At 51.1% G+C, this 133,731-nt stretch overlaps 2 protein-coding genes across 4 annotated transcripts; both read right to left on the reverse strand.

The window, feature by feature from the left end:
• Window positions 1-30,211: 30,211 nt before the first annotated feature.
• Window positions 30,212-94,299, reverse strand: LOC134980040 (mothers against decapentaplegic homolog 6-like). Of its 2 annotated transcripts, none has more exons than XM_063946647.1 (5): window positions 94,187-94,299; window positions 57,999-58,065; window positions 57,441-57,919; window positions 45,405-45,518; window positions 30,212-34,977 (listed from the first exon to the last, which is right to left on the reverse strand). In XM_063946647.1, the coding sequence occupies exons 3-5, from the start codon at window positions 57,862-57,864 to the stop codon at window positions 34,451-34,453; spliced, it is 1,065 nt and encodes a 354-aa protein (XP_063802717.1). In that variant the 5' UTR covers window positions 57,865-57,919; window positions 57,999-58,065; window positions 94,187-94,299; the 3' UTR covers window positions 30,212-34,450. The 2 variants fall into 2 exon arrangements, with proteins under 2 accessions (XP_063802717.1, XP_063802716.1); XM_063946646.1 differs by lacking the exon at window positions 94,187-94,299 and adding an exon at window positions 68,180-68,265.
• A 1,294-nt stretch (window positions 94,300-95,593) lies between these two features.
• FLAD1 (flavin adenine dinucleotide synthetase 1) lies at window positions 95,594-120,449 on the reverse strand. 2 transcript variants are annotated; one of them, XM_063946648.1, is made up of 7 exons: window positions 119,622-120,449; window positions 119,180-119,327; window positions 118,994-119,092; window positions 113,939-114,128; window positions 113,783-113,856; window positions 105,200-105,331; window positions 95,594-96,088 (listed from the first exon to the last, which is right to left on the reverse strand). In XM_063946648.1, the coding sequence occupies exons 1-7, from the start codon at window positions 120,415-120,417 to the stop codon at window positions 95,980-95,982; spliced, it is 1,548 nt and encodes a 515-aa protein (XP_063802718.1). In that variant the 5' UTR covers window positions 120,418-120,449; the 3' UTR covers window positions 95,594-95,979. The 2 variants fall into 2 exon arrangements, with proteins under 2 accessions (XP_063802718.1, XP_063802719.1); XM_063946649.1 differs by lacking the exon at window positions 95,594-96,088 and adding an exon at window positions 96,221-96,792.
• Between the last annotated feature and the right edge of the window lie 13,282 nt (window positions 120,450-133,731).

A 133,731-nucleotide genomic window follows, 5' to 3' on the forward strand; every position in this document is an offset into this window, starting at 1 on the left:
ACCTGTATGCACTGATCACACCGACGACGCCCTGTCACCTGTATGTACTGATCACACAGACGCCCTGTCACCTGTATGCACTGATCACACAGATGCCGCCCTGTCACCTGTACGCACTGATCACACTGACACCGCCCTGTCACCTGTATGCACTGATCACACAGATGCCGCCCTGTCACCTGTATGCACTGGTCACACAGACGCCACCCTGTCACCTGTATGCACTGATCACACAGACGCCGCCCTGTCACCTGTATGTACTGATCACACAGACGACGCCCTGTCACCTGTATGCACTGATCACAAGAGACACCGCCCTGTCACCTGTATGCACTGATCACACCGACGACGCCCTGTCACCTGTATGCACTGATCACAAGAGACACCGCCCTGTCACCTGTATGTACTGATCACACAGACGCCCTGTCACCTGTATGCACTGATCACACAGACGCCGCCATGTCACCTGTATGCACTGATCACAAGAGACACCGCCCTGTCACCTGTATGCACTGATCACACCGACGCCATGTCACCTGTATGCACTGATCACACCGACGCCCTGTCACCTGTATGCACTGATCACACAGACGCCGCCCTGTCACCTGTATGCACTGATCACACTGACGCCGCCCTGTCACCTGTATGCACTGATCACACAGACGCCGCCCTGTCACCTGTATGCACTGATCACACAGACGCCGCCCTGTCACCTGTATGCACTGATCACACAGACGCCGCCCTGTCACCTGTATGCACTGATCACACAGACGCCGCCCTGTCACCTGTATGCACTGATCACTCCGCCGCCCTGTCACCTGTATGCACTGATCACAAGAGACACCGCCCTGTCACCTGTATGCACTGATCACTCCGACGCCCTGTCACCTGTATGCACTGATCACAAGAGACACCGCCCTGTCACCTGTATGCACTGATCACACCGACGCCATGTCACCTGTATGCACTGATCACACAGACGCCGCCCTGTCACCTGTATGCACTGATCACAAGAGACACCGCCCTGTTACCTGTATGCACTGATCACACCGATGCCCTGTCACCTGTATGCACTGATCACAAGAGACACCGCCCTGTCACCTGTATGCACTGATCACTCCGACGCCCTGTCACCTGTATGCACGGATCTCTGGTGTAGATTTGGGTAATGTTGGGTACAGTACATACAGTGTTTGTGCCCTGTACATGTCAGACACTCTATCTGCCATCTTTCCCGGTAGCAGTGACTGGAGATCATTTATAGACACTGCAGATAAAGAGTCCCCCAGCACAGGGTCCCTAACCACAGCGCCATGCACAGCAGAACATCACAGCACTCCACATTGCGAGGAAACCCAGACGTGTGCACCACCCAGACCACCACACAGGAACTCAGCCAACCTCCGTCACTGCGACTTCCGCCTCACATAGGCCTAAATATAGCTTTACCCGTGTGATGTGAGGAGCAGCGACCACAAGACCCCACATTACAGGGGAGACAGAAGCTGAGATTGAGTGGGAGACAGAGGAAATAGAGAGGAGGGAGGTAAGCAGGAGAGTGGAGAGAGAATAGTGCACGGGGGGAAAGAGTAGTGTACAGGGGGAGAGAATAGTGTACAGGGAGAGAAAATAGTGTACAGGGGGGAAAGAGTAGTGTACAGGGGGGAAAAGAGTAGTGTACAGGGGGTAAAGAGTAGTGTACAGGGGGAGAGAATAGTGTACAGGGGGAGAGAATAGTGTACAGGGGGGAAAAGAGTAGTGTACAGGGGGAGAGAATAGTGTACAGGGGGAGAGAATAGTGTACAGGGGGGAAAAGAGTAGTGTACAGGGGGAGAGAATAGTGTACAGGGGGAGAGAATAGTGTACAGGGGGAGAGAATAGTGTACAGGGAGAGAGAATAGTGTACAGGGGGGAAAGAGTAGTGTACAGGGGGGAAAGAGTAGTGTACAGGGGGGAAAAGAGTAGTGTACAGGGGGGAAAAGAGTAGTGTACAGGGGGAGAGAATAGTGTACAGGGGGAGAGAATAGTGTACAGGGAGAGAGAATAGTGTACAGGGAGAGAGAATAGTGTACAGGGAGAGAGAATAGTGTACAGGGGGGAAAGAGTAGTGTACAGGGGGTAAAGAGTAGTGTACAGGGGGAGAGAATAGTGTACAGGGGGAGAGAATAGTGTACAGGGAGAGAGAATAGTGTACAGGGAGAGAGAATAGTGTACAGGGAGAGAGAATAGTGTACAGGGGGGAAAGAGTAGTGTACAGGGGGGGAAAGAGTAGTGTACAGGGGGGAAAAGAAAAGTGTACAGGGGGAGAGAATAGTGTACAGGGGGGAGAGAATAGTGTACAGGGGGAAAGAGTAGTGTACAGGGGGAGAGAATAGTGTACAGGGGGAGAGAATAGTGTACAGCGGGAGAGAATAGTGTACAGGGGGAGAGAATAGTGTACAGCGGGAAAGAATAGTGTACAGCGGGAGAGAATAGTGTACAGGGGGAGAGAATAGTGTACAGGGGGGAAAAGAGTAGTGTACAGGGGGGAAAAGAGTAGTGTACAGGGGGGGAAAGAGTAGTGTACAGGGGGGGAAAGAGTAGTGTACAGGAGGGAAAAGAGTAGTGTACAGGAGGGAAAAGAGTAGTGTACATGGGGGGAAAAGAGTAGTGTACAGGAGGGAAAAGAGTAGTGTACATGGGGGGAAAAGAGTAGTGTACAGGGGGGAAAAGAGTAGTGTACAGGGGGGAAAAGAGTAGTGTACAGGGGGGAAAGAGTAGTGTACAGGGGGAAAGAGTAGTGTACAGGGGGAGAGAATAGTGTACAGGGGGAGAGAATAGTGTACAGGGAGAGAGAATAGTGTACAGGGGGGAAAGAATAGTGTACAGGGGGGAAAGAATAGTGTACAGGGGGAGAGAATAGTGTACAGGGGGAGAGAATAGTGGAGAATAGTGTACAGGGAGAGAGAATAGTGTACAGGGAGAGAGAACAGTGTACAGGGAGAGAGAATAGTGTACAGGGGAGACAGAATAGTGTACGCAGGGAGAGAGAATAGTGTACGCAGGGAGACAGAATAGTGTACAGGGAGAGAGAATAGTGTACGCAGGGAGACAGAATAGTGTACGCAGGGAGAGAGAATAGTGTACGCAGGGAGACAGAATAGTGTACGCAGGGAGACAGAATAGTGTACAGGGAGAGAGAATAGTGTACAGGGAGAGAGAATAGTGTACAGGGAGAGAAAATACAGGGGGGAAAGAGTAGTGTACAGGGGGAGAGAATAGTGTACAGGGGGGAAAGAGTAGTGTACAGGGGGAAAGAGTAGTGTACAGGGGGAAAGAGTAGTGTACAGGGGGAAAGAGTAGTGTACAGGGGGGGGGAATAGTGTACAGGGGGGGGGAATAGTGTACAGGGGGGGGAAATAGTAGTGTACAGGGGGAAAGAGTAGTGTACAGGGAGAGAGAGTAGTGTACAGGGAGAGAGAATAGTGTACAGGGAGAGAGAATAGTGTACAGGGAGAGAGAATAGTGTACAGGGAGAGAAATAGTGTACGGGGGGGGAAGAGTAGTGTACAGGTGAGAGAATAGTGTACAGGGGGGAAAGAGTAGTGTACAGGGAGAGAGAATAGTGTACAGGGAGAGAGAATAGTGTACAGAGAGAGAGAATAGTGTACAGGGAGAGAGAATAGTGTACAGGGGAGAGAGAATAGTGTACAGGGGGGAAAGAGTAGTGTACAGGGGGAGAGAATAGTGTACAGGGGGAGAGAATAGTGTACAGGGAGAGAGAGAGAGAATAGTGTACAGGGAGAGATAATAGTGTACAGGGGGAGAGAATAGTGTACAGGGGGAGAGAATAGTGTACAGGGATAGTGTACAGGGTGAGAGAATAGTGTACAGGGGGGAGAATAGTGTACAGGGAGAGAAAATAGTGTACAGGGAGAGAAAATAGTGTACGGGGGGGAAGAGTAGTGTACAGGGGGAAAGAGTAGTGTACAGGGGGGAAAGAGTAGTGTACAGGGGGGAAAAGAGTAGTGTACAGGTGAGAGAATAGTGTACAGGGAGAGAAAATAGTGTACAAGGAGAGAAAATAGTGTACAGGGAGAGAAAATAGTGTACAGGGGGGAAAGAGTAGTGTACAGGGGGAAAGAATAGTGTACAGGGGGGAAAGAGTAGTGTACAGGGGGGAGAGAGAATAGTGTACAGGGAGAGAAAATAGTGTACAGGGAGAGAGAATAGTGTACAGGGAGAGAGAAGAGTGTACAGGGAGAGAGAGAATAGTGTACAGGGAGAGAGAATAGTGTACAGTGAGAGAGAATAGTGTACAGGGGGGAAAGAGTAGTGTACAGGGGGAAAGAAGAGTGTACAGGGGGGAAAGAGTAGTGTACAGGGGGGAAAGAGTAGTGTACAGGGGGAAAGAATAGTGTACAGGGGGAAAGAATAGTGTACAGGGGGGAAAGAGTAGGGAAAGAGTAGTGTACAGGGGGGAAAGAGTAGTGTACAGGGGGAAAGAGTAGTGTACAGGGGGGGGGGAGAGTAGTGTACGCGGAGAGAGAATAGTGTACATGAAGAGAATAGTGTACAGGGGGAAAAGAGTAGTGTACAGGGGGAGAGAATAGTGTACAGGGGAAAGAAAAGTGTACAGGGAGAGAGAGAATAGTGTACAGGGGAGAGAATAGTGTACAGGGGGGGAAAAGAGTAGTGTACAGGGGGAGAGAAGTGTACAGGGGGGGAAAGAGTAGTGTACAGGGGGAGAGAAAATAGTGTACAGGGGGAGAGAAAATAGTGTACAGGGGGAGAGAAAATAGTGTACAGGGAGAGAAAATACAGGGGGGAAAGAGTAGTGTACAGGGGGAGAGAATAGTGTACAGGGGGGGGGGAAATAGTGTACAGGGGGGGGGAGATAGTGTACAGGGGGAAAGAGTAGTGTACAGGGAGAGAGAATAGTGTACAGGGAGAGAAAATAGTGTACAGGGAGATAAAATAGTGTACGGAGGGAGAGAAAATAGTGAACGGGGGAAAAGAGTAGTGTACAGGGGGAAAGAGTAGTGTACAGGGGGGAAAGAGTAGTGTACAGGTGAGAGGTGAGAGAATAGTGTACAGGGGGAAAGAGTAGTGTACAGGGAGAGAAAATAGTGTACAGGGAGAGAAAATAGTGTACAGGGGGAAAGAATAGTGTACAGGGGGGAGAGAGAATAGTGTACAGGGGGGAGAGAGAATAGTGTACAGGGGGGAGAGAGAATAGTGTACAGGGAGAGAGAATAGTGTACAGGGAGAGAGAATAGTGTACAGGGAGAGAGAATAGTGTACAGGGGGGAAAGAGTAGTGTACAGGGGGAAAGAGTAGTGTACAGGGGGAAAGAGTAGTGTACAGGGGGGGGGGAGAGTAGTGTACGCGGAGAGAGAATAGTGTACATGAAGAGAATAGTGTACAGGGGGGAAAGAGTAGTGTACAGGGGGAGAGAATAGTGTACAGGGGAAAGAAAAGTGTACAGGGAGAGAGAGAATAGTGTACAGGGGAGAGAATAGTGTACAGGGGAGAGAGAATAGTGTACAGGGGGGGGGGGAAGAGTAGTGTACAGGGGGAGAGAATAGTGTACAGGGGGAGAGAATAGTGTACAGGGGGAGAGAGAATAGTGTACAGGGGGAGAGAATAGTGTACAGGGGGGAAAGAGTAGTGTACAGGGGGAAAGAATAGTGTACAGGGGGAAAGAGTAGTGTACAGGGGGGAAAGAGTAGTGCACAGGGGAGAAAGAGTAGTGTACAGGGGGGAAAGAGTAGTGCACAGGGGGAAAGAATAGTGTACAGGGGGGAAAGAGTAGTGTACAGGGGGGGGGAGAGTAGTGTACGCGGAGAGAGAATAGTGTACTTGAAGAGAATAGTGTACAGGGGGGAAAGAGTAGTGTACAGGGGGAAAGAAAAGTGTACAGGGAGAGAGAGAATAGTGTACAGGGGAGAGAATAGTGTACAGGGAGAGAGAATAGTGTACAGGGGGGGGGAAAGAGTAGTGTACAGGGGGAGAGAATAGTGTACAGGGGGAGAGAATAGTGTACAGGGGGGGAAAGAGTAGTGTACAGGGGGGGAAAGAGTAGTGTACAGGGGAGAGAATAGTGTACAGGGGGAGAGAAAATAGTGTACAGGGGGAGAGAAAATAGTGTACAGGGGGAGAGAAAATACAGGGGGGAAAGAGTAGTGTACAGGGGGAGAGAATAGTGTACAGGGGGGGGAAATAGTGTACAGGGGGAAAGAGTAGTGTACAAGGAGAGAGAATAGTGTACAGGGAGAGAGAATAGTGTACAGGGAGAGAAAATAGTGTACAGGGAGAGAAAATAGTGTACGGGGGGAAAGAGTAGTGTACAGGGGGAAAGAGTAGTGTACAGGGGGGAAAGAGTAGTGTACAGGGGGGAAAGAGTAGTGTACACGTGAGAGGTGAGATAATAGTTTACAGGGAGAGAAAATAGTGTACAGGGGGAAAGAATAGTGTACAGGGGAGAGAAAAGTGTACAGGGAGAGAGAGAATAGTGTACAGGGGAGAGAATAGTGTACAGGGAGAGAGAATAGTGTACAGGGGGGTGAAAGAGTAGTGTACAGGGAGAGAGAATAGTGTACAGGGGGAGAGAATAGTGTACAGGGGGGGAAAGAGTAGTGTACAGGGGGGGAAAGAGTAGTGTACAGGGGGAGAGAATAGTGTACAGGGGGAGAGAAAATAGTGTACAGGGGGAGAGAAAATAGTGTACAGGGGGAAAGAAAATAGTGTACAGGGAGAGAAAATACAGGGGGGAAAGAGTAGTGTACAGGGGGAGAGAATAGTGTACAAGGGGGGGGAAATAGTGTACAGGGGGGGGAAATAGTGTACAGGGGGGGGAAATAGTGTACAGGGGGAAAGAGTAGTGTACAGGGAGAGAGAATAGTGTACAGGGAGAGAGAATAGTGTACAGGGAGAGAGAATAGTGTACAGGGAGAGAAAATAGTGTACAGGGAGAGAAAATAGTGTACGGGGGGAAAGAGTAGTGTACAGGGGGGAAAGAGTAGTGTACAGGGGGGAAAGAGTAGTGTACAGGTGAGAGGTGAGAGAATAGTGTACAGGGGGGAAAGAGTAGTGTACAGGGAGAGAAAATAGTGTACAGGGAGAGAAAATAGTGTACAGGGGGAAAGAATAGTGTACAGGGGGAAAGAATAGTGTACAGGGGGAAAGAATAGTGTACAGGGGAAAGAATAGTGTACAGGGGGGAGAGAGAATAGTGTACAGGGGGGAGAGAGAATAGTGTACAGGGGGGAGAGAGAATAGTGTACAGGGGGGAGAGAGAATAGTGTACAGGGGGAGAGAATAGTGTACAGGGGGAGAGAACAGTGTACAGGGGGAGAGAAAATAGTGTACAGGGAGAGAGAATAGTGTACAGGGAGAGAAAATAGTGTACAGGGAGAGAAAATAGTGTACAGGGGGGAAAGAGTAGTGTACAGGGAGAGAAAATAGTGTACAGGGAGAGAAAATAGTGTACAGGGAGAGAAAATAGTGTACGGAGGGAGAGAAAATAGTGTACGGGGGGAAAGAGTAGTGTACAGGGGGAAAGAGTAGTGTACAGGGGGGAAAGAGTAGTGTACAGGTGAGAGGTGAGAGAATAGTGTACAGGGGGGAAAGAGTAGTGTACAGGGAGAGAAAATAGTGTACAGGGAGAGAAAATAGTGTACAGGGGGAAAGAATAGTGTACAGGGGGGAGAGAGAATAGTGTACAGGGGGGAGAGAGAATAGTGTACAGGGGGAGAGAGAATAGTGTACAGGGGGGAGAGAGAATAGTGTACAGGGAGAGAGAATAGTGTACAGGGAGAGAGAATAGTGTACAGGGAGAGAGAATAGTGTACAGGGGGGAAAGAGTAGTGTACAGGGGGAAAGAGTAGTGTACAGGGGGAAAGAGTAGTGTACAGGGGGGGGGGAAGAGTAGTGTACGCGGAGAGAGAATAGTGTACATGAAGAGAATAGTGTACAGGGGGGAAAGAGTAGTGTACAGGGGGAGAGAATAGTGTACAGGGGAAAGAAAAGTGTACAGGGAGAGAGAGAATAGTGTACAGGGGAGAGAATAGTGTACAGGGGAGAGAATAGTGTACAGGGGGGGGGGAAGAGTAGTGTACAGGGGGAGAGAATAGTGTACAGGGGGAGAGAATAGTGTACAGGGGGAGAGAGAATAGTGTACAGGGGGAGAGAATAGTGTACAGGGGGGAAAGAGTAGTGTACAGGGGGAAAGAATAGTGTACAGGGGGAAAGAGTAGTGTACAGGGGGGAAAGAGTAGTGCACAGGGGAGAAAGAGTAGTGTACAGGGGGGAAAGAGTAGTGCACAGGGGAGAAAGAGTAGTGTACAGGGGGGAAAGAGTAGTGCACAGGGGGAAAGAATAGTGTACAGGGGGGAAAGAGTAGTGTACAGGGGGGGAGAGTAGTGTACGCGGAGAGAGAATAGTGTACTTGAAGAGAATAGTGTACAGGGGGGAAAGAGTAGTGTACAGGGGGAAAGAAAAGTGTACAGGGAGAGAGAGAATAGTGTACAGGGGAGAGAATAGTGTACAGGGAGAGAGAATAGTGTACAGGGGGGGGAAAGAGTAGTGTACAGGGGGAGAGAATAGTGTACAGGGGGAGAGAATAGTGTACAGGGGGGGGGAAATAGTGTACAGGGGGAAAGAGTAGTGTACAGGGAGAGAGAATAGTGTACAGGGAGAGAGAATAGTGTACAGGGAGAGAAAATAGTGTACAGGGAGAGAAAATAGTGTACAGGGAGAGAAAATAGTGTACGGGGGGAAAGAGTAGTGTACAGGGGGAAAGAGTAGCGTACAGGGGGGAAAGAGTAGTGTACAGGGGGGAAAGAGTAGTGTACACGTGAGAGGTGAGAGAATAGTGTACAGGGAGAGAAAATAGTGTACAGGGGGAAAGAATAGTGTACAGGGGAAAGAAAAGTGTACAGGGAGAGAGAGAATAGTGTACAGGGGAGAGAATAGTGTACAGGGAGAGAGAATAGTGTACAGGGGGGTGAAAGAGTAGTGTACAGGGAGAGAGAATAGTGTACAGGGGGAGAGAATAGTGTACAGGGGGGGAAAGAGTAGTGTACAGGGGGGGAAAGAGTAGTGTACAGGGGGAGAGAATAGTGTACAGGGGGAGAGAAAATAGTGTACAGGGGGAGAGAAAATAGTGTACAGGGGGAGAGAAAATAGTGTACAGGGAGAGAAAATACAGGGGGGAAAGAGTAGTGTGCAGGGGGATAGAATAGTGTACAAGGGGGGGGAAATAGTGTACAGGGGGGGGAAAATAGTGTACAGGGGGGGGGAATAGTGTACAGGGGGAAAGAGTAGTGTACAGGGAGAGAGAATAGTGTACAGGGAGAGAGAATAGTGTACAGGGAGAGAGAATAGTGTACAGGGAGAGAAAATAGTGTACAGGGAGAGAAAATAGTGTACGGGGGGAAAGAGTAGTGTACAGGGGGGAAAGAGTAGTGTACAGGGGGGAAAGAGTAGTGTACAGGGAGGAAAGAGTAGTGTACAGGTGAGAGGTGAGAAAATAGTGTACAGGGGGGAAAGAGTAGTGTACAGGGAGAGAAAATAGTGTACAGGGAGAGAAAATAGTGTACAGGGGGAAAGAATAGTGTACAGGGGGAAAGAATAGTGTACAGGGGAAAGAATAGTGTACAGGGGGGAGAGAGAATAGTGTACAGGGGGGAGAGAGAATAGTGTACAGGGGGGAGAGAGAATAGTGTACAGGGGGGAGAGAGAATAGTGTACAGGGAGAGAGAATAGTGTACAGGGGGAGAGAATAGTGTACAGGGGGAGAGAACAGTGTACAGGGGGAGAGAAAATAGTGTACAGGGAGAGAGAATAGTGTACAGGGAGAGAAAATAGTGTACAGGGAGAGAAAATAGTGTACAGGGGGGAAAGAGTAGTGTACAGGGAGAGAAAATAGTGTACAGGGAGAGAAAATAGTGTACAGGGAGAGAAAATAGTGTACGGAGGGAGAGAAAATAGTGTACGGGGGGAAAGAGTAGTGTACAGGGGGAAAGAGTAGTGTACAGGGGGAAAAGAGTAGTGTACAGGTGAGAGAATAGTGTACAGGGGGGAAAGAGTAGTGTACAGGGAGAGAAAATAGTGTACAGGGAGAGAAAATAGTGTACAGGGGGAAAGAATAGTGTACAGGGGGGAGAGAGAATAGTGTACAGGGGGGAGAGAGAATAGTGTACAGGGGGGAGAGAGAATAGTGTACAGGGGGAGAGAGAATAGTGTACAGGGAGAGAGAATAGTGTACAGGGAGAGAGAATAGTGTACAGGGGGGAAAGAGTAGTGTACAGGGGGAAAGAGTAGTGTACAGGGGGAAAGAGTAGTGTACAGGGGGGGGAAGAGTAGTGTACGCGGAGAGAGAATAGTGTACATGAAGAGAATAGTGTACAGGGGGGAAAGAGTAGTGTACAGGGGGAGAGAATAGTGTACAGGGGAAAGAAAAGTGTACAGGGAGAGAAAGAATAGTGTACAGGGGAGAGAATAGTGTACAGGGGAGAGAGAATAATGTACAGGGGGGGGAAAGAGTAGTGTACAGGGGGAGAGAATAGTGTACAGGGGGAGAGAATAGTGTACAGGGGGAGAGAGAATAGTGTACAGGGGGAGAGAATAGTGTACAGGGGGGAAAGAGTAGTGTACAGGGGGAAAGAATAGTGTACAGGGGGAAAGAGTAGTGTACAGGGGGGAAAGAGTAGTGTACAGGGGGGAAAGAGTAGTGTACAGGGGGAAAGAATAGTGTACAGGGGGGAAAGAGTAGTGTACAGGGGGGAAAGAGTAGTGTACAGGGGGGGGGGGAGAGTAGTGTACGCGGAGAGAGAATAGTGTACATGAAGAGAATAGTGTACTGGGGGGAAAGAGTAGTGTACAGGGGGAGAGAATAGTGTACAGGGGAAAGAAAAGTGTACAGGGAGAGAGAGAATAGTGTACAGGGGAGAGAATAGTGTACAGGGAGAGAGAATAGTGTACATGGGGGGGGAAAGAGTAGTGTACAGGGAGAGAGAATAGTGTACAGGGGGTGAGAATAGTGTACAGGGGGGGAAAGAGTAGTGTACAGGGGGGGAAAGAGTAGTGTACAGGGGGGGAAAGAGTAGTGTACAGGGGGAGAGAATAGTGTACAGGGGGAGAGAAAATAGTGTACAGGGGGAGAGAAAATAGTGTACAGGGGGAGAGAGAATAGTGTACAGGGGGGAGAGAGAATAGTGTACAGGGGGGAGAGAGAATAGTGTACAGGGAGAGAGAATAGTGTACAGGGGGAGAGAATAGTGTACAGGGGGAGAGAACAGTGTACAGGGGGAGAGAAAATAGTGTACAGGGAGAGAGAATAGTGTACAGGGAGAGAAAATAGTGTACAGGGAGAGAAAATAGTGTACAGGGGGGAAAGAGTAGTGTACAGGGAGAGAAAATAGTGTACAGGGAGAGAAAATAGTGTACAGGGAGAGAAAATAGTGTACGGAGGGAGAGAAAATAGTGTACCGGAGGGAGAGAAAATAGTGTACGGGGGGAAAGAGTAGTGTACAGGGGGAAAGAGTAGTGTACAGGGGGAAAAGAGTAGTGTACAGGTGAGAGAATAGTGTACAGGGGGGAAAGAGTAGTGTACAGGGAGAGAAAATAGTGTACAGGGAGAGAAAATAGTGTACAGGGGGAAAGAATAGTGTACAGGGGGGAGAGAGAATAGTGTACAGGGGGGAGAGAGAATAGTGTACAGGGGGAGAGAGAATAGTGTACAGGGAGAGAGAATAGTGTACAGGGAGAGAGAATAGTGTACAGGGGGGAAAGAGTAGTGTACAGGGGGAAAGAGTAGTGTACAGGGGGAAAGAGTAGTGTACAGGGGGGGGAAGAGTAGTGTACGCGGAGAGAGAATAGTGTACATGAAGAGAATAGTGTACAGGGGGGAAAGAGTAGTGTACAGGGGGAGAGAATAGTGTACAGGGGAAAGAAAAGTGTACAGGGAGAGAAAGAATAGTGTACAGGGGAGAGAATAGTGTACAGGGGAGAGAGAATAATGTACAGGGGGGGGAAAGAGTAGTGTACAGGGGGAGAGAATAGTGTACAGGGGGAGAGAATAGTGTACAGGGGGAGAGAGAATAGTGTACAGGGGGAGAGAATAGTGTACAGGGGGGAAAGAGTAGTGTACAGGGGGAAAGAATAGTGTACAGGGGGAAAGAGTAGTGTACAGGGGGGAAAGAGTAGTGTACAGGGGGGAAAGAGTAGTGTACAGGGGGAAAGAATAGTGTACAGGGGGGAAAGAGTAGTGTACAGGGGGGAAAGAGTAGTGTACAGGGGGGGGGGGAGAGTAGTGTACGCGGAGAGAGAATAGTGTACATGAAGAGAATAGTGTACTGGGGGGAAAGAGTAGTGTACAGGGGGAGAGAATAGTGTACAGGGGAAAGAAAAGTGTACAGGGAGAGAGAGAATAGTGTACAGGGGAGAGAATAGTGTACAGGGAGAGAGAATAGTGTACATGGGGGGGGAAAGAGTAGTGTACAGGGAGAGAGAATAGTGTACAGGGGGTGAGAATAGTGTACAGGGGGGGAAAGAGTAGTGTACAGGGGGGGAAAGAGTAGTGTACAGGGGGGGAAAGAGTAGTGTACAGGGGGAGAGAATAGTGTACAGGGGGAGAGAAAATAGTGTACAGGGGGAGAGAAAATAGTGTACAGGGGGAGAGAAAATAGTGTACAGGGAGAGAAAATACAGGGGGGAAAGTGTAGTGTACAGGGGGAGAGAATAGTGTACAGGGGGGGAAAATAGTGTACAGGGGGCGGAAATAGTGTAGAGGGGGAAAGAGTAGTGTACAGGGAGAGAGAATAGTGTACAGGGAGAGAGAATAGTGTACAGGGAGAGAGAATAGTGTACAGGGAGAGAAAATAGTGTACAGGGAGAGAAAATAGTGTACGGGGGGAAAGAGTAGTGTACAGGGGGGAAAGAGTAGTGTACAGGGGGGAAAGAGTAGTGTACAGGGGGGAAAGAGTAGTGTACAGGTGAGAGGTGAGAGAATAGTGTACAGGGGGGAAAGAGTAGTGTACAGGGAGAGAAAATAGTGTACAGGGAGAGAAAATAGTGTACAGGGGGAAAGAATAGTGTACAGGGGGAAAGAATAGTGTACAGGGGGAAAGAATAGTGTACAGGGGAAAGAATAGTGTACAGGGGGGAGAGAGAATAGTGTACAGGGGGGAGAGAGAATAGTGTACAGGGGGGAGAGAGAATAGTGTACAGGGGGGAGAGAGAATAGTGTACAGGGAGAGAGAATAGTGTACAGGGAGAGAGAATAGTGTACAGGGGGAAAGAGTAGTGTACAGGGCGGAAAGAGTAGTGTACAGGGGGAAAGAGTAGTGTACAGGGGGGAAAGAGTAGTGTACAGGGGGGAAAGAGTAGTGTACAGGGGGGAAAGAGTAGTGTACAGGTGAGAGGTGAGAGAATAGTGTACAGGGGGGAAAGAGTAGTGTACAGGGAGAGAAAATAGTGTACAGGGAGAGAAAATAGTGTACAGGGGGAAAGAATAGTGTACAGGGGGAAAGAATAGTGTACAGGGGGAAAGAATAGTGTACAGGGGAAAGAATAGTGTACAGGGGGGAGAGAGAATAGTGTACAGGGGGGAGAGAGAATAGTGTACAGGGGGGAGAGAGAATAGTGTACAGGGGGGAGAGAGAATAGTGTACAGGGAGAGAGAATAGTGTACAGGGAGAGAGAATAGTGTACAGGGGGAAAGAGTAGTGTACAGGGCGGAAAGAGTAGTGTACAGGGGGAAAGAGTAGTGTACAGGGGGGAAAGAGTAGTGTACAGGGGGGAAAGAGTAGTGTACAGGGGGGAAAGAGTAGTGTACAGGTGAGAGGTGAGAGAATAGTGTACAGGGGGGAAAGAGTAGTGTACAGGGAGAGAAAATAGTGTACAGGGAGAGAAAATAGTGTACAGGGGGAAAGAATAGTGTACAGGGGGAAAGAATAGTGTACAGGGGGAAAGAATAGTGTACAGGGGAAAGAATAGTGTACAGGGGGGAGAGAGAATGGTGTACAGGGGGGAGAGAGAATAGTGTACAGGGGGGAGAGAGAATAGTGTACAGGGGGGAGAGAGAATAGTATACAGGGGGGAGAGAGAATAGTGTACAGGGAGAGAGAATAGTGTACAGGGAGAGAGAATAGTGTACAGGGGGAAAGAGTAGTGTACAGGGGGGAAAGAGTAGTGTACAGGGGGAAAGAGTAGTGTACAGGGGGGAAAGAGTAGTGTACAGGGGGGAAAGAGTAGTGTACAGGGGGAAAGAGTAGTGTACAGGGGGAAAGAGTAGTGTACAGGGGGGGGGAAAGAGTAGTGTACGCGGAGAGAGAATAGTGTACATGAAGAGAATAGTGTACAGGGGGGAAAGAGTAGTTTACAGGGGGAGAGAATAGTGTACAGGGGAAATAAAAGTGTACAGGGAGAGAGAGAATAGTGTACAGGGGAGAGAGAATAGTGTACAGGGGGGGGAAAGAGTAGTGTACAGGGGGAGAGAATAGTGTACAGGGGGAGAGAATAGTGTACAGGGGGAGAGAGAGAATAGTGTACAGGGGGAGAGAATAGTGTACAGGGGGAGAGAATAGTGTACAGGGGGGAAAGAGTAGTGTACAGGGGGAGAGAATAGTGTACAGGGGGGAAAGAGTAGTGTACAGGGGGGAAAGAGTAGTGTACAGGGGGGAAAGAGTAGTGTACAGGGGGAGATAATAGTGTCCAGGGGGGGAAGAGTAGTGTACAGGGGGAGAGAATAGGGTACTTGAAGAGAATAGTGTACAGTGGGGAAAAGAGTAGTGTACAGGTAAGAGAATAGTGTACAGGGGGAGAGAATAGTGTACAGGGAGAAAGAGAATAGTGTACAGGGGGAGATAATAGTGTACAGGGAGAGATAATAGTGTACAGGGATAGTGTACAGGGGGAGAGAATAGTGTACAGGGGAGAAAATAGTGTACAGGGGGGAAAGAGTAGTGTACAGGGGGGAAAGAGTAGTGTACAGGGGGGAAAGAGTAGTGTACAGGGAGAGGGAATAGTGTACAGGGGGGAGGGAATAGTGTACAGGGGGGAGGGAATAGTGTACAGGGAGGGAATAGTGTACAGGGGGGAGAGAATAGTGTACAGGGGGAGAGAATAGTGTACAGGGGGAGAGAACAGTGTACAGGGGGAGAGAAAATAGTGTACAGGGAGAGAAAATAGTGTACAGGAGAGAAAATAGTGTACAGGGGGGAAAGAGTAGTGTACAGGGGGGAAAGAGTATTGTACAGGGGGGAAAGAGTAGTGTACGCAAAGAGAGAATAGTGTACATGAAGAGAATAGTGTACAGGGGGGAAAGAGTAGTGTACAGGGGAGAGAATAGTGTACAGGGAGAGAGAGAATAGTGTACAGGGAGAGAGAGAATAGTGTACAGGGGGGGGGAAAGAGTAGTGTACAGGGGGAGAAAATAGTGTACAGGTGGAGAGAGAGAATAGTGTACAGGGAGAGATAATAGTGTACAGGGAGAGATAATAGTGTACAGGGAGAGATAATAGTGTACAGGGGGGAAAGAGTAGTGTACAGGGGGGAAAGAGTAGTGTGCAGGGGGAAAAAGTAGTGTACAGGGAGAGAGAATAGTGTACAGGGAGAGAGAATAGTGTACAGGGGGGGGAAGAGTAGTGTACGTGGGGAGAGAATAGTGTACTTGAAGAGAATAGTGTACAGGGGGAAAAAAAGAGTAGTGTACAGGTAAGAGAATAGTGTACAGGGCTAGAGAATAGTGTACAGGGGAAAGAATAGTGTACAGGGAGAAAGAGAATAGTGTACAGGGGGAGATAATAGTGTACAGGGGGAGATAATAGTGTACAGGGGGAGATAATAGTGTACAGGGGGGAAAAAGTAGTGTACAGGGGGGAAAGAGTAGTGTACAGGGGGAGAGAATAGTGTACAGGGGGAGAGAATAGTGTACAGGGGGGAAAGAGTAGTGTACAGGGGGGGAGAGAATTGTGTACAGGGGGAGAGAATAGTGTACATGGGGAAAGAGAAGTGTACAGGGGGGAGAGAATAGTGTACATGGGGAAAGAGAAGTGTACAGGGGGAGAGAATAGTGTACAGGGGGGAAAGAGTAGTGTACAGGGAGGAAAGAGTAGTGTACAGGGGGAAAGAGTAGTGTACAGGGGGGGGGGGAAAGAGTAGTGTACGCGGGGAGAGAATAGTGTACATGAAGAGAATAAAGTACAGGGGGGAAAAGAGTAGTGTACAGGTGAGAGAATAGTGTACAGGTGAGAGAATAGTGTACAGGGGAAAGAATAGTGTACAGGTAGAGAGAGAGAATAGTGTTCAGGGAGAGAGAGAGAGAATAGTGTACAGGGGGGGAAGCGTAGTGTACAGGGGGAGAGAATAGTGTACAGGGGGGAAAGAGTAGTGTACAGCGGAAAAAAAATAGTGTACAGGGGGAGAGAATAGTGTACCGGGGGAGAGAATAGTGTACAGGGAGAGAGAATAGTGTACAGGGAGAGAGAATAGTGTACAGGGGGGGAAAGAGTAGTGTATGTGGGGAGAGAATAGTGTACATGGAGAGAATAGTGTACAGGGGGGGGAAAGTAGTGTACAGGGGGAGAGAATAGTGTACAGGGGGAAAAAAGTAGTGTACAGGGGGGGGAAATAGTGTACAGGGGGGGAAAAATAGTGTACAGGGGGGGAAAAATAGTGTACAGGGGGGAAAAAATAGTGTACAGGGGGGGAAAGAGTCGTCTATGTGGGGAGAGAATAGTATACATGGAGAGAATAGTGTACAGGGGGGGGGGGGAGTAGTGTACAGGGGGAGAGAATAGTGTACAGGGGGAGAGAATAGTGTACAGGGGGGAAAGAGTAGTGAACAGGGGGGAAAGAGTAGTGAACAGGGGGGAAAGAGTAGTGTACAGGGAGAGAGAATAGTGTACAGGGAGAGAGAATAGTGTACAGGGGGGAAAGAGTAGTGTACAGGGGGGAAAGAGTAGTGTTCAGGGGGGAAAGAGTAGTGTACAGGGGGGAAAGAGTAGTGTACAGGTGAGAGAATAGTGTACAGGGGGAGAGAATAGTGTACAGGGGGAGAGAATAGTGTACAGGGGGAGAGAATAGTGTACAGGGAGAGAGAATAGTGTACTGGGAGAGAGAATAGTGTACAGGGGGAGAGAATAGTGTACAGGGGGAGAGAATAGTGTACAGGGGGAGAGAATTAGTGTACAGGGGGAATGAGTAGTGTACAGGTTGTCACAACTGAGGGTTTTGGCTGACAGGAGAAAGCCTCAGTTGTAGGGGCTGAGAGGAACTTAAACCGGGGAGGTTTAATCAGACCCCTGTACATGTAAGTGTTAAAAGGAAACCCGAAGGTGTGACCATGACAACCAATTAAAAGTCAAAATAAAAGTTTATTAACAGACTCCGTGTAAACAAACAGCATTCAAGGTAAATAATGGCAATGATAAATAATATGATTCCTGGAGCACTCTGACCATGAAATGGTTACACAGGACACTGGTAGGTAAGAACAGCTGTTACAGTCCTTAGATGGAATAACCTTACCAGGCCTGGCTGTAGTAGTGAAGACATCCAAGGAACATGCCAGTAGATGGAACAGATGAAGTTGGTAACTTGAATCAGCTGTAATTGCTGGATGGAACCAGCCAGGTGGTAAGACACGGAGCGGATGCGGAATGGAATCAGCCAGATGATAAAGTCACTGAATGAATGCTGGGTGGAACCAGCCAGGTGATGAAACACGGAGTGAATATAGTAAGATGCTAGGGAGCGTGGAAACAGAGGAATTGAAGGATGATTACCGGTGGTAGTGGATACTGCTGGAAGCAGATGAAATAGCTGGAAACTGGATCAGCCACGGAGGACTGCAGAGTCAGGCTGCACCGCAGGATGGTAGGCAGGTGCGGGTCTCTTTAGTGGATGCTGGAGACAGGAGCTGGAACCTGGAAACACAACCACAGGAGAGAGACTGGAACAAGGTATGACAAACAAAGCACTGACCATTTCCTGGCCCAGGCACAGGATACTTATACCTGCAGCAATGCAGGTATTGGCTGGGCAATTATGCAGATTTCCAGGCAGTGGATTGGAGGAACTGAAGCATGTGATTGAATCCAACATGGCTGCGCCCATGTTAGAACTTGGAGGGAAAACTGGCTTGGGAAACCATGTGGAAACATAACTGTAATGGCGGCGCCGGCCACAGAGGACAGGAGACGCCAGACTGACAAATGTATGCTGAGACTCGTGGATGACAACGGAGGCCGCGGCAGGCATGGAACACCACACTGACAACCTGCACCTATAACACAGGAGCGGCGGCGGAGGCCGCGGAGAACGGGAGACGCCATGCAGGATTCATACATGGCGCCGCTGTGACAGCATCTCCGCGTGACAGGAGGAATGTGCAGTATGTGGACACAGATGAGATCCGGCCTTGGAACGCTGAGCGAGCCTCAGGAGACATCTGAAAGGCAGGTAATGGCGTCCAGATACCCGGATCGTGACACAGGTGAGAGAATAGTGTACAGGGGAAAGAATAGTGTACATGGAGAGAGAGAATAGTGTACAGGTGGAGAGAATAGTGTACAGGGAGAGAGAATAGTGTACAGGGAGAGAGAATAGTGTACAGGGGGGAAAGAGTAGTGTACAGGGGGAAATAGTAGTGTACAGGGGGAGAGAATAGAGTACAGGGGGAGAGAATAGTGTACAGGGGAGAAGAGAGAGAATAGTGTACAGGGAGAGAGAATAGTGTACAGGGGGAGAGAATAGTGTACAGGGGGAGAGAATAGTGTACAGGGGAGAAGAGAGAGAATAGTGTACAGGGAGAGAGAATAGTGTACAGGGGGAGAGAATAGTGTACAGGGAGAGAGAATAGTGTACAGGGGGAGAGAATAGTGTACAGGGGAGAAGAGAGAGAATAGTGTACAGGGAGAGAGAATAGTGTACAGGGGGAGAGAATAGTGTACAGGGAGAGAGAATAGTGTACAGGGGAGGAGAGAGAGAATAGTGTACAGGGAGAGAGAATAGTGTACAGGGAGAGAGAATAGTGTACAGGGAGAGAGAATAGTGTACAGGGAGAGAGAATAGTGTACAGTGAGAGAGAATAGTGTACAGGGAGAGAGAATAGTGTACAGGGAGAGAGAATAGTGTACAGGGGAGGAGAGAGAGAATAGTGTACAGGGAGAGAGAATAGTGTAAATGGAGAGAGAATAGTGTACAGGGAGAGAGAATAGTGTACAGGAGAGAAGAGAGAGAATAGTGTACAGGGAGAGAGAATAGTGTACAGGGAGAGAGAATAGTGTACAGGGGAGAAGAGAGAGAATAGTGTACAGGGAGAGAGAATAGTGTACAGGGGAGAAGAGAGAGAATAGTGTACAGGGATAGAGAATAGTGTACAGGGGAGAGAGAATAGTGTACAGGGAGAGAGAATAGTGTACACGGAGAGAGAATAGTGTACAGGGAGAGATAATAGTGTACAGGTGGAGAGAATAGTGTACAGGGAGAGAGAATAGTGTACAGGGGAGGAGAGAGAGAATAGTGTACAGGGAGAGAGAATAGTGTACAGGGGAGAAGAGAGAGAATAGTGTACAGGGAGAGAGAATAGTGTACAGGGGAGGAGAGAGAGAATAGTGTACAGGGAGAGAGAATAGTGTACAGGGGAGAAGAGAGAGAATAGTGTACAGGGAGAGAGAATAGTGTACAGGGGAGAAGAGAGAGAATAGTGTACAGGGAGAGAGAATAGTGTACAGGGGAGAGAGAATACTGTACAGGGGGAGAGAATAGTGTACAGGGAGAGAGAATAGTGTACAGGGAGAGAGAATAGTGTACAGGGAGAGAGACTAGTGTACAGGGGGAGAGAATAGTGTACAGGGGAGAAGAGAGAGAATAGTGTACAGGGAGAGAGAATAGTGTACAGGGGAGAAGAGAGAGAATAGTGTACAGGGGGAGAGAAGAGTGTACAAGGAGAGAGAATAGTGTACAGGGAGAGAGAATAGAGTACAGGGGGAGAGAATAGTGTACAGGGAGAGAGAATAGTGTACAGGGAGAGAGAATAGTGTACAGGGGGAGTGAATAGTGTACAGGGGGAGAGAATACTGTACAGGGAGAGAGAATAGTGTACAGGGAGAGAGAATAGTGTACAGGGAGAGAGAATAGTGTACAGGGGGAGAGAATAGAATAGTGTACAGGGGGAGAGAATAGTGTACAGGGAGAGAGAATAGTGTACAGGGAGAGATAATAGTGTACAGGGGGAGAGAATAGTGTACAGGGGGAGAGAATACTGTACAGGGAGAGAGAATCGTGTACAGGGGAGAAGAGAGAGAATAGTGTACAGGGAGAGAGAATAGTGTACAGGGGAGAAGAGAGAGAATAGTGTACAGGGAGAGAGAATAGAGTACAGGGGAGAGAGAATAGTGTACAGGGAGAGAGAATAGTGTACAGGGAGAGATAATAGTGTACAGGGGAGAAGATAGAGAATAGTGTACAGGGAGAGAGAATAGTGTACAGGGGAGAGAGAATAGTGTACAGGGGAGGAGAGAGAGAATAGTGTACAGGGAGAGAGAATAGTGTACAGGGAGAGAGAATAGTGTACAGGGGAGGAGAGAGAGAATAGTGTACAGGGGGAGAGAATAGTGTCCAGGGAGAGAGAATAGTGTACAGGGGGAGAGAATAGTGTACAGGGGGAGAGAATAGTGTACAGGGGGAGAGAATACTGTACAGGGGGAGAGAATAGTGTACAAGGAGAGAGAATAGTGTACAGAGAGAGAGAACAGGGGGAGAGAATAGTGTATGAGGGAGAGAAGAGTGTACGGTGGGAGAGAATAGTGTACAGGGGGAGAGAATAGTGTACATGGAGAGAATAGTGTACAGGGGCGAAAGAGTAGTGTACGGGGGAGAGAATAGTGTACAGAGGGGGGTGGAGAAAACAATTTACAAGGGGGGTAGAGAATAGTGTACAGGGAGAGAATAGTGTACAGGGGGAAAGAATAGTGTACGGGGGAGAGAGAATAGTGTACAGGGGGAGAGAATAGTGTTCTTTGAGAGAATAGTGTACAGGTGGGAAAGAGTAGTGTACGGGGGAGAGAATAGTGTACAGGGAGAGAGAATAGTGTACAGGGAGAGGGAATAGTGTACAGGGAGAGAGAATAGTGTACAGGGGGAGAGAATAGTGTACAGGGGGAGAGAATAGAATAGTGTACAGGGGGAGAGAATAGTGTACAGGGGGAGAGAATAGTGTACAGGGAGAGAGAATAGTGTACAGGGGGAGAGAATAGTGTACAGGGGGAGAGAATAGTGTACAGGGAGAGAGAATAGTGTACAGGGGAGAAGAGAGAGAATAGTGTACAGGGAGAGAGAATAGTGTACAGGGGAGAAGAGAGAGAATAGTGTACAGGGAGAGAGAATAGTGTACAGGGGAGAAGAGAGAGAATAGTGTACAGGGAGAGAGAATAGTGTACAGGGGAGAGAGAATAGTGTACAGGGAGAGAGAATAGTGTACAGGGAGAGATAATAGTGTACAGGGGAGAAGAGAGAGAATAGTGTACAGGGAGAGAGAATAGTGTACAGGGGAGAGAGAATAGTGTACAGGGGAGGAGAGAGAGAATAGTGTACAGGGAGAGAGAATAGTGTACAGGGAGAGAGAATAGTGTACAGGGGAGGAGAGAGAGAATAGTGTACAGGGGGAGAGAATAGTGTACAGGGAGAGAGGATAGTGTATAGGGGGAGACAATAGTGTACAGGGGGAGAGAATAGTGTACAGGGGGAGAGAATAGTGTACAGGGGGAGAGAATACTGTACAGGGGGAGAGAATAGTGTACAAGGAGAGAGAATAGTGTACAGAGAGAGAGAACAGGGGGAGAGAATAGTGTATGAGGGAGAGAAGAGTGTACGGTGGGAGAGAATAGTGTACAGGGGGTAAAAAAAATAGTGTATAGGGGAGAGAATAGTGTAAAGGGCGAGAATAGTGTACGGGGGGAGATAATAGTGTACAGGGGGAGAGAATAGTGTACATGGAGAGAATAGTGTACAAGGAGAGAGAATAGTGTACAGAGAGAGAGAACAGGGGGAGAGAATAGTGTATGAGGGAGAGAAGAGTGTACGGTGGGAGAGAATAGTGTACAGGGGGTAAAAAAAATAGTGTATAGGGGAGAGAATAGTGTAAAGGGCGAGAATAGTGTACGGGGGGAGATAATAGTGTACAGGGGGAGAGAATAGTGTACATGGAGAGAATAGTGTACAGGGGGGAAAGAGTAGTGTACGGGGGAGAGAATAGTGTACAGGGGGGGGGGGGAGAAAACAATTTACAAGGGGGTAGAGAATAGTGTACAGGGAGAGAATAGTGTACAGGGGGGAAAGAATAGTGTACGGGGGAGAGAGAATAGTGTACAGGGGGAGAGAATAGTGTTCTTTGAGAGAATAGTGTACAGGTGGGAAAGAGTAGTGTACGGGGGAGAGAATAGTGTACAGGGAGAGAGAATAGTGTACAGGGGGAGGAGAGAATAGTGTACAGGGAGAGAATAGTGTACAGGGGGGAAAGAATAGTGTACAGGGGGAGGAGAGAATAGTGTTCAGGGAGAGAGAATAGTGTACAGGGGAGGAGAGAATAGTGTACAGGGAGAGAATAGTGTACAGGGGGGAAAGAATAGTGTACGGGGGAGAGAGAATAGTGTACAGGGGGAGAGAATAGTGTTCTTTGAGAGAATAGTGTACAGGTGGGAAAGAGTAGTGTACGCGGGAGAGAATAGTGTACAGGGAGAGAGAATAGTGTTCAGGGGGAGGAGAGAATAGTGTACAGGGAGAGAATAGTGTACAGGGGGGAAATAATAGTGTACGGGGGAGAGAGAATAGTGTACAGGGGGAGAGAATAGTGTTCTTTGAGAGAATAGTGTACAGGTGGGAAAGAGTAGTGTACGGGGGAGAGAATAGTGTACAGGGAGAGAGAATAGTGTACAGGGGGAGGAGAGAATAGTGTACGGGGGAGAGAATAGTGTACAGGGGGAGGAGAGAATAGTGTACAGGGAGAGAGAATAGTGTACAGGGTGAGGAGAGAATAGTGTACAGGGAGAGAATAGTGTACAGGGAGAGAGAATAGTGTACAGGGGGAGGAGAGAATAGTGTACAGGGAGAGAGAATAGTGTACAGGGGGAGGAGAGAATAGTGTACGGGGGAGAGAATAGTGTACAGGGAGAGAGAATAGTGTACAGGGAGAGAGAATAGTGTACAGGGGGAGGAGAGAATAGTGTACGGGGGAGAGAATAGTGTACAGGGAGAGAGAATAGTGTACAGGGGGAGGAGAGAATAGTGTACAGGGGGAGGAGAGAATAGTGTACAGGGAGAGAGAATAGTGTACAGGGGGAGGAGAGAATAGTGTACGGGGGAGAGAATAGTGAACAGGGAGAGAGAATAGTGGGGGTAATTCCAAGTTGATCGCAGCAGGATTTTTGTTAGCAATTGGGCAAAACCATGTGCACTGCAGGGGAGGTAGATATAACATGTGCAGAGAGAGTTAGATTTGGGTGGTGTGTGTTCAATCTGCAATCTAATTTACAGTGTAAAAATAAAGCAGCCAGTATTTACCCTGCACAGAAACAAAATAACCCACCCAAATCTAACTCTTTCTGCACATGTTATATCTGCCTCCCCTGCAGTGCACATGGTTTTGCCCAATTGCTATCAAAAATCCTGCTGCGATCAACTTGGAATTACCCCAGTGTACAGGGAGAGAGAATAGTGTACAGGTGGGAAAGAGTAGTGTACGGGGGAGAGAACAGTGTACAGGAGGAGGAAAGAGTAGTGTACGGGGGAGAGAACAGTGTACAGGAGGAGGAAAGAGTAGTGTACGGGGGAGAGAACAGTGTACAGGAGGAGGAAAGAGTAGTGTACGGGGGAGAGAATAGTGTACAGGTGGGAAAGAGTAGTGTACGGGGGAGAGAATAGTGTACAGGGGGGAAAGAGTAGTGTACAGGGGAGAGAATAGTGTACAGGTGGGAAAGAGTAGTGTACGGGGGAGAGAATAGTGTACAGGGGGGAAAGAGTAGTGTACGGGGGAGAGAATAGTGTACAGGAGGAGGAAAGAGTAGTGACAGGGGGAGAGAATAGTGTACAGGGGGGAAAGAGTAGTGTACAGGGGAGAGAATAGTGTACAGGTGGGAAAGAGTAGTGTACGGGGGAGAGAATAGTGTACAGGGGGGAAAGAGTAGTGTACAGGGGAGAGAATAGTGTACAGGAGGAGGAAAGAGTAGTGACAGGGGGAGAGAATAGTGTACAGGGGGGAAAGAGTAGTGTACAGGGGGGAAAGAGTAGTGTACAGGGGAGAGAATAGTGTACAGGAGGAGGAAAGAGTAGTGACGGGGGGAGAGAATAGTGTACAGGGGGGAAAGAGTAGTGTACGGGGGAGAGAATAGTGTACAGGGGGGAAAGAGTAGTGTACGGGGGGGGGGAGAGAGTAGTGCATGGGGAGGAGAATAATGTAGGAGAGAGATAATAGCGTACGGGGGGAGAGAATAGTATACGGGTGGAGATAATAGTGTATGGGGGGAGGGAATAGTGTACGGGGTGGAGAGAATAGTGTATGGGGGAGAGAACAGTGGCCCTCATTCCGAGTTGATCGGTCGCATTGCGAATTTAGCAGAGTTACACACGCTAAGCCGCCGCCTACTGGGAGTGAATCTTAGCTTCTTAAAATTGCGACCGATGTATTCGCAATATTGCGATTACTAACTACTTAGCAGTTTCTGAGTAGCTCCAGACTTACTCTGCCTGTGCGATCAGTTCAGTGCTTGTCGTTCCTGGTTGACGTCACAAACACACCCAGCGTTCGCCCAGGCACTCCCACCGTTTCCCCGGCCACTCCTGCGTTTTTTCCGGAAACGGTAGCGTTTTCAGCCACACGCCCCTGAAACGCCGTGTTTCCGCCCAGTAACACCCATTTCCTGTCAATCACATTACGATCGCCGGAGCGAAGAAAAAGCCGTGAGTAAAATTACTTTCTTCATAGTAAAGTTACTTGGCGCAGTCGCAGTGCGAACATTGCGCATGCGTACTAAGCGGATTTTCACTGCGATGCGATGAAAAATACCGAGCGAACAACTCGGAATGAGGGCCAGTGTACAGGAGGAGGAAAGAGTAGTGACGGGGGGAGAGAATAGTGTACAGGGGGGAAAGAGTAGTGTACGGGGGAGAGAATAGTGTACAGGGGGGAAAGAGTAGTGCATGGGGAGAAGAATAATGTAGGAGAGAGACAATAGTGTACGGAGGTAGAGAATAGTATACGGGTGGAGATAATAGTGTACGGGCGGAGAGAATAGTGTACAGGGGGGAAAGAGTAATGTACGGGGGAGAGAGTAGTGCATGGGGAGGAGAATCATGTAGGAGAGAGATAATAGTGTACGGAGGTAGAGAATAGTATACGGGTGGAGATAATAGTGTATGGGGGGAGAGAATAGTGTACGGGGGGAGAGAATAGTGTACAGGGGGGAAAGAGTAGTGTACGGGGGAGAGAGTAGTGCATGGGGAGGAGAATAATGTAGGAGAGAGATAATAGTGTACGGAGGTAGAGAATAGTATACGGGTGGAGATAATAGTGTATGGGGGGAGAGAATAGTGTACGGGGGGAGAGAATAGTGTATGGGGAGAGAGAATAATGAGAATAATGTACGACGGGGGGGGGGGTGGATCAGAGAACTGTGTACAGGGGGGAGAGAATAGGAGGTGGGGGGCTGCAGGGACACTGACAGGAGGTGAGGGGCTGTGGGGACACTGACAGGAGGTGAGCGGTTGCAGGGACACTGACAGGAGGTGAGAGGTTGCGGGGACACTGACAAGAGGTGAGAGGTTGCAGGGACACTGACAGGAGGTGAGAGGTTGCGGGACACTGACAAGAGGTGAGAGGTTGCGGGGACACTGACAGGAGATGAGAGGTTGCGGGGACACTGACAGGAGGTGAGAGATTGCGGGGACACTGACAAGAGGTGAGAGGTTGCGGGGACACTGACAGGAGGTGAGAGGTTGCAGGGACACTGACAAGAGGTGAGAGGTTGCGGGGACACTGACAGGAGGTGAGAGTTTGCAGGGACACTGACAGGAGGTGAGAGGTTGCAGGGACACTGACAAGAGGTGAGAGGTTGCGGGGACAATGACAGGAGGTGGGGGGCTGCGGTGACACTGACAGGAGGTGAGGGGCTGTGGGGACACTGACAGGAGGTGTCTCCTCAAATGAAGCATCTTTTCGGAAGTAATAGTCTGGGGACAGTACTAATGGCTGTAGTACTACTTGTGGCTGGTAGGTGTCTCCCTAATACAGGACATAAGATGTGAGAAATGTAGCACAGCTACGATCATCCTCACTGACATGCGGGGGGAAGGGGGGGGGGGGCACGCCCAGCACAGGGTTAGTCCGCCCGCATGTCAGTCCCTGCACCATCGCTGAAGTGCAAAAGCATGACACAGCGGCAATGCTTTTGCACTTAAGGAGTAGCTCCCGGCCAGCGAAACTTTTGCGTGCTGGCCGGGAGCTATTCATCGCTGCCCGGGTCGATCAGGCAGAGGCGATCGCTAGGCAACGCCTGCAGCGAGCGATCAGGTCAGAAAGACCCCCCTGGTGTACATCATATACGATACAGTGTGGACTGTCCTCTGCTTTACGTCTCCTGTTATCAATGTCACAAGGAGGAAATTAATGTTTGTTTCTTCATTTTCTTCTTTTGGAGTCACTTGTTTTACTGCTGGATTACTGTGCCTCCAGCAGCCATCTCACCTCACCGTGCCTCGGAAAGAACCCTCCCAGCAGCCATCTCACCTCACCGTGCCTCGGAAAGAACCCTCCCAGCAGCCATCTCACCTCACCGTGCCTCTGAGAGAACCCTCCCAGCAGCCATCTCACCTCACCGTGCCTCTGAGAGAACCCTCCCAGCAGCCATCTCACCTCACCGTGCCTCTGAGAGAACCCTCCCAGCAGCCATCTCACCTCACCGTGCCTCTGAGAGAACCCTCCCAGCAGCCATCTCACCTCACCGTGCCTCTGAGAGAACCCTCCCAGCAGCCATCTCACCTCACCGTGCCTCTGAGAGAACCCTTCCAGCAGCCATCTCACCTCACCGTGCCTCTGAGAGAACCCTCCCAGCAGCCATCTCACCTCACCGTGCCTCTGAGAGAACCCTCCCAGCAGCCATCTCACCTCACCGTGACATCTCACCTCTCCGTGCCTCTGAGAGAGCCCTCCCACCAGCCATCTCACCTCACTGTGCCTCTGAGAGAATCCTCCCAGCAGCCATCTCACCTCACCGTGCCTCTGAGAGAACCCTCCCAACAGCCATCTCACCTCACTGTGCTTCTGAGAGAACCCTCCCAGCAGCCATCTCACCTCACTGTGCCTCTGAGAGAATCCTCCCAGCAGCCATCTCACCTCACCGTGCCTCTGAGAGAACCCTCCCAGCAGCCATCTCACCTCACCGTGCCTCTGAGAGAACCCTCCAAGCAGCCATCTCACCTCACCTTGCCTCTGAGAGAACCCTCCCAGCAGCCATCTCACCTCACCGTGCCTCTGAGAGAACCCTCCCAGCAGCCATCTCACCTCACCGTGCCTCTGAGAGAACCCTCCCAGCAGCCATCTCACCTCACCGTGCCTCTGAGAGAACCCTCCCAGCAGCCATCTCACCTCACCGTGCCTCTGAGAGAACCCTCCCAGCAGCCATCTCACCTCACCGTGCCTCTGAGAGAACCCTCCCAGCAGCCATCTCACCTCACCGTGCCTTTGAGAGAACCCTCCCAGCAGCCATCTCACCTCACCGTGCCTCTGAGAGAACCCTCCCAGCAGCCATCTCACCTCACCGTGCCTCTGAGAGAATCCTCCCAGCAGCCATCTCACCTCACCGTGCCTCTGAGAGAACCCTCCCAGCAGCCATCTCACCTCACAGTGACATCTCACCTCTCCGTGCCTCTGAGAGAGCCCTCCCACCAGCCATCTCACCTCACTGTGCCTCTGAGAGAATCCTCCCAGCAGCCATCTCACCTCACTGTGCCTCTGAGAGAATCCTCCCAGCAGCCATCTCGCCTCACCGTGCCTCTGAGAGAACCCTCCCAACAGCCATCTCACCTCACCGTGCCTCTGAGAGAACCCTCCCAGCAGCCATCTCACCTCACTGTGCCTCTGAGAGAATCCTCCCAGCAGCCATCTCACCTCACCGTGCCTCTAAGAGAACCCTCCCAGCAGCCATCTCACCTCACCGTGCCTCTGAGAGAACCCTCCAAGCAGCCATCTCACCTCACCTTGCCTCTGAGAGAACCCTCCCAGCAGCCATCTCACCTCACCGTGCCTCTCAGAGAGCCCTCCCAGCAGCCATCTCACCTCACCGTGCCTCTGAGAGAACCCTCCCAGCAGCCATCTCACCTCACCGTGCCTCTGAGAGAATCCTCCCAGCAGCCATCTCACCTCACCTCACCGTGCCTCTGAGAGAACCCTCCCAGCAGCCATCTCACCTCACCGTGCCTCTGAGAGAGCCCTCCCACCAGCCATCTCACCTCACCGTGCCTCTGAGAGAATCCTCCCAGCAGCCATCTCACCTCACCGTGCCTCTGAGAGAGCCCTCCCACCAGCCATCTCACCTCACCGTGCCTCTGAGAGAATCCTCCCAGCAGCCATCTCACCTCACCCTATGTCTGAGAGAACCCTCCCAGCAGCCATCTCACCTCTCCGTGCCTCTGAGAGAGCCCTCCCACCAGCCATCTCACCTCACCGTGCCTCTGAGAGAATCCTCCCAGCAGCCATCTCACCTCACTGCGCCTCTGAGAGAATCCTCCCAGCAGCCATCTCACCTCACCGTGCCTCTGAGAGAACCCTCCCAGCAGCCATCTCACCTCACCGTGCCTCTGAGAGAATCCTCCCAGCAGCCATCTCACCTCACCCTATGTCTGAGAGAATCCTCCCAGCAGCCATCTCACCTCACCCTATGTCTGAGAGAACCCTCCCAGCAGCCATCTCACCTCACCGTGCCTCTGAGAGAACCCTCCCAGCAGCCATCTCACCTCACCGTGACATCTCACCTCTCCGTGCCTCTGAGAGAGCCCTCCCACCAGCCATCTCACCTCACCGTGCCTCTGAGAGAATCCTCCCAGCAGCCATCTCACCTCACTGCGCCTCTGAGAGAATCCTCCCAGCAGCCATCTCACCTCACCCTATGTCTGAGAGAACCTTCCAGCAGCCATCTCACCTCACCGCGCCTATGAGACAACCTTCCCGGAGAATGGTCTGCAGTTCAGGAACAGTCTGACAACAATGGTCATTATGGCATTCTGGGAAATGATCTGAAGCCAGACAAGATAGCTAGATGCGGGGGCCCAGATGGAGACTGCGCACGGGCCTCCTCCTCTGGTACTACGATTGGATAATAGAAGCTGAGCGTTTCTGGCCATTGTGCTGGTGAAACGCTGACACCTACACACTATGCAATATAACAGGCGGATTACCGGTAGATTATTAGCTCTAGAGGATAAAGGGCCTGACCTGGGCCTCCTGCTCCTGCAGAGGATCCTAGATAGTCTGGAATCTCTCACACACTTCTTCCCATCCAGTGTCCCATCAGAGACCAGGCTGCGCAGTCCTAATCCATACTAGAGGGTGCCTCTGAGGGACCCTCACAGCCGGCGGTGGCTCACTCCCCGTGCCTCTTTGGGTTTCCCCCTGTGCTCCAGTTTGCTTCACAGACATGCTGCTAGGTGACATGTCTGCTGACCAACAAATGGACCCTAAAATTTGTGCGGTGTCATTTATATAATGAAGAGGATGGGGGATGGGACCCAAGTGTCTCTTTAATTCTCCCCAGGGCTGGGGCAGATGCAGTATCCTCATTGGGATGATACGGATTTTCTGGTACCTCACGCGTTTCACACATTCAGAATGTTCTCCATCCCCTAGAGCAGGCCTGGCCAACCTGTGGCTCTCCAGGTGTTGGGAAACTACAAATCCCAGCATGCCCTGCCACAGTATTACTTGTAGGTGATGCTAAAACTGTGGCAAGGTGTGCTGGGATGTGTAGTTTCACAACAGCTGGAGAGCCACCTGTCGTCCTAGACCCAATATATACTGTCCACCCACCCCCCAGCCAGAAAGCAGACAGCTCGGTGGAATAAGCATATTTATGTAATGGAATGCGACGGTGCGCCAGTTCTGTGTCGGCGGGTACTAGGTGTCGGCGGGTACACGAGGGCGACCTGTAAAGTCCAGTAGGAAGTTGAGGCATCAACGTGTCGTTAGTAATGTTTATTAGACAATAAATGCTGTTACAGAATATTGAGAATATTAGTAATAAAACAAATACACAAATAGGCGGAAAGTGAGTGCGTCGGAGACGGCGACACAACAACGCATTTAATAGTTTTTGGGTCCAAAGTGAAGACCGTAGAGGTATAACCTTTCTACAGATAGGTGGCAGCACTCCCCAAAAGGGCAATTCCCACCTAAATATAATAATAAGCCCTTTATTTATTATTCTTACACTATGGCTATTTATTTTCCTGGAATTGACGCCAGCGCAGGCCCACAACTGTGGTAGAGCGTTATATAAGTATATTACGAGCGTCGCTATAATACTACCTCTCGCTATAAACCTCCGGTATGCTGTAAGTTACTGGTAACACATTGCTATATAAATAATACTGAGACAGTACATACACCCAGGTATAAACAGGATGGTTACACTCATAACATATAATAAGCTGATTACAATGAGCAGTACAGGGAGTCATGTGACCGCAGCGCAGAATAATCAGCTCTGCTTCACCACCTAGTGGCAGACGTGAGGATGACACTTGGGAATATGATTTTCAGTCGGATAAGTAGCACTTTGTCGATGGGTGTGGTTCAAAAATCAGACCGTAAAAAGGTCGTTAGTGTCAAAGTCGACCGCAAATGGTCGACAAGCACAAGGTCCACATATGAAAAGGTCGACACAAGTTTTTTATGTTTTTTGCTTTGCTCGCCGTGCTGCGGCACAGGATACCATTCTCAGCTGTAGGATGTTTAGGGTTAGTTCCTCAAGTTCAACCAACAAAATGGCCTCCTCTACAGCGTATATGTCCTCTGCGTGTGATTTTGACTTTTACCCTAATGATATCTGTATAGCAAGATACGGATTATATCTATTTTCCATCTGACTGGCCAAAGTTGGCCGTACGTTGAGTTACTGAGCGGGTGTGGAGCAGCGCCCCTGTATACGTCCCCTGGCGGTACCTCGCAGTCACTTTCCCTGTAACGTCACCTCCTCCTCACACTCAGCAGTAACTGTCTGGGCCCCACAGGTCAGTGTTGTAGGGCCCCGTCACCAACACTTGCTCATAACTTCCGACACTCCCAGTACGTCCGGAGACACTGGGTGACCTATGGACTCTGGAGAGCGCCCGCTCATCTCTCTGCAGCCTCCTCGCGCTGCGTTGGGCATTCTGACCCACGTTGCGTCATTGAGTCCCATACGCCCAGGATTGGATGGGAGCCAGCTAAGCACTCGTAGGCCTGCTTTCACTATGGGGGTGGCTCTGAGGAAAGTTACACCCACCCACTCTCAATTTTACAACATACTAATTCTTTATTTACCACAGACACATTCCTGTACTCTTCCACGGCTGCTGTACCCGATATACAGTATGGCTCCATATAGAAATCCCTGCGAGAGGGGCCAGGACCCTAGTGTCGCCGGCCCTCATCCCAGTCACACAGCCGGGCGCGGTCATGTGTGTCACCGGCATTACCCTGTTACCTTATATTAGAACCAGGCACAGCCAGGGGAGATGTACTAACACTTCTCTGACAGACAAGTGGTGCTGTTTCCATAGCAACCAGTCAGATTCTAGCTGTTGTTTCTCTATTGCATTCTAGAAAATTAGTGGTGATCTATAAATCATATATCGCAGGGCTGGTCTATATCTATCTATCTATCTATCTATCTATCTATCTATCTATCTATATATTACATGGTTGGAACACAGAGGGATTATACTGACACAAGGGCCCTTATGTAATAATCTGCAGGATATATAATCACTATGTACCTGCCAGGGGGGGCCCTGATATAATATACATTATATATTGCATAGCTGGTCTATATATATATATATATATATATATATATGTCACAGAGCTGTTACACAGAGGGATTATAGTGACACAATGCTCCTCAGGAAATCACATGCTTGGTGCTCAGTAAAGTAAATCCAGCACTCTCCAGATGATGGCGCTAAGGAGACTGCAGGTGGATCCGGCACTGGCTCTCAGCTCACGTTACAGGCGCTGGCACCAGGAGTGAGTAGGTTATAACGACATATTAGTAATTAGAGGTAGATATCTGCATGATATACGGTGGGTACTGAGACATATTACAGATCTGTGTCCAGGACAATCCGTGGAAGGGGTACATCGACAATGATGACACAGCGCACACAGTGCCACGTGAACGATGGAGCTGTGTCCTACAGGCGCCAGATGCGGCTTCCAAGAATGAAGTTGAGTCCAAATATGACAAAGTGGAGCTTGCTCTGTACAGGCCACATGGATGAAGGAGTCTGTACTGAGCAGGTGACACAGATGGTGGAGCTTGTACTGAGCAGGTGACACAGATGATGGAGCTTGTACTGAGCAGGTGGCACAGATGGTGGAGCTTGTACTGAGCAGGTGACACAGATGATGGAGCTTGTACTCAGCAGGTGGCACAGATGATGGAGCTTGTACTGAGCAGGTGACACAGATGATGGAGCTTGTACTCAGCAGGTGGCACAGATGATGGAGCTTGTACTGAGCAGGTGACACAGATGATGGAGCTTGTGCTGAGCAGGTGACACAGATGGTGGAGCTTGTACTGAGCAGGTGACACAGATGATGGAGCTTGTACTGAGCAGGTGGCACAGATGGTGGAGCTTGTACTGAGCAGGTGACACAGATGATGGAGCTTGTACTGAGCAGGTGACACAGATGATGGAGCTTGTACTCAGCAGGTGGCACAGATGATGGAGCTTGTACTGAGCAGGTGACACAGATGATGGAGCTTGTACTCAGCAGGTGGCACAGATGATGGAGCTTGTACTGAGCAGGTGACACAGATGATGGAGCTTGTACTCAGCAGGTGGCACAGATGATGGAGCTTGTACTGAGCAGGTGACACAGATGATGGAGCTTGTACTCAGCAGGTGGCACAGATGATGGAGCTTGTACTCAGCTGGTGGCACAGATGATAGAGCCTGTAGTGAGCAGGTGGCACAGATGATGGAGCCTGTACTGAGCAGGTGGCACAGATGATGGAGCTTGTACCCAAGAGGTGGCACGGATGATGGAGCTTGTGCTGAGCAGGTGACACAGATGGCGGAGCTTGTACTCAGCAGGTGACACAGATGGTGGAGCTTGTACTCAGCAGGTGGCACAGATGATGTAGCTTGTGCCGAGCAGGGGGCACAGATGACGGAGCTTGTACTCAGCCGGTGGCACAGATGATGGAGTTTGTACTCAGCCGGTGGCACAGATGATGGAGCTTGTACTCAGCCGATGGCACTGATGATGGAGCCTGTACTAAGCATGTGGCACAGATGATGGAGCTTGTACTCAGCAGGTGGCACGGATGATGGAGCTTGTGCTGAGCAGGTGGCACAGATGATGGAGTTTGTATTCGGCAGGTGGCACAGATGATGGAGCTTGTATTCGGCAGATGGCACAAATAATGGAACTTGTACTGAGCAGGTTGCACAGATGATGGAGCTTGTACCCAACAGGTGCACAGATGATGGAACTTGTACTCGGTAGGTGGCACAGATGATGGAGCTTGTACTCGGCAGGTGGCACAGATGATGGAGCTTGTACGCAGCAGGTCGCACAGATGATGGAGCTTGTACTCGGCAGGTGGCACAGATGATGGAGCTTGTACGCAGCAGGTCGCACAGATGGCGGAGCTTGTACGCAGCAGGTCGCACAGATAATGGAGCTTGTACTCATCAGGTGACACAGATGGTGGAGCTTGTACTCAGCAGGTGGCACAGATAATGGAGCTTGTACTCAGCAGGTGGCACGGATGATGGAGCTTGTGCTGAGCAGGTGACACAGATGGAGGAGCTTGTACTCAGCAGGTGGCACAGATGATGGAGCTTGTACTCAGCAGGTGACACAGATGGTGGAGCTTGTACTCAGCAGGTGGCACAGATGATGGAGCTTGTACTCAGCAGGTGACACAGATGGTGGAGCTTGTACTCAGCAGGTGACACAGATGGTGGAGCTTGTACTCAGCAGGTGGCACAGATGATGGAGCTTGTGCCGAGCAGGTGGCACAGATGACGGAGCTTGTGCTGAGCAGGTGGCACAGGTAATGTGTTGATCAGATGACAAGGATGATGGAGCCACACTGAGTAACATATATTATTGAGTCCAAGATCAACGTCATAGCGGCCAGGAGTCAGACAATATTTTCTTGCTCACGTACACGTGGCTTATGGGGTGTAGGCTGAACGTCCATTATTTTGGGGTGCTGAGCAGGATCTCCAGCCAGCAGGGGCAGGATGTTATGAACTGACGGGAATAGCAGGCCCCCCAGCCCTTGGCAAAGCTGATGCGCACACTGTGGGTGTCACAGGGCCCGTCCCCCAGCGCAGAATACCCCGATAAGCCGGCTGCTTGCACAGAGTCATACACTTTGATAGAGTAACCAGGTAAAAGCTTGTGCACAGGCTGCCCGCGGGCACTCAGGGTGGGGGAATTGATGAAGACCGGGTGATCGCTGCGATTGTACACCCACACTTCATCCTGCTCTCGGCTCAGAACCAGGCCTTGGCCGATCTTCTTCCGCGTCCGTCTCACGGCACCACTGCGAGCTTCACAGCCCAGGAAGCCCAGGCAGAACCCACTCCCTTTGGGCAGGTGATGGAAGATGTGGATGGAAGGGTCTGTGACGTTGTAGAGACGCCCCACACGAGTCCGGTGCTCCCAGTACGCCAGTTTACACCAGTGGCCGTCTCTGTGTGAGCCCCTGGACAGGGTGGTGTCTGAAAGACAAAGAGAGACTGTTACACAATGCAGAGACCACATACGTCATTACACGTTAGAGACTAGATTGTAAGCTCCTCGGGAGACAGACACAATTTCTATCAGTTAATTTGGAATATTGTTGAGAAGGAGTCTCCTATGAGTGTCTCTCATTAGACCACTAGAGTGTAAGCTCCTGGGACAGTGTCTCTCATTAGACCACTAGACTGTAAGCTCCTGGGACAGTGTCTCTCATTAGACCACTAGACTGTAAGCTCCTGTGAGTGTCTCTCATTAGACCACTAGACTGTAAGCTCCTGTGAGTGTCTCTCATTAGACCACTAGACTGTAAGCTCCTGGGACAGTGTCTCTCATTAGACCACTAGACTGTAAGCTCCCGGGACAGTGTCTCTCATTAGACCACTAGACTGTAAGCTCCTGGGACAGTGTCTCTCATTAGACCACTAGACTGTAAGCTCCTGGGACAGTGTCTCTAATTAGACCACAAGACTGTAAGCTCCTGGGACAGTGTCTCGCATTACACCACTAGAGTGTAAGCTCCTGGGACAGTGTCTCTCATTAGACCACTAGACTGTAAGCTCCTGGGACAGTGTCTCTCATTACACCACTAGACTGTAAGCTCCCGGGACAGTGTCTCTCATTACACCACTAGACTGTAAGCTCCTGGGACAGTGTCTCTCATTACACCACTAGACTGTAAGCTCCTGGGACAGTGTCTCTCATTAGACCACTAGATTGTAAGCTCCTGGGACAGTGTCTCTCATTACACCACTAGACTGTAAGCTCCTGGGACAGTGTCTCTCAGTAGACCACTAGACTGTAAGCTCCCGGGACAGTGTCTCACATTAGATCACTAGAGTGTAAGCTCCTGGGACAGTGTCTCTCATTAGACCACTACATTGTAAGCTCCTGGGACAGTGTCTCTCATTAGACCACTAGACTGTAAGCTCCTGGGACAGTGTCTCTCATTACACCACTAGACTGTAAGCTCCCGGGACAGTGTCTCTCATTAGACCACTAGAGTGTAAGCTCCCGGGACAGTGTCTCTCATTAGACCACAAGAGTGTAAGCTCCTGGGACAGTGTCTCTCAGTAGACCACTAGACTGTAAGCTCCCGGGACAGTGTCTCACATTAGATCACTAGAGTGTAAGCTCCTGGGACAGTGTCTCTCATTAGACCACTACATTGTAAGCTCCTGGGACAGTGTCTCTCATTAGACCACTAGACTGTAAGCTCCTGGGACAGTGTCTCTCATTACACCACTAGACTGTAAGCTCCCGGGACAGTGTCTCTCATTAGACCACTAGAGTGTAAGCTCCCGGGACAGTGTCTCTCATTAGACCACAAGAGTGTAAGCTCCTGGGACAGTGTCTCTCATTAGACCACTAGACTGTAAGCTCCTGGGACAGTGTCTCTCATTAGACCACTAGAGTGTAAGCTCCTGGGACAGTGTCTCTCATTAGACCACTAGACTGTAAGCTCCTGGGACAGTGTCTCTCATTAGACCACTAGAGTGTAAGCTCCTGGGACAGTGTCTCTCATTAGACCACTAGACTGTAAGCTCCTGGGACAGTGTCTCTCATTAGACCACTAGATTGTAAGCTCCTGGGACAGTGTCTCTCATTACACCACTAGATTGTAAGCTCCTGGGACAGTGTCTCTTATTAGACCACTAGACTGTAAGCTCCTGGGACAGTGTCTCTCATTAGACCACTAGACTGTAAGCTCCTGGGACAGTGTCTCTCATTACACCACTAGAGTGTAAGCTCCTGGGACAGTGTCTCTCATTAGACCACTAGACTGTAAGCTCCTGGGACAGTGTCTCTCATTAGACCACTAGAGTGTAAGCTCCTGGGACAGTGTCTCTCATTAGACCACAAGAGTGTAAGCTCCTGGGACAGTGTCTCTCATTAGACCACTAGACTGTAAGCTCCTGGGACAGTGTCTCTCATTAGACCACTAGACTGTAAGCTCCTGGGACAGTGTCTCTCATTACACCACTAGACTGTAAGCTCCTGGGACAGTGTCTCTCATTAGACCACTAGACTGTAAGCTCCTGGGACAGTGTCTCTCATTACACCACTAGACTGTAAGCTCCTGGGACAGTGTCTCTCATTAGACCACTAGACTGTAAGCTCCTGGGACAGTGTCTCTCATTACACCACTAGACTGTAAGCTCCTGGGACAGTGTCTCTCATTAGACCACTAGAGTGTAAGCTCCTGGGACAGTGTCTCTCATTAGACCACTAGACTGTAAGCTCCTGGGACAGTGTCTCTCATTACTCCACTAGACTGTAAGCTCCTGGGACAGTGTCTCTCATTAGACCACTAGACTGTAAGCTCCCGGGACAGTGTCTCTCATTACACCAATAGACTGTAAGCTCCTGGGACAGTGTCTCTCATTAGACCACTAGACTGTAAGCTCCTGGGACAGTGTCTCTCATTAGACCACTAGACTGTAAGCTCCTGGGACAGTGTCTCTCATTAGACCACTAGACTGTAAGCTCCCGGGACAGTGTCTCTCATTAGACCACTAGACTGTAAGCTCCCGGGACAGTGTCTCTCATTAGACCACTAGAGTGTAAGCTCCCGGGACAGTGTCTCTCATTAGACCACAAGACTGTAAGCTCCTGGGACAGTGTCTCTCATTAGACCACTAGACTGTAAGCTCCTGGGACAGTGTCTCTCATTAGACCCCTAGACTGTAAGCTCCTGGGACAGTGTATCTCATTACACCACTAGACTGTAAGCTCCCGGGACAGTGTCTCTCATTACACCACTAGACTGTAAGCTCCCGGGACAGTGTCTCTCATTACACCACTAGACTGTAAGCTCCCGGGACAGTGTCTCTCATTACACCACTAGACTGTAAGCTCCTGGGACAGTGTCTCTCATTACACCACTAGACTGTAAGCTCCTGGGACAGTGTCTCTCATTAGACCACTAGACTGTAAGCTCCTGGGACAGTGTCTCTCATTACACCACTAGACTGTAAGCTCCTGGGACAGTGTCTCTCATTAGACCACTAGACTGTAAGCTCCTGGGACAGTGTCTCTCATTACACCACTAGACTGTAAGCTCCTGGGACAGTGTCTCTCATTAGACCACTAGAGTGTAAGCTCCTGGGACAGTGTCTCTCATTAGACCACTAGATTGTAAGCTCCTGGGACAGTGTCTCTCATTACACCACTAGACTGTAAGCTCCTGGGACAGTGTCTCTCATTAGACCACTAGACTGTAAGCTCCCGGGACAGTGTCTCTCATTACACCACTAGACTGTAAGCTCCTGGGACAGTGTCTCTCATTAGACCACTAGACTGTAAGCTCCTGGGACAGTGTCTCTCATTAGACCACTAGACTGTAAGCTCCTGGGACAGTGTCTCTCATTAGACCACTAGACTCTAAGCTCCCGGGACAGTGTCTCTCATTAGACCACTAGACTGTAAGCTCCCGGGACAGTGTCTCTCATTAGACCACTAGAGTGTAAGCTCCCGGGACAGTGTCTCTCATTAGACCACAAGACTGTAAGCTCCTGGGACAGTGTCTCTCATTAGACCACTAGACTGTAAGCTCCTGGGACAGTGTCTCTCATTAGACCACTAGACTGTAAGCTCCTGGGACAGTGTCTCTCATTACACCACTAGACTGTAAGCTCCTGGGACAGTGTCTCTCATTAGACCACTAGACTGTAAGCTCCTGGGACAGTGTCTCTCATTAGACCCCTAGACTGTAAGCTCCTGGGACAGTGTATCTCATTACACCACTAGACTGTAAGCTCCCGGGACAGTGTCTCTCATTACACCACTAGACTGTAAGCTCCCGGGACAGTGTCTCTCATTACACCACTAGACTGTAAGCTCCTGGGACAGTGTCTCTCATTACACCACTAGACTGTAAGCTCCCGGGACAGTGTCTCTCATTAGACCACTAGAGTTTAAGCTCCCGGGACAGTGTCTCTCATTAGACCACAAGACTGTAAGCTCCTGGGACAGTGTCTCTCATTACACCACTAGACTGTAAGCTCCTGGGACAGTGTCTCTCATTAGACCACTAGACTGTAAGCTCCTGGGACAGTGTCTCTCATTACACAACTAGACTGTAAGCTCCTGGGACAGTGTCTCTCATTAGACCACTAGACTGTAAGCTCCTGGGATAGTGTCTCTCATTAGACCCCTAGACTGTAAGCTCCTGGGACAGTGTATCTCATGACACCACTAGACTGTAAGCTCCCGGGACAGTGTCTCTCATTACACCACTAGACTGTAAGCTCCCGGGACAGTGTCTCTCATTACACCACTAGACTGTAAGCTCCTGGGACAGTGTCTCTCATTACACCACTAGACTGTAAGCTCCTGGGACAGTGTCTCTCATTAGACCACTAGACTGTAAGCTCCTGGGACAGTGTCTCTCATTAGACCACTAGACTGTAAGCTCCCGGGACAGTGTCTCTCATTAGACCACTAGACTGTAAGCTCCTGGGACAGTGTCTCTCATTAGACCCCCAGACTGTAAGCTCCTGGGACAGTGTCTCTCATTACACCACTAGATTGTAAGCTCCTGGGACAGTATCTCTCATTAGACCACTAGACTGTAAGCTCCTGGGACAGTGTCTCTCATTAGACCACTAGACTGTAAGCTCCTGGGACAGTGTCTCTCATTAGACCACTAGACTGTAAGCTCCTGGGACAGTGTCTCTCATTAGACCACTAGACTGTAAGCTCCCGGGACAGTGACTCTCATTAGACCACTAGACTGTAAGCTCCCGGGACAGTGTCTCTCATTACACCACTAGAGTGTAAGGTCCTGGGACAGTGTCTCTCATTACACCACTAGAGTGTAAGCTCCTGGGACAGTGTCTCTCATTACACCACTAGACTGTAAGCTCCTGGGACAGTGTCTCTCATTGCACCACTAGACTGTAAGCTCCTGGGACAGTGTCTCTCATTAGACCACTAGACTGTAAGCTCCTGGGACAGTGTCTCTCATTAGACCACTAGACTGTAAGCTCCCGGGACAGTGTCTCTCATTGCACCACTAGACTGTAAGCTCCTGGGACAGTGTCTCTCATTAGACCACTAGACTGTAAGCTCCCGGGACAGTGTCTCTCATTAGACCACTAGACTGTAAGCTCCTGTGAGTGTCTCTCATTAGACCACTAGACTGTAAGCTCCTGGGACAGTGTCTCTCATTACACCACTAGACTGTAAGCTCCTGGGACAGTGTCTCTCATTAGACCACTAGACTGTAAGCTCCCGGGACAGTGTCTCTCATTAGACCACTACACTGTAAGCTCCTGTGAGTGTCTCTCATTAGACCACTAGACTGTAAGCTCCCGGGACAGTGTCTCTCATTAGACCACTACACTGTAAGCTCCTGTGAGTGTCTCTCATTAGGCCACTAGACTGTAAGCTCCTGTGAGTGTCTCTCATTAGACCACTAGACTGTAAGCTCCAGGGACAGTGTATCTCATTACACCACTAGACTGTAAGCTCCTGGGACAGTGTCTCTCATTAGACCACTAGACTGTAAGCTCCCGGGACAGTGTCTCTCATTAGACCACTACACTGTAAGCTCCTGTGAGTGTCTCTCATTAGACCACTAGACTGTAAGCTCCCGGGACAGTGTCTCTCATTAGACCACTACACTGTAAGCTCCTGTGAGTGTCTCTCATTAGGCCACTAGACTGTAAGCTCCTGTGAGTGTCTCTCATTAGACCACTAGACTGTAAGCTCCAGGGACAGTGTATCTCATTACACCACTAGACTGTAAGCTCCCGGGACAGTGTCTCTCATTACACCACTAGACTGTAAGCTCCCGTGACAGTGTCTCTCATTACACCACTAGACTGTAAGCTCCTGGGACAGTGTCTCTCATTACACCACTAGACTGTAAGCTCCTGGGACAGTGTCTCTCATTACACCACTAGACTGTAAGCTCCTGGGACAGTGTCTCTCATTAGACCACTAGACTGTAAGCTCCTGGGACAGTGTCTCTCATTAGACCACTAGACTGTAAGCTCCTGGGACAGTGTCTCTCATTAGACCACTAGACTGTAAGCTCCTGGGACAGTGTCTCTCATTAGACCCCTAGACTGTAAGCTCCTGGGACAGTGTATCTCATTACACCACTAGACTGTAAGCTCCCGGGACAGTGTCTCTCATTACACCACTAGACTGTAAGCTCCCGGGACAGTGTCTCTCATTACACCACTAGACTGTAAGCTCCTGGGACAGTGTCTCTCATTACACCACTAGACTGTAAGCTCCTGGGACAGTGTCTCTCATTAGACCACTAGACTGTAAGCTCCTGGGACAGTGTCTCTCATTACACCACTAGACTGTAAGCTCCTGGGACAGTGTCTCTCATTAGACCACTAGACTGTAAGCTCCCGGGACAGTGTCTCTCATTAGACCACTAGAGTGTAAGCTCCCGGGACAGTGTCTCTCATTAGACCACAAGACTGTAAGCTCCTGGGACAGTGTCTGTCATTAGACCACAAGACTGTAAGCTCATGGGACAGTGTCTCTCATTAGACCCCTAGACTGTAAGCTCCTGGGACAGTGTCTCTCATTAGACCACTAGACTGTAAGCTCCTGGGACAGTGTCTCTCATTAGACCACTAGACTGTAAGCTCCCGGGACAGTGTCTCTCATTAGACCACTAGACTGTAAGCTCCTGGGACAGTGTCTCTCATTAGACCAGTAGACTGTAAGCTCCTGGGACAGTGTCTCTCATTAGACCACTAGACTGTAAGCTCCTGGGACAGTGTCTCTCATTAGACCACTAGACTGTAAGCTCCCGGGACAGTGTCTCTCATTAGACCACTAGACTGTAAGCTCCTGGGACAGTGTCTCTCATTAGACCACTAGACTGTAAGCTCCTGGGACAGTGTCTCTCATTAGACCACTAGACTGTAAGCTCCTGGGACAGTGTCTCTCATTAGACCACTAGACTGTAAGCTCCTGGGACAGTGTCTCTCATTAGACCACTAGACTGTAAGCTCCTGGGACAGTGTCTCTCATTACACCACTAGATTGTAAGCTCCTGGGACAGTGTCTCTCATTAGACCACTAGACTGTAAGCTCCTGGGACAGTGTCTCTCATTACACCACTAGACTGTAAGCTCCTGGGACAGTGTCTCTCATTAGTCCACTAGACTGTAAGCTCCTGGGACAGTGTCTCTCATTAGACCACTAGACTGTAAGCTCCTGGGACAGTGTCTCTCATTAGACCACTAGACTGTAAGCTCCTGGGACAGTGTCTCTCATTAGACCACTAGACTGTAAGCTCCCGGGACAGTGTCTCTCATTAGACCACTACACTGTAAGCTCCTGTGAGTGTCTCTCATTAGACCACTAGACTGTAAGCTCCCGGGACAGTGTCTCTCATTAGACCACTACACTGTAAGCTCCTGTGAGTGTCTCTCATTAGACCACTAGACTGTAAGCTCCTGTGAGTGTCTCTCATTAGACCACTAGACTGTAAGCTCCTGGGACAGTGTCTCTCATTAGACCACTAGACTGTAAGCTCCTGGGACAGTGTCTCTCATTAGACCACTAGACTGTAAGCTCCCGGGACAGTGTCTCTCATTAGACCACTACACTGTAAGCTCTTGTGAGTGTCTCTCATTAGACCACTAGACTGTAAGCTCCCGGGACAGTGTCTCTCATTAGACCACTACACTGTAAGCTCCTGTGAGTGTCTCTCATTAGACCACTAGACTGTAAGCTCCTGTGAGTGTCTCTCATTAGACCACTAGACTGTAAGCTCCTGGGACAGTGTATCTCATTACACCACTAGACTGTAAGCTCCCGGGACAGTGTCTCTCATTACACCACTAGACTGTAAGCTCCCGGGACAGTGTCTCTCATTACACCACTAGACTGTAAGCTCCTGGGACAGTGTCTCTCATTACACCACTAGACTGTAAGCTCCTGGGACAGTGTCTCTCATTACACCACTAGACTGTAAGCTCCTGGGACAGTGTCTCTCATTAGACCACTAGACTGTAAGCTCCTGGGACAGTGTCTCTCATTATACCACTAGACTATAAGCTCCTGGGACAGTGTCTCTCATTAGACCACTAGACTGTAAGCTCCTGGGACAGTGTCTCTCATTAGACCCCTAGACTGTAAGCTCCTGGGACAGTGTATCTCATTACACCACTAGACTGTAAGCTCCCGGGACAGTGTCTCTCATTACACCACTAGACTGTAAGCTCCCGGGACAGTGTCTCTCATTACACCACTAGACTGTAAGCTCCTGGGACAGTGTCTCTCATTACACCACTAGACTGTAAGCTCCTGGGACAGTGTCTCTCATTAGACCACTAGACTGTAAGCTCCTGGGACAGTGTCTCTCATTAGACCACTAGACTGTAAGCTCCTGGGACAGTGTCTCTCATTAGACCACTAGACTGTAAGCTCCCGGGACAGTGTCTCTCATTAGACCACTAGAGTGTAAGCTCCCGGGACAGTGTCTCTCATTAGACCACAAGACTGTAAGCTCCTGGGACAGTGTCTGTCATTAGACCACAAGACTGTAAGCTCCTGGGACAGTGTCTCTCATTAGACCACTAGACTGTAAGCTCCTGGGACAGTGTCTCTCATTAGACCACTAGACTGTAAGCTCCCGGGACAGTGTCTCTCATTAGACCACTAGACTGTAAGCTCCTGGGACAGTGTCTCTCATTAGACCACTAGACTGTAAGCTCCTGGGACATTGTCTCTCATTAGACCACTAGACTGTAAGCTCCTGGGACAGTGTCTCTCATTAGACCACTAGATTGTAAGCTCCTGGGACAGTGTCTCTCATTAGACCACTAGACTGTAAGCTCCTGGGACAGTGTCTCTCATTAGACCACTAGACTGTAAGCTCCCGGGACAGTGTCTCTCATTAGACCACTAGACTGTAAGCTCCTGGGACAGTGTCTCTCATTAGACCCCTAGACTGTAAGCTCCTGGGACAGTGTCTCTCATTAGACCACTAGACTGTAAGCTCCTGGGACAGTGTCTCTCATTAGACCACTAGACTGTAAGCTCCTGGGACAGTGTCTCTCATTAGACCACTAGACTGTAAGCTCCTGGGACAGTGTCTCTCATTAGACCACTAGACTGTAAGCTCCTGGGACAGTGTCTCTCATTACACCACTAGATTGTAAGCTCCTGGGACAGTGTCTCTCATTAGACCACTAGACTGTAAGCTCCTGGGACAGTGTCTCTCATTACACCACTAGACTGTAAGCTCCTGGGACAGTGTCTCTCATTAGTCCACTAGACTGTAAGCTCCTGGGACAGTGTCTCTCATTAGACCACTAGACTGTAAGCTCCTGGGACAGTGTCTCTCATTAGACCACTAGACTGTAAGCTCCCGGTACAGTGTCTCTCATTAGACCACTAGACTGTAAGCTCCCGGGACAGTGTCTCTCATTACACCACTAGAGTGTAAGCTCCTGGGACAGTGTCTCTCATTACACCACTAGACTGTAAGCTCCTGGGACAGTGTCTCTCATTGCACCACTAGACTGTAAGCTCCTGGGACAGTGTCTCTCATTAGACCACTAGACTGTAAGCTCCTGGGACAGTGTCTCTCATTAGACCACTAGACTGTAAGCTCCCGGGACAGTGTCTCTCATTGCACCACTAGACTGTAAGCTCCTGGGACAGTGTCTCTCATTAGACCACTAGACTGTAAGCTCCCGGGACAGTGTCTCTCATTAGACCACTAGACTGTAAGCTCCTGTGAGTGTCTCTCATTAGACCACTAGACTGTAAGCTCCTGGGACAGTGTCTCTCATTACACCACTAGACTGTAAGCTCCTGGGACAGTGTCTCTCATTAGACCACTAGACTGTAAGCTCCTGGGACAGTGTCTCTCATTACACCACTAGACTGTAAGCTCCTGGGACAGTGTCTCTCATTAGACCACTAGACTGTAAGCTCCCGGGACAGTGTCTCTCATTAGACCACTACACTGTAAGCTCTTGTGAGTGTCTCTCATTACACTACTAGACTGTAAGCTCCTGTGAGGGTCTCTCATTAGACCACTAGACTGTAAGCTCCTGTGAGTGTCTCTCATTAGACCACTAGACTGTAAGCTCCTGTGAGTGTCTCTCATTACACCACTAGACTGTAAGCTCCTGGGACAGTGTCTTTCATTAGACCACTAGAGTGTAAGCTCCTGGGCACAGTGTCTCTCATTAGACCACTAGACTGTAAGCTCCCGGGACAGTGTCTCTCATTAGACCACTAGACTGTAAGCTCCTGGGCACAGTGTAAGATATGTACAGCAGACAAGACTATCTGCTATCCCATGTATGTAGCATATATCAGGACAAGTGAACATGGATGTGCTTACATGTGTCATAGGTACAGTATGAAGAAAATCAGGTTGTGGTATGTGCTCACTGGACACGTATGTGCTTACCGTGCACGCCTCGGACATTGCAGCAGCTGGTCTCCTGGTGTATGATGGAGGAGCTGAATGACAGAACGGGCCGGGCGGGTTCTCTAGCCTTGTAGGGTAATGAGACGGCCGGTTCTGTTAGCGGAAAGAATTGGGGTGAGAACAGTTTTGGGCTCCACAAGGTCACATTGCCCTCCCTATATTAACATAGTATGCAATTAAGTTGCCGACAGCCGGAATCCCGGCAGCTGGCAATGCTGACACGAGGAATCTCATAGAGTGGGAACAGAAGCTGTGGTGAGCCCGTAGCGAGAACATCCAGTCCACAAGGGAACTTTTTGCGCTCGCCCCGCTGCCGTCATAGTAACGATCGGGATGCCATTGTCGGTATACTGACGGCCGGCATCCCAAATCGTTGGTAAATCCTTCTGATCACATTAGTATAGCCCAGAATACATAGAGAGCAGGAATACAATACAATCTGCCATTACACCACTAGAGTGTAAGCTCCTCAGTACAGAGCCTGCCATTACACCACTAGATTGTAAGCTCCTCAGTACAGAGCCTGCCATTACACCACTAGATTGTAAGCTCCTCAGTACAGTGCCTGCCATTACACCACTAGATTGTAAGCTCCTCAGTACAATCTGCCATTACACCACTAGATTGTAAGCTCCTCAGTACAATCTGCCATTACACCACTAGAGTGTAAGCTCCTCAGTACAGAGCCTGCCATTACACCACTAGAGTGTAAGCTCCTCAGTACAGAGCCTGCCATTACACCACTAGATTGTAAGCTCCTCAGTACAGTCTGCCATTACACCACTAGATTGTAAGCTCCTCAGTACAGTCTGCCATTACACCACTAGAGTGTAAGCTCCTCAGTACAGAGCCTGCCATTACACCACTAGAGTGTAAGCTCCTCAGTACAGTGCCTGCCATTACACCACTAGATTGTAAGCTCCTCAGTACAGTCTGCCATTACACCACTAGAGTGTAAGCTCCTCAGTACAGAGCCTGCCATTACACCACTAGAGTGTAAGCTCCTCAGTACAGTGCCTGGCATTACACCACTAGATTGTAAGCTCCTCAGTACAGTGCCTGCCATTACACCACTAGAGTGTAAGCTCCTCAGTACAGTGCCTGCCATTACACCACTAGATTGTAAGCTCCTCAGTACAGTCTGCCATTACACCACTAGAGTGTAAGCTCCTCAGTACAGAGCCTGCCATTACACCACTAGATTGTAAGCTCCTCAGTACAGTCTGCCATTACACCACTAGAGTGTAAGCTCCTCAGTACAGAGCCTGCCATTACACCACTAGATTGTAAGCTCCTCAGTACAGTCTGCCATTACACCACTAGATTGTAAGCTCCTCAGTACAGTCTGCCATTACACCACTAGAGTGTAAGCTCCTCAGTACAGAGCCTGCCATTACACCACTAGATTGTCAGCTCCTCAGTACAGAGCCTGCCATTACACCACCAGAGTGTAAGCTCCTCAGTACAGAGCCTGCCATTACACCACTAGAGTGTAAGCTCCTCAGTACAGAGCCTGCCATTACACCACTAGATTGTAAGCTCCTCAGTACAGAGTCTGCCATTACACCACTAGATTGTAAGCTCCTCAGTACAGAGCCTGCCATTACACCACTAGATTGTAAGCTCCTCAGTACAGAGCCTGCCATTACACCACTAGACTGTAAGCTCCTCAGTACAGAGCCTGCCATTACACCACTAGAGTGTAAGCTCCTCAGTACAGAGCCTGCCATTACACCACTAGATTGTAAGCTCCTCAGTACAGTCTGCCATTACACCACTAGAGTGTAAGCTCCTCAGTACAGAGCCTGCCATTACACCACTAGAGTGTAAGCTCCTCAGTACAGAGCCTGCCATTACACCACTAGATTGTAAGCTCCTCAGTACAGTCTGCCATTACACCACTAGAGTGTAAGCTCCTCAGTACAGAGCCTGCCATTACACCACTAGATTGTCAGCTCCTCAGTACAGAGCCTGCCATTACACCACCAGAGTGTAAGCTCCTCAGTACAGTGCCTGCCATTACACCACTAGATTGTAAGCTCCTCAGTACAGAGTCTGCCATTACACCACTAGATTGTAAGCTCCTCAGTACAGAGCCTGCCATTACACCACTAGATTGTAAGCTCCTCAGTACAGAGCCTGCCATTACACCACTAGATTGTAAGCTCCTCAGTACAGTGCCTGCCATTACACCACTAGATTGTAAGCTCCTCAGTACAGAGCCTGCCAATACACCACTAGAGTGTAAGCTCCTCAGTACAGAGCCTGCCATTACACCACTAGAGTGTAAGCTCCTCAGTACAGTCTCCCATTACACCACTAGAGTGTAAGCTCCTCAGTACAGAGCCTGCCATTACACCACTAGAGTGTAAGCTCCTCAGTACAGAGCCTGCCATTACACCACTAGATTGTAAGCTCCTCAGTACAGAGTCTGCCATTACACCACTAGATTGTAAGCTCCTCAGTACAGAGCCTGCCATTACACCACTAGATTGTAAGCTCCTCAGTACAGAGCCTGCCATTACACCACTAGATTGTAAGCTCCTCAGTACAGTGCCTGCCATTACACCACTAGATTGTAAGCTCCTCAGTACAGAGCCTGCCAATACACCACTAGAGTGTAAGCTCCTCAGTACAGAGCCTGCCATTACACCACTAGAGTGTAAGCTCCTCAGTACAGTCTGCCATTACACCACTAGAGTGTAAGCTCCTCAGTACAGAGACTGCCATTACACCACTAGAGTGTAAGCTCCTCAGTACAGTCTGCCATTACACCACTAGAGTGTAAGCTCCTCAGTACAGAGCCTGCCATTACACCACTAGAGTGTAAGCTCCTCAGTACAGTCTGCCATTACACCACTAGAGTGTAAGCTCCTCAGTACAGTGCCTGCCATTACACCACTAGAGTGTAAGCTCCTCAGTACAGAGCCTGCCATTACACCACTAGAGTGTAAGCTCCTTAGTACAGTCTGCCATTACACCACTAGAGTGTAAGCTCCTCAGTACAGAGCCTGCCATTACACCACTAGAGTGTAAGCTCCTCAGTACAGTGCCTGCCATTACACCACTAGATTGTAAGCTCCTCAGTACAGTGCCTGCCATTACACCACTAGAGTGTAAGCTCCTCAGTACAGTGCCTGCCATTACACCACTAGAGTGTAAGCTCCTCAGTACAGAGCCTGCCATTACACCACTAGATTGTAAGCTCCTCAGTACAGAGTCTGCCATTACACCACTAGATTGTAAGCTCCTCAGTACAGAGCCTGCCATTACACCACTAGATTGTAAGCTCCTCAGTACAGAGCCTGCCATTACACCACTAGATTGTAAGCTCCTCAGTACAGTGCCTGCCATTACACCACTAGATTGTAAGCTCCTCAGTACAATCTGCCATTACACCACTAGATTGTAAGCTCCTCAGTACAATCTGCCATTACACCACTAGAGTGTAAGCTCCTCAGTACAGAGCCTGCCATTACACCACTAGAGTGTAAGCTCCTCAGTACAGAGCCTGCCATTACACCACTAGATTGTAAGCTCCTCAGTACAGAGCCTGCCATTACACCACTAGATTGTAAGCTCCTCAGTACAGTGCCTGCCATTACACCACTAGATTGTAAGCTCCTCAGTACAGTGCCTGCCATTACACCACTAGAGTGTAAGCTCCTCAGTAAAGAGCCTGCCATTACACCACTAGAGTGTAAGCTCCTCAGTACAGTCTGCCATTACACCACTAGAGTGTAAGCTCCTCAGTACAGAGCCTGCCATTACACCACTAGAGTGTAAGCTCCTCAGTACAGTGCCTGCCATTACACCACTAGATTGTAAGCTCCTCAGTACAGTGCCTGCCATTACACCACTAGAGTGTAAGCTCCTCAGTACAGTGCCTGCCATTACACCACTAGAGTGTAAGCTCCTCAGTACAGAGCCTGCCATTACACCACTAGAGTGTAAGCTCCTCAGTACAGTGCCTGCCATTAAACCACTAGATTGTAAGCTCCTCAGTACAATCTGCCATTACACCACTAGATTGTAAGCTCCTCAGTACAATCTGCCATTACACCACTAGAGTGTAAGCTCCTCAGTACAGTACCTGCCATTACACCACTAGATTGTAAGCTCCTCAGTACAATCTGCCATTACACCACTAGAGTGTAAGCTCCTCAGTACAGAGCCTGCCATTACACCACTAGATTGTAAGCTCCTCAGTACAGTGCCTGCCATTACACCACTAGATTGTAAGCTCCTCAGTACAATCTGCCATTACACCACTAGAGTGTAAGCTCCTCAGTACAGAGCCTGCCATTACACCACTAGAGTGTAAGCTCCTCAGTACAGAGCCTGCCATTACACCACTAGAGTGTAAGCTCCTCAGTACAGAGCCTGCCATTACACCACTAGAGTGTAAGCTCCTCAGTACAGAGCCTGCCATTACACCACTAGATTGTAAGCTCCTCAGTACAGAGCCTGCCATTACACCACTAGAGTGTAAGCTCCTCAGTACAGAGCCTGCCATTACACCACTAGATTGTCAGCTCCTCAGTACAGAGCCTGCCATTACACCACCAGAGTGTAAGCTCCTCAGTACAGAGCCTGCCATTACACCGCCTGCCATTACACCACTAGAGTGTAAGCTCCTCAGTACAGAGCCTGCCATTACACCACCAGAGTGTAAGCTCCTCAGTACAGAGCCTGCCATTACACCACTAGAGTGTAAGCTCCTCAGTACAGTGCCTGCCATTACACCACTAGATTGTAAGCTCCTCAGTACAGAGCCTGCCATTACACCACCAGAGTGTAAGCTCCTCAGTACAGAGCCTGCCATTACACCACTAGAGTGTAAGCTCCTCAGTACAGTGCCTGCCATTACACCACTAGATTGTAAGCTCCTCAGTACAATCTGCCATTACACCACTAGAGTGTAAGCTCCTCAGTACAGAGCCTGCCATTACACCACTAGAGTGTAAGCTCCTCAGTACAGAGCCTGCCATTACACCACCAGAGTGTAAGCTCCTCAGTACAGAGCCTGCCATTACACCACTAGATTGTAAGCTCCTCAGTACAGAGCCTGCCATTACACCACTAGAGTGTAAGCTCCTCAGTACAGAGCCTGCCATTACACCACTAGAGTGTAAGCTCCTCAGTACAGTGCCTGCCATTACACCACTAGATTGTAAGCTCCTCAGTACAGAGCCTGCCATTACACCACCAGAGTGTAAGCTCCTCAGTACAGAGCCTGCCATTACACCACTAGAGTGTAAGCTCCTCAGTACAGAGCCTGCCATTACACCACTAGATTGTAAGCTCCTCAGTACAGAGCCTGCCATTACACCACTAGATTGTAAGCTCATCAGTACAGTGCCTGCCATTACACCACTAGATTGTAAGCTCCTCAGTACAGAGCCTGCCATTACACCACTAGAGTGTAAGCTCCTCAGTACAGTGCCTGCCATTACACCACCAGAGTGTAAGCTCCTCAGTACAGTCTGCCATTACACCACTAGAGTGTAAGCTCCTCAGTACAGTCTGCCATTGCACCACTAGATTGTAAGCTCCTCAGTACAGAGCCTGCCATTACACCACCAGAGTGTAAGCTCCTCAGTACAGAGCCTGCCATTACACCACTAGAGTGTAAGCTCCTCAGTACAGAGCCTGCCATTACACCACTAGAGTGTAAACTCCTCAGTACAGAGCCTGCCATTACACCACTAGAGTGTAAACTCCTCAGTACAGTCTGCCATTACACCACTAGAGTGTAAACTCCTCAGTACAGAGCCTGCCATTACACCACTAGATTGTAAGCTCCTCAGTACAGTCTGCCATTACACCACTAGAGTGTAAGCTCCTCAGTACAGAGCCTGCCATTACACCACTAGAGTGTAAACTCCTCAGTACAGTGCCTGCCATTACACCACTAGAGTGTAAGCTCCTCAGTACAGTGCCTGCCATTACACCACTAGATTGTAAACTCCTCAGTACAGTGCCTGCCATTACACCACTAGAGTGTAAGCTCCTCAGTACAGTGCCTGCCATTACACCACTAGAGTGTAAACTCCTCAGTACAGTGCCTGCCATTACACCACTAGAGTGTAAACTCCTCAGTACAGTGCCTGCCATTACACCACTAGAGTGTAAGCTCCTCAGTACAGTGCCTGCCATTACACCACTAGAGTGTAAGCTCCTCAGTACAGAGCCTGCCATTACACCACTAGATTGTAAGCTCCTCAGTACAGTGCCTGCCATTACACCACTAGATTGTAAACTCCTCAGTACAGTGCCTGCCATTACACCACTAGAGTGTAAGCTCCTCAGTACAGTGCCTGCCATTACACCACTAGATTGTAAGCTCCTCAGTACAGTGCCTGCCATTACACCACTAGAGTGTAAGCTCCTCAGTACAGTGCCTGCCATTACACCACTAGATTGTAAACTCCTCAGTACAGAGCCTGCCATTACACCACTAGAGTGTAAGCTCCTCAGTACAGTGCCTGCCATTACACCACTAGATTGTAAACTCCTCAGTACAGTGCCTGCCATTACACCACTAGATTGTAAGCTCCTCAGTACAGTGCCTGCCATTACACCACTAGATTGTAAACTCCTCAGTACAGTGCCTGCCATTACACCACTAGAGTGTAAGCTCCTCAGTACAGTGCCTGCCATTACACCACTAGATTGTAAACTCCTCAGTACAGTGCCTGGCATTACACCACTAGATTGTAAGCTCCTCAGTACAGAGCCTGCCATTACACCACTAGATTGTAAGCTCCTCAGTACAGTGCCTGCCATTACACCACTAGACTGTAAGCTCCTCAGTACAGAGCCTGCCATTACACCACTAGAGTGTAAGCTCCTCAGTACAGTCTGCCATTACACCACTAGAGTGTAAGCTCCTCAGTACAGAGCCTGCCATTACACCACTAGAGTGTAAGCTCCTCAGTACAGAGCCTGCCATTACACCACCAGAGTGTAAGCTCCTCCGTACAGAGCCTGCCATTACACCACTAGATTGTAAACTCCTCAGTACAGTGCCTGCCATTACACCACTAGAGTGTAAGCTCCTCAGTACAGAGCCTGCCATTACACCACTAGAGTGTAAACTCCTCAGTACAGAGCCTGCCATTACACCACTAGAGTGTAAACTCCTCAGTACAGAGCCTGCCATTACACCACTAGAGTGTAAACTCCTCAGTACAGTGCCTGCCATTACACCACTAGAGTGTAAGCTCATCAGTACAGTGCCTGCCATTACACCACTAGATTGTAAGCTCCTCAGTACAGAGCCTGCCATTACACCACTAGATTGTAAACTCCTCAGTACAGTGCCTGCCATTACACCACTAGAGTGTAAGCACCTCAGTATAGTGCCTGCCATTACACCACTAGAGTGTAAGCTCCTCAGTACAGTCTGCCATTACACCACCAGAGTGTAAGCTCCTCAGTACAGTCTGCCATTACACCACTAGAGTGTAAGCTCCTCAGTACAGTGCCTGCCATTACACCACTAGAGTGTAAACTCCTCAGTACAGTGCCTGCCATTACACCACTAGAGTGTAAGCTCCTCAGTACAGTGCCTGCCATTACACCACTAGATTGTAAGCTCCTCAGTACAGTGCCTGCCATTACACCACTAGATTGTAAACTCCTCAGTACAGTGCCTGCCATTACACCACTAGAGTGTAAGCTCCTCAGTACAGTGCCTGCCATTACACCACTAGATTGTAAACTCCTCAGTACAGTGCCTGGCATTACACCACTAGATTGTAAGCTCCTCAGTACAGAGCCTGCCATTACACCACTAGATTGTAAGCTCCTCAGTACAGTGCCTGCCATTACACCACTAGACTGTAAGCTCCTCAGTACAGAGCCTGCCATTACACCACTAGATTGTAAGCTCCTCAGTACAGAGCCTGCCATTACACCACTAGATTGTAAGCTCCTCAGTACAGAGCCTGCCATTACACCACCAGAGTGTAAGCTCCTAAGTACAGAGCCTGCTATTACACCACTAGAGTGTAAGCTCCTCAGTACAGAGCCTGCCATTACACCACTAGATTGTAAGCTCCTCAGTACAGAGCCTGCCATTACACCACTAGAGTGTAAGCTCCTCAGTACAGAGCCTGCCATTACACCACCAGAGTGTAAACTCCTCAGTACAGAGCCTGCCATTACACCACTAGATTGTAAGCTCCTCAGTACAGTGCCTGCCATTACACCACTAGATTGTAAGCTCCTCAGTACAATCTGCCATTACACCACTAGAGTGTAAGCTCCTCAGTACAGAGCCTGCCATTACACCACCAGAGTGTAAGCTCCTCAGTACAGAGCCTGCCATTACACCACTAGATTGTAAGCTCCTCAGTACAGAGCCTGCCATTACACCACTAGAGTGTAAGCTCCTCAGTACAGAGCCTGCCATTACACCACTAGAGTGTAAGCTCCTCAGTACAGTGCCTGCCATTACACCACTAGATTGTAAGCTCCTCAGTACAGAGCCTGCCATTACACCACCAGAGTGTAAGCTCCCCAGTACAGAGCCTGCCATTACACCACTAGAGTGTAAGCTCCTCAGTACAGAGCCTGCCATTACACCACTAGATTGTAAGCTCCTCAGTACAGAGCCTGCCATTACACCACTAGATTGTAAGCTCATCAGTACAGTGCCTGCCATTACACCACTAGATTGTAAGCTCCTCAGTACAGAGCCTGCCATTACACCACTAGAGTGTAAGCTCCTCAGTACAGTGCCTGCCATTACACCACCAGAGTGTAAGCTCCTCAGTACAGTCTGCCATTACACCACTAGAGTGTAAGCTCCTCAGTACAGTCTGCCATTGCACCACTAGATTGTAAGCTCCTCAGTACAGAGCCTGCCATTACACCACTAGAGTGTAAGCTCCTCAGTACAGAGCCTGCCATTACACCACTAGAGTGTAAGCTCCTCAGTACAGAGCCTGCCATTACACCACTAGAGTGTAAGCTCCTCAGTACAGAGCCTGCCATTACACCACTAGACTGTAAGCTCCTCAGTACAGAGCCTGCCATTACACCACTAGAGTGTAAGCTCCTCAGTACAGAGCCTGCCATTACACCACTAGAGTGTAAACTCCTCAGTACAGAGCCTGCCATTACACCACTAGATTGTAAGCTCCTCAGTACAGAGCCTGCCATTACACCACTAGATTGTAAGCTCCTCAGTACAGAGCCTGCCATTACACCACCAGAGTGTAAGCTCCTCAGTACAGAGCCTGCCATTACACCACTAGATTGTAAGCTCCTCAGTACAGAGCCTGCCATTACACCACTAGAGTGTAAGCTCCTCAGTACAGAGCCTGCCATTACACCACTAGAGTGTAAACTCCTCAGTACAGAGCCTGCCATTACACCACTAGATTGTAAGCTCCTCAGTACAGTCTGCCATTACACCACTAGAGTGCAAGCTCCTCAGTACAGAGCCTGCCATTACACCACTAGACTGTAAGCTCCTCAGTACAGTCTGCCATTACACCACTAGAGTGTAAGCTCCTCAGTACAGAGCCTGCCATTACACCACTAGAGTGTAAACTCCTCAGTACAGTGCCTGCCATTACACCACTAGAGTGTAAGCTCCTCAGTACAGTGCCTGCCATTAAACCACTAGAGTGTAAGCTCATCAGTACAGAGCCTGCCATTACACCACTAGAGTGTAAACTCCTCAGTACAGTGCCTGCCATTACACCACTAGAGTGTAAGCTCCTCAGTACAGAGCCTGCCATTACACCACTAGAGTGTAAACTCCTCAGTACAGTGCCTGCCATTACACCACCAGAGTGTAAGCTCCTCAGTACAGAGTCTGCCATTACACCACTAGAGTGTAAGCTCCTCAGTACAGAGCCTGCCATTACACCACTAGATTGTAAACTCCTCAGTACAGTGCCTGCCATTACACCACTAGAGTGTAAGCTCCTCAGTACAGTGCCTGCCATTACACCACTAGAGTGTAAACTCCTCAGTACAGTCTGCCATTACACCACTAGAGTGTAAGCTCCTCAGTACAGTGCCTGCCATTACACCACTAGATTGTAAACTCCTCAGTACAGTGCCTGCCATTACACCACTAGAGTGTAAGCTCCTCAGTACAGTGCCTGCCATTACACCACTAGAGTGTAAACTCCTCAGTACAGTGCCTGCCATTACACCACTAGAGTGTAAGCTCCTCAGTACAGTGCCTGCCATTACACCACTAGATTGTAAGCTCCTCAGTACAGTGCCTGCCATTACACCACTAGATTGTAAACTCCTCAGTACAGTGCCTGCCATTACACCACTAGAGTGTAAGCTCCTCAGTACAGTGCCTGCCATTACACCACTAGATTGTAAGCTCCTCAGTACAGAGCCTGCCATTACACCACTAGAGTGTAAGCTCCTCAGTACAGAGCCTGCCATTACACCACTAGATTGTAAACTCCTCAGTACAGTGCCTGCCATTACACCACTAGAGTGTAAGCTCCTCAGTACAGTGCCTGCCATTACACCACTAGAGTGTAAACTCCTCAGTACAGTCTGCCATTACACCACTAGATTGTAAGCTCCTCAGTACAGTGCCTGCCATTACACCACTAGAGTGTAAGCTCCTCAGTACAGTGCCTGCCATTACACCACTAGAGTGTAAGCTCCTCAGTACAGTGCCTGCCATTACACCACTAGATTGTAAACTCCTCAGTACAGTGCCTGCCATTACACCACTAGAGTGTAAGCTCCTCAGTACAGTGCCTGCCATTACACCACTAGAGTGTAAGCTCCTCAGTACAGTGCCTGCCATTACACCACTAGAGTGTAAGCTCCTCAGTACAGTGCCTGCCATTACACCACTAGATTGTAAACTCCTCAGTACAGTGCCTGCCATTACACCACTAGAGTGTAAGCTCCTCAGTACAGTGCCTGCCATTACACCACTAGAGTGTAAGCTCCTCAGTACAGTGCCTGCCATTACACCACTAGAGTGTAAGCTCCTCAGTACAGTCTGCCATTACACCACCAGAGTGTAAGCTCCTCAGTACAGTCTGCCATTACACCACTAGAGTGTAAGCTCCTCAGTACAGTGCCTGCCATTACACCACTAGAGTGTAAACTCCTCAGTACAGTGCCTGCCATTACACCACTAGAGTGTAAGCTCCTCAGTACAGTGCCTGCCATTACACCACTAGATTGTAAGCTCCTCAGTACATTGCCTGCCATTACACCACTAGAGTGTAAGCTCCTCAGTACAGAGCCTGCCATTACACCACTAGATTGTAAGCTCCTCAGTACAGAGCCTGCCATTACACCACTAGATTGTAAACTCCTCAGTACAGTGCCTGCCATTACACCACTAGAGTGTAAGCTCCTCAGTACAGTGCCTGCCATTACACCACTAGAGTGTAAGCTCCTCAGTACAGTGCCTGCCATTACACCACTAGATTGTAAGCTCCTCAGTACATTGCCTGCCATTACACCACTAGAGTGTAAGCTCCTCAGTACAGAGCCTGCCATTACACCACTAGATTGTAAGCTCCTCAGTACAGAGCCTGCCATTACACCACTAGATTGTAAACTCCTCAGTACAGTGCCTGCCATTACACCACTAGAGTGTAAGCTCCTCAGTACAGAGCCTGCCATTACACCACTAGAGTGTAAGCTCCTCAGTACAGAGCCTGCCATTACACCACTAGATTGTAAACTCCTCAGTACAGTGCCTGCCATTACACCACTAGAGTGTAAGCTCCTCAGTACAGAGCCTGCCATTACACCACTAGAGTGTAAGCTCCTCAGTACAGAGCCTGCCATTACACCACTAGATTGTAAACTCCTCAGTACAGAGCCTGCCATTACACCACTAGACTGTAAGCTCCTCAGTACAGAGCCTGCCATTACACCGCTAGAGTGTAAGCTCCTTGGTAGTGGGGAAGCACACGTCTGAACGGGGCACAGGGACAGAGTTGGGATGGAGTGTCAGCTCATGGGGCAGGATATACGAGGCACGGGGGCGGGACTCACCTGGAGCCGCCAGGCGGCTGACGTGGTAGGGATTGCAGCAGAGTGCGGTGCTCTCGTCGCTCCGCCTGCAGTACTCCGCGCAGTGAAACAGCCTCTTCAGCTCTGCGGTGCTGCGCAGGTCCGGCCAGCGGTACAGCTTACACAGCAGCACCTGGGGGAGCAGGGCCGCCGTCTTCCCGGAACGGGCCTCCCACGGGATACATACACAGCCGCAGTCCCATCGTCCTTTGCTCTCCACCACCTCCGCCAGCCGCCACAGCTGCTCATCCTTCAGCTTCATGAAGAGCTGGTGTGCCGCGGGGCGGAGGCCATTAAGGAGGTCTTCGGGGCTGGGGGGCGCCCCCTCCCCCTGACCCCGGCTTGGCGTTGTGCAGCGCTGTCTCCAAAGCTTCCTTACGTAGAGAGAACGTTGGGTGCGGAACATAAGATGTAGGCGGTCACTCTGCGGGGCCCTAGATCCGAGCAGGGGCCACGGGAACCTGGAACGAGCAAGAGATCTGTTCAGTTGCTGGGAAATTGGTGAGCGACAGTCGCACACAAGCGACCAGGGGCACCTACCTGGCAAGTCAGGTATTCTGTAAGTGAGTCCCGAGAGCTGCCATGCTCACTGCCCGGTCTCCAAGGCCTGCGCACAGAATATACACAATCACATAACGTTACCGCACACTGGCGCTGCTCCACCAGGAATTACATGTGACAGCTCCCCTCAATCTCCGCACTACACCCAGCACCATCCACAGGAGATCCTGGCCTGCCCACACCACACACCACCATCCACAGGAGATCCTGGCCTGCCCACACCACCATCCACAGGAGATCCTGGCCTGCCCACACCACACACCACCATCCACAGAAGATCCTGGCCTGCCCACACCACCATCCACAGGAGATCCTGGCCTGCCCACACCATACACCACCATCCACAGGAGATCCTGGCCTTCCCACACAACACACATGTATCCACTACCCACAGGAAATCCTGGCCTGCCCACACCACACACCTGTACCCATCATCCACAGGAGATCCTGGCCTGCCCACACCACACACCTGTACCCATCATCTACAGGAGATCCTGGCCTGCCCACACCACACGTGTACCCATCATCCACAGGAGATCCTGGCCTGCCCACACCTCACACGTTTACCCATCATCCACAGGAGATCCTGGCCTGCCCACACGGCACACGTTTACCCATCATCCACAGGAGATCCTGGCCTGCCCACACGGCACACGTGTACCAAAGCCCTATTCCTACAGGATGATGGGGGTAGTTACCGCAGGAGGAGATAGAGGATGATGGGGTAGTTACAGCAGGAGGAGATAGAGGATGATGGGGGAAGATACAGCAGGAGGAGATAGAGGATGATGGGGGTAGTTACAGCAGGAGGAGATAGAGGATGATGGGGTAGTTACAATAGAGAAGATAGAGGATGATGGGGGTAGTTAAAGTAGATGAGATAGAGGATGATGGGGGTAGTTACCGCAGGTAGAGACAGAGGATGATGGGGGTAGTTACAGCAGAGTAGAGAGAGGATGATGGGGTAGTTACAGAAGAGGAGATAGAGGATGATGGGGGTAGTTACAATAGAGAAGATATAGGATGATGGGGTAGTTACAATAGAGAAGATATAGGATGATGGGGGTAGTTACAGTAGAGAAGAGAGAGGATGATGGGGGTAGTTACAGTAGAAGAGATAGAGGATGATGGGTGTAGTTACAGTAGAGAAGAGAGAGGATGATGGGGGTAGTTACAGTAGAAGAGATAGAGGATGATGGGGGTAGTTACAGTAGAGGATGATGGGGGTAGTTACAGTAGAGGATATAGAGGATGATGGGGTAGTTACAGAAGAGGATATAGAGGATGATGGGGGTAGTTACAGTAGAGGATATAGAGGATGATGGGGGTAGTTACAGTAGAGGATATAGAGGATGATGGGGGTAGTTACAGTAGAGGATATAGAGGATGATGGGGTAGTTACAGTAGAGAAGAGAGAGGATGATGGGGGTAGTTACAGTAGAAGAGATAGAGGATGATGGGGGTAGTTACAGTAGAGGATGATGGGGGTAGTTACAGTAGAGGATATAGAGGATGATGGGGGTAGTTACAGTAGAGGATATAGAGGATGATGGGGTAGTTACAGTAGAGGATATAGAGGATGGTGGGGGTAGTTACAGTAGAGGATATAGAGGATGATGGGGGTAGTTAGTTACAGTAGAGGATATAGAGGATGAGGGGGTAGTTACAGTAGAGAAGATAGAGGATGATGGGGGTAGTTATAGTAGAGGATATAGAGGATGATGGGGGTAGTTACAGTAGAGAAGAGAGAGGATGATGGGGGTAGTTACAGTAGAGGATATAGAGGATGATGGGGGTAGTTACAGTAGAGAAGGGAGAGGATGACGGGGTAGTTATAGTAGAGGAGATAGAGGATGATGGGGTAGTTCCAGTAGAGAAGAGGGAGGATGATGGGGGTAGTTACAGTAGAGAATATAGAGGATGATGGGGGTAGTTACAGTAGAGAAGAGAGAGGATGATGGGGGTAGTTACAGTAGAGGATATAGAGGATGATGGGGGTAGTTACAGTAGAGGAGATAGAGGATGATGGGGTAGTTACAGTAGAGGATATAGAGGATGATGGGGGTAGTTACAGTAGAGGATATAGAGGATGATGGGGGTAGTTACAGAAGAGGAGATAGAGGATGATGGGGGTAGTTACAATAGAGAAGATATAGGATGATGGGGTAGTTACAATAGAGAAGATATAGGATGATGGGGGTAGTTACAGTAGAGAAGAGAGAGGATGATGGGGGTAGTTACAGTAGAAGAGATAGAGGATGATGGGGGTAGTTACAGTAGAGAAGAGAGAGGATGATGGGGGTAGTTACAGTAGAAGAGATAGAGGATGATGGGGGTAGTTACAGTAGAGGATGATGGGGGTAGTTACAGTAGAGGATATAGAGGATGATGGGGGTAGTTACAGAAGAGGATATAGAGGATGATGGGGGTAGTTACAGTAGAGGATATAGAGGATGATGGGGGTAGTTACAGTAGAGGATATAGAGGATGATGGGGGTAGTTACAGTAGAGGATATAGAGGATGATGGGGTAGTTACAGTAGAGAAGAGAGAGGATGATGGGGGTAGTTACAGTAGAAGAGATAGAGGATGATGGGGGTAGTTACAGTAGAGGATGATGGGGGTAGTTACAGTAGAGGATATAGAGGATGATGGGGGTAGTTACAGTAGAGGATATAGAGGATGATGGGGTAGTTACAGTAGAGGATATAGAGGATGGTGGGGGTAGTTACAGTAGAGGATATAGAGGATGATGGGGGTAGTTAGTTACAGTAGAGGATATAGAGGATGAGGGGGTAGTTACAGTAGAGAAGATAGAGGATGATGGGGGTAGTTATAGTAGAGGATATAGAGGATGATGGGGGTAGTTACAGTAGAGAAGAGAGAGGATGATGGGGGTAGTTACAGTAGAGGATATAGAGGATGATGGGGGTAGTTACAGTAGAGAAGGGAGAGGATGACGGGGGTAGTTATAGTAGAGGAGATAGAGGATGATGGGGTAGTTACAGTAGAGAAGAGGGAGGATGATGGGGGTAGTTACAGTAGAGAATATAGAGGATGATGGGGGTAGTTACAGTAGAGAAGAGAGAGGATGATGGGGGTAGTTACAGTAGAGGATATAGAGGATGATGGGGGTAGTTACAGTAGAGGAGATAGAGGATGATGGGGGTAGTTACAGTAGAGGATATAGAGGATGATGGGGGTAGTTACAGAAGAGGATATAGAGGATGATGGGGGTAGTTACAGTAGAGGATATAGAGGATGATGGGGGTAGTTACAGTAGAGGATATAGAGGATGATGGGGGTAGTTACAGTAGAGGATGATGGGGGTAGTTACAGTAGAGGATATAGAGGATGATGGGGGTAGTTACAGAAGAGGATATAGAGGATGATGGGGGTAGTTACAGTAGAGGATATAGAGGATGATGGGGGTAGTTACAGTAGAGGATATAGAGGATGATGGGGGTAGTTACAGTAGAGGATATAGAGGATGATGGGGTAGTTACAGTAGAGAAGAGAGAGGATGATGGGGGTAGTTACAGTAGAAGAGATAGAGGATGATGGGGGTAGTTACAGTAGAGGATGATGGGGGTAGTTACAGTAGAGGATATAGAGGATGATGGGGGTAGTTACAGTAGAGGATATAGAGGATGATGGGGTAGTTACAGTAGAGGATATAGAGGATGGTGGGGGTAGTTACAGTAGAGGATATAGAGGATGATGGGGGTAGTTAGTTACAGTAGAGGATATAGAGGATGAGGGGGTAGTTACAGTAGAGAAGATAGAGGATGATGGGGGTAGTTATAGTAGAGGATATAGAGGATGATGGGGGTAGTTACAGTAGAGAAGAGAGAGGATGATGGGGGTAGTTACAGTAGAGGATATAGAGGATGATGGGGGTAGTTACAGTAGAGAAGGGAGAGGATGACGGGGGTAGTTATAGTAGAGGAGATAGAGGATGATGGGGTAGTTACAGTAGAGAAGAGGGAGGATGATGGGGGTAGTTACAGTAGAGAATATAGAGGATGATGGGGGTAGTTACAGTAGAGAAGAGAGAGGATGATGGGGGTAGTTACAGTAGAGGATATAGAGGATGATGGGGGTAGTTACAGTAGAGGAGATAGAGGATGATGGGGGTAGTTACAGTAGAGGATATAGAGGATGATGGGGGTAGTTACAGAAGAGGATATAGAGGATGATGGGGGTAGTTACAGTAGAGGATATAGAGGATGATGGGGGTAGTTACAGTAGAGGATATAGAGGATGATGGGGGTAGTTACAGTAGAGGATATAGAGGATGATGGGGTAGTTACAGTAGAGAAGAGAGAGGATGATGGGGGTAGTTACAGTAGAAGAGATAGAGGATGATGGGGGTAGTTACAGTAGAGGATGATGGGGGTAGTTACAGTAGAGGATATAGAGGATGATGGGGGTAGTTACAGTAGAGGATATAGAGGATGATGGGGTAGTTACAGTAGAGGATATAGAGGATGGTGGGGGTAGTTACAGTAGAGGATATAGAGGATGATGGGGGTAGTTAGTTACAGTAGAGGATATAGAGGATGAGGGGGTAGTTACAGTAGAGAAGATAGAGGATGATGGGGGTAGTTATAGTAGAGGATATAGAGGATGATGGGGGTAGTTACAGTAGAGAAGAGAGAGGATGATGGGGGTAGTTACAGTAGAGGATATAGAGGATGATGGGGGTAGTTACAGTAGAGAAGGGAGAGGATGACGGGGGTAGTTATAGTAGAGGAGATAGAGGATGATGGGGTAGTTACAGTACAGAAGATAGAGGATGATGGGGGTAGTTACAGTAGAGGAGATAGAGGATAATGGGGGTAGTTACAGTAGAGGAGATAGAGGATGATGGGGGTAGTTACAATAGAGAAGATATAGGATGATGGGGTAGTTATAATAGAGGAGATAGAGGATGATGGGGGTAGTTACAGTAGAGAATATAGAGGATGATGGGGGTAGTTACAGTAGAGAGAGGATGATGGGGGTAGTTACAGTAGAGAAGATAGAGGATTATGGGGGTAGTTATAGTAGAGGATATAGAGGATGATGGGGGTAGTTACAGTAGAGAAGAGAGAGGATGATGGGGGTAGTTACAGTAGAGGATATAGAGGATGATGGGGGTAGTTACAGTAGAGAAGAGAGAGGATGATGGGGGTAGTTATAGTAGAGGAGATAGAGGATGATGGGGTAGTTACAGTAGAGAAGAGAGAGGATGATGGGGGTAGTTACAGTAGAGAAGATAGAGGATGATGGGGGTAGTTACAGCAGGAGGAGATAGAGGATGATGGGGTAGTTACAGTAGAGAAGAGAGAGGATGATGGGGGTAGTTATAGTAGAGGAGATAGTGGATGATGGGGTAGTTACAGTAGAGAAGAGGGAGGATGATGGGGGTAGTTACAGTAGAGAAGAGAGAGGATGATGGGGGTAGTTACAGTAGAGAAGAGAGAGGATGATGGGGGTAGTTACAGTAGAGAAGAGAGAGGATGATGGGGGTAGTTACAGTAGAGAAGAGAGAGGATGATGGGGGTAGTTACAGTAGAGAAGAGAGAGGATGATGGGGGTAGTTATAGTAGAGGAGATAGAGGATGATGGGATAGTTACAGTAGAGGAGATAGAGGATGATGGGGGTAGTTACAATAGAGAAGATAGAGGATGATGGGGGTAGTTACAATAGAGAAGATATAGGATGATGGGGTAGTTATAGTAGAGGAGATAGAGGATGATGGGGGTAGTTACAGTAGAGGAGATAGAGGATGATGGGGGTAGTTACAGTAGAGGAGATAGAGGATGATGGGGTAGTTACAATAGAGAAGATAGAGGATGATGGTGGTAGTTACAATAGAGAAGATATAGGATGATGGGGTAGTTATAGTAGAGGAGATAGAGGATGATGGGGGTAGTTACAGTAGAGAATATAGAGGATGATGGGGGTAGTTACAGTAGAGAATATAGAGGATGATGGGGTAGTTACAGTAGAGAAGATAGAGGATGATGGGGGTAGTTACAGTAGAGAATATAGAGGATGATGGGGTAGTTACAGTAGAGAAGAGAGAGGATGATGGGGGTAGTTACAGTAGAGGATATAGAGGATGATGGGGGCAGTTACAGTAGTGGAGAGAGGATGATGGGGGTAGTTATAGTAGAGGAGATAGAGGATGATGGGGTAGTTACAGTAGAGAAGACAGAGGATGATGAGGGTAGTTACAGTAGAGAAGATAGAGGATGATGGGGGTAGTTACAGTAGAGAAGAGAGAGGATGATGGGGGTAGTTACAGTAGAGGAGATAGAGGATGATGGGGGTAGTTACAATAGAGAAGATAGAGGATGATGGGGGTAGTTACAATAGAGAAGATAGAGGATGATGGGGGTAGTTACAATAGAGAAGATATAGGATGATGGGGTAGTTTAAGTAGAGGAGATAGAGGATGATGGGGGTAGTTATAGTAGAGGAGATAGAGGATGATGGGGATAGTTACAGTAGAGGAGATAGAGGATGATGGGGTAGTTACAATAGAGAAGATAGAGGATGATGGGGTAGTTACAATACAGAAGATATAGGATGATGGGGTAGTTATAGTAGAGGAGATAGAGGATGATGGGGTAGTTACAGTAGAGAAGAGAGAGGATGATGGGGGTAGTTACAATAGAGAAGATAGAGGATGATGAGGGTAGTTACAGTAGAGGAGATAGAGGATGATGGGGGTAGTACTACCCCCACCTATACCGCCTGCATACATCATGTGCCCCCCTGTACCTGTACTACCCCACCTATACCTCCTGCATACATCATGTGCCCCCCCTGTACCTGTACTACCCCCACCTATACCTCCTGCATACATCATGTGCCCCCCTGTACCTGTACTACCCCCACCTATACCTCCTGCATACATCATGTACCCCCCTGTACCTGTACTACCCCACCTATACCTCCTGCATACATCATGTGCCCTCCTGTACCTGTACTACCCCACCTATACCTCCTGCATACATCATGTGCCCTCCTGTACCTGTACTACCCCACCTATACCTCCTGCATACATCATGTGCCCCCCCTGTACCTGTACTACCCCACCTATACCTCCTGCATACATCATGTACCCCCCTGTACCTGTACTACCCCCACCTATACCTCCTGCATACATCATGTACCCCCCCCTGTACTTGTACTACCCCCAACTATACCTCCTGCATACATCATGTGCCCCCTGTACCTGTACTACCCCACCTATACCTCCTGCATACATCATGTGCCCCCCTGTACCTGTACTACCCCCACCTATACCTCCTGCATACATCATGTGCCCCCCTGTACCTGTACTACCCCCATTATACCTCCTGCATACATCATGTGCCCCCCTGTACCTGTACTACCCCACCTATACCTCCTGCATACATCATGTGCCCCCTGTACCTGTACTACCCCCACCTATACCTCCTGCATACATCATGTGCCCCCCTGTACCTGTACTACCCCACCTATACCTCCTGCATACATCATGTACCCCCTGTACCTGTACTACCCCACCTATACCTCCTGCATACATCATGTGCCCCCCCCTGTACCTGTACTACCCCACCTATACCTCCTGCATACATCATGTGCCCCCCTGTACCTGTACTACCCCCACCTATACCTCCTGCATACATCATGTACCCCCCTGTACCTGTACTACCCCCACCTATACCTCCCGCATACATCATGTGCCCCCCTGTACCTGTACTACCCCACCTATACCTCCTGCATGCATCATGTGCCCCCCTGTACCTGTACTACCCCCACCTATACCTCCTGCATACATCATGTACCCCCCTGTACCTGTACTACCCCACCTATATTTCCTGCATACATGGGCATGATTTATAGGCAGGATGGAGGGGTAAGGTAATGAGGCATGGTGTTAGTGAGGTACCGGGCAGGATGGAGGGGTAAGGTAATGAGGCATGGTGTTAGTGGGGTACCGAGCAGGATGGAGGGGTAAGGTAGTGAGGCATGGTGTTAGTGGGTTACCGGGCAGGATGGAGGGGTAAGGTAATGAGGCATGGTGTTAGTGGGTTACCGGGCAGGATGGAGGGGTAAGGTAATGAGGCATGGTGTTAGTGGGGTACCGGGCAGGATGGAGGGTAAGGTAATGAGGCATGGTGTTAGTGGGGTACAGGGGAAGGATGGAGGGGTAAGGTAATGAGGCATGGTGTTAGTGGGGTACGGGCAGGATGGAGGGGTAAGGTAATGAGGCATGGTGTTAGTGAGGTACAGGGGCAGGATGGAGGGGGTAAGGTAATGAGGCATGGTGTTAGTGGGGTACCGGGCAGAATGGAGGGGTAAGGTAATGAGGCATGGTGTTAGTGGGATACCGGGCAGGATGGAGGGGTAAGGTAATGAGGTATGGTGTTAGTGGGGCACCGGACAGGATGGAGGAGTAAGGTAATGAGGCATGGTGTTAGTGGGGTACCGGGCAGGATGGAGGTGTAAGGTAATGAGGCATGGTGTTAGTGGGATACCGGGCAGGATGGAGGGGTAAGGTAATGAGGCATGGTGTTAGTGGGGTACCGGGCAGGATGGAGGTGTAAGGTAATGAGGCACGGTGTTAGTGGGGTACCGGGCAGGATGGAGGTGTAAGGTAATGAGGCATGGTGTTAGTGGGATACCGGGCAGGATGGAGGGGTAATGTAATGAGGCATGGTGTTAGTGGGGCACCGGGCAGAATGGATGGGTAAGGTAATGAGGCATGGTGTTAGTGGGATACCGGGCAGGATGGAGGGGTAAGGTAATGAGGCATGGTGTTAGTGGGGTACCGGGCAGGATGGAGGGGTAAGGTAATGAGGCATGGTGTTAGTGGGATACCGGGCAGGATGGAGGGGTAAGGTAATGAGGCATGGTGTTAGTGGGGTACCGGGCAGATGGAGGGGTCAGGTAATGAGGCATGATGTTAGTGGGGTACCGGGCAGGATGGAGGGGTAAGGTAATGAGGCATGGTGTTAGTAGGGTACCGGGCAGGATGGAGGGGTAAGGTAATGAGGCATGGTGTTAGTGGGGTACCGGGCAGGATGGAGGGGTAAGGTAATGAGGCATGGTGTTAGTGGGATACCGGGCAGGATGGAGGGGTAAGGTAATGAGGCATGGTGTTAGTGGGATACCGGGCAGGATGGAGGGGTAAGGTAATGAGGCATGGTGTTAGTGGGATACCGGGCAGGATGGAGGGGTAAGGTAATGAGGCATGGTGTTAGTGGGGTACCGGGCAGGATGGAGGGGTAAGGTAATGAGGCATGTTGTTAGTGGGGTACCGGGCAAGATGGAGGGGTAAGGTAATGAGGCATGGTGTTAGTGGGGTACCGGGCAGGATGGAGGGGTAAGGTAATGAGGCATGGTGTTAGTGGGATACCGGGCAGGATGGAGGGGTAAGGTAATGAGGCATGGTGTTAGTGGGATACCGGGCAGGATGGAGGGGTAAGGTAATGAGGCATGGTGTTAGTGGGATACCGGGCAGGATGGAGGGGTAAGGTAATGAGGCATGGTGTTAGTGGGGTACCGGGCAGGATGGAGGGGTAAGGTAATGAGGCATGTTGTTAGTGGGGTACCGGGCAAGATGGAGGGGTAAGGTAATGAGGCATGGTGTTAGTGGGGTACCGGGCAGGATGGAGGGGTAAGGTAATGAGGCATGGTGTTAGTGGGATACCGGGCAGAATGGAGGGGTAAGGTAATGAGGCATGGTGTTAGTGGGATACCGGGCAGGATGGAGGTGTAAGGTAATGAGGCATGGTGTTAGTGGGGTACCGGGCAGGATGGAGGGGTAAGGTAATGAAGCATGGTGTTAGTGGGGTACCGGGCAGGATGGAGGGTAAGGTAATGAGGCATGGTGTTAGTGGGGTACCGGGCAGGATGGAGGGGTAAGGTAATGAGGCATGGTGTTAGTGGGATACCGGGCAGAATGGAGGGGTAAGGTAATGAGGCATGGTGTTAGTGGGGTACCGGGGAGACTCAGTGACAATAAGGGGGGGCTACAGGCAGTAAAGCGTTACTGAGTATACAGTGAAACAACCAGCAGCACACGGATACACATAACATACATGTACCCACCCCCTCCCCAGACCTGTCACCCCAACCACCCCCCAGGCAGAGACCCCTAAGCAGTATGAGGTTACCAGGCACTGCCAGCGTCCTGCGTCCGTCTGTGAGCGGCTGGGTCCTCTGTGTGCTGTACTCACACACACACAGATAGTCTCCTTCCTGTCCTGCCCCCTCCCCACCGCCCACAGGCAGCCCACCCCGAGCTCTGATCCTGCCGGAGCCCAGTGATGTACAGTATCCCCCGCTGTCCATACAGTCTGCAGTCAGTGTACTCCGCTACAGTCAGGGGGGCGCTACGTTGTCATCTGTCGCCTGTTACAGGGGACCTCACTATGTCCTGCCCCGCCTACCCCAAGAGGTGCAGTTATCTACCCCCGACAGGTGCATAGTGACATATACTGCAGATTATTACATTACTGACCTCTCTAGAGATCTGCAGAACATTGCTCTGTCCCATCTACCCCCTGACAGGTACATAGTGATATATCCTGCAAATTATTACATTACTGACCTCTCTAGTGATCTGCAGAACATTGCTCTGTCCCATCTACCCCCCGACAGGTACATAGTGACATATCCTGCAGATTATTACATTACTGACCTCTCTAGTGATCTGCAGAGCATTGCTCTGTCCCATCTACTCCCTGACAGGTACATAGCGATATATCCTGCAGATTATTACATTACTGACCTCTCTAGTGATCTGCAGAACATTGCTCTGTCCCCTCTACCCCAACAGGTACACAGTGATATATCCTGCAGAGTATTACATTACTGATCTCTCTAGTGATCTGCAGAACATTGCTCTGTCCCATCTACCCCCTGACAGGTACATAGCGATATATCCTGCAGATTATTACATTACTGACCCCTCTAGTGATCTGCAGAACATTGCTCTGTCCCATCTACCCCCTGACAGGTACATAGTGATATATCCTGCAGATTATTACATTACTGACCTCTCTAGTGATCTGCAGAACATTGCTCTGTCCCATCTACCCCCTGACAGGTACATAGTGATATATCCTGCAAATGATTACATTACTGACCTCTCTAGTGATCTGCAGAACATTGCTCTGTCCCATCTACCCCCTGACAGGTACATAGCGATATATCCTGCAGATTATTACATTACTGACCCCTCTAGTGATCTGCAGAACATTGCTCTGTCCCATCTACCCCCTGACAGGTACATAGTGATATATCCTGCAGATTATTACATTACTGACCTCTCTAGTGATCTGCAGAACATTGCTCTGTCCCATCTACCCCCTGACAGGTACATAGTGACATATCCTGTGGATTATTACATTACTGACCTCTCTAGTGACCTGCAGAGCATTGCTCTGTCCCCTCTACCACGACAGGTACATAGTGATATATCCTGCAGATTATTACATTACTGACCCCTCTAGTGATCTGCAGAGCATTGCTCTGTCCCATCTACCCCCTGACAGGCACATAGTGATATATCCTGTAGATTATTACATTACTGACCTCTCTAGTGACCTGCAGAGCATTGCTCTGTCCCCTCTACCACGACAGGTACATAGTGATATATCCTGCAGAGTATTACATTACTGACCTCTCTAGTGATCTGCAGAACATTGCTCTGTCCCCTCTACCCTGACAGGTACATAGTGATATATTCTGCAGATTATTACATTACTGACCTCTCTAGTGATCTGCAGAACATTGCTCTGTCCCCTCTACCCCCCGACAGGTAAGTACTACATAGTGATATATCCTGCAGATTATTACATTACTGACCTCTCTAGTGATCTGCAGAACATTGCTCTGTCCCAACTACCCCCCGACAGGTACATATTTATATATCCTGCAGATTATTAAATTACTGACCTCTATAGTGATCTGCAGAACATTGCTCTGTCCCATCTACCCCCCGACAGGTACATAGTGATATATCCTGCAGATTATTACATTACTGACCTCTCTAGTGATCTGCAGAACATTGCTCTGTCCCATCTACCCCCTGAGAGGTGCATAGTGATATATTCTGCAGATTATTACATTACTGACCTCTCTAGTGATCTGCAGAACATTGCTCTGTCCCATCTACCCCGCGACAGGTACATAGTGATATATCCTGCAGATTATTACATTACTGACCTCTCTAGTGACCTGCAGAGCATTGCTCTGTCCCATCTACTCCCTGACAGATACATAGTGATATATCCTGCAGATTATTACATTACTGACCTCTCTAGTGACCTGCAGAGCATTGCTCTGTCCCATCTACTCCCTGACAGGTACATAGTGATATATCCAGCAGATTATTACATTACTGACCTCTCTAGTGATCTGCAGAACATTGCTCTGTCCCATCTATCTTCTGACAGATACATAGTGATATATCCTGCAGATTATTACATTACTGACCTCTCTAGTGATTGCAGAGCATTGCTCTGTCCCATCTACCCCCTGACAGGTACATAGTGATATATCCTGCAGATTATTACATCACTGACCTCTCTAGTCATCTGCAGAACATTGCTCTGTCCCCTCTACCCTGACAGGTACATAGTGATATATTCTGCAGATTATTACATTACTGACCTCTCTAGTGATCTGCAGAACATTGCTCTGTCCCATCTACCCCCGACAGGTACATAGTGATATATCCTGCAGAGTATTACATTACTGACCTCTCTAGTGATCTGCAGAACATTGCTCTGTCCCCTCTACCCCGACAGGTACACAGTGATATATCCTGCAGATTATTACATTACTGACCTCTCTAGTGATCTGCAGAGCATTGCTCTGTCCTATCTACCCCCGACAGGTACACAGTGATATATCCTGCAGATTATTACATTACTGACCTCTCTAGTGGCCTGCAGAACATTGCTCTGTCCCATCTACCCAACTGACAGGCACATAGTGATATATCCTGCAGATTATTACATTACTGACCTCTCTAGTGACCTGCAGAGCATTGCTCTGTACCATCTACCCCCTGACAGGTATATAGTGATTTATCCTGCAGATTATTACATTACTGACCTCTCTAGTGATCTGCAGAACATTGCTCTGTCCCATCTCCCCCCTGACAGGCACATAGTGATATATCCTGCAGATTATTACATTACTGACCTCTCTAGTGACCTGTAGAGCATTGCTCTGTCCCATCTACCCTCCTGACAGGTACATAGTGGTATATCCTGCAGATTATTACATTACTGACGTCTTTAGTGACCTGCAGAACATTGCTCTGTCCCATCTACTCCCTGACAGGTACATAGTGATATATCCTGCAGATTATTACATTACTGACCTCTCTAGTGATCTGCAGAACATTGCTCTGTCCCATCTCCCCCCTGACAGGCACATAGTGATATATCCTGCAGATTATTACATTACTGACCTCTCTAGAGATCTGCAGAATATTGCTCTGTCCCATCTACCCCCTGACAGGTATATAGTGATATATCCTGCAGATTATTACATTACTGACCTCTCTAGTGACCTGCAGAACATTGCTCTGTCCCCTCTACCCCAACAGGAACATAGTGATATAGACTGCAGATTATTACATTACTGACCTCTCTAGTGACCTGCAGAGCATTGCTCTGTCCCATCTACTCCGTGACAGGTACATAGTGATATATCCTGCAGATTATTACATTACTGACCTCTCTAGTGACCTGCAGAGCATTGCTCTGTCCCCTCTACCACGACAGGTACACAGTGATATATCCTGCAGATTATTACATTACTGTCCTCTCTAGTGATCTGCAGAACATTGCTCTGTCCCCTCTACCCCGACAGGTACACAGTGGTATATCCTGCAGATTATTAAATTACTGACCTCTCTAGTGATCTGCAGAACATTGCTCTGTCCTATCTACCCCCGACAGGTACACAGTGATATATCCTGCAGATTATTACATTACTGACCTCTCTAGTGGCCTGCAGAACATTGCTCTGTCCCATCTACCCAACTGACAGGTACATAGTGATATATCCCGCAGATTATTACATTACTGACCTCTCTAGTGACCTGCAGAGCATTGCTCTGTCCCATTTACCACCCGACAGGTACATAGTGATATATTCTGCAGATTATTACATTACTGACCTCTAGTGATCTGCAGAACATTGCTCTGTCCCATCTACCCCCTGACAGGCACATAGTGATATATCCTGCAGATTATTACATTACTGACCTCTCTAGTGATCTGCAGAACATTGCTCTGTCCCATCTACCCCCTGACAGGTACATAGTGACACATCCTGTGGATTATTACATTACTGACCTCTCTAGTGACCTGCAGAGCATTGCTTTGTCCCATCTACCCCCTGACAGCTACATAGTGATATATCCTGCAGATTATTACATTACTGACCTCACTAGTGATCTGCAGAACATTGCTCTGTCCCATCTACCCCCTGACAGGTACATAGTGATATATCCTGCAGATTATTACATTACTGACCTCTCTAGTGATCTGCAGAGCATTGCTCTGTCCCATCTAACCCCTGACAGATACATAGTGATATATCCTGCAGATTATTACATTACTGACCTCTCTAGTGACCTGCAGAGCATTGCTCTGTCCCATCTACCCCCTGACAGCTACATAGTGATATATCCTGCAGATTATTACATTACTGACCTCACTAGTGATCTGCAGAACATTGCTCTGTCCCATCTACCCCCTGACAGGTACATAGTAATATATCCTGCAGATTATTACATTACTGACCCCTCTAGTGGTCTGCAGAACATTGCTCTGTCCCATCTACCCCCTGACAGGTACATAGTGATATATTCTGCAGATTATTACATTACTGACCTCTCTAGTGATCTGCAGAACATTGCTCTGTCCCATCTACCCCCTGACAGATACATAGTGATATATTCTGCAGATTATTACATGACTGACCTCTCTAGTGACTGCAGAACATTGCTCTGTCCCATCTAACCCCTGACAGATACATAGTGATATATCCTGCAGATTATTACATTACTGACCTCTCTAGTGACCTGCAGAGCATTGCTCTGTCCCATCTACCCCCTGACAGCTACATAGTGATATATCCTGCAGATTATTACATTACTGACCTCACTTGTGATCTGCAGAACATTGCTCTGTCCCATCTACCCCCTGACAGGTACATAGTAATATATCCTGCAGATTATTACATTACTGACCCCTCTAGTGGTCTGCAGAACATTGCTCTGTCCCATCTACCCCCTGACAGGTACATAGTGATATATTCTGCAGATTATTACATTACTGACCTCTTTAGTTATCTGCAGAACATTGCTCTGTCCCATCTACCCCCTGACAGGTACATAGTGATATATCCTGCAGATTATGACATTACTGACCTCTCTAGTGACCTGCAGAACATTGCTCTGTCCCATCTACCCCCTGACAGGCACATAGTGATATATTCTGCAGATTATTACATTACTGACCTCTCTAGTGATCTGCAGAGCATTGCTCTGTCCCATCTACCCCCTGACAGGTACATAGTGATATATCCTGCAGATTATTACATTACTGACCTCTCTAGTGATATGCAGAACATTGCTCTGTCCCATCTACCCGCTGACAGGTACATAGTGATATATTCTGCAGATTATTACATTACTGACCTCTCTAGTGATCTGCAGAGCATTGCTCTGTCCCATCTACCCCCTGACAGGTACATAGTGATATATTCTGCAGATTATTACACTACTGACCTCTCTAGTGACCTGCAGAACATTGCTCTGTCCCATCTACCCCCTGACACGTACATAGTGATATATCCTGCAGATTATTACATTACTGACCTCTCTAGTGACCTGCAGAACATTGCTCTGTCCCATCTACCCCCTGACACGTACATAGTGATATATCCTGCAGATTATTACATTACTGACCTCTCTAGTGACTGCAGAACATTGCTCTGTCCCATCTACCCCCTGACACGTACATAGTGATATATCCTGCAGATTATTACATTACTGACCTCTCTAGTGACCTGCACAACATTGCTCTGTCCCATCCTACCCCTAACCCCTTCACCCCCGGGACGTTGGCAGCCCTTTAGACTGTGTGGGGTCTGTGTGACCGTGGGGTATAGCAGTAATCTGTCTGTGCCCGCTGCGGTCCCTGCCACCCTCTGCCAGTCTGGCTGCAGATAAGATCCTGTTCTCTCAGGGCCGGAGGAAGCTGCAGTCAGTGCAGGGCCCAGACAGGCTGGAGCTTAGGAAGGGGAAACGCTGTATCAGGCCATTATCTAATATCTGAGACTCTGCGGCCGCTGACACAAATATCTGCAAACAGAAGAACTGAGTCTCCCCCCCCATGTTCTGTCCCCGGAACACAGATGACACCTCTGGGGGGAGCGTGCAGGACACATCCGATATTGTCACCACTCCCGGACTCTAGAACATAATACCTCAGTCCCGGAGTCTGTGCCCTGTACGATGGCCTCATTCAGATCTGGTCGCTGCTCTGCGTTTCCGCACAGCGGGTGAGCAGATCTGAGCTGTGCATGCGTATGCACCGCGTCGGCGCGTCGGACGTGTACAACGGTCATCAGCAGTTTGCGACGGGCTGTGTGAAGAATCCAGTTGTACGGGCGTACGCAAGGGGATTGACAGGAAGAGGGCGTTCGTGGGTGGCAAGTGACCGTTTTCTGGGAGTGTCCGAAAAAACGAAGGCGGGCTCAAGTGTTTGTAGGGTGTGTGTCTGACGTCAGCTCCAGCCCCGATCAGCCTGATGTGATCGCAGCGGCTCAGTAAGTCCCGGGCTGCGCGGAGCTCTGCTACACATGGGATCGCACACTAACACAGCGAATTCACCCTCCCCCCGTAGGCGGCGACTATCTGATCGCAGGACTGCAAAATACGCAGCCCAGCGATCAGATCTGAATAAGGCCCTATGTCCCTGACTGTGTGTTGTGTGCCATATCCCGGACTGTGTGTGCCGTGTCCCGGACTGTGTGTGCCGTGTCCCTGACTGTGTGTGCCGTGTCCCGGACTGTGTGTGCCGTGTCCCGGACTGTGTGTGCCGTGTCCCGGACTGTGTGTGCCGTGTCCCTGACTGTGTGTGCCGTGTCCCGGACTGTGTGTGCCGTGTCCCGGACTGTGTGTGCCGTGTCCCTGACTGTGTGTGCCGTGTCCCTGACTGTGTGTGCCGTGTCCCTGACTGTGTGTGCCGTGTCCCTGACTGTGTGTGCCGTGTCCCTGACTGTGTGTGCCGTGTCCCTGACTGTGTGTGCCGTGTCCCGGACTGTGTGTGCCGTGTCCCGGACTGTGTGTGCCGTGTCCCTGACTGTGTGTGCCGTGTCCCGGACTGTGTGTGCCGTGTCCCGGACTGTGTGTGCCGTGTCCCGGACTGTGTGTGCCGTGTCCCGGACTGTGTGTGCCGTGTCCCGGACTGTGTGTGCCGTGTCCCGGACTGTGTGTGCCGTGTCCCTGACTGTGTGTGCCGTGTCCCTGACTGTGTGTGCCGTGTCCCGGACTGTGTGTGCCGTGTCCCTGACTGTGTGTGCCGTGTCCCTGACTGTGTGTGCCGTGTCCCTGACTGTGTGTGCCGTGTCCCGGACTGTGTGTGCCGTGTCCCGGACTGTGTGTGCCGTGTCCCGGACTGTGTGTGCCGTGTCCCGGACTGTGTGTGCCGTATCCCGGACTGTGTGTGCCGTGTCCCGGACTGTGTGTGCCATATCCCGGACTGTGTGTGCCGTGTCCCGGACTGTGTGTGCCATATCCCGGACTGTGTGTGCCGTGTCCCGGACTGTGTGTGCCATATCCCGGACTGTGTGTGCCGTGTCCCGGACTGTGTGTGCCGTGTCCCGGACTGTGTGTGCCGTGTGCCATATCCCTGACTGTGTGTGCGGTGTGCCATATCCCTGACTGTGTGCGCCGCGTGCCATGTCCCGGACTGTGTGTGCCGTATCCCGGACTGTGTGTGCCGTGTACCGGACTGTGTGTGCCGTGTCCCGGACTGTGTGTGCCGTGTCCCTGACTGTGTGTGCCGTGTCCCTGACTGTGTGTGCCGTGTCCCTGACTGTGTGTGCCGTGTCCCTGACTGTGTGTGCCATGTCCCGGACTGTGTGTGCCGTGTCCCGGACTGTGTGTGCCGTGTCCCGGACTGTGTGTGCCGTGTCCCGGACTGTGTGTGCCGTGTCCCGGACTGTGTGTGCCGTGTCCCGGACTGTGTGTGCCATATCCCGGACTGTGTGTGCCGTGTCCCGGACTGTGTGTGCCATATCCCGGACTGTGTGTGCTATATCCCGGACTGTGTGTGCCATATCCCGGACTGTGTGTGCCGTGTCCCGGACTGTGTGTGCCGTGTCCCGGACTGTGTGTGCCTTGTGCCATATCCCTGACTGTGTGTGCGGTGTGCCATATCCCTGACTGTGTGCGCCGCGTGCCATGTCCCGGACTGTGTGTGCCGTGTCCCGGACTGTGTGTGCCGTGTACCGGACTGTGTGTGCCATATCCCGGACTGTGTGTGCCGTGTCCCGGACTGTGTGTGCCGTGTCCCGGACTGTGTGTGCCGTGTCCCGGACTGTGTGCGCGGTGTGCCATATCCCGGACTGTGTGTGCCATATCCCTGACTGTGTGTGCCGTGTCCCGGACTGTGTGTGCGGTGTGCCATATCCCGGACTGTGTGTGCCGTGTCCCGGACTGTGTGTGCCGTGTGCCATATCCCTGTGTGTGCGGTGTGCCATATCCCTGACTGTGTGTGCCGTGTCCCGGACTGTGTGCGCCGTGTGCCATAATCCTGACTGTGTGTGCCATGTCCCCGGACTGTGTGTGCCGTGTCCCGGACTGTGTGTGCCGTGTCCCGGACTGTGTGTGCCGTGTCCCGGACTGTGTGTGCCATATCCCTGACTGTGTGTGCCGTGTCCCGGACTGTGTGTGCGGTGTGCCATATCCCTGACTGTGTGTGCCGTGTCCCGGACTGTGTGTGCCATATCCCTGACTGTGTGTGCCGTGTCCCGGACTGTGTGCGCCGTGTGCCATAATCCTGACTGTGTGTGCCGTGTCCCGGACTGTGTGTGCCATATCCCTGACTGTTTGTGCCGTGTCCCGGACTGTGTGTGCCATATCCCTGACTGTGTGTGCCGTGTCCCGGACTGTGTGCGGTGTGCCATATCCCTGACTGTGTGTGCCGTGTCCCGGACTGTGTGTGCCATATCCCTGACTGTGTGTGCCGTGTCCCGGACTGTGTGTGCCGTGTACCATGTCCCGGACTGTGTGTGCCGTGTCCCGGACTATGTGTGCCGTATTCCGGACTGTGTGTGCCATATCCCTGACTGTGTGTGCCGTGTCCCGGACTGTGTGTGCCGTGTCCCGGACTGTGTGTGCCGTGTCCCGGACTGTGTGTGCCGTGTCCCGGACTGTGTGTGCCGTGTCCCGGACTGTGTGTGCCGTGTCCCGGACTGTGTGTGCCATATCCCTGACTGTGTGTGCCATATCCCTGACTGTGTGTGCCGTGTGCCATATCCCTGACTGTGTGTGCGGTGTGCCGTGTCCCTGACTGTGTGTGCCGTGTCCCGGACTGTGTGTGCCGTGTGCCATATCCCTGACTGTGTGTGCGGTGTGCCATATCCCTGACTGTGTGTGCCGTTTTCCGGACTGTGTGTGCCGTGTTCCGGACTGTGTGTGCCATGTCCCTGACTGTGTGTGCCGTGTCCCGGACTGTGTGTGCCGTGTCCCGGACTGTGTGTGCCGTGTCCCGGACTGTGTGTGCCGTGTCCCTGACTGTGTGTGCCGTGTCCCGGACTGCGTGTGCCGTGTCCCTGACTGCGTGTGCCGTGTCCCGGACTGCGTGTGCCGTGTCCCGGACTGCGTGTGCCGTGTCCCGGACTGCGTGTGCCGTGTCCCGGACTGCGTGTGCCGTGTCCCGGACTGCGTGTGCCGTGTCCCGGACTGCGTGTGCCGTGTCCCGGACTGCGTGTGCCGTGTCCCGGACTGTGTGTGCCGTGTCCCGGACTGTGTGTGCCGTGTCCCGGACTGTGTGTGCCATATCCCGGACTGTGTGTGCCGTGTCCCGGACTGTGTGTGCCGTATCCCGGACTGTGTGTGCCGTGTCCCGGACTGTGTGTGCCATATCCCGGACTGTGTGTGCCGTGTCCCTGACTGTGTGTGCCGTGTCCCGGACTGTGTGTGCCGTGTCCCGGACTGTGTGTGCCGTGTCCCGGACTGTGTGTACCATGTCCCGGACTGTGTGTGCCATATCCCGGACTGTGTGTGCCATATCCCGGACTGTGTGTGCCGTGTCCCGGACTGTGTGTGCCGTGTCCCGGACTGTGTGTGCCGTGTGCCATATCCCTGACTGTGTGTGCGGTGTGCCATATCCCTGACTGTGTGCGCCGCGTGCCATGTCCCGGACTGTGTGTGCCGTGTCCCGGACTGTGTGTGCCGTGTCCCGGACTGTGTGTGCCATATCCCGGACTGTGTGTGCCGTGTCCCGGACTGTGTGTGCCGTGTCCCGGACTGTGTGTGCCGTGTCCCGGACTGTGTGTGCCGTGTCCCAGACTGTGTGTGCGGTGTGCCATATCCCGGACTGTGTGTGCCATATCCCTGACTGTGTGTGCCGTGTCCCGGACTGTGTGTGCGGTGTGCCATATCCCGGACTGTGTGTGCCGTGTCCCGGACTGTGTGTGCCGTGTGCCATATCCCTGACTGTGTGTGCGGTGTGCCATATCCCTGACTGTGTGTGCCGTGTCCCGGACTGTGTGCGCCGTGTGCCATAATCCTGACTGTGTGTGCCGTGTCCCGGACTGTGTGTGCCGTGTCCCGGACTGTGTGTGCCGTGTCCCGGACTGTGTGTGCAGTGTCCCGGACTGTGTGTGCCGTGTCCCGGACTGTGTGTGCCATATCCCTGACTGTGTGTGCCGTGTCCCGGACTGTGTGTGCGGTGTGCCATATCCCTGACTGTGTGTGCCGTGTCCCGGACTGTGTGTGCCATATCCCTGACTGTGTGTGCCGTGTCCCGGACTGTGTGCGCCGTGTGCCATAATCCTGACTGTGTGTGCCGTGTCCCGGACTGTGTGTGCCATATCCCTGACTGTGTGTGCCGTGTCCCGGACTGTGTGTGCCATATCCCTGACTGTGTGTGCCGTGTCCCGGACTGTGTGTGCGGTGTGCCATATCCCTGACTGTGTGTGCCGTGTCCCGGACTGTGTGTGCCATATCCCTGACTGTGTGTGCCGTGTCCCGGACTGTGTGTGCCGTGTACCATGTCCCGGACTGTGTGTGCCGTGTCCCGGACTATGTGTGCCGTATTCCGGACTGTGTGTGCCATATCCCTGACTGTGTGTGCCGTGTCCCGGACTGTGTGTGCCGTGTCCCGGACTGTGTGTGCCATATCCCTGACTGTGTGTGCCGTGTCCCGGACTGTGTGTGCCGTGTCCCGGACTGTGTGTGCCGTGTCCCGGACTGTGTGTGCCGTGTCCCGGACTGTGTGTGCCGTGTCCCTGACTGTGTGTGCCATATCCCTGACTGTGTGTGCCGTGTGCCATATCCCTGACTGTGTGTGCGGTGTGCCATATCCCTGACTGTGTGTGCCGTGTCCCTGACTGTGTGTGCCGTGTCCCGGACTGTGTGTGCCGTGTGCCATATCCCTGACTGTGTGTGCGGTGTGCCATATCCCTGACTGTGTGTGCCGTTTTCCGGACTGTGTGTGCCGTGTTCCGGACTGTGTGTGCCGTGTTCCGGACTGTGTGTGCCGTGTTCCGGACTGTGTGTGCCATATCCCTGACTGTGTGTGCCGTGTCCCGGACTGTGTGCCGTGTCCCGGACTGTGTGTGCCATATCCCTGACTGTGTGTGCCGTGTCCGGGACTGTGTGTGCCATATCCCTGACTGTGTGTGCCGTGTTCCGGACTGTGTGTGCCGTGTTCCGGACTGTGTGTGCCATATCCCTGACTGTGTTTGCCGTGTCCCAGACTGTGTGTGCCGTGTCCCGGACTGTGTGTGCCGTGTCCCGGACTGTGTGTGCCGTGTCCCGGACTGTGTGTGCCATATCCCTGACTGTGTGTGCCGTGTCCCGGACTGTGTGTGCCGTGTCCCGGACTGTGTGTGCCGTGTCGTGTGCCGTGTCCCGGACTGTGTGTGCCGTGTCCCGGACTGTGTGTGCCGTGTCCCGGACTGTGTGTGCCGTGTCCCGGACTGTGTGTGCCGTGTCCCTGACTGTGTGTGCCATATCCCTGACTGTGTGTGCCGTGTGCCATATCCCTGACTGTGTGTGCGGTGTGCCATATCCCTGACTGTGTGTGCCGTGTCCCTGACTGTGTGTGCCGTGTCCCGGACTGTGTGTGCCGTGTGCCATATCCCTGACTGTGTGTGCGGTGTGCCATATCCCTGACTGTGTGTGCCGTTTTCCGGACTGTGTGTGCCGTGTTCCGGACTGTGTGTGCCGTGTTCCGGACTGTGTGTGCCGTGTTCCGGACTGTGTGTGCCATATCCCTGACTGTGTGTGCCGTGTCCCGGACTGTGTGCCGTGTCCCGGACTGTGTGTGCCATATCCCTGACTGTGTGTGCCGTGTCCGGGACTGTGTGTGCCATATCCCTGACTGTGTGTGCCGTGTTCCGGACTGTGTGTGCCGTGTTCCGGACTGTGTGTGCCATATCCCTGACTGTGTTTGCCGTGTCCCAGACTGTGTGTGCCGTGTCCCGGACTGTGTGTGCCGTGTCCCGGACTGTGTGTGCCGTGTCCCGGACTGTGTGTGCCATATCCCTGACTGTGTGTGCCGTGTCCCGGACTGTGTGTGCCGTGTCCCGGACTGTGTGTGCCGTGTCGTGTGCCGTGTCCCGGACTGTGTGTGCCGTGTCCCGGACTGTGTGTGCCGTGTCCCGGACTGTGTGTGCCGTGTCCCGGACTGTGTGTGCCGTGTCCCGGACTGTGTGTGCCGTGTCCCGGACTGTGTGTGCCGTGTCCCGGACTGTGTGAGCCGTGTACCATGTCCCGGACTGTGTGTGCCGTGTGCCATATCCCTGACTGTGTGTGCCGTGTCCCGGACTGTGTGTGCCGTGTTCCGGACTGTGTGTGCCATATCCCTGACTGTGTGTGCCGTGTCCCGGACTGTGTGTGCCATATCCCTGACTGTGTGTGCCGTGTCCCGGACTGTGTGTGCCGTGTCCCGGACTGTGTGTGCCGTGTCCCGGACTGTGTGTGCCATATCCCTGACTGTGTGTGCGGTGTGCCATATCCCTGACTGTGTGTGCCGTGTCCCGGACTGTGTGTGCCGTGTGCCATATCCCTGACTGTGTGTGCGGTGTGCCATATCCCTGACTGTGTGTGCCGTGTCCCTGACTGTGTGTGCCGTGTCCCGGACTGTGTGTGCCGTGTGCCATATCCCTGACTGTGTGTGCGGTGTGCCATATCCCTGACTGTGTGTGCCATATCCCTGACTGTGTGTGCCGTGTTCCGGACTGTGTGTGCCGTGTTCCGGACTGTGTGTGCCATAATCCTGACTGTGTGTGCCGTGTCCCGGACTGTGTGTGCCGTGTCCCGGACTGTGTGTGCCGTGTCCCGGACTGTGTGTGCCGTGTCCCGGACTGTGTGTGCCGTGTCCCGGACTGTGTGTGCCGTGTCCCGGACTGTGTGTGCCATATCCCTGACTGTGTGTGCCGTGTCCCGGACTGTGTGTGCCATATCCCGGACTGTGTGTGCCGTGTTCCGGACTGTGTGTGCCGTGTTCCGGACTGTGTGTGCCGTGTTCCGGACTGTGTGTGCCATATCCCTGACTGTGTTTGCCGTGTCCCAGACTGTGTGTGCCGTGTCCCGGACTGTGTGTGCCGTGTCCCGGACTGTGTGTGCCGTATCCCTGACTGTGTGTGCCGTGTCCCGGACTGTGTGTGCCATATCCCTGACTGTGTGTGCCGTGTCCCGGACTGTGTGTGCCATATCCCTGACTGTGTGTGCCGTGTTCCGGACTGTGTGTGCCGTGTTCCGGACTGTGTGTGCCGTGTTCCGGACTGTGTGTGCCGTGTTCCGGACTGTGTGTGCCGTGTTCCGGACTGTGTGTGCCATATCCCTGACTGTGTTTGCCGTGTCCCAGACTGTGTGTGCCGTGTCCCGGACTGTGTGTGCCGTGTCCCGGACTGTGTGTGCCGTGTCCCGGACTGTGTGTGCCATATCCCTGACTGTGTGTGCCGTGTCCCGGACTGTGTGTGCCATATCCCTGACTGTGTTTGCTGTGTCCCAGACTGTGTGTGCCATATCCCTGACTGTGTGTGCCGTGTCCCGGACTGTGTGTGCGGTGTGCCATATCCCTGACTGTGTGTGCCGTGTCCCGGACTGTGTGAGCCGTGTAACATGTCCCGGACTGTGTGTGCCGTGTTCCGGACTGTGTGTGCCATGTTCCGGACTGTGTGTGCCGTGTTCCGGACTGTGTGTGCCATATCCCTGACTGTGTGTGCCGTGTCCCGGACTGTGTGTGCCATATCCCTGTGTGTGCTGTGTCCCGGACTGTGTGTGCCGTGTCCCGGACTGTGTGTGCCATATCCCTGACTGTGTGTGCCGTGTCCCGGACTGTGTGTGCCGTGTCCCGGACTGTGTGTGCCGTGTCCCGGACTGTGTGTGCCGTGTCCCGGACTGTGTGTGCCGTGTCCCGGACTGTGTGTGCCGTGTCCCGGACTGTGTGAGCCGTGTGCCATATCCCTGACTGTGTGTGCCGTGTTCCAGACTGTGTGTGCCGTGTTCCGGACTGTGTGTGCCGTGTTCCGGACTGTGTGTGCCGTGTTCCGGACTGTGTGTGCCGTATCCCTGACTGTGTTTGCCGTGTCCCAGACTGTGTGTGCCGTGTCCCGGACTGTGTGTGCCGTGTCCCGGACTGTGTGTGCCGTGTCCCGGACTGTGTGTGCCATATCCCTGACTGTGTGTGCCGTGTCCCGGACTGTGTGTGCCGTGTCCCGGACTGTGTGTGCCATATCCCGGACTGTGTGTGCCGTGTCCCGGACTGTGTGTGCCGTGTCCCGGACTGTGTGTGCCGTGTCCCGGACTGTGTGTGCCGTGTCCCGGACTGTGTGTGCCGTGTCCCTGACTGTGTGTGCCGTGTCCCGGACTGTGTGTGCCATATCCTGCCCGGGGATAGATGGGTGACACCAGCCCACAGTTCGGGGATAGATGGGTGACACCAGCCCACGGCTCGGGGATAGATGGGTGACACCAGCCCACAGTTCGGGGATAGATGGGTGACACCAGCCCACAGTTCGGGGATAGATGGGTGACACCAGCCCACGGCTCGGGGATAGATGGGTGACACCAGCCCACGGCTCGGGATAGATGGGTGACACCAGCCCACGGCTCGGGGATAGATGGGTGACACCAGCCCACGGCTCGGGGATAGATGGGTGACACCAGCCCACGGCTCGGGATAGATGGGTGATATCACCCTACGGCTCGGGGATAGATGGGTGACACCAGCCCACGGCTCGGGATAGATGGGTGACACCAGCCCACAGCTCGGGATAGATGGGTGATATCACCCCACAGCTCGGGGATAGCCGGGAGATGGAAGCACAGCTGATGAAGCAGTCTCTGTACAGCGCTGCCTCAGATGCTCATACACAGTAATAATGTGTCTCCATGTGCTATGCAGAGCTGTGGGCCTTGCTGGACACTCGGGTGGGGGCGGCACAGGCGCCAGCCTGATCTCCTTATCTCCTGGGGAAGTCTCAGACTCAGTAAACATTACAGGGAAGGAAATGAGCAGATACAGCGTTCTATAACCCCTTGTGTGCCACGTTACACCAGTACTGCATGCCGGGGCCTACTGACCAGCTGCCACGTCTCCTCCTGTGCCCCACTACTGACCAGCTGGCACGTCTCCTCCTGCGCCCCACTACTGACCAGCTACCACGTCTCCTCCTGTGCCCCACTACTGACCAGCTGACACGTCTCCTCCTGTGCCCCACTACTGACCAGCTACCACGTCTCCTCCTGTGCCCCACTACTGACCAGCTGGCACGTCTCCTCCTGTGCCCCACTACTGACCAGCTACCACGTCTCCTCCTGTGCCCCACAACTGACCAGCTGACACGTCTCCTCCTGTGCCCCACTACTGACCAGCTACCACGTCTCCTCCTGTGCCCCACTACTGACCAGCTGGCACGTCTCCTCCTGTGCCCCACTACTGACCAGCTACCACGTCTCCTCCTGTGCCCCACTACTGACCAGCTGGCACGTCTCCTCCTGTGCCCCACTACTGACCAGCTGGCACGTCTCCTCCTGCGCCTCACTACTGACCAGCTACCACGTCTCCTCCTGTGCCCCACTACTGACCAGCTGGCACGTCTCCTCCTGTGCCCCACTACTGACCAGCTACCACGTCTCCTCCTGTGCCCCACTACTGACCAGCTGGCACGTCTCCTCCTGTGCCCCACTACTGACCAGCTGGCACGTCTCCTCCTGCGCCTCACTACTGACCAGCTGGCACGTCTCCTCCTGCGCCCCACTACTGACCAGCTGGCACGTCTCCTCCTGTGCCCCACTACTGACCAGCTGGCACGTCTCCTCCTGCGCCCCACTACTGACCAGCTGGCACGTCTCCTCCTGCGCCCCACTACTGACCAGCTGGCACGTCTCCTCCTGCGCCTCACTACTGACCAGCTGGCACGTCTCCTCCTGCGCCTCACTACTGACCAGCTGGCACGTCTCCTCCTGCGCCCCACTACTGACCAGCTGGCACGTCTCCTCCTGTGCCCCACTACTGACCAGCTGGCACGTCTCCTCCTGCGCCTCACTACTGACCAGCTGGCACGTCTCCTCCTGCGCCCCACTACTGACCAGCTGGCACGTCTCCTTCCGCGCCCCACTACTGACCAGCTGGCACGTCTCCTTCCGCGCCCCACTACTGACCAGCTGGCACGTCTCCTCCTGTGCCCCACTACTGACCAGCTGGCACGTCTCCTCCTGTGCCCCACTACTGATCAGCTGGCACGTCTCCTCCTGTGCCCCACTACTGACCAGCTGGCACGTCTCCTCCTGTGCCCCACTACTGACCAGCTGGCACGTCTCCTCCTGCGCCTCACTACTGACCAGCTGGCACGTCTCCTCCTGCGCCTCACTACTGACCAGCTGGCACGTCTCCTCCTGCGCCCCACTACTGACCAGCTGGCACGTCTCCTCCTGCGCCCCACTACTGACCAGCTGGCACGTCTCCTCCTGCGCCCCACTACTGACCAGCTGGCACGTCTCCTCCTGCGCCCCACTACTGACCAGCTGGCACGTCTCCTCCTGCACCCCCCTACTGACCAGCTGGCACGTCTCCTCCTGCGCCCCACTACTGACCAGCTGGCACGTCTCCTCCTGCACCCCCCTACTGACCAGCTGGCACGTCTCCTCCTGTGCCCCACTACTGACCAGCTGGCACGTCTCCTCCCGCACCCCACTACTGACCAGCTGGCACGTCTCCTCCTGCGCCCCCCTACTGACCAGCTGGCACGTCTCCTCCTGCGCCCCACTACTGACCAGCTGGCACGTCTCCTCCTGCACCCCCCTACTGACCAGCTGGCACGTCTCCTCCTGTGCCCCACTACTGACCAGCTGGCACGTCTCCTCCCGCACCCCACTACTGACCAGCTGGCACGTCTCCTCCTGCGCCCCACTACTGACCAGCTGGCACGTCTCCTCCCGCGCAGCACTGCTGGCATCAGTACAAGGGCAGCTGCACTCTCACCCGTCAGTAAAATACTCACCCCAACAAAGTGTAATTCATGAGCCCCTCTACACCCAGCTTCTACTGTCACCTCCGGACACATTATCTACATGTAACATTACAGCGCGTCAGCAATACATAGGCCGTCAGTAAAACTGTTATTAAACGGACAATGGGGGACATTTACTAAGCAGTGATAAGAGTGGAGAAGTGAGCCAGTGGAGAAATGGCCCCATCAACCAATCAGCAGCTCTGTATCATTTTATAGTATGCAAATTATAGATGTTACTTCAGTGCTGATTGGTTGCTATGGCCACTTCTCCACTCTTATCACTGCTTAGTAAATGTCCCCTTATATTCCCAGGTGTGATGATCACATACACATTTACTGCGGAGCTCTCTGCTGATCCCGGCTATGTAACTGGAATATATAACCCGGGCATCAGAGTGCAAAGGGTTAATGCCAGTCTCACTATGGGGTGTATTCAAGAAGCAGTGATAAGAGTGGAGAAGTTGCCCATGGCAACCAATCAGCATTGAAGTAACATTTATAACTTGCATACTATACAATTGTACGAAGCAGCTGATTGGTTACCATGGGCAACGTCTCCCCTCTCATCACTGCTTCATGAATAGACCCCTATATCCGGGCATGAGCGTGCCGGTATATAGCGGTTATCACCACCGGCCCTATGGCGGTATCTCCTGTGTGAGCGCCGTCCTCCTGTTACCCCGGGAGCGTCAGCTCTATGCCACAGACCGATGCTGTGACTCTGAGCGCTGACAGCTGGGCGGCCCCGCAGATCTGGCTGCGTATGTCTCTGGAACAGGCCCTATGTAGCCGTGATGTTCTGTGTGCTGCAATTCTCAGTAACTGCCCTTTATTCTGTACATACCGGCGGGCATCCGGGAGCTGTGACGCCGCGTTGGTGGGTGTGCACCAGGAAACGCAGGCATGTCATGGCCGTTTTCCCATGTCCTGTACACCTGGTGTAATTCTCAGTACCTGCCCTGTACACCTGGTGTAATTCTCAGCACCTGTCCTGTACACAGGTGTAATTCTCAGTACCTGTCCTGTACACCTGGTGTAATTCTCAGCACCTGTCCTGTACACCTGGTGTAATTTTCAGTACCTGTCCTGTACACCTGGTGTAATTCTCAGTACCTGCCCTGTACACCTGGTGTAATTCTCAGCACCTGCCCTGTACACCTGGTGTAATTCTCAGTACCCGCCCTGTACACCTGGTGTAATTCTCAGCACCTGCCCTGTACACCTGGTGTAATTCTCAGTACCTGCCCTGTACACCTGGTGTAATTCTCAGCACCTGCCCTGTACACCTGGTGTAATTCTCAGCACCTGCCCTGTACCCCTGGTGTAATTCTCAGTACCTGCCCTGTACACCTGGTGTAATTCTCAGTACCTGCCCTGTACACCTGGTGTAATTCTCAGCACCTGCCCTGTACACCTGGTGTAATTCTCAGTACCTGCCCTGTACACCTGGTGTAATTCTCAGCACCTGCCCTGTACACCTGGTGTAATTCTCAGTACCTGTCCTGTACACCTGGTGTAATTCTCAGTACCTGCCCTGTACACCTGGTGTAATTCTCAGCACCTGCCCTGTACACCTGGTGTAATTCTCAGCACCTGCCCTGTACCCCTGGTGTAATTCTCAGTACCTGCCCTGTACACCTGGTGTAATTCTCAGCACCTGTCCTGTACACATGGTGTAATTCTCAGCACCTGTCCTGTACACCTGGTGTAATTCTCAGTACATGTCCTGTACACCTGGTGTAATTCTCAGCACCTGCCCTGTACACCTGGTGTAATTCTCAGCACCTGTCCTGTACACATGGTGTAATTCTCAGCACCTGCCCTGTACACCTGGTGTAATTCTCAGTACATGTCCTGTACACATGGTGTAATTCTCAGTACATGTCCTGTACACCTGGTGTAATTCTCAGCACCTGCCCTGTACACCTGGTGTAATTCTCAGCACCTGTCCTGTACACCTGGTGTAATTCTCAGTACCTGTCCTGTACACCTGGTGTAATTCTCAGTACCTGTCCTGTACACCTGGTGTAATTCTCAGTACCTGTCCTGTACACCTGGTGTAATTCTCAGTATCCGCCCTGTACACCTGGTGTAATTCTCAGCACCTGCCCTGTACACCTGGTGTAATTCTCAGCACCTGCCCTGTACACCTGGTGTAATTCTCAGCATCTGCCCTGTACACCTGGTGTAATTCTCAGTACCTGCCCTGTACACCTGGTGTAATTCTCAGCCCTGCCCTGTACACCTGGTGTAATTCTCAGCACCTGCCCTGTACACATGGTGTAATTCTCAGCACCTGCCCTGTACACCTGGTGTAATTCTCAGTACATGTCCTGTACACAGGTGTAATTCTCAGTACCTGTCCTGTACACCTGGGGTAATTCTCAGTACATGTCCTGTACACCTGGTGTAATTCTAAGTACATGTCCTGTACACCTGGTGTAATTCTCAGTATCCGCCCTGTACACCTGGTGTAATTCTCAGCACCTGTCCTGTACACCTGGTGTAATTCTCAGTACCTGTCCTGTACACCTGGTGTAATTCTCAGTACCTGTCCTGTACACCTGGTGTAATTCTCAGTATCCGCCCTGTACACCTGGTGTAATTCTCAGTTTCCGCCCTGTACACCTGGTGTAATTCTCAGTACCTGCCCTGTACACCTGGTGTAATTCTCAGTACCTGCCCTGTACACCTGGTGTAATTCTCAGTACCTGTCCTGTACACCTGGTGTAATTCTCAGCACCTGCCCTGTACACCTGGTGTAATTCTCAGTACCTGCCCTGTACACCTGGTGTAATTCTCAGCACCTGCCCTGTACACCTGGTATAATTCTCAGCACCTGCCCTGTACACCTGGTGTAATTCTCAGCACCTGCCCTGTACACCTGGTGTAATTCTCAGTACCTGTCCTGTACACCTGGTGTAATTCTCAGTATCCGCCCTGTACACCTGGTGTAATTCTCAGCACCTGCCCTGTACACCTGGTGTAATTCTCAGTACCTGTTTTGTACACCTGGTGTAATACTCAGTACCTGTCCTGTACACCTGGTGTAATTCTCAGCACCTGCCCTGTACACCTGGTGTAATTCTCAGTACCTGTCCTGTACACCTGGTGTAATTCTCAGTGCCTGTCCTGTACACCTGGTGTAATTCTCAGCACCTGTCCTGTACACCTGGTGTAATTCTCAGTACCTGCCCTGTACACAGGTGTAATTCTCAGTACCTGCCCTGTACACCTGGTGTAATTCTCAGTACCTGTCCTGTACACCTGGTGTGATTCTCAGTACCTGTCCTGTACACCTGGTGTAATTCTCGGTACCTGCCCTGTACACTTGGTGTAATTCCCGGTATCCGCCCTGCACACAGGTGTAATTCCCGGTATCCGCCCTGCACACAGGTGTAATTCCCGGTACCTGCCCTGTACACAGGTGTAATTCCCGGTACCCGCCCTGTACACAGGTGTAATTCCCGGTACCTGCTCCGTACACAAGTGTAATTCCCGGTATCCGCCCTGCACACAGGTGTAATTCCCGGTATCCGCCCTGTACACAGGTGTAATTCCCGGTACCCACTCCGTACACAGGTGTAATTCCCGGTATCCGCCTTGCACACAGGTGTAATTCCCAGTACCTGCCCTGTACACAGGTGTAATTCCCGGTATCCGGCCTGCACACAGGTGTAATTCCCGGTATCTGGCCTGCACACAGGTGTAATTACCGGTATTTGCCGTGCACACAGGTGTAATTCCCGGTATCCGCCCTGCACACAGGTGTAATTCCCGGTATCCGCCCTGCACAGGGACTGTAGTGGCATTATGGCATATGACAGAGATGAGCATACTGTTACTGCTGGAATGTGACAGCTGAGCAGCCAATCAGGGAAGAGTCTGGCGAGTGTTCCCGCGTCCCCTCTGCGCGCCAGCCTGCCGGCCCCTCGCTCTCTATCTAATGAAAGCTAGGAAATTCCTCTGGTATTTTTGTTTAGGTTTCAGTCCTTATCATGAGGAGGTCTCCCTGGGCCCGTCATATAGTGTGAGTGAGCACAACATCCTCTTATCCTCTTCCTGTTCCCGGCTCAGAGTCAGTCTGGGGACAGAGCTGTATTTAGACTGCTGTCACAATGAGCCCAGTCCCTTTATAGTCCATTAATAAATCTCACGTCTTACTCCACCCAGGAAGCCATTGTCTCCGACGCGGCTGCACTGCGGGTTACCCCTGGCTTCTCCAGCACTCTATGTATTATTCCAGGGAAGAGGGAACGAACGCCAGCCCTGGCCTCTGCCCTGAGCTTACCTGCCTATAACAACACACAAACCCATGTGTGACACTAACATCGTCATTTGTACATACACTATTCCTTTCTTACGGCCCTTCCCCTAGCGCACAAGCGTCTGAAACGTCCACAGCATCGACAGCAGCATCAGCCGTTGCACCAGCCCCATGCTAGATGCAGAATTGCTGTCAGAGTATGGCCGCCAATGTGCGCGAACAAGGGTCTCACCCTGTAACCGCTCCTGTGTCACTCCGTAACTAGTCCTATGTCACCGATAATACTCCTGTAACACTTCGGTCTCACACAGGGTGAGACCGAAGTGTTACAGGAGTATTATCGGTGACATAGGACTAGTTACTTTGTCACCCCATAACCAGTCCTATGTCACCCATAATACTCCTGTAACACTTCGGTCTCACCCTGTAACCGCTCCTTTGTCACCCCATAACCAGTCCTATGTCGCCCATAATACTCCTGTAACACTTCGGTCTCACCCTGTAACCGCTCCTTTGTCACCCCATAACCAGTCCTATGTCGCCCATAATACTCCTGTAACACTTCAGTCTCATCCTGTAACCGCTCCTGTGTCACCCTGTAACTAGTACTATGTCACCGATAATACTCCTGTAACACTTCGGTCTCAACCTGTAACCGCTCCTGTGTCACCCCATAACCAGTCCTATGTCACCGATAATACTCCTGTAACACTTCGGTCTCACCCTGTAACCGCTCCTTTGTCACCACATAACCAGTCCTATGTCACCGATAATACTCCTGTAACACTTCGGTCTCAACCTGTAATCGCTCCTGTGTCACCCCATAACCAGTCCTATGTCACCGATAATACTCCTGTAACACTTCGGTCTCACCCTGTAACCGCTCCTGTGTCACCCTGTAACTAGTCCTATGTCACCGATAATACTCCTGTAACACTTCGGTCTCACCCTGTAACCGCTCCTGTGTCACTCCGTAACCAGTCCTATGTCACCGATAATACTCCTGTAACACTTCAGACTCACCCTGTAACCGCTCCTGTGTCACCCTGTAACCAGTCCTATGTCACCCATAATACTCCTGTAACACTCCAGTCTCACCCTGTAACCAGTCCTATGTCACCCATAATACTCCTGTAACACTCCGGTCTCACCCTGTAACCACTGCTATGTCACCCTGTAACCAGTCCTATGTCACCCATAATACTCCTGTAACACTCCGGTCTCACCCTGTAACCGCTGCTATGTCACCCTGTAACCAGTCCTATGTCACACATAATACTTCTGTAACACTCCGGTCTCACCCTGTAACCAGTCCTATGTCACCCATAATACTCCTGTAACACTCCGATCTCACCCTGTAACCGCTATGTCACCCTGTAACCAGTCCTATGTCACCCATAATCCTCCTGTAACACTCCGGTCTCACCCTGTAACCGCTGCTATGTCACCCTGTAACTAGTCCTATGTCACCCATAATACTCCTGTAACACTCCAGTCTCACCCTGTAACCGCTGCTATGTCACCCTGTAACCAGTCCTATGTCACCCATAATACTCCTGTAACACTCCGGTCTCACCCTGTAACCGCTATGTCACCCTGTAACCAGTCCTATGTCACCCATAATCCTCCTGTAACACTCCGGTCTCACCCTGTAACCGCTGCTATGTCACCCTGTAACTAGTCCTATGTCACCCATAATACTCCTGTAACACTCCAGTCTCACCCTGTAACCGCTGCTATGTCACCCTGTAACCAGTCCTATGTCACCCATAATACTTCTGTAACACTCCGGTCTCACCCTGTAACCACTGCTATGTCACCCTGTAGCCAGTCCTGTCACCCATAATACTCCTGTAACACTCCGGTCTCACCCTGTAACCACTGCTATGTCACCCATAATACTCCTGTAACACTCCGGTCTCACCCTGTAACCGCTGCTATGTCACCCTGTAACCAGTCCTATGTCACCCATAATACTTCTGTAACACTCCGGTCTCACCCTGTAACCACTGCTATGTCACCCTGTAGCCAGTCCTGTCACCCATAATACTCCTGTAACACTCCGGTCTCACCCTGTAACCACTGCTATGTCACCCTATAAAACACTCATCAGACGGAAGATCTTGCATCCGTTTAGCCACCTCCCAGTCAATGCAGCGCAGTCAGTCATATGACATTATGGGACAAATGTGCTGCGTCACTTAGGGCAGAGGTTCCTCATACTTTTTGAATCACGGCGCCTAAACCATCAGAATTCTTTTCACGGCTCCGCTGGGCCAAAAGTATCTTATTGAGAAATGCAGAAAAGAGACATGAAATGAAGTAGATTGTGTTTATACGTCATTCTTAGGGTCAGTTATGGGGTGAGGGACGGGATTTGCTTCTGTTTGTCCATTATATTATATGACTGACAGCCGCCAGCGCTGGTTTTGTCTATTACACTGACCATAAATATTTTTAATTGGTCCTGGACCGACAATCCGAGGCACCCCTGCAAGTGTCCCGAGGCACCCAGAGAGCCACCGCACACCATATGAGAACCTCGGTACTAGGGAATTACACGCTCTGTTGGAAATAATTGTGACTCAGAATCAGACAATTTTAAGTTTACACAACACTGAACACACGAAGAAGAGATCTGTGAGGGGTATATAGCGCTGGACACACGAAGAAGAGATCTGTGAGGGATATATAGCGCTGGACACACAAAGAAGATACCTGTGAGAGGTATATAGCGCAGGACACACGGAGAAGACAAGACCTGTGAGGGGTATATAGCGCTGGACACATGAAGAAGAGACCTGTGAGGGGTATATATAGTGCAGGACACATGAAGAAGAGACCTGTGAGGGGTATATATAGCGCCGGACACATGAAGAAGAGACCTGTGAGGGGTATATATAGTGCTGGACACATGAAGAAGAGACCTGTGAGGGGTATATAGTGCAGGACACACGAAGAAGAGACCTGTGAGGGGTATATATAGTGCTGGACACATGAAGAAGAGACCTGTGAGGTGTATATAGTGCAGGACACACGAAGAAGAGACCTGTGAGGGGTATATATAGTGCTGGACACATGAAGAAGAGACCTGTGAGGGGTATATATAGTGCTGGACACATGAGGAAGAGACCTGTGAGGGGTATATAGCGCTGGACACATGAAGAAGAGACCTGTGATGGGTATACAGTGCTGGACACATAAAGAAGAGACCAGTGAGGGGTATATATAGTGCTGGACACATGAAGAAGAGACCTGTGAGGTGTATATAGTGCAGGACACACGAAGAAGAGACCTGTGAGGGGTATATATAGTGCTGGACACATGAAGAAGAGACCTGTGAGGGGTATATATAGTGCTGGACACATGAGGAAGAGACCTGTGAGGGGTATATAGTGCTGGACACATGAAGAAGAGACCTGTGAGGGGTATATAGCGCTGGACACATGAAGAAGAGACCTGTGATGGGTATACAGTGCTGGACACATGAAGAAGAGACCTGTGATGGGTATACAGTGCTGGACACATAAAGAAGAGACCAGTGAGGGGTATATATAGTGCTGGACACATGAAGAAGAGACCTGTGAGGTGTATATAGTGCAGGACACACGAAGAAGAGACCTGTGAGGGGTATATATAGTGCTGGACACATGAAGAAGAGACCTGTGAGGGGTATATAGTGCTGGACACATGAAGAAGAGACCTGTGAGGGGTATATAGCGCTGGACACATGAAAAAGAGACCTGTGATGGGTATACAGTGCTGGACACATGAAGAAGAGACCTGTGATGGGTATACAGTGCTGGACACATGAAGAAGAGACCTGTGATGGGTATATAGCACTGGACACATGAAGAAGAGACCAGTGAGGGGTATATAGCGCTGGACACATGAAGAAGAGACCAGTGAGGGTTATATAGCGCTGGGCACAAGAAGACCTGCGAGGGGTATATAGCGCTGGACACATGAAGAAGAGACCTGTGAGGGGTATATAGTGCTGGACACATGAAGTGACCTGTGAGGATTATAGAGTTTAGAACACATTAAGGCATTGGATCCCAAACTTTTATGAATCACGGCTGTCACTGCCCCTGGGGACGCTGCTAAGGTCAGTCCCGTTTCCTACCTGTCAGGCCGCTTGTGAGGGTCCAGCATGCTAATCGCACGGCTGCAGCAGTCTCAGTGGTTGGGGCTGGGTCCTCTGTGTGCAATGCTCCTGCCAGCCCAGCAACATGGATGACACCATCTTGCTTAGTGTCAGCTGAGCAGTCCCTGACCAATTCCACCCAGCCTGAGCATCAGCTGACACTCCCAGCCAATCCTGTGTCACCATGGGGTTTAAAACTTCTTGCTGCTCAGTGTTCAGGTTGTCAGTGCCATAGGTCACACAGCTGTGTGTGAGCTTTGTAGCGGCGCTCCTCCGTTTCCAGACGCTACCATAGTGCCTGCATTTTTCTGAGTTCTCAACACGGTGACCATCGGTGCAAGCCCGATATTCTCCGACCATCGGTGCAAGTTAATTCACCAACTGCCTGCTATAGTATTCGGCAGTCATTAAACAATTGGTGATGCTCGCACGTTATGTTTTAACTTTGTACTTTTGCCATTTTTATGTTTCATTTGTACTTATAGATTTTATACCTGTACATTTGGGGCGTCTAATTGTATTGTATGGTTCATACATGTAATTTGTTATACCAAGTGGCTTGTGTTTGTGTGATTTATCCGGTCACTGACCGCATTGTGGCTTACACGTGATGATGAAGCTGCAGACGCTGGATGTTGCTCAGCAGTGCCCCCTGGTGGTAGGTCCTTATACTGCCGCTGCCCGGAATGCAGATAGAATTGATAATGGCTGCAGTGTGAGAACGACATACTCCCAATCTATTACTACAGAGGGAAGCGTTTTCTGCATGTGCTATGTGCGCTGTACGGTGCTGTGTACAGGGCACTATTGGCATCACATCGCACTAACTACCTGTATACACAGGACGTCTCAGCAGCTCTAGTTATGTCTGGCTGACAACGCACCTACAAGTGTGGTCTCTGCTGTGTAACCACTGACGGAAGAGGAGTTCTGTGACTCTCCCCCACCACCCGGGGTTATAGAGCGATGAACCGACCCTGTACTTACAGTATGTCACCTTTTATAAGTAAATCTTTCACCACCTTATGCTGCAACTTTGATGTTAATAATCTAATGATTATTATGGCTAGGGTTGGTGTAGTGGTTAGCATCGCTAAACCTCAGCACTGAGGTCTTGGGATCCGTTCCTACAATGAATCTGTGTGGAGTCTGCATGTTCTCAGTTTTTCCGTGTTTCCTCCCACAATCCATAAACATACTAGTGGATTAATTGACTTCTGACAAAAAATTAACACTAGTGTGTGTGTGTGTGTACATGTGATAGGGTGTAAGCACCAGTGGAGCAGAGCACTGCGGTATATGTGGGCGCTATAGTAGTAACTGGCCGCAGCAGATACTCACCACCAGTCTCTGGAAGGAAGTGACAGAGGAGACTCAGACATTACACAATATCAGTGCATTTTATTGTAACACTGGAAAGTCACTGTACGTCTGTATGGATCAGCGCCTGCGGCATCGGGGAGGGCCTTACAATTTGCCCCGGAGGTCCGCCATCATCTGCGAGTCCCCATTCCGGCAGAACAACACTGAAGAGTGCCAGAGACAGCGGCTGCAGCGTTCCGTTATTCCAGTACGGATCCTGGGCACCCGTTTCTCCCAGCGGGCGGGCGTCACTGCCTGGGCATACAGAGGGCAGCGCCGATCACGGAGTAAAAGGCTAGGTTCTAGATGTAACCACAAGTCAGTCAGAAAGCAGATTCACTCTATAACACTGGCAGAGGAGAGCGGGCACCCGTCCTGCGCCCCAGGTGTGCAGGAAGGCCAGTGACCCCCTAGTCCAGGATTTCCTTCACGCACCAGCAGCAGAGCAGGAAGTACAGGCACTCCTTCAGGCCCCGCAGGAACGAGTGCCCCACGTTCAGCCCCATGGTGTTCTTGTACCTAGGAACAGGCAAGGTCATATTCCGGAGGAACTGTCCCATGGAGAAGTGGGAGAAGGGCACCATAGGCCGGGGAGGCTCAGCGAGGAGGACAGAGGAGAGAAGGGAAGGGTGTCTCTTTACCGGGATCATCATGCGGTTCTGGGTATGGGGGGCGGGGGTGCAATTTATCAGCTGGCGGGAGAGCACGAGCCCTGGCCGGAGGGGAGGAGAAGTCAGGAGGCGGCCTGGACCATTGTACTGGGAACAGCGTGGAAAACTCTATAATCCCCGGCTTTGTTTGTCGTGCTGGGACAGTGGTGGAGGAAGGGGGGGGGGGGGCTTTCCCCCGCCCCCAGGCAAAGCTGGCATCATTACAAAAGCAGCATTTTTTCCACAGGTCAGATAGGTGCCCGCCTCTGTACATTACCCATCACATGCGTATGTTTAACCCTTCCACAGGAGGCACTCGCCCTGTGGGTCATGTGACAGCTGCTGACGCAGCAGAGGGACAAACGCTGACACCAAACAGGCATCAGCAGAGAGATGGCTAGGTGTCTCCACCTCCCCTGGAAATGTCAGAGTGCCACATAATGACGTATCACAGCGCCCCCCCCCCCTCCCCCCCACACCAATGGCACCCATCCGTGGCAGCAGCCGCAATCAGGTCTCTGCTCCAAGTGGCTCAGCATCTACTCCAGACCATAGGCTGAGGCGACGGGCAGACTGGCGAAAGAGAAGACAGGGGGCGTGAGTGTGGGGGAGACAGAGGGGGATCAGGGTGAGACTGGTGAGAGAGAAGACAGGGGGCGTGAGTGTGGGGGAGACAGAGGGGGATCAGGGTGAGACTGGCGAGAGAGAAGACAGGGGGCGTAAGTGTGGAGGAGACAGAGGGGGATCAGGGTGAGACTGGCGAGAGAGAAGACAGGGGGCGTGAGTGTGGGGGAGACAGAGGGGGATCAGGGTCAGACTGGCGAGAGAGAAGACAGGGGGCATGAGTGAGGGGGAGACAGAGGGGGATCAGGGTCAGACTGGCGAGAGAGAAGACAGGGGGCGTGAGTGTGGGGGAGACAGAGGGGGATCAGGGTCAGACTGGCGAGAGAGAAGACAGGGGGCATGAGTGTGGGGGAGACAGAGGAAGATCAGGGTCAGACTGGTGAGAGAGAAGACAGGCGGCGTGAGTGTGGGTGAGACAGAGGGGGATCAGGGTGAGACTGGCGAGACAGAAGACAGGGGGCGTGAGTGTGGGGGAGACAGAGGGGGATCAGGGTGAGACTGGTGAGAGAGAAGACAGGGGGCGTGAGTGTGGGTGAGACAGAGGGGGATCAGGGTGAGACTGGCGAGACAGAAGACAGGGGGCGTGAGTGGTGGGGAGATAGAGGGGGATCAGTGTGAGACTGGTGAGAGAGAAGACAGGGGGCGTGAGTGTGGGGGAGACAGAGGGGGATCAGGGTCAGACTGGCGAGAGAGAAGACAGGGGGTGTGAGAGAGGGGGATTAGGGTCAGACTGGTGAGAGAGAAGACAGGGGGCGTGAGTGTGGGGGAGACAGAGGGGGATCAGGGTCAGACTGGCGAGAGAGAAGACAGGGGGTGTGAGAGAGGGGGATCAGGGTCAGACTGGTGAGAGAGAAGACAGGGGGCGTGAGTGTGGGGGAGACAGAGGGGGATCAGGGTCAGACTGGCGAGAGAGAAGACAGGGGGCGTGAGTGTGGGGGAAATAGAGGGGGATTAGGGTGAGACTGGCGGGAGAGAAGACAGGGGGTGTGAGTGTGGATGAGACAGAGGTGGATTAGGGTCAGACTGGCGAGAGAGAAGACAGGGGCGTGAGTGTGGGGGAGACAGAGGGGGATCAGGGTCAGACTGGCGAGAGAGAAGACAGAGGGCGTGAGTGTGGGTGAGACAGAGGGGGATTAGGGTGAGACTGGCGGGAGAGAAGACAGGGGGTGTGAGAGAGGGGGATCAGGGTGAGACTGGCGAGAGAGAAGACAGGGGCGTGAGTGTGGGGGAGATAGAGGGGGATCAGGGTCAGACTAGCGAGATAGAAGACAGGGGGCGTGAGTGTGGGTGAGACAGAGGTGGATCAGGGTGAGACTGGTGAGAGAGAAGACAGAGGGCGTGAGTGTGGACGAGAGACAGAGGAGAATCAGGGTCAGACTGGCGAGAGAGAAGACAGAGGGCGTGAGTGTGGAGGAGACAGAGGGGGATCAGGGTGAGACTGGTGAGAGAGAAGACAGAGGGCGTGAGTGTGGAGGAGACAGAGGGGGATCAGGGTGAGACTGGTGAGAGAGAAGACAGGGGGCGTGAGTGTGGGGGAGACAGAGGGGGATCAGGGTCAGACTAGCGAGAAAGAAGACAGGGGGCGTGAGCGTGGGGGAGACAGAGGGGGGATTAGGGTCAGACTGGCGAGAGAGAAGACGGGGTGTGAGAGAGGGGGATCAGGGTCAGACTTGCGAAAGAGAAGACAGGGGGTGTGAGAGAGGGGGATCAGGGTCAGACTGGCGAGAGAGAAGACAGAGGGCGTGAGTGTGGGTGAGACAGAGGGGGATTAGGGTGAGACTGGCGAGAGAGAAGACAGGGGGTGTGAGAGAGGGGGATCAGGGTCAGACTGGTGAGAGAGAAGACAGGGGGCGTGAGTGTGGGGGAGACAGAGGGGGATCAGGGTCAGACTGGCGAGAGAGAAGACAGGGGGTGTGAGAGAGGGGGATCAGGGTCAGACTGGTGAGAGAGAAGACAGGGGGCGTGTGGGGGAGACAGAGGGGGATCAGGGTCAGACTGGCGAGAGAGAAGACAGGGGGCGTGAGTGTGGGGGAAATAGAGGGGGATTAGGGTGAGACTGGCGGGAGAGAAGACAGGGGGTGTGAGTGTGGGTGAGACAGAGGTGGATTAGGGTCAGACTGGCGAGAGAGAAGACAGGGGCGTGAGTGTGGGGGAGACAGAGGGGGATCAGGGTCAGACTGGCGAGAGAGAAGACAGAGGGCGTGAGTGTGGGTGAGACAGAGGGGGATTAGGGTGAGACTGGCGGGAGAGAAGACAGGGGGTGTGAGAGAGGGGGATCAGGGTGAGACTGGCGAGAGAGAAGACAGGGGCGTGAGTGTGGGGGAGATAGAGGGGGATCAGGGTCAGACTAGCGAGATAGAAGACAGGGGGCGTGAGTGTGGGTGAGACAGAGGGGGATCAGGGTGAGACTGGTGAGAGAGAAGACAGGGGGCGTGAGTGTGGACGAGAGACAGAGGAGAATCAGGGTCAGACTGGCGAGAGAGAAGACAGAGGGCGTGAGTATGGGGGAGACAGAGGGGGATCAGGGTCAGACTAGCGAGAAAGAAGACAGGGGGCGTGAGCGTTGGGGAGACAGAGGGGGGATTAGGGTCAGACTGGCGAGAGAGAAGACGGGGTGTGAGAGAGGGGGATCAGGGTCAGACTGGCGAGAGAGAAGACAGAGGGCGTGAGTGTGGGTGAGACAGAGGGGGATTAGGGTGAGACTGGCGAGAGAGAAGACAGGGGGCGTGAGTGTGGAGGAGACAGAGGGGGATCAGGGTCAGACTGGCGAGAGAGAAGACAGGGGGCGTGAGTGTGGAGGATACAGAGGGGGATTAGGGTGAGACTGGTGAGAGAGAAGACAGGGGGCGTGAGTGTGGGGGAGACAGAGGGGGATCAGGGTCAGACTGGCGAGAGAGAAGACAGGGGGCGTGAGTGTGGGGGAGACAGAGGGGGATCAGGGTCAGACTGGCGAGAGAGAAGACAGGGGGCGTGAGTGTGGAGGAGACAGAGGGGGATTAGGGTGAGACTGGTGAGAGAGAAGACAGGGGGCGTGAGTGTGGAGGAGACAGAGGGGGATTAGGGTGAGACTGGTGAGAGAGAAGACAGGGGGCGTGAGTGTGGAAGAGACAGAGGGGGATTAGCGTCAGACTGGCGAGAGAGAAGACAGGGGGCGTGAGTGTGGGGGAGACAGAGGGAGGATCAGGGTCAGACTAGCGAGAGAGAAGACAGGGGGCGTGAGTGTGGAGGAGAGAGAGGGGGATCAGGGTCAGACTGGCGAAAGAGAAGACAGGGGGCGTGAGTGTGGAGGAGACAGAGGGGAATCAGGGTCAGACTGGCGAGAGAGAAGACAGGGGGCGTGAGTGTGGAGGAGACAGAGGGGGATCAGGGTCAGACTGGTGAGAGAGAAGACAGAGGGCGTGAGTGTGGAGGAGGATCAGGGTCAGACTGGCGAGAGAGAAGACAGGGGGCGTGAGTGTGGGGGAGACAGAGGGGGATTAGGGTGAGACTGGCGAGAGAGAAGACAGAGGGCGTGAGTGTGGAGGAGACAGAGTGGCTATTAGGGTCAGACTGGTGAGAGAGAAGACGGGGGCGTGAGTGTGGGTGAGACAGAGGGGGATCAGGGTCAGACTGGCGAAAGAGAAGACAGGGGGCGTGAGTGTGGGGGAGACAGAGGGGGATCAGGGTCAGACTGGCGAGAGAGAAGACAGAGGGCGTGAGTGTGGGTGAGAGAGGGGGATCAGGGTGAGACTGGCGAGAGAGAAGACAGGGAGCCTGAGTGTGGAGGAGACAGAGGGGGATCAGGGTCAGACTGGCGAGAGAGAAGACAGGGGACGTGAGTGTGGGGGAGACAGAGGGAGGATCAGGGTCAGACTGGCGAGAGAGAAGACAGAGGGCGTGAGTGTGGGGGAGACAGAGGGGGATCAGGGTCAGACTGGAGAGAGAGAAGACAGGGGGTGTGAGTGTGGGGGAGACAGAGGGGGATTAGGGTGAGACTGGTGAGAGAGAAGACAGGGGGCGTGAGCGTGGGGGAGACAGAGGTGGATTAGGGTCAGACTGGCGAGAGAGAAGACAGGGGGCGTGAGTGTGGGGGAGACAGAGGGGGATTAGGGTGAGATTGCTGAGAGAGAAGACAGGGGGCGTGAGCGTGGGGGAGACAGAGGGGAATTAGGGTGAGACTGGTGAAAGAGAAGACAGGGGGCGCGAGTGTGGGGGAGACAGAGGGAGGATCAGGGTCAGACTGGCGAGAGAGAAGACAGAGGGCGTGAGTGTGGGGGAGACAGAGGGGGATCAGGGTCAGACTAGCGAGAGAGAAGACAGGGGGTGTGAGAGAGGGGGATCAGGGTCAGACTGGCGAGAGAGAAGACGGGGGCGTGAGTGTGAGGGAGACAAAGGGGGATCAGGGTCAGGGTCAGACTAGCGAGAGAGAAGACAGGGGGTGTGAGAGAGGGGGATCAGGGTCAGACTGGCGAGAGAGAAGACAGGGGGCGTGAGTGTGGGGGAGACAGAGGGGGATCAGGGTCAGACTGGCGAGAGAGAAGACAGGGGGCGTGAGTGTGGGGGAGACAGAGGGGGATCAGGGTCAGACTGGCGAGAGAGAAAACAGGGGGCGTGAGTGTGGAGGAGAAAGAGGGGGATCAGGGTCAGACTGGCGAGAGAGAAGACAGGGGGCGTGAGTGTGGGGGAGACAGAGGGGGATCAGGGTGTGACTGGCGAGAGAGAAGACAGGGGGCGTGAGTATGCGGGAGACAGAGGGAGGATCAGGGTCAGACTGGCGAGAGAGAAGACAGGGGACGTGAGTGTGGGTGAGACAGAGGGGGATCAGGGTCAGACTGGCGAGAGAGAAGACAGGGGGCGTGAGTGTGGGGGAGACAGAGGGGGATTAGGGTGAGACTGGCGAGAGAGAAGACAGGGGGCGTGAGTGTGGAGGAGACAGAGGGGGATGAGGGTCAGACTGGCGAGAGAGAAGACAGGGGGCGTGAGTGTGGGGGAGACAGAGGGGGATCAGGGTCAGACTGGTGAGAGAGAAGACAGGGGGCGTGAGTGTGGGGGAGACAGAGGGGGATCAGGGTCAGACTGGCGAGAGAGAAGACAGGGGGCGTGAGTGTGGGGGAGACAGAGGGGGATCAGGGTCAGACTGGTGAGAGAGAAGACAGGGGGCGTGAGTGTGGGGGAGACAGAGGGGGTTCAGGATCAGACTGGTGAGAGAGAAGACAGGGGGCGTGAGTGTGGGGGAGACAGAGGGGGATCAGGGTCAGACTGGTGAGAGAGAAGACAGGGGGCGTGAGTGTGGGGGAGACAGAGGGGGATCAGGGTCAGACTGGCGAGAGAGAAGACAGGGGGCGTGAGTGTGGGGGAGACAGAGGGGGATCAGGGTCAGACTGGCGAGAGAGAAGACAGAGGGCGTGAGTGTGGAGGAGACAGAGGGGGATTAGCGTCAGACTGGTGAGAGAGAAGACAGGGGGCGTGAGTGTGGGTGAGACAGAGGTGGATTAGGGTGAGACTGGTGAGAGAGAAGACAGGGGGCGTGAGCGTGGGGGAGACAGAGGGGGATTAGGGTGAGACTGGCGAGAGAGAAGACAGGGGGCGTGAGTGTGGGGGAGACAGAGGGGGATCAGGGTCAGACTGGTGAGAGAGAAGACACAGGGCGTGAGTGTGGAGGAGGATCAGGGTCAGACTGGCGAGAGAGAAGACAGGGGGCGTGAGTGTGGGGGAGACAGAGGGGGATCAGGGTCAGACTGGCGAGATAGAAGACAGGGGGCGTGAGTGTGGGGGAGACAGAGGGGGATCAGGGTCAGACTGGTGAGTGAGAAGACAGGGGGCGTGAGTGTGGGGGAGACAGAGGGGGATCAGGGTCAGACTGGTGAGAGAGAAGACAGGGGGCGTGAGTGTGGAGGAGACAGAGGGGGATCAGGGTCAGACTGGCGAGAGAGAAGACAGAGGGCGTGAGTGTGGAGGAGACAGAGGGGGATTAGCGTCAGACTGGTGAGAGAGAAGACAGGGGGCGTGAGTGTGGGGTAGACAGAGGGGGATCAGGGTCAGACTGGCGAGAGAGAAGACAGGGGGCGTGAGTGTGGGGGAGACAGAGGGGGATCAGGGTCAGACTGGCGAGAGAGAAGACAGAGGGCGTGAGTGTGGAGGAGACAGAGGGGGATTAGGGTGAGACTGGTGAGAGAGAAGACAGGGGGCGTGAGTGTGGGTGAGACAGAGGGGGATCAGGGTCAGACTGGCGAGAGAGAAGACAGAGGGCGTGAGTGTGGAGGAGACAGAGGGGGATCAGGGTCAGACTGGCGAGAGAGAAGACAGGGGGCGTGAGTGTGGAGGAGACAGAGGGGGATCAAAGTCAGACTGGCGAGAGAGAAGACAGGGGGCGTGAGTGTGGGGGAGATAGAGGGGGATCAGGGTCAGACTGGCGAGAGAGAAGACAGGAGGCGTGAGTGTGGGGGAGACAGAGGGGGATCAGGGTCAGACTGGCGAGAGAGAAGACAGGGGTCGTGAGTGGTGGGGAGACAGAGGGGAATCAGGGTGAGACTGGCGAGAGAGAAGACAGGGGGTGTGAGAGAGGGGGATCAGGGTCAGACTGGCGAGAGAGAAGACAGGGGGTGTGAGAGAGGGGGATCAGGGTCAGACTGGCGAGAGAGAAGACAGGGGGTGTGAGAGAGGGAGATCAGGGTCAGACTGGCGAGAGAGAAGACAGGGGGCGTGAGTGTGGGGGAGATAGAGGGGGATCAGGGTCATACTGGCGAGAGAGAAAACAGGGGGCGTGAGCGTGGGGGAGACAGAGGGGGATTAGGGTGAGACTGGTGAGAGAGAAGACAGGGGGCGTGAGCGTGAGGGAGACAGAGGGGAATTAGGGTGAGACTGGTGAAAGAGAAGACAGGGGCGTGAGCGTGGGGGAGACAGAGGGGGATCAGGGTCAGACTGGCGAGAGAGAAGACAGGGGGCGTGAGTGTGGGGGAGACAGAGGGGGATCAGGGTCAGACTGGCGAGAGAGAAGACAGGGGGCGTGAGTGTGGAGGAGAATCAGGGTCAGACTGGCGAGAGAGAAGACAGGGGGCGTGAGTGTGGGGGAGATAGAGGGGGTATTAGGGTCAGACTGGAGAGAGAGAAGACGGGGGCGTGAGTGTGGGGGAGACAGAGGGGGATCAGGGTCAGACTGGAGAGAGAGAAGACAGGGGGCGTGAGTGTGGGGGAGACAGAGGGGGATCAGGGTCAGACTGGCGAAAGAGAAGACAGGGGGCGTGAGTGTGGGGGAGACAGAGGGGGATCAGGGTCAGACTGGAGAGAGAGAAGACGGGGGCGTGAGTGTGGGATAGACAGAGGGGGATTAGGGTCAGACTGGCGAGAGAGAAGACAGGGGGCGTGAGTGTGGGGGAGACAGAGGGGGATCAGGGTCAGACTGGAGAGAGAGAAGACGGGGGCGTGAGTGTGGGGTAGACAGAGGGGGATTAGGGTCAGACTGGCGAGAGAGAAGACAGGGGCTTGAGTGTGGGGGAGACAGAGGGGGATCAGGGTCAGACTGGCGAGAGAGAAGACGGGGGCGTGAGTGTGGGTGAGACAGAGGGGGATCAGGGTCAGACTGGAGAGAGAGAAAACATGGGGCGTGAGTGTGGAGGAGACAGAGGGGGATCAGTGTCAGACTGGCGAGAGAGAAGACAGGGGGCGTGAGTGTGGAGGAGACAGAGGGGGATCAGGGTCAGACTGGCGAGAGAGAAGACAGGGGGCGTGAGTGTGGAGGAGACCGAGGGTGATCAGGGTCAGACTGGCGAGAGAGAAGACAGGGAGCGTGAGTGTGGAGGAGACCGAGGGTGATCAGGGTCAGACTGGTGAGAGAGAAGACAGAGGGCGTGAGTGTGGAGGAGGATCAGGGTCAGACTGGCGAGAGAGAAGACAGGGGGCGTGAGTGTGGGGGAGACAGAGGGGGATTAGGGTGAGACTGGTGAGAGAGAAGACAGGGGGCGTGAGCGTGGGGGAGACAGAGGAGGATTAGGGTGAGACTGGTGAGAGAGAAGACAGGGGGCGTGAGCGTGGGGGAGACAGAGGAGGATTAGGGTAAGACTGGCGAGAGAGAAGACAGGGGCGTGAGCGTGGGGGAGACAGAGGGGGATTAGGGTCAGGGCAGACAGCGGGAGGGAGAACCAGGGAGCAGGGGTCACCATTGCACACTGACACACATACCTTGTAAGGACCACAGTGTATTAGGACATAGAGGGACTGGTTCTGCTATAACACAAGTGTGTGCGTTATTACACAGCCTATACATACACTATGACACAATGTGTGTGCAGACCCCCCCCCCCATTGTGTCATCATCTCACACGGACACGGACGGCAGCAGACAGCACACGCTAGCGGACGGGGACACGCGTTACTTTACTTCCTAGACATCCGCTCCTCCTCCTCGTTCTCAAGCATGTACGCTGGGTGGAAGCTCTCAGCACCGGCTGTGGTGGTGTATCGCAGGGCAGGATTCTTGCTGGTATTCTCTGTGCTTCCTAGAGAGGTGTACCTGCAGGAGACAGACAGCCGGGCGTCAGAGGCGACACTGGGTGTGAGGGACAGACAGCCGGGCGTCAGAGGGGACACTGGGTGTGAGGGACAGACAGCCGGCCCGTCAGAGGGGACACTGGGTGTGAGGGACAGAGAGCCAGGGCGTCAGAGGGGACACTGAGTGTGAGGGACAGACAGCCAGGGCATCAGAGGGGACAATGGGTGTAAGGGACAGACAGCCGGTGTGTCAGAGGGGACACTGGCTGTGAGGGACAGACAGCTGGGGCGTCAGAGGGGACACTGGGTGTGAGGGACAGACAGCCAGGGCGTCAGAGGGAACACTGGGTGCGAGGGACAGACAGCCAGGGCGTCAGAGGGGACACTGAGTGTGAGGGACAGACAGCCAGGGCGTCAGAGGGGACACTGGGTGTAAGGGACAGACAGCCGGGGCGTCAGAGGGGACACTGGGTGTGAGGGACAGACAGCCAGGGCGTCAGAGGGGACACTGGGTGTGAGGGCCAGACAGCCAGGGCGTCAGAGGGGACACTGAGTGTGAGGGACAGACAGCCAGGGCGTCAGAGGGGACACTGGGTGTGATGGACAGACAGCCAGGGCGTCAGAGGGGACACTGGGTGTAAGGGACAGACAGCCGGGGCGTCAGAGGGGACACTGGGTGTGAGGGACAAACAGCCGGGGCGTCAGAGGGGACACTGGGTGTGAGGGACAGACAGCCAGGGCGTCAGAGGGGACACTGAGTGTGAGGGACAGACAGACAGAGTAGCAGAGGGTACACTGGGTATAAGGGACAGACGGAGCAGCAGAGGGGACACTGGGTGTAAGGGACAGACAGAGCAGCAGAGGGGACACTGGGTGTAAGGGACAGACAGAGCAGCAGAGGGGACACTGGGTGTAAGGGACAGACAGAGCAGCAGAGGGGACACTAGGTGTAAGGGACAGACAGAGCAACAGAGGGGACACTGCGTATAAGGGACAGACGGAGCAGCAGAGGGGACACTGGGTGTAAGGGACAGACAGAGCAACAGAGGGGACACTGGGTATAAGGGACAGACGGAGCAGCAGAGGGGACACTGGGTATAAGGGACAGACAGAGCAGCAGAGGGGACACTGGGTATCAGGGACAGACGGAGCAGCAAAGGGGACACTGGGTGTAAGGGACAGACGGAGCAGCAGAGGGGACACTGGGTGTAAGGGACAGACGGAGCAGCAGAGGGGACACTGGGTGTAAGGGACAGACAGAGCAGCAGAGGGGACACTGGGTATAAGGGACAGACGGAGCAGCAGAGGGGACACTGGGTGTAAGGGACAGACAGACAGAGCAGTAGAGGGGACACTGGGTGTGAGGGACAGACAGAGCAGCAGAGGGGACACTGGGTGTAAGGTACAGACAGAGCAACAGAGGGGACACTGGGTGTAAGGGACAGACAGAGCAGCAGAGGGGACACTGGGTGTAAGGGACAGACAGAGCAGCAGAGGGGACACTGGGTGTAAGGGACAGACGGAGCAGCAGAGGGGACACTGGGTGTAAGGGACAGACAGAGCAGCAGAGGGGACACTGGGTGTAAGGGACAGAAAGAGCAGCAGAGGGGACACTGGGTGTAAGGGACAGACAGAGCAACAGAGGGGACACTGGGTGTAAGGGACAGACAGAGCAGCAGAGGGGACACTGGGTGTAAGGGACAGATGGAGCAGCAGAGGGGACACTGGGTGAAAGGGACAGACGGAGCAGCAGAGGGGACACTGGGTATAAGGGACAGACGGAGCAGCAGAGGGGACACTGGGTGTAAGGGACAGACGGAGCAGCAGAGGGGACACTGAGTGTGAGGGACAAACAGCCGGGGCGTCAGAGGGGACACTGGGTGTGAGGGACAGACAGCCAGGGCGTCAGAGGGGACACTGAGTGTGAGGGACAGACAGACAGAGTAGCAGAGGGTACACTGGGTATAAGGGACAGACGGAGCAGCAGAGGGGACACTGGGTGTAAGGGACAGACAGAGCAGCAGAGGGGACACTGGGTGTAAGGGACAGACAGAGCAGCAGAGGGGACACTGGGTGTAAGGGACAGACAGAGCAGCAGAGGGGACACTAGGTGTAAGGGACAGACAGAGCAACAGAGGGGACACTGCGTATAAGGGACAGACGGAGCAGCAGAGGGGACACTGGGTATAAGGGACAGACAGAGCAGCAGAGGGGACACTGGGTATCAGGGACAGACGGAGCAGCAAAGGGGACACTGGGTGTAAGGGACAGACGGAGCAGCAGAGGGGACACTGGGTGTAAGGGACAGACGGAGCAGCAGAGGGGACACTGGGTGTAAGGGACAGACGGAGCAGCAGAGGGGACACTGGGTGTAAGGGACAGACAGAGCAGCAGAGGGGACACTGGGTATAAGGGACAGACGGAGCAGCAGAGGGGACACTGGGTGTAAGGGACAGACAGACAGAGCAGTAGAGGGGACACTGGGTGTGAGGGACAGACAGAGCAGCAGAGGGGACACTGGGTGTAAGGTACAGACAGAGCAACAGAGGGGAAACTGGGTGTAAGGGACAGACAGAGCAGCAGAGGGGACACTGGGTGTAAGGGACAGACAGAGCAGCAGAGGGGACACTGGGTGTAAGGGACAGACGGAGCAGCAGAGGGGACACTGGGTGTAAGGGACAGACAGAGCAGCAGAGGGGACACTGGGTGTAAGGGACAGACAGAGCAGCAGAGGGGACACTGGGTGTAAGGGACAGACAGAGCAACAGAGGGGACACTGGGTGTAAGGGACAGACAGAGCAGCAGAGGGGACACTGGGTGTAAGGGACAGATGGAGCAGCAGAGGGGACACTGGGTGAAAGGGACAGACGGAGCAGCAGAGGGGACACTGGGTGTAAGGGACAGACAGAGCAACAGAGGGGACACTGGGTGTAAGGGACAGACAGAGCAGCAGAGGGGACACTGGGTGTAAGGGACAGATGGAGCAGCAGAGGGGACACTGGGTGAAAGGGACAGACGGAGCAGCAGAGGGGACACTGGGTATAAGGGACAGACGGAGCAGCAGAGGGGACACTGGGTGTAAGGGACAGACGGAGCAGCACAGGGGACACTGGGTGTAAGGGACAGACGGAGCAGCAGAGGGGACACTGGGTATGAGGGACAGACGGAGCAGCAGAGGGGACACTGGGTGTAAGGGACAGACGGAGCAGCAGAGGGGACACTGGGTGTAAGGGACAGACAGAGCAGCAGAGGGGACACTGGGTGTAAGGGACAGACAGAGCAGTAGAGGGGACACTGGGTGTAAGGGACAGACAGAGCAGCAGAGGGGACACTGGGTGTAAGGGACAGACAGAGCAGCAGAGGGGACACTGGGTGTAAGGTACAGACAGAGCAGCAGAGGGGACACTGGGTGTAAGGGACAGACAGAGCAACAGAGGGGACACTGGGTGTAAGGGACAGATGGAGCAGCAGAGGGGACACTGGGTGTAAGGGACAGACGGAGCAGCAGAGGGGACACTGGGTGTAAGGGACAGACAGAGCAGCAGAGGGGACACTGGGTGTAAGGAACAGACAGAGCAGCAGAGGGGACACTGGGTGTAAGGGACAGACAGAGCAGCAGAGGGGACACTGGGTGTAAGGGACAGACGGAGCAGCAGAGGGGACACTGGGTGTAAGGGACAAACAGAGCAGCAGAGGGGACACTGGGTGTAAGGGACAGACGGAGCAGCAGAGGGGACACTGGGTGTAAGGGACAGACAGAGCAACAGAGGGGACACTGGGTGTAAAAGACAGATAGAGCAGCAGAGGGGACACTGGGTGTAAGGGACAGAGAGAGCAGCAGAGGGGACACTGGGTGTAAGGGACAGATGGAGCAGCAGAGGGGACACTGGGTGTAAGGGACAGATGGAGCAGCAGAGGGGACACTGGGTATAAGGGACAGATGAAGCAGCAGAGGGGACACTGGGTATAAGGGACAGACGGAGCAGCAGAGGGGACACTGGGTGTAAGGGACAGACGGACAGAGCAGTAGAGGGGACACTGGGTGTGAGGGACAGACAGAGCAGCAGAGGGGACACTGGGTGTAAGGGACAGACAGAGCAGCAGAGGGGACACTGGGTGTAAGGGACAGAGCAGCAGAGGGGACACTGGGTGTAAGGGACAGACAGAGCAACAGAGGGGACACTGGGTGTCAGGGGCAGAGGGGACACTGGGTGTAAGGGACAGATAGACAGAGCAGCAGAGGGGACACTGGGTGTAAGGGACAGATGGACAGTGCAGTAGAGGGGACACTGGGTGTGAGGGACAGACAGAGCAGCAGAGGGGACACTGGGTGTGAGGGACAGACAGAGCAGCAGAGGGGACACTGGGTGTAAGGGACAGACAGAGCAGCAGAGGGGACACTGGGTGTAAGGGACAGACAGAGCAGCAGAGGGGACACTGGGTGTAAGGGACAGACAGAGCAGCAGAGGGGACACTGGGTGTAAGGGATAGACAGAGCAGCAGAGGGGACACTGCGTGTAAGGGACAGACAGACAGAGCAGCAGAGGGGACACTGGGTGTAAGGGACAGACAGACAGAGCAGTAGAGGGGACACTGGGTGTGAGGGACAGACAGAGCAACAGAGGGGACACTGGGTGTAAGGGACAGACAGAGCAGCAGAGGGGACACTGGGTGTAAGGGACAGACAGAGCAGCAGAGGGGACACTGGGTGTAAGGGACAGACAGAGCAGCAGAGGGGACACTGGGTGTAAGGGACAGACTGAGCAGCAGAGGGGACACTGGGTGTAAGGGACAGACGGAGCAGCAGAGGGGACACTGGGTGTAAGGGACAGACAGAGCAACAAAGGGGACACTGGGTGTAAGGGACAGACAGAGCAGCAGAGGGGACACTGGGTGTAAGGGACAGAGAGAGCAGCAGAGGGGACACTGGGTGTAAGGGACAGATGGAGCAGCAGAGGGGACACTGGGTGTAAGGGACAGACAGAGCAGCAGAGGGGACACTGGGTGTAAGGGACAGACAGAGCAGCAGAGGGGACACTGGGTGTAAGGGACAGACAGAGCAGCAGAGGGGACACTGGGTGTAAGGGACAGACAGAGCAGCAGAAGGGACACTGGGTGTAAGGGACAGACGGAGCAGCAGAGGGGACACTGGGTGTAAGGGACAGACAGAGAAACAGAGGGGACACTGGGTGTAAGGGACAGACAGAGCAGCAGAGGGGACACTGGGTGTAAGGGACAGAGAGAGCAGCAGAGGGGACATTGGGTGTAAGGGACAGATGGAGCAGCAGAGGGGACACTGGGTGTAAGGGACAGATGGAGCAGCAGAGGGGACACTGGGTATAAGGGACAGATGAAGCAGCGGAGGGGACACTGGGTATAAGGGACAGACGGAGCAGCAGAGGGGACACTGGGTGTAAGGGACAGACGGACAGAGCAGTAGAGGGGACACTGGGTGTGAGGGACAGACAGAGCAGCAGAGGGGACACTGGGTGTAAGGGACAGACAGAGCAGCAGAGGGGACACTGGGTGTAAGGGACAGAGCAGCAGAGGGGACATTGGGTGTAAGGGACAGACAGAGCAACAGAGGGGACACTGGGTGTAAGGGACAGATGGAGCAGCAGAGGGGACACTGGGTGTAAGGGACAGACGGAGCAGCAGAGGGGACACTGGGTGTAAGGGACAGATAGACAGAGCAGCAGAGGGGACACTGGGTGTAAGGGAGAAACAGAGCAGCAGAGGGGACACTGGGTGTAAGGGACAGACAGAGCAGCAGAGGGGACACTGGGTGTGAGGGACAGACAGACAGAGCAGTAGAGGGGACACTGGGTGTGAGGGACAGACAGAGCAGCAGAGGGGACACTGGGTGTAAGGGACAGACAGAGCAGCAGAGGGGACACTGGGTGTAAGGGACAGACAGAGCAACAGAGAGGACAGTGGGTGTAAGGGACAGACAGAGCAGCAGAGGGGACACTGGGTGTAAGGGACAGACAGAGCAGCAGAGGGGACACTGGGTGTAAGGGACAGACAGAGCAGCAGAGGGGACACTGGGTGTAAGGGATAGACAGAGCAGCAGAGGGGACACTGCGTGTAAGGGACAGACAGACAGAGCAGCAGAGGGGACACTGGGTGTAAGGGACAGACAGAGCAACAGAGGGGACACTGGGTGTAAGGGACAGACAGAGCAACAGAGGGGACACTGGGTGTAAGGGACAGACAGAGCAGCAGAGGGGACACTGGGTGTAAGGGACAGACGAAGCAGCAGAGGGGACACTGGGTGTAAGGGACAGACAGAGCAGCAGAGGGGACACTGGGTGTAAGGGACAGACAGAGAAACAGAGGGGACACTGGGTATAAGGGACAGACAGAGCAGCAGAGGGGACACTGGGTGTAAGGGACAGACAGAGCAGCAGAGGGGACACTGGGTGTAAGGGACAGATGGAGCAGCAGAGGGGACACTGGGTGTAAGGGACAGATGGAGCAGCAGAGGGGACACTGGGTATAAGGGACAGACGGAGCAGCAGAGGGGACACTGGGTGTAAGGGACAGACGGAGCAGCAGAGGGGACACTGGGTGTAAGGGACAGACGGAGCAGCAGAGGGGACACTGGGTGTGAGGGACAGACGGAGCAGCAGAGGGGACACTGGGTGTAAGGGACAGACGGAGCAGCAGAGGGGACACTGGGTGTAAGGGACAGACGGAGCAGCAGAGGGGACACTGGGTGTAAGGGACAGACAGAGCAGCAGAGGGGACACTGGGTGTAAGGGACAGACAGAGCAGCAGAGGGGACACTGGGTGTAAGGGACAGACAGAGCAGCAGAGGGGACACTGGGTGTAAGGGACAGACAGAGCAGCAGAGGGGACACTGGGTGTAAGGGACAGACGGAGCAGCAGAGGGGACACTGGGTGTAAGGGACAGACAAGAGCAGCAGAGGTGACACTGGGTGTGAGGGACAGACAGAGCAACAGAGGGGACACTGGGTGTAAGGGACAGACGGAGCAGCAGAGGGGACACTGGGTGTAAGGGACAGACGGAGCAGCAGAGGGGACACTGGGTGTAAGGGACAGACAGACAGACAGAGCAGCAGAGGGGACACTGTGTGTAAGGGACAGACAAGAGCAGCAGAGGTGACACTGGGTGTGAGGGACAGACAGAGCAACAGAGGGGACACTGGGTGTAAGGGACAGACGGAGCAGCAGAGGGGACACTGGGTATAAGGGACAGACGGAGCAGCAGAGGGGACACTGGGTGTAAGGGACAGACAGACAGAGCAGCAGAGGGGACACTGGGTGTAAGGGACAGACAGAGCAGCAGAGGGGACACTGGGTGTAAGGGACAGACAGAGCAGCAGAGGGGACACTGGGTGTAAGGGACAGACAGAGCAACAGAGGGGACACTGGGTGTAAGGGACAGACGGAGCAGCAGAGGGGACACTGGGTGTAAGGGACAGACAGAGCAGCAGAGGGGACACTGGGTGTAAGGGACAGACAGACAGAGCAGCAGAGGGGACACTGGGTGTAAGGGACAGACAGAGCAGCAGAGGGGACACTGGGTGTAAGGGACAGACAGAGCAGCAGAGGGGACACTGGGTGTGAGGGACAGACAGACAGCGCAGCAGAGGGGACACTGGGTGTAAGGGACAGATGGATCAGCAGAGGGGACAATGGGTGTAAGGGACAGATGGAGCAGCAGAGGGGACACTGGGTATAAGAGACAGATGGAGCAGCAGAGGGGACACTGGGTATAAGGGACAGACGGAGCAGCAGAGAGGACACTGGGTGTAAGGGATAGACGGACAGAGCAGTAGAGGGGACACTGGGTGTGAGGGACAGACAGAGCAACAGAGGGGACACTGGGTGTAAGGGACAGACAGAGCCGCAGAGGGGACACTGGGTATAAGGGACAGACGGAGCAGCAGAGGGGACACTGGGTGTAAGGGACAGACAGAGCAGCAGAGGGGACACTGGGTGTAAGGGACAGATGGAGCAGCAGAGGGGACACTGGGTATAAGAGAGAGATGGAGCAGCAGAGGGGATACTGGGTATAAGGGACAGACGGAGCAGCAGAGAGGACACTGGGTGTAAGGGACAGACGGACAGAGCAGTAGAGGGGACACTGGGTGTGAGGGACAGACAGAGCAACAGAGGGGACACTGGGTGTAAGGGACAGACAGAGCAGCAGAGGGGACACTGGGTATAAGGGACAGACGGAGCAGCAGAGGGGACACTGGGTGTAAGGGACAGACAGAGCAGCAGAGGGGACACTGGGTGTAAGGGACAGACAGAGCAGCAGAGGGGACACTGGGTGTAAGGGACAGATGGAGCAGCAGAGGGGACACTGGGTATAAGGGACAGACGGAGCAGCAGAGGGGACACTGGGTGTAAGGGACAGACGGAGCAGCAGAGGGGACACTGGGTGTAAGGGACAGACGGAGCAGCAGAGGGGACACTGGGTCAGACAGGCAGGGCACCTCACCCTTTATCATATAGAATGCAATAGGGAATATATAGCGTCCGCAGGAACTCCCAGATGTCTCGGTAGGACCAGTCCTGTAACACAGAAAGATGCTATATTGGGTCCCACATCCACCCGCGACTCTGCTAGAAGAACACCCGGCAGAACCACACTCACCAACAAGGGATTCACTCGCATGTACTTAGGCCAGTCAGGGTCGGTCAGGCACATTGAAGTCAGGGATTTGGAGTAGGGATCCGTGCGACGTGTCCCCATCAGAATGGCTTCCAGCTGGGGCTGTTCAGCCTTTAGGTCCATCAGAGCCTGTTTAATATCACCCTGGATGGTGTAAATCTGGAGACTGTAACTGGAAGAGACACAGGTGTCAGGACCAGGGCCGGAACCCGAGACCGAGCAGAATCTGGGGGGTAAGATGGCGGGAACCAGAACTGGCAAATGCCCCAGAGAGTGCGCTGTCCTTATGCTCTATCCCGTCGTACATACTAATCAGGCATTTTCTTTTTTAAATTGCGTAATATTTGTATTGGTTTAAGTTGAACTTAGTGTACAAGAACACGTTACACTACAAAGCGTGCAACACAAAGACACAATAGTAAACAGCTAAACACATTGTACAGTGTGTACATAGAACTCAGTATACACATTACTGCAATGGAAATATCCCAGTCAGAAATATACTGCACAGAACCCTGAGTATCAGTATGAATACAGCAATGTAAGATATATACATCTAGAAACATAGAAACAATAGAAACATAGAATTTGACGGCAGATAAGAACTACTTGGCCCATCTAGTCTGCCCATTTTTTTTTTATCCTTTAGGTAATCTCAACCCTTTTTGAACCTTAATTCTTTGTAAGGATGTTCATATGCCTATCCCAAGCATGTTTACATTGCTCTACAGTCTTAGCCTCTACCACCTCTGATGGGAGACTATTCCACTTATCAACTACCTTTTCTGTGAAGTAATTTCCCCTGAGCCTCCCCCCTCCAGTTTCAGTGTATGTCCTCGAGTTCTAATACTTCTCTTCCTTTGAAGAATGTTTCCCTCCTGAACTTTAAGACCCTTGATATATTTGAAAGTTTCTATCATGTCTCCCCTTTCCCTTCTCTCCTCCATACTATACATGTTAAGATCTTTTAGCCTTTCCGGGTAAGTTTTGTGATGTAGGCCATGCACCATTTTAGTTGCTCTTCTTTGTACACTCTCTAATGTATTTATATCTTTCTGGAGATATGGTCTCCAGAACTGGACACAGTATTCCAGATGGGGCTGCACCAATGACCTATACAGTGGCATTATCACTTCTTTTTTCCTGCTACTGATTCCTCTCCCTATGCAACCAAGCATCTGACTTGCCTTTCTCATTGCTTTGTTGCATTGCTTTCCTGCCTTCAAGTCACTTGAAATAGTGACTCCTAAATCCCTTTCCTCCTCAGTAGTTTCCATTATAGTACCCTTGATACTATATTTAGCCTTTGGGTTTTTGAGACCCAAGTGCATGATTTTGCATTTTTTAGCATTAAACTGTAGTTGCCACGTTCTTGACCATTTCTCAAGCCTAGCTAGGTCATCAATCATTTGTTTTACCCCTCCCGGTGTGTCTACCCTGTTGCATATCTTTGTATCATCTGCAAAAAGGCATACCTTCCCTTCAATACCATCTGCAATGTCACCAACAAAGATATTAAAGAGAACTGGACCAAGTACAGATCCCTGGGGTACTCCACTGGTAACATTTCCCTCCATAGATTGCACTCCATTAACTACAACTGTCTGTTTCCTATCCTGCAACCAGGTTCTTATCCATTTAACTGTTTTATAATCCACCCCCACGCTTTCAAGTTTATTTAGCAGTCTGCGATGTGGGACAGTGTCAAATGCCTTACTAAAGTCTAGATATGCTACATCTACAGCTCCCCCTTGATCTATTATTTTCGTCACAGAGTCAAAAAAGTCAATAAGATTTGTTTGGCATGATCTACCACCAGTAAATCCATGCTGTTTTGGATCCTGTAAGTGGTTTGATTTAAGATATTCCACAACTCTTTCTTTTAATAGTTTTTCCATTACTTTCCCCACTACTGATGTAAGGCTTACTGGTCTGTAGTTACTTGCTTCTTCCTTACTTTCACTTTTGTGCAGTGGAACTACATTTGCTCTTTTCCAGTCCTCTGGAATGTCACCTGTATTTAGTGACTGGTTAAATAATTCTGTTAACGGTGTAACCAGCACATCTTTTAGCTCTTTGAGTATCCTTGGGTGTATCCCATCTGGTCCCATTGATTTATCCACTTTTAGTTGTGAAAGTTCTGTTAGGACCTTCTCCTCTGTAAATGTACTTTCATCTACCTTATTTTTATGAATGTCCTTGCAACTTAACTGTGGCCCCATCCCTTCTTCTGTAGTAAATACTGAGCAAAAATAATTATTTAGGTGATCTGCTATTGCCTTGTCTCCCTCCACCAAATTCTCACTCTCTGTCTTAAGTCTTATTATTCTCCATTTGATTTTCTCCTTTCACTTATATACTTAAAAAAAAGTTTTGCCCCCTTTATCTACTGACTGGGCCATTTTTTCCTCAGCTTCTGCCTTTGCACGTCTGATCACTTTCTTAGCATCCTTCCGTCATCTAGTACAGGGGTTCTCACACTGTGTGCGGTGGTACCCCCGGGTGCTGCGGGACACTAGCAGGGGGGCCTTCGGTTGTCGGTCCAGGACAAATTAAAATAATTTATGGTCAATGTAATAAGCAAAACCAGTGCTGGTGGCTTCCTATTATACAATATGTGGACAGGCAGAAGCACATTGTATGCCTCAACACCCATTATACCTAAAGGGCCATACACACTACACCATTATTGTGACCAATATGGCCGAAACAGACGATTGTTCACATCGTCTAGTGTGTATGATCCTAGCAATCAACGATGTGCGCACCCACGCTCACTGAGTGCAGGATGGCGGTCGGAGGTGCTGCAATGTGAGCAATGTCACTTGTGACATCGCTCATCACGGCATGTGTGTACAGAGCCGCGATGAGCGATGTTCACCATGTGACATCGCTCTTCTCCCCGCCAGCAGCTCCCACCCCACCAGCGGCTCCCTCCCCGCCAGCGGCTTCATGCTACCTGAGCCGCTGACGGGAGCTGCTGACAGGAGCTCAGCATCTCCGTCCACTGCCCCACCAATTATATTTCCACTATGCCACTAACGTAATAAATTTTTTTATTATAACAGGTTCTAAAATATATATATATATATATATATATATATATATATATATATATTTTATATAAAGTCCAAAGGCGCGGCACTCTTAGCAGCTTGAATAAAAAACAACAGCAGGGCATGCGTGTGGAAAACATTTCAATGCCCTTATTGCGGCATTATCATCAGGTCTTTTATGCCGCAACAAAGGCATTGAAACGTTGTCTACACGCACGCCCTGCTGTTGTCCTTTATTCAAGCCGCTAGGAGTGCCGCGCCTTTGGACTTTATGTGATTATTATTTGTAGAGGCGCAGTAACGCGGTCTTAATGGAGCCGGGCACTCTAGTCTGTATATATATATATATATATATATATATATATATATATAACACCTTAGCCATAGTGGTCAGACATAAAACATATCTGTAAAGTTCTAGGGAATGTGTTTCCTCAACATCTAACCCAGACAGGCACATTTTAGGATTCATCACGGGTAGGGACGGCTCAGTGACGGTAATATCAGCCCGAACTTTGGTCCAAAAAGGAAATCCCTTTGAACAGGACCATAATAGGTGGCAGAAGTCAGCCTCCTCTGCGCAGCACTTTGGACAGCAAGTATCCGAACGAAGATTTGCTCTGTGACGCGACACTGGGGTACGACACACTCTATGCATTATATAAAAGAAGATCTGCCGGTATCGAACACACAGGGTAGTATATCTAATGGAACCTAACATTTGCGTCCATTGTTCGTTAGAAAGCTCACCTAAATAATGTTCCCATTTAACTTTCAAAGGATCAAACAAATGCATGTTGATATGTTCATATAATGCGGCATATATTGCAGATATCTGCCCTTTCGAGCCTAACTTAGGGGGGTCATTCCAACCTGATCGCACGCTGACGTTTTTCGCAGCGCAGCGATCAGATCACTACTGCGCATGCATATGCACCGCAATACAAAGCGGATCGTTGCTGAGCGATGGATTTATCGAAGAACCCATTCGCACAGCCGATCGCAAGATTGACAGGAAGAGGTGGTTTGTGGGTGTCAACTGACCGTTTTCTGGGAGTGGTTGGAAAAACGCAGGCGTGTCCAAGTGTTTGCAGGGCGGGTGTCTGACGTCAATTCCGGGCCCGGACAGGCTGAAGTGATCGCAGCGGCTGAGTAAGTTCTGGGCTACTCAGAAACTGCACAAAATGTTTTTGCAGAGCTCGGCTGCACAGGCGATCGCACACTTGCAAAGTGAAAATACACTCCCCCGTGGGCGGCGACTATACGTTTGCACGGCTGCTAAAAACAGCTAGCGAGCGATCAACTCGGAATGACCCCCCTTAATAAGCAATGTTTTAACCGGGGATACTGAAATGACTAAAGGCAAGTTACCAAACTGCGCCGGTGCTGCATGACGCAGCTGGAGATAACGAAACAATGCTGAATTGGGGATTTCATAATCATTACGTATCTGTTCAAAGGACTTAAACGTACCCCTTCATACCACTGATTCAATGGCGAAACTCCCGCCCTCAGCCATAAATTATCTAGATAGTTGAAGTAATTCCTTAAATGAGGCATTAAATCACAGAGGGGGCTCCTCATCAAAGTCACGCCATTCAAAAAAGGTGCGTGCCAGACGCCACACCAATAGGGCTTAACGCAAAACAGGATGAAGAGCAGAGACCTAAGAACCAGACAGTAAAAACAGAACAGGAGAGAGAGAGAGAGAGAGAGACAGAAAGAGAGAGGAGACCCCACCCACTCGGCATAGAATCCAGCCAACGTAGTTCCACCCTTACCCCGGATCCAGAGACACCACCACGGCCCCCGACCCCGGCCGGTCACCATTAATCATGCATTTATCTGTTCCCATCTTCCCTGTTTGTACTGAAGATGATAAAATGATATTGCAGAGAACGGAGGAGAATTACAAGCTTGGACCAGCCATGTGATTTCCGAGGCATTACGTGGCACCCATGGCGGTTCCACCCCAACTCACTGCTTGATCGTGTCCTGCGTGAACTGCTCCATCTCAGGAAAGGGTGACACGATGCGGATGTAGAGAGCCTGCAGCTTCTCATGATGCTCCTGGTACCTCCTGGGAAGGGAGGGAAAAAGAGGTGGGGGGGTGAATTAGATGTAAACCATCCCACCGACTATTGTAGCACTCCGCAGAGACTCTCACCTCTGCACAGCCGCGTGGAACAGGTGTAGGAGGGCCGTGCAATCTTTTCCGCCATTAAACGCCACGCAGACTTTCTGTAAATTGTATTTGTCCAGCGCCTCCTCCACCGTACGCAGAGCAGATGCAACCTTGTCACCTAGAGTGGAACCTGCAAAGACAGGTGACGTTAGGGTTAAGCTGCAGGGAGAGGGTGTGTGTGTGTGTTAGGTACTAAGGAGGAGGGTTAGGGTGTGGGGCAGGAGGGGTTAGTTAGGCTGTGGGAAGGGAGGGTGGGAGGGACATACTTGTTTCCCCGCCTGTCGAGATTTCTACTATCGTGAATGCCAGCGTCGGTATTCTGACCGCCGACAACACAGGGTTACCCCCAGACCTGAGCTCTGTGTTTGGCTAAAGTTGCACTGCAGCGAGTACAGGCAGATCCTGCAATAAGAGTCGTCATTACCTGACTGCGCCAGCCGGTACACCTCCGCCGCCGCCTGGGACACTGGGCTGCTCACAAACGGGACCACTACCCCCGAAGGGAGGTGCTGTATTAAAAAGTCATAGGCTTCATTCAGACGCGTTTCACAGTCCGAATCCAGCGTCAGCTGCACCCGGTAGTAGTTATTCGCCCAGTCCGGGTAGGACCCCAGGCTGACGTATTTCCGGTAGCGATTGTTGGCATCTTCTAGCACAGCGGCGATGGATATCTCATCGGCATTCACATAAATCTCCCGGCAGTAGAAACGCATCTTCTCATTGCGGAAGAGATGGTCCAAGCCCTCCAGCGCCCTCTCCATCAGTGACGGGATCCCGGGAAATACATAGACATTGCGGACACTAATGAGCGGGTATTTGAAGCAGTCGCCGGTGCGCTTGTCTGTGCCGTAGTTTAGCTTAGAGGAAACGGGGATCCGCGCAAGCTTCATCTCCGGGCACCCAACATCTGACTTCCCAAAGAACTTCTGCACCAGGGAGACCAGCTCTGGGTGGGGGGACACGTCCTCTCCGAAAGCCTTTGCCACAGCCTCGAAGGTGACATCGTCGTGTGTGGGTCCAATTCCCCCGGAGGTGAGGACATAGGTGTACTGGGAGGAGAAGGCTGCGATTTCCCCGGCAATGGCGTCAACGTCGTCCGGGATTACCGAAATTCTGCTGACCTTAACGCCGATGGAACGCAGCTTCTTACACATGAAGAAGGAGTTTGTGTCCTGAGTGTGGCCCTGCAACACAGTATTACCGTTATGTGCAAGCTGCATTACCGGTCACAGACTATACACACCACGAGGGCTGCGACCACGTCAGCTAGTAATGTGACTGTATTACACTCCCCGACTCATTATACTGTGTGACAGAGCTCCTCACAGTGACTGTGTGTGTATTACACTCCTCATCTCATTATACTGTGTGACAGAGCTCCTCACAGTGACTGTGTGTGTATTACACTCCCCGACTCATTATACTGTGTGACAGAGCTCCTCACAGTGACTGTGTGTATATTACACTCCCGTCTCATTATACTGTGTGACAGAGCTCCTCACAGTGACTGTGTGTGTATTACACTCCTCATCTCATTATACTGTGTGACAGAGCTCCTCACAGTGACTGTGTGTGTATTACACTCCTCATCTCATTATACTGTGTGACAGAGCTCCTCACAGTGACTGTGTGTGTATTACACTCCTCATCTCATTATACTGTGTGACAGAGCTCCTCACAGTGACTGTGTGTGTATTACACTCCTCATCTCATTATACTGTGTGACAGAGCTCCTAACAGTGACTGTGTGTATATTACACTCCTCATCTCATTATACTGTGTGACAGAGCTCCTCACAGTGACTGTGTGTGTATTACACTCCTCATCTCATTATACTGTGTGACAGAGCTCCTCACAGTGACTGTGTGTGTATTACACTCCTCATCTCATTATACTGTGTGACAGAGCTCCTCACAGTGACTGTGTGTGTATTACACTCCTCATCTCATTATACTGTGTGACAGAGCTCCTCACAGTGACTGTGTGTGTATTACACTCCTCATCTCATTATACTGTGTGACAGAGCTCCTCACAGTGACTGTGTGTGTATTACACTCCCCGACTCATTATACTGTGTGACAGAGCTCCTAACAGTGACTGTGTGTGTATTACACTCCTCATCTCATTATACTGTGTGACAGAGCTCCTCACAGTGACTGTGTGTGTATTACACTCCTCATCTCATTATACTGTGTGACAGAGCTCCTCACAGTGACTGTGTGTGTATTACACTCCTCATCTCATTATACTGTGTGACAGAGCTCCTCACAGTGACTGTGTGTGTATTACACTCCCCGACTCATTATACTGTGTGACAGAGCTCCTCACAGTGACTGTGTGTGTATTACACTCCCCGACTCATTATACTGTGTGACAGAGCTCCTCACAGTGACTGTGTGTGTATTACACTCCTCATCTCATTATACTGTGTGACAGAGCTCCTCACAGTGACTGTCTGTGTATTACACTCCTCATCTCATTATACTGTGTGACAGAGCTCCTCACAGTGACTGTGTGTGTATTACACTCCTCATCTCATTATACTGTGTGACAGAGCTCCTCACAGTGACTGTGTGTGTATTACACTCCTCATCTCATTATACTGTGTGACAGAGCTCCTCACAGTGACTGTGTGTGTATTACACTCCTCATCTCATTATACTGTGTGACAGAGCTCCTCACAGTGACTGTGTGTGTATTACACTCCCGTCTCATTATACTGTGTGACAGAGCTCCTCACAGTGACTGTGTGTGTATTACACTCCTCATCTCATTATACTGTGTGACAGAGCTCCTCACAGTGACTGTGTGTGTATTACACTCCTCATCTCATTATACTGTGTGACAGAGCTCCTCACAGTGACTGTGTGTGTATTACACTCATCTCATTATACTGTGTGACAGAGCTCCTCACAGTGACTGTGTGTGTATTACACTCCTCATCTCATTATACTGTGTGACAGAGCTCCTCACAGTGACTGTGTGTGTATTACACTCCCGTCTCATTATACTGTGTGACAGAGCTCCTCACAGTGACTGTGTGTGTATTACACTCCCCTCATTATACTGTGTGACAGAGCTCCTCACAGTGACTGTGTGTGTATTACACTCCTCATCTCATTATACTGTGTGACAGAGCTCCTCACAGTGACTGTGTGTGTATTACACTCCTCATCTCATTATACTGTGTGACAGAGCTCCTCACAGTGACTGTGTGTGTATTACACTCCCCATCTCATTATACTGTGTGACAGAGCTCCTCACAGTGACTGTGTGTATATTACACTCCTCATCTCATTATACTGTGTGACAGAGCTCCTCACAGTGACTGTGTGTGTATTACACTCCTCATCTCATTATACTGTGTGACAGAGCTCCTCACAGTGACTGTGTGTGTATTACACTCCTCATCTCATTATACTGTGTGACAGAGCTCCTCACAGTGACTGTGTGTGTATTACACTCCTCATCTCATTATACTGTGTGACAGAGCTCCTCACAGTGACTGTGTGTGTATTACACTCCTCATCTCATTATACTGTGTGACAGAGCTCCTCACAGTGACTGTGTGTGTATTACACTCCTCATCTCATTATACTGTGTGACAGAGCTCCTCACAGTGACTGTGTGTGTATTACACTCCTCATCTCATTATACTGTGTGACAGAGCTCCTCACAGTGACTGTGTGTGTATTACACTCCTCATCTCATTATACTGTGTGACAGAGCTCCTCACAGTGACTGTGTGTATTACACTCCTCATCTCATTATACTGTGTGACAGAGCTCCTCACAGTGACTGTGTGTGTATTACACTCCTCATCTCATTATACTGTGTGACAGAGCTCCTCACAGTGACTGTGTGTGTATTACACTCCTCATCTCATTATACTGTGTGACAGAGCTCCTCACAGTGACTGTGTGTGTATTACACTCCTCATCTCATTATACTGTGTGACAGAGCTCCTCACAGTGACTGTGTGTATTACACTCCTCATCTCATTATACTGTGTGACAGAGCTCCTCACAGTCACTGTGTGTGTATTACACTCCTCATCTCATTATACTGTGTGACAGAGCTCCTCACAGTGACTGTGTGTGTATTACACTCCCCTCATTATACTGTGTGACAGAGCTCCTCACAGTGACTGTGTGTGTATTACACTCCTCATCTCATTATACTGTGTGACAGAGCTCCTCACAGTGACTGTGTGTGTATTACACTCCTCATCTCATTATACTGTGTGACAGAGCTCCTCACAGTGACTGTGTGTGTATTACACTCCTCATCTCATTATACTGTGTGACAGAGCTCCTCACAGTGACTGTGTGTGTATTACACTCCTCATCTCATTATACTGTGTGACAGAGCTCCTCACAGTGACTGTGTGTGTATTACACTCCTCATCTCATTATACTGTGTGACAGAGCTCCTCACAGTGACTGTGTGTGTATTACACTCCTCATCTCATTATACTGTGTGACAGAGCTCCTCACAGTGACTGTGTGTGTATTACACTCCCCTCATTATACTGTGTGACAGAGCTCCTCACAGTGACTGTGTGTGTATTACACTCCTCATCTCATTATACTGTGTGACAGAGCTCCTCACAGTGACTGTGTGTGTATTACACTCATCTCATTATACTGTGTGACAGAGCTCCTCACAGTGACTGTGTGTGTATTACACTCCTCATCTCATTATACTGTGTGACAGAGCTCCTCACAGTGACTGTGTGTGTATTACACTCCTCATCTCATTATACTGTGTGACAGAGCTCCTCACAGTGACTGTGTGTGTATTACACTCATCTCATTATACTGTGTGACAGAGCTCCTCACAGTGACTGTGTGTGTATTACACTCCCGTCTCATTATACTGTGTGACAGAGCTCCTCACAGTGACTGTGTGTGTATTACACTCCTCATCTCATTATACTGTGTGACAGAGCTCCTCACAGTGTCTGTGTGTGTATTACACTCCTCATCTCATTATACTGTGACAGAGCTCCTCACAGTGACTGTGTGTGTATTACACTCATCTCATTATACTGTGTGACAGAGCTCCTCACAGTGACTGTGTGTGTATTACACTCCTCATCTCATTATACTGTGTGACAGAGCTCCTCACAGTGACTGTGTGTGTATTACACTCCTCATCTCATTATACTGTGTGACAGAGCTCCTCACAGTGACTGTGTGTGTATTACACTCCTCATCTCATTATACTGTGTGACAGAGCTCCTCACAGTGACTGTGTGTGTATTACACTCCTCATCTCATTATACTGTGTGACAGAGCTCCTCACAGTGACTGTGTGTGTATTACACTCCTCATCTCATTATACTGTGTGACAGAGCTCCTCACAGTGTCTGTGTGTGTATTACACTCCTCATCTCATTATACTGTGTGACAGAGCTCCTCACAGTGACTGTGTGTGTATTACACTCCTCATCTCATTATACTGTGTGACAGAGCTCCTCACAGTGACTGTGTGTGTATTACACTCCTCATCTCATTATACTGTGTGACAGAGCTCCTCACAGTGACTGTGTGTGTATTACACTCCTCATCTCATTATACTGTGTGACAGAGCTCCTCACAGTGACTGTGTGTGTATTACACTCCTCATCTCATTATACTGTGTGACAGAGCTCCTCACAGTGACTGTCTGTGTATTACACTCCTCATCTCATTATACTGTGTGACAGAGCTCCTCACAGTGACTGTGTGTGTATTACACTCCTCATCTCATTATACTGTGTGACAGAGCTCCTCACAGTGACTGTGTGTGTATTACACTCCTCATCTCATTATACTGTGTGACAGAGCTCCTCACAGTGACTGTGTGTGTATTACACTCCTCATCTCATTATACTGTGTGACAGAGCTCCTCACAGTGACTGTGTGTGTATTACACTCATCTCATTATACTGTGTGACAGAGCTCCTCACAGTGACTGTGTGTGTATTACACTCCTCATCTCATTATACTGTGTGACAGAGCTCCTCACAGTGACTGTGTGTGTATTACACTCATCTCATTATACTGTGTGACAGAGCTCCTCACAGTGACTGTGTGTGTATTACACTCATCTCATTATACTGTGTGACAGAGCTCCTCACAGTGACTGTGTGTGTATTACACTCATCTCATTATACTGTGTGACAGAGCTCCTCACAGTGACTGTGTGTGTATTACACTCCCCGTCTCATTATACTGTGTGACAGAGCTCCTAACAGTGACTGTGTGTGTATTACACTCCTCATCTCATTATACTGTGTGACAGAGCTCCTCACAGTGACTGTGTGTGTATTACACTCCTCATCTCATTATACTGTGTGACAGAGCTCCTCACAGTGACTGTGTGTGTATTACACTCCTCATCTCATTATACTGTGTGACAGAGCTCCTCACAGTGTCTGTGTGTGTATTACACTCCTCATCTCATTATACTGTGTGACAGAGCTCCTCACAGTGACTGTGTGTGTATTACACTCCTCATCTCATTATACTGTGTGACAGAGCTCCTCACAGTGACTGTGTGTGTATTACACTCATCTCATTATACTGTGTGACAGAGCTCCTCACAGTGACTGTGTGTGTATTACACTCCCCATCTCATTATACTGTGTGACAGAGCTCCTCACAGTGACTGTGTGTGTATTACACTCCTCATCTCATTATACTGTGTGACAGAGCTCCTCACAGTGACTGTGTGTGTATTACACTCCCCATCTCATTATACTGTGTGACAGAGCTCCTCACAGTGACTGTGTGTGTATTACACTCCCCATCTCATTATACTGTGTGACAGAGCTCCTCACAGTGACTGTGTGTGTATTACACTCCTCATCTCATTATACTGTGTGACAGAGCTCCTCACAGTGACTGTGTGTGTATTACACTCCCCGTCTCATTATACTGTGTGACAGAGCTCCTAACAGTGACTGTGTGTGTATTACACTCATCTCATTATACTGTGTGACAGAGCTCCTCACAGTGACTGTGTGTGTATTACACTCCCCATCTCATTATACTGTGTGACAGAGCTCCTCACAGTGACTGTGTGTGTATTACACTCCCCATCTCATTATACTGTGTGACAGAGCTCCTCACAGTGACTGTGTGTGTATTACACTCCTCATCTCATTATACTGTGTGACAGAGCTCCTCACAGCGACTGTGTGTATTACACTCCTCATCTCATTATACTGTGTGACAGAGCTCCTCACAGTGACTGTGTGTGTATTACACTCCTCATCTCATTATACTGTGTGACAGAGCTCCTCACAGTGACTGTGTGTGTATTACACTCCCGTCTCATTATACTGTGTGACAGAGCTCCTCACAGTGACTGTGTGTGTATTACACTCCCGTCTCATTATACTGTGTGACAGAGCTCCTCACAGTGACTGTGTGTGTATTACACTCCCGTCTCATTATACTGTGTGACAGAGCTCCTCACAGTGACTGTGTGTGTATTACACTCCCGTCTCATTATACTGTGTGACAGAGCTCCTCACAGTGACTGTGTGTGTATTACACTCCCGTCTCATTATACTGTGTGACAGAGCTCCTCACAGTGACTGTGTGTGTATTACACTCATCTCATTATACTGTGTGACAGAGCTCCTCACAGTGACTGTGTGTGTATTACACTCATCTCATTATACTGTGTGACAGAGCTCCTCAGTGACTGTGTGTGTATTACACTCCTCATCTCATTATACTGTGTGACAGAGCTCCTCACAGTGACTGTGTGTGTATTACACTCCTCATCTCATTATACTGTGTGACAGAGCTCCTCACAGTGACTGTGTGTGTATTACACTCCTCATCTCATTATACTGTGTGACAGAGCTCCTCACAGTGACTGTGTGTGTATTACACTCCTCATCTCATTATACTGTGTGACAGAGCTCCTCACAGTGACTGTGTGTGTATTACACTCCTCATCTCATTATACTGTGTGACAGAGCTCCTCACAGTGACTGTGTGTGTATTACACTCCTCATCTCATTATACTGTGTGACAGAGCTCCTCACAGTGACTGTGTGTGTATTACACTCCTCATCTCATTATACTGTGTGACAGAGCTCCTCACAGTGACTGTGTGTGTATTACACTCCCCATCTCATTATACTGTGTGACAGAGCTCCTCACAGTGACTGTGTGTGTATTACACTCCCGTCTCATTATACTGTGTGACAGAGCTCCTCACAGTGACTGTGTGTGTATTACACTCCTCATCTCATTATACTGTGTGACAGAGCTCCTCACAGTGACTGTGTGTGTATTACACTCCTCATCTCATTATACTGTGTGACAGAGCTCCTCACAGTGACTGTGTGTGTATTACACTCCTCATCTCATTATACTGTGTGACAGAGCTCCTCACAGTGACTGTGTGTGTATTACACTCCTCATCTCATTATACTGTGTGACAGAGCTCCTCACAGTGACTGTGTGTGTATTACACTCCTCATCTCATTATACTGTGTGACAGAGCTCCTCACAGTGACTGTGTGTGTATTACACTCATCTCATTATACTGTGTGACAGAGCTCCTCACAGTGACTATGTGTGTATTACACTCCCCATCTCATTATACTGTGTGACAGAGCTCCTCACAGTGACTGTGTGTGTATTACACTCCTCATCTCATTATACTGTGTGACAGAGCTCCTCACAGTGACTGTGTGTGTATTACACTCCTCATCTCATTATACTGTGTGACAGAGCTCCTCACAGTGACTGTGTGTGTATTACATTCCTCATCTCATTATACTGTGTGACAGAGCTCCTCAGTGACTGTGTGTGTATTACACTCCCCTCATTATACTGTGTGACAGAGCTCCTCACAGTGACTGTGTGTGTATTACACTCATCTCATTATACTGTGTGACAGAGCTCCTCACAGTGACTGTGTGTGTATTACACTCCCCTCATTATACTGTGTGACAGAGCTCCTCACAGTGACTGTGTGTGTATTACACTCCTCATCTCATTATACTGTGTGACAGAGCTCCTCACAGTGACTGTGTGTGTATTACACTCCTCATCTCATTATACTGTGTGACAGAGCTCCTCACAGTGACTGTGTGTGTATTACACTCATCTCATTATACTGTGTGACAGAGCTCCTCACAGTGACTGTGTGTGTATTACACTCCTCATCTCATTATACTGTGTGACAGAGCTCCTCACAGTGACTGTGTGTGTATTACACTCATCTCATTATACTGTGTGACAGAGCTCCTCACAGTGACTGTGTGTGTATTACACTCATCTCATTATACTGTGTGACAGAGCTCCTCACAGTGACTGTGTGTGTATTACACTCCTCATCTCATTATACTGTGTGACAGAGCTCCTCACAGTGACTGTGTGTGTATTACACTCCCGTCTCATTATACTGTGTGACAGAGCTCCTCACAGTGACTGTGTGTGTATTACACTCCTCATCTCATTATACTGTGTGACAGAGCTCCTCACAGTGACTGTGTGTATATTACACTCCTCATCTCATTATACTGTGTGACAGAGCTCCTCACAGTGACTGTGTGTGTATTACACTCCTCATCTCATTATACTGTGTGACAGAGCTCCTAACAGTGACTGTGTGTGTATTACACTCCTCATCTCATTATACTGTGTGACAGAGCTCCTCACAGTGACTGTGTGTGTATTACACTCCCCATCTCATTATACTGTGTGACAGAGCTCCTCACAGTGACTGTGTGTGTATTACACTCCTCATCTCATTATACTGTGTGACAGAGCTCCTCACAGTGACTGTGTGTGTATTACACTCCCGTCTCATTATACTGTGTGACAGAGCTCCTCACAGTGACTGTGTGTGTATTACACTCCTCATCTCATTATACTGTGTGACAGAGCTCCTCACAGTGACTGTGTGTGTATTACACTCCTCATCTCATTATACTGTGTGACAGAGCTCCTCACAGTGACTGTGTGTGTATTACACTCCTCATCTCATTATACTGTGTGACAGAGCTCCTCACAGTGACTGTGTGTGTATTACACTCCCGTCTCATTATACTGTGTGACAGAGCTCCTCACAGTGACTGTGTGTGTATTACACTCCTCATCTCATTATACTGTGTGACAGAGCTCCTCACAGTGACTGTGTGTGTATTACACTCATCTCATTATACTGTGTGACAGAGCTCCTCACAGTGACTGTGTGTGTATTACACTCATCTCATTATACTGTGTGACAGAGCTCCTCACAGTGACTGTGTGTGTATTACACTCCTCATCTCATTATACTGTGTGACAGAGCTCCTCACAGTGACTGTGTGTGTATTACACTCCTCATCTCATTATACTGTGTGACAGAGCTCCTCACAGTGACTGTGTGTGTATTACACTCCCCATCTCATTATACTGTGTGACAGAGCTCCTCACAGTGACTGTGTGTGTATTACACTCCCGTCTCATTATACTGTGTGACAGAGCTCCTCACAGTGACTGTGTGTGTATTATTCCCCTCATTATACTGTGTGACAGCGCTCCTCACAGTGACTGTGTGTGTATTACACTCCCCATCTCATTATACTGTGTGACAGAGCTCCTCACAGTGACTGTGTGTGTATTACACTCCCCATCTCATTATACTGTGTGACAGAGCTCCTCACAGTGACTGTGTGTGTATTACACTCCCCTCATTATACTGTGTGACAGAGCTCCTCACAGTGACTGTGTGTGTATTACACTCCTCATCTCATTATACTGTGTGACAGAGCTCCTCACAGTGACTGTGTGTGTATTACACTCCTCATCTCATTATACTGTGTGACAGAGCTCCTCACAGTGACTGTGTGTGTATTACACTCCTCATCTCATTATACTGTGTGACAGAGCTCCTCACAGTGACTGTGTGTGTATTACACTCCCGTCTCATTATACTGTGTGACAGAGCTCCTCACAGTGACTGTGTGTGTATTACACTCCCCTCATTATACTGTGTGACAGAGCTCCTCACAGTGACTGTGTGTGTATTACACTCCTCATCTCATTATACTGTGTGACAGAGCTCCTCACAGTGACTGTGTGTGTATTACACTCCCGTCTCATTATACTGTGTGACAGAGCTCCTCACAGTGACTGTGTGTATATTACACTCCTCATCTCATTATACTGTGTGACAGAGCTCCTCACAGTGACTGTGTGTGTATTACACTCCCGTCTCATTATACTGTGTGACAGAGCTCCTCACAGTGACTGTGTGTGTATTACACTCCTCATCTCATTATACTGTGTGACAGAGCTCCTCACAGTGACTGTGTGTGTATTACACTCCTCATCTCATTATACTGTGTGACAGAGCTCCTCACAGTGACTGTGTGTGTATTACACTCCTCATCTCATTATACTGTGTGACAGAGCTCCTCACAGTGACTGTGTGTGTATTACACTCCCCTCATTATACTGTGTGACAGAGCTCCTCACAGTGACTGTGTGTGTATTACACTCCTCATCTCATTATACTGTGAGACAGAGCTCCTCACAGTGACTGTGTGTGTATTACACTCCTCATCTCATTATACTGTGTGACAGAGCTCCTCACAGTGACTGTGTGTGTATTACACTCCTCATCTCATTATACTGTGTGACAGAGCTCCTCACAGTGACTGTGTGTGTATTACACTCCTCATCTCATTATACTGTGTGACAGAGCTCCTCACAGTGACTGTGTGTGTATTACACTCCTCATCTCATTATACTGTGTGACAGAGCTCCTCACAGTGTCTGTGTGTGTATTACACTCCCCGTCTCATTATACTGTGTGACAGAGCTCCTCACAGTGACTGTGTGTGTATTACACTCCCGTCTCATTATACTGTGTGACAGAGCTCCTCACAGTGACTGTGTGTGTATTACACTCCTCATCTCATTATACTGTGTGACAGAGCTCCTCACAGTGACTGTGTATTACACTCTCCGTCTCATTATACTGTGTGACAGAGCTCCTCACAGTGACTGTGTGTGTATTACACTCCTCATCTCATTATACTGTGTGACAGAGCTCCTCACAGTGACTGTGTGTGTATTACACTCCTCATCTCATTATGCTGTGTGACAGAGCTCCTCACAGTGACTGTGTGTGTATTACACTCGTCATCTCATTATACTGTGTGACAGAGCTCCTCACAGTGACTGTGTGTGTATTACACTCCTCATCTCATTATACTGTGTGACAGAGCTCCTCACAGTGACTGTGTGTGTATTACACTCCTCATCTCATTATACTGTGTGACAGAGCTCCTCACAGTGACTGTGTGTGTATTACACTCCGTCTCATTATACTGTGTGACAGAGCTCCTCACAGTGACTGTGTGTGTATTACACTCCTCATCTCATTATACTGTGTGACAGAGCTCCTCACAGTGACTGTGTATTACACTCTCCGTCTCATTATACTGTGTGACAGAGCTCCTCACAGTGACTGTGTGTGTATTACACTCCTCATCTCATTATACTGTGTGACAGAGCTCCTCACAGTGACTGTGTGTGTATTACACTCCTCATCTCATTATACTGTGTGACAGAGCTCCTCACAGTCACTGTGTGTGTATTACACTCCTCATCTCATTATACTGTGATGACAGAGCTCCTCACAGCGACTGTGTGTATTACACCTCCCCATCTCATTATACTGTGTGACAGAGCTCCTCACAGTGACTGTGTGTGTATTACACTCCTCATCTCATTATACTGTGTGACAGAGCTCCTCACAGTGACTGTGTATACACTCATCTCATTATACTGTGTGACAGAGCTCCTCACAGTGACTGTGGTGTGTATTACACTCCTCATCTCATTATACTGTGTGACAGAGCTCCTCACAGTGACTGTGTGTGTATTACACTCCTCATCTCATTATACTGTGTGACAGAGCTCCTCACAGTGACTGTGTGTGTATTACACTCCCCGACTCAATTATACTGTGTGACAGAGCTCCTCACAGTGACTGTGTGTGTATTACACTCCTCATCTCATTATACTGTGTGACAGAGCTCCTCACAGTGACTGTGTGTGTATTACACTCCTCATCTCATTATACTGTGTGACAGAGCTCCTCACAGTGACTGTGTGTGTATTACACTCCCCGACTCATTATACTGTGTGACAGAGCTCCTCACAGTGACTGTGTGTGTATTACACTCCTCATCTCATTATACTGTGTGACAGAGCTCCTCACAGTGACTGTGTGTGTATTACACTCCCGTCTCATTATACTGTGTGGACAGAGCTCCTCACAGTGACTGTGTGTGTATTACACTCCTCATCTCATTATACTGTGTGACAGAGCTCCTAACAGTGACTGTGTGTATATTACATCCTCATCTCATTATACTGTGTGACAGAGTCTCCTCACAGTGACTGTGTGTGTATTACACTCCTCATCTCATTATACTGTGTGACAGAGCTCCTCACAGTGACTGTGTGTGTATTACACTCCTCATCTCATTATACTGTGTGACAGAGCTCCTCACAGTGACTGTGTGTGTATTACACTCCTCATCTCATTATACTGTGTGACAGAGCTCCTCACAGTCACTGTGTGTGTATTACACTCCTCATCTCATTATACTGTGTGACAGAGCTCCTCACAGTGACTGTGTGTGTATTACACTCATCTCATTTATACTGTGTGACAGAGCTCCCTCACATTGACTGTGTGTGTATTACACTCCCCGTCTCATTATACTGTGTGACAGAGCTCCTAACAGTGACTGTGTGTGTATTACACTCCTCATCTCATTATACTGTGTGGACAGAGCTCCTCACAGTGACTGTGTGTGTATTACACTCCTCATCTCATTATACTGTGTGACAGAGCTCCTCACAGTGACTGTGTGTGTATTACACTCCTCATCTCATTATACTGTGTGACAGAGCTCCTAACAGTGGACTGTGTGTATTATTACACTCCTCATCTCATTATACTGTGTGACAGAGCTCCTCACAGTGACTGTGTGTGTATTACACTCCTCATCTCATTATACTGTGTGACAGAGCTCCTCACAGTGACTGTGTGTGTATTACACTCCTCATCTCATTATACTGTGTGACAGAGCTCCTCACAGTGACTGTGTGTGTATTACACCCTCATCTCATTATACTGTGTGACAGAGCTCCTCACAGTGACTGTGTGTGTATTACACTCCTCATCTCATTATACTGTGTGACAGAGCTCCTCACAGTGACTGTGTGTGTATTACACTCCCACTCATTCTTCATTCATACTTGTGACAGACTCCTCACAGTGACTCTGTTTACAGAGCTCCTCACAGTGACTGTGTGTGTATTACACTCTCATCTCATTATACTGTGTGGGACAGAGCTCCTCACAGTGTCTGTGTGTGTATTACTACTCATCTCATTATACTGTGTGACAGAGCTCCTCACAGTGACTGTGTGTGTATTACACTCCTCAGTCTCATTATACTGGTGTGACAGAGCTCCTCACAGTGTACTGTGTGTGTATTACACTCCCACTCA

This window comes from Pseudophryne corroboree, chromosome 12, assembly GCF_028390025.1.
Source record: "Pseudophryne corroboree isolate aPseCor3 chromosome 12, aPseCor3.hap2, whole genome shotgun sequence".
NCBI classification, from domain to species: domain Eukaryota; kingdom Metazoa; phylum Chordata; class Amphibia; order Anura; family Myobatrachidae; genus Pseudophryne; species Pseudophryne corroboree.

What these genes read in the sequence shown, in the direction of transcription:
- LOC134980040 (XM_063946647.1), bottom strand. Translation starts at nt 57,864, where the DNA reads ATGTTCCGCACCCAACGTTCTCTCTACGTAAGGAAGCTTTGGAGACAG. An exon ending in CAGCCGCCTGGCGGCTCCAG is followed by an intron (nt 45,519 to 57,440) that starts GTGAGTCCCGCC and finishes TTCCGCTAACAG; the next exon opens with AACCGGCCGTCTCATTACCC. An exon ending in CAATGTCCGAGGCGTGCACG is followed by an intron (nt 34,978 to 45,404) that starts GTAAGCACATAC and finishes TTTGTCTTTCAG; the next exon opens with ACACCACCCTGTCCAGGGGC.
- FLAD1 (XM_063946648.1), bottom strand. Translation starts at nt 120,417, where the DNA reads ATGCAGCTTGCACATAACGGTAATACTGTGTTGCAGGGCCACACTCAG. An exon ending in TGCGAGTGAATCCCTTGTTG is followed by an intron (nt 113,857 to 113,938) that starts GTGAGTGTGGTT and finishes TCTGTGTTACAG; the next exon opens with GACTGGTCCTACCGAGACAT. An exon ending in TGCATTCTATATGATAAAGG is followed by an intron (nt 105,332 to 113,782) that starts GTGAGGTGCCCT and finishes TGTCTCCTGCAG; the next exon opens with GTACACCTCTCTAGGAAGCA.